This window comes from Tiliqua scincoides, chromosome 3, assembly GCF_035046505.1.
Source record: "Tiliqua scincoides isolate rTilSci1 chromosome 3, rTilSci1.hap2, whole genome shotgun sequence".
Lineage (NCBI taxonomy): Eukaryota > Metazoa > Chordata > Lepidosauria > Squamata > Scincidae > Tiliqua > Tiliqua scincoides.
Window position 1 is genome coordinate 77,916,191 of NC_089823.1, and position 144,179 is coordinate 78,060,369.

Sequence of the window (144,179 nt, forward strand, 5' to 3'; positions counted from 1 at the left end):
TTAGCTTGGGCCAGATTTATCAAGTTCTGGCTCAATGTTTGCTTCAATGTGGGACAAGCCCCTCTTTTTTGAGCCTTTCTGATTCCTGGCAATCTACGGGTTTTTGTCGTTGCATTCTTAAAATCAGCTCTGTTGGCCTCTTGCTGGATATTTTGGGCAATTATACTTTGAATAGGAACAAAACGAGCATCTTGTGCAGATTTTGGGACAATGAAAGCCAAGAAATTAATGCAGCTGCTAATACGACCTGTTCCCCCCTTCAGTTGCAGTTACCTTTGGTCCTTGGTGGTTGTCCCAGATATCTTTATGTACTAAATGATCCACAGATCCTTCAAGCTTTTACACTTGTTCGATGTAATGTATTTCCATTTCGTGAGCTAGATTTTGCCAGCACTCTCAAATTTCAACCATATGTGCACGTAATCAGGCTTATTGAATCCTTAGCTCACATAGTACTGCATTGCCCTTAATATATGGATATCAGAAACAAGTTTCTAAATCTACTTTCAGATGGCCCTTTATAAGCATGGGATGATGAAACGCTACACCTGCTTCTAGCCTCCACTGACACGCTGGTCATAAATCAACTGGCTAAGTTTTTGCATGACATTCTAACTAAATGCAGAACCATATTCCCCATACACCCTAACAACTCTACTTCTTAGGCAGAGAGTCTGTGTATATTTTGCTTTGGTTGTATGTCTGTTTTTTTGTCTGACTACAATGCCTGATAAAGGTTTTTGAATATTGAAACCACCTCAAACCCTTCAGAGGTTTGTTCAAGATTCTATAAAAACTTCATCAAATCCATCTTTGATTTACAAACTACTACTGGTGGAGAACCTGCATGTTCCCATTATCCTCCCCCTTCTTTTTCCTTCTTTTGCATACCATAGCCCGATGGACGAATCCTATGGGCATGAAAGTGTACCATCTGTACATCCTTACATTTCGGTTGGTCCTAATAAAGGCATCATTACCTTCCTTTAGATTGGGGATTTTTCCTTCTAATGGACAAGTATGGACACCTACAGTTTTGGATAAATAAGGTTCACCAGTGTGCTGGTGTCTCAAGTGAAATTCACTGACATTTTTTCTTCAGGGCTTTTTCCCCCCATTAGTATTTACACTGCTATCTATGTAACCAAAAGCCCAACCCTATGCAGGTCTAATCAGAAGTAAGCCCTGTTACAGTGTATAGGGTTTACTCTTGGGTAAATGTGGATAGGATTGCAGCCCTAGGAGCCTTGCCTGATCGATGCCTGTGGCAACAATCCTATGCACACTTTCCTGGGAGTAGATCCACTGGATGCAGTGGGACTTACTTCTGAGTAGACCTGCCTAGGATGGGGCTCTCAATACAAAACACACAGAGGCAGTTGACAGCCAGGTCCTGACAGCCACATAAAGAAACCCCGTTGCAAAATGCACAGGAGAGCATGCACTGTTGACTGCAGACTACAGCACCAGCCATGCAGTCATTCCCTCTCCTCCTCCCCCCATCTTACTAGGGAACGTCAGCACTGCGCGACTTCAGCCTGCCCTTCCGCTATCCTTAGAAGACCTGCTGCCTCCCATCGGCCCCGTAAGCAACCTAATCAAGAGGAAGCAGCATTGCTCGGGTCCCAACGGCGCGTGCCTGGCTGCAACCTCACCTCGGAAGCTTTCCGCTGCAACAGTAGCCGCAGCCCCAGGACTGGAGAGTCCCTGCTGCGTTCCCCTGCAGAGAACCCAGGACTTTCTCCCGGGCCAGGCGCTGCGCAGGCAGAAAGGCTTCATCCTGGTTAATGGGACCTGAGTAAGGGTCTTGACAGGTAAGGGGATGCGATCGCCTCTGCTGCAGCCTCCACTTCCATTAGCGGGGTTGCTGGGGGGAGTGCAGTGGTGGCTCTTGCTTTGGAAGTGAAACGGGGCAGGGCTGGATGACCTTGTGGTTCCTCCGCAGCCCGCTGGTTATGTAAGATGCTTAACACTCCGAAAGTGGGTCTTTGGTCTGTGTTGCGTCGGCGGGGTTGGGGAGCAAGGATGTTGACTGTGCTCTGAAGAAGGGAGTGCGAAAGGCATCGCCCCCCTTTTGAAGAAGCAGCTCCAGATGTATACAAAGAGGGCGCCTGTTTCCAAAAAAAAAAAAAAAGAGAGAGAGAGACAATGAGACAAGCAGGATCAGGCAACAAATACTGCAGGCATCCAGCCAGGCGGTGTTGGTGCAAGGTTTCCTAGCTTCCCTCTAAGGTTGGGCGGATCCTGAAGTCTTATCAGACCATTTGGGGGGTGACAGAGCCCTGTGGTTCCCTTGGGGGACCTGGTAACTTAGAACAGCAATCTTCAACCTTTTTCATCTCAGGGCACACTGACAAGGCCCTAAAACTGTCAAGGCGCACAATCGGTTTTTGGACAATTGACAAGGCACCCCACACTGACAGCAGGGGCTCACATCCCCCAGTGGCTCTGCTAACAAATGATCCTCCCCCAAACTCCGTTGGCACACCTGCAGACCATCCGCGGCACAACAGTGTGCCACAGCACAGTGGTTGAAAATGGCTGACTGAGAAAGAGCTTTGTAGCATTTCTGCAGATTTCCTTCCACTATCACCCCTGATTTGGTAGGTATTTGTCCCCTCTGTTTGAGTATCCCAGAAGGCCTCCCCCCAAGATAGTTCCTACCCAGGCTCAACTGTCCCTGGTGTTATAATTATATACACAGACAAGAGGAGTCCAAAATGGAAATGTGAAACTATTAATGGTTCTTGGCAAGAAAACAGTATTTGAATGAGATTCCCATTATGGAGCACACAAGCATTTTAAGAGTGCAATTCAACCACTTGTACTTTTGCCATTGATTTAAAATGAAGCATTTGCTATTAATTTAAATAGAATACACACTGGACCCTACAGTGCAGTCCTGTTCTATGTCAGAATTGAAATCATGGTTCTTACAAATGCCAGAGAAATAGCTATATAAGTCTATGGCAACAAAGAATCCTGATAGGATGTATCTGATGTATTCTTGTCCACAGTTTAGATTTGTTAAACCTTTTAAGTAACACACACTCGCACCCCTTCCAGCCATGAAGTTCATAAGGTGATCTTGGGGTCAACCACAATGTCTCTTGCTGGTCTACCTCACAACATTATTGTGAGGATGACATGGGAAAAGCCCGTGTAGATTGTCTTGAATTTCATAGAGCATGGATGAGATGAGATGACAAATGAGATGGAGAGACACAACAAAATTATTCCTGTTGGGAATTATTTGTTGTGTATTTGAAGGCATGCCTGATGTAGTTTTGGGACATGCAAAGATTATGGTAAATACCAGTTATGATGTTTCTCTGTATAGGTAGGATATAGAACAATGTGTGAAATTGTGCCCATAAGTTTCATTTACAGTCTGCTACTATGTATGCTTATTAGGGAGTCTCACTGAGCTTAATCTGGCGTACTCCTGTGTAAATGTTGTTGAATGGTTGTAGGATGATATGTAGGCCAAAGGGGAAATTCTTCCGGTAACATCTGTTTTGTTGACAGCTACTCTGTTTATTTTGGAACCTAGGCACTCCTTGCAAGCAAGAGTCACAGCCCAGCCTGCTGATGGATGTATGAGCTGCACATGCTAAGAGACAAAAGTGCCTCCAACCAGTCACACTTTTCTCCTGAAGGACTGTGAGAACGCTAAAGATGAGGAGCAGGAGCAACTCTGGAGTCCGTTTAGACGGCTATGCTCGGCTTGTTCAGCAGACCATTTTGAGTCAGCAGGTCAGTGTGGCTCTTATATGAGAATAGGCCCTACCTATTCTTAATTGTTCTCTCACTTTTTATTTTTATTAGTAATTCCTGCTTGGTTATATATTGATCACTTTTCTCTTCTCTTCAAGATCCTGACAGGTTGCATCAAACAGATGCTAGTTGCATACCTACCATAGACTTCCCTGGGGCAGATGCCCCAGGCACTGGCTGCTAGGACCCCGCAGAAGCCTCTCTGAGGCTCCTGACAGGGGTGGCAACTGTGCTTCCAGTTTGCCTGAAGCACAGTTAATAGTGTCAGGGAACATGACAGGGGTTTCCCCGACGTGGGAGAAGGTCCTGCGAGGCTCTGTGATGAGTAGAGGAGGGTGGATTTCCGCATGGGAGGGCAGCGATAGCCCATGGGGGTGCCATCACGGAGCTTTGCCCCAGGCGCAGGGCTGCGGAGGTCCGCGGCTGACAGATGCATACAGTATTTTGGATGGGAGAATCATTTAACTGAAGGCTGAACCTTTAATTTCCATTATGAAGTGTTTATGGGTAGATGCCAGCATATTGTAAAGGATGTGCTTACTGAGCGAGTTTGCAGCATTCGCTTCTATGTGGAGTGTATGGATGTTCCCCAAGTACCAGGCAAAGGTGGTGTCGGGCAGTAATTCCTCCATTCCCTTTTAAAGTTCTTTGAGGGGCTTCAAACAATATAAAGTCTCAGGCAGATTCCAGTGATCAGCAAAACATGTTGTCGAGATACCAGTAGAATATTTTGTTCTTTCATTAAGGTAGAGTTGAGGGCTCCATCCTCTTCAGGCCTCTGTCATCTTTACTTCTTCCATCTACTGCTTCTGCTTACTGTTTGAGCTTGTTTTTTCCTTGTTTCATCTTGTTGATGAGCTGAACAGCTAATGAAATGTGTTAAGCACCTCTGTCTCCAACAATTGCCTTGCAGGATTTCCCCTTCCCACCCTGGCTTGCCTCAGATTTTTGGGGGAGTCGCATTACTCATTTCCAGCAGATAAGTGATTGTCTACCTGTTAGAACTCCTCTCTGTTGAAGCCTTCAGCTTTAATGCAGGCCTTCTTTTAATACTTTAACCAAGCCTCTATGTCTCAGCCAGTTCTTGCATACTGTACCCACACAAGTACAAGCATTTTTGGCAAGCATTTTTTTTGTTCATAATGTCTACAATATACTGTCTTGCTGGAGCTACTTCTGCATAATAATAATAATAATAATAATAATAATAATAATAAACTTTATTTATACCCCGCCCTTCTCCCCAAAGGGACCCAGGGCGGCTTACAACAGGTTAAAAAAGATTAAAACATAATATTAAAAAACAGATAAAAACATTAACATATTAACAAATATCATAAAAACAGTAATCAGATAAAAAATCAGGTAAAAGGAGCATAGAACAGCAGATCATAGGAATCAGGCCTGTAAAAAATACTAAGAGATGTAGAAAAGATGTTTAAAAAGATGCTAAAAAGGCCATGAACTCAAAAGGCTTGTTTAAACAGAAGGGTCTTCAGGCCCCGCCGAAAAGTCTCAAGAGAGGGAGCCATTCTTAAGTCAAGGGAAAGGGAGTTCCATAGCGTTGGTGCCACTACTGAGAAGGCCCTATTTCTTGCAGCCGCCCCACGTACCTCCCTAGGCGGCGGCACTTGTAAAAAGGCCTTCTCTGATGACCTAAGAGGACGAGCCGGATTGTACGGAAGTAGGCGGTCCCTAAGATATCCTGGCCCAGAGCAGTAAAGGGCTTTAAAGGTCAAAACCAGCACCTTGAATTGGGCCCGGAAACGAATGGGCAGCCAATGTAGCCCCTGGAGAAGCGGGCTGACAGAGTCAAACCGCCTACCTCCAGTAACCACATGGGCCGCCGCATTCTGCCCTAATTGCAGTTTCCGAACCGTCTTTAGGGGCAGCCCCACATAAAGCGCGTTACAATAATCTAACCTCGATGTCACCGTGGCATGGATCACTGTGGCCAGGTCTGCACGATCCAAGTACGGCCGTAGCTGGCGCACCAGTCGAGGCTGAGCGAAGGCCCTCCTAGCCACAGCCGCCACCTAGGAATCCAGGAGCAGCTGCGAGTCCAGGCGGAGCCCCAAGCTGCGGACCTGCTCCTTCAGGGAGAGTGCAACCCCATTCAGGGCAAGCCGATAGTCCAGCACCTGCATCAAGGATTTCTGAACCAGGAGAGCCTCTGTCTTATCCGGATTTAATTTCAGCTTGTTAGCCCCCATCCAGATCCTCACTGCTTCCAGACAGTGCTCCAGGCCCTCAACCGCCACCCTGGAGTCTGGAGGAAAGGAGAGATAAAGCTGGGTGTCATCAGCATATTGATAACACCCCACTCCAAACCCCCGGATGACCTCTCCCAGCGGTTTCATGTAGATGTTAAATAGCATGGGGGACAGAATTGAGCCCTGCGGCACCCGCACCTCAAAGGCCAGAGTGTCGAGCAGGCATCCCCCAGCACCACCATCTGGGACCGACCCTCCAAGTAGGAGCGGAACCACCACAAAACCGTGCCTCCAACTCCCAAATCGGCCCAGAAGGATACCATGGTCGATGGTATCGAAAGCTGCTGAGAGGTCCAGCAGGACCAACAGTGACGCACTCCCCCTGTCCAGTCCCCGGTGTAGGTCATCCACCAAGGCGACCAAGGCAGTTTCCGTCCCAAAGCCCGGCCTGAAACCAGATTGAAAAGGATCCAGATAATCGGCTTCATCCAAGACCCTCTGGAGTTGGGACGCCACCACCTGCTCAATTACCTTGCCCAGAAACGGGATGTTAGAGACTGGCCGGTAGTTGTTCAACACAGTGGAATCCAGGGAGGGTTTCTTCAGGAGGGGGCAAACCACTGCCCGTTTCAAAGCGAGTGGCAACGTCCCCTCCATCAAGGAAGAGTTGACCACCCTCCCCATCCACTCAGCCAGTCCACCCCGGGCAGCTCTTATCAACCAAGCCAGGCAAGGGTCAAACAGGCAGGCAGATGGCCTCACACTCCAAAGGAGTCTGTCCACATCCTCAGGCTGTACAAGCTGAAAAGAATCCCACAACACTGGACAAGCAGTTGCCAAGGGGACATCGTCAGATATTGTCAATGTGGCATCCAAGTTGTGACAAATTCGATCGATTTTATCTGCAAAATGTTGCGCAAACACGTCACAGTGGCTGACCGTGTATTCCTCCTGGTCTACTGGAGGGGCCTGATGAAGGAGCCCCCATACAACATGGAACAGCTCTGCCGGACAGAGAGACGTCAGCAGAGACGCAATGGTAGCAGAGAAGAACAATCTCTTTGCTGCTACCACCGCCACGGAGTAGGCTCTATAATGAGCTCTACTCCGTGTCCGATCGGATTCATCACGAGTTTTCTGCCACCATTGTTCTAGACGCCTGCCCTGTTGCTTCATCATTCATGATGATGATATTATCGATGACAATAATAATTGTCGTGCATCAGTTTATCAAAGATACAGTATCAGGTGACCAGAACACTTGTGTGTTTCAGATGTGTATAGTGAACAGACATGTTTGCATTCATCATAAGTGATGATCCACACTTGGGTGCTTTTTTCTACATAAGTGATGAATATTTCAGAAAATAATCCTGACTGAAGTGATCCTTGCAATAAAACTAGTATGAACATGGAGGTACTCTATTTGTTTTAACCACACCTGGTCTAAAAGAGAAGTCAGTCCTGACAACATGAAAGCTGGTAGATAAAAATAACAACATAGGTCCATCAGATATATTTTTGCTCTTTGATATGCATAAACACAGTGTTCTAATTCTAGCTATTTTTTGAGCCATGTATTTGTGGTAAATAACCTGAAAATGTCTTACTGTAGAAAGATGTCTGTTGAGAAGTCTGTAGAAATGAGAACCAGGGATTTTTCCAAAACTATTTCTTGCTAAGCAGTGTAAGCTGGAGTAGACAGAACATTGTGGATTCAGGTTGAAGACCCTTAGGGTTAATAACAACTTTACCACAAACTGTACCAGGAGCAGACTCTACATAGGACAGCAACAGTTAGTAATCCTTGTAAAAATTGCCTGCCAGACTGTGACATTTTGAATATAATTCATGGAAAACAGAGTAACATGCCACAACAAAAGAAATAAGCTTTGTTAGCTGTTGTTTTAACTCCCAAAATGACTTTTCTGAATTTGGAGGAAAACCCTGACATTAGCATTAGCAAAGCAGGACTAGACTCCACAAATACATATATCCAACATAAAGTACAGGCATTTCTGAAATCCTTTTGAAGTCAGTGAGATTCAGTGAAGATGAGCCATGGGATGTGCAAATCTGTGGTTAAGAGCAATATATTTCTTTTGTCTCTTGCTAATTTCCACTATTATTAAAATTCCTTTCAAGGTAAGCCCTAGGTATACAAGCAGGCAGTTGATAGGCTATTAGGGGAGTGAACGGACTATACATTCTTTTCATGTGGCCCACTATTCCTGTGCCTTGCAAATTGCTTGTGTTCAAAATATGTGTGAGTCCAAAATGGGATATGGTCCATTAAGTCGAGAGTGACCTGTTGGCATTATACTTTGCCCTCTGGATACTGAGAAGGCACAGAAAGAGAAATTTGCTGTGGCTGTACCTAATTCTCAAACTAGAGCCTGCTTGCTTTGGAAGTCTGCCAGAGCCCAGGCTGGGCATTTCCTGAAGCGGCTCAAATACTTAGAAAGCAGACTTCCAGTAGTTGGGGAGGGGTATTAGGCTGTTCTATGTTCTTGCTAAGTTGAGTAGCTGCTGTGCTAGGAATACTTGTGATCCTGTGTTTGGCTAGCTTGAAAGTCAAAATCTCAATGGTAGTTGTAGCCAGTGCTTTTTTTGTAAAAAAAAAAAAGTTGCAGGAACTCACAACTTGTTAATCATTTATTTATTTATTTTTAAACTGAAATTTGAGGAGTTTTGCAGCCTCAACTGGCCCCCCTTTTGGCAACTGGCAACCAACCTTTATATTTTGGAGCCATGGAGCACCTCCCCTCCTAAAAAAAAAATAAAAAATTCTTCCTTAAAGGGATTTGAACCCCTAGCCTCTGGCTCCACAGACCAGCACTTTAACAATTGAGCTATAGGAACTCTTAGACTCAGAGTGTTTGGAACTAGTACTTGAGGTGCTGATGGCCACCAGCTGGGCTCAAGACCTTATATATTAGTTCTGAGCACTTTGACTACAGGCTTTCCTATAGCCTAATGGAGAGAGTGCTGGGCTGTGGAGCACGAGGTCAGAGGTTCGAATCCCTCCCTCAGTGAAAGGGAAAAAAAGTGCCAGAACGCCGTTCCGGTGCGTTCTATTACAAAAAAAAGCCCTGGTTGTAGCTATACATGTAGTCCCACAGCATCTCTAGCAACTGCCACAACTCACCTATCATGCACCAGTGATGTTCCTATGTTGGGAATGCATGGAAGGCAATAATCAGGGCTTTGACAGCCCAGGAACCTAGTACATGTACAGTTTTCATACACATAGCCAGCCAGCCAGCCACAAGTAGGCCACTGTGCTTTCCTCAGTGCAGACCACTTTGTGCAGCAGCAGGAAGGCAGCAACTGGCACCTCTAACCACAAACTGCAGGCTCCCCAGATGCAGAAGTTTGACTACGCTGTTAATACAAACACAGGCAGTCTGGAAACAGCCACCCTTTTGATAGGCAAATAGCCAAGGAAAGAAGGAGTGCTATTTTGATCACTCTGATTGCTGCTTGTGTGTGTGTTTGTCTTATATTTTATGCACCTTTAAGCGTGCGTGAGGCAATCCTATGCATATCTCCTCAGAAGTGTCCTGAACTCAGTGGGATTTATTTCAGGTAAGTGTGTATAGGATTGAAGCCTTACGTGAGTACTTGTCTTGTAAAAATGAAGACAACCCATTAGCTCAATAAATAAAAATAAGCCAAGTGTGATTTTTAGCAAGCAAAGACTTCTTGTAGGTTAACATTTATTTAATTTAAGAAATGTATAAGTTATCGATCAGCAGAATGCTCCAGGGTCATACAGTGACATTCAATTTAAAAAAAGAATTTGGAGCAGCAGTTGCACAGTTAAATCAAATGAAAAAGTAAAATAATAAAAGCAGCCCATGGGGGCAATTTTTAAAAAAAAAATTTTTCTCCTGATGCTGGGAAAACACCACAGTATTTTCTAGTCAGCTTATCTGGAGAGGGCTATACCAAATATCAAGTGTAACAAACATTTCAAAATATTATGGTTTGTTCCCAAGAAGCAGCTCACCCCCCCTTTTATTTCACAAAGAATTTGTCTCCACAAAGGTTTAATAATTAATAGATTTGGGGTTGGAGATCAAAATAATCCATAGTAACCTTGTATGTTCTTGAAGCACAGGAGGAGGTGGTAATGCTGTCACATTTCACAACATGCTGTCCTTTAAAACCTAAAGATCATTCTGTGTTCCTTACACAAGCAGTCACTCATTTATTTCCCTCCTAAAATGTTCCACTGTTCCTCTGGCACCAAGCTTAGAATGAAGTTGCTATAAAAAGCCCCTTTCCTCCCACCACTGAGAAGTGTATTTATTTTATTTTGAAACATTTTTAACCTGCCTTACCCTTTTACAAAAAAGGCCTGGGTTGACTAACAAGTATGAAATATACTATATAACAAAAGATAAAATAGACAAAAACATTAAACAATAGATAAATCAGGGACCAATCCTATCCAGCTTTTGAGCACTGATGCTGCCATGCCAGTGGAGTGTGGTGGTGGGGGTAGTCACAGAGGCCTCCTCAAGGTAAGGGAACATTTGTTCTCTTACCTGAGGGCTTCAGTCTGGCTGCATTGGCACTGGGAAGTTGGATGCGATCCATTTTGGAACCCCCTGCAGAATGGATACCAGGGACCATGTTAAAAATACTGTCAAAACGAAAAAGACGTGAATGTTGCATTGCAAAATTGTGCCATTTCCAAACCTCCAGTATTAGTTTTAAGGCTGAAAGACGCACTTCTAGGTCATGTATAAGTTTCTTGCTCTTCCCAGCTTCACCCCAGAATGCATTTGTTTCCCTGTGTGTTTACTTCTTTGCAATGAACCACAGCTTCTCAAGGTTTCCCAGTCATCTTTTTCACTACAGTGGCTTAAGCTAGTTACTAAGCTGGACCGTCTCACCTCTTCCATGCTGAATTAATATCTGGTGTGCTCCCTGGGGCATTTGGTGGGCTGCTGTGAGATACAGGAAGCTGGACTAGATGGGCCTATGGCCTGATCCAGTGGGGTTGTTCTTATGTTCAATGATGCCTTGTTCGCATGCATTTTATGTATAGGAATACTTTCCCACTTTTTCACACACGGATGTTGAGGAATTTAGTCTCTGCACATTTCAGATTTCTCCTACGTTTGCTTTCTAAAAAGGAAGTAGCCTATTGCTCTTAATTGGATACTGGTGATCTTTGAAGGTTCCACTCTTGTAAGGTGATACGAGCAAACACGTCCCTGTGTACTTTCTTTGATCCTGCTGCTTCCTCACGGAACTTGTTTCTCTGTAAGAAGTGTAGAAGTCAACATTATGACACATCCAGTTTGTGTCAGACTTGCCACAGTGGCAATACCTCCTGCATAATTATTGAGATTCATGAATCTTTTTGCCCTCTTGTATTTGGCCGCCTTATCTCATAGCAGTGACTGTTTGAACAGAAATTTCAGAGCAATTGTAGTTTGTTGAACTGAAACAAATGGCTATTTTTCTTTCTGAATCCTAACCAGTCATCATGTGGACTAATGAATACTGTATAACCTCTATAGTGTACAATTGGTTTTCTGCTCTTAAGTATTTTAAATGTCGTTTTGTCATTGTGGTATACTGCTTGAGTATTTTGAGTCCAGATTCGTCACCCTCAGAACAACTTTTAAGCTTTAACATATAATTCTGTTAACACTTACGATTGAGGTTAGGGCTGTCCTGATTTCACTAGTTGCCCCTGACCTGCCCTGCTCTTTTTTTGTAGTCCTTGGGTGTCCAACAGACAGTGAAACAACTTGTGAGTCTTTTGTGTACCTTCCTTTCTACTTTCTGGTGGTTTTTCAACCTGTTCTTCTCTGTATTCAATCAAACATAAAATTTGTCAGGCATTTAGGCAAGACTTTTTGGTGGTTGTGAAATCTTGGGCCAAAGATTGTTATGAAAAGAAAAATTTACCGAGGAAAGGTAATATAATTTAAGATTCATAGAAGGAAACACGAAATAGAATTCTTCCTACAATCCTAAGTGGTTAATTGCTATATGTTAGATAGAGAGCTTAATAATAATAATAATGGATTTCTATACTGCCTTTCTCACTGACACTCTCACTGAGTGAGAGTCTTACAGACCTAAGGCAGTTCACATAGGCAGGCTATCACCATTTTTTTTACAAATAGAGTTTTTACAATTAATGTTCTATGAGAGATTCATGGAATTCTTCATTTCCAGATGTCTTCCCTCACGGTATGGTTATCATTCTTTTTACTGACATATACTGTCTGAGTTTCTAGCAGGAGCTGCCACAAATCAGCTAAAATGTCTCTAGTTTCCTTGTGAATCTAAGAAATAAAAAAAAATGCTGTGCCCATTTTGGCAACATTTCTAATTGTCTGTGAACATGAAATGGGCAGTGGGTGCCCCATATCTGCTTTCTCTAAGGGTTGAATTTTTTCCTAGAGTAGCATAGTGGCACATTCTCTTGTTTGGGTAGGGGAGTCAGCTCTCTGTTGAAGATCCTTCTAATGAGAGATTTGCATACCCAAAACTGAAACACTGGTTATATCCTACTTGTTGCTTTTAACTGTAATGTTTCTCCATAAATGTTATAGTGCATAAAATTATGTTCTGTGTCAAGAAGAAGGCAAAGGTTGCCTCAGTGTCCAAGTTGTTGCTTAATATTGTTTTGGGCATTAATAAGAATAACAGTGCAATCTCATGCATATTTACTCAGAAGTGTCCAACTATTTTCAGTGGGACTTCTTTTTAGGGAAGTAAGGGAATTTACGCTTCCAGGGAAGTGTATATAGGATGGCAGCTTTAGACTTATACAGAGTTTAAGAATGTTCATAATACCTCATACAAGTGGAAACCTGATATCCACTGATTTGATTCACCACTGATACCAAGTCCACCTTTTAATGCCTTGTAACAAGGTAAAAAAGCACCAAAAATCCAATGTCCTACCTTCGCACAGTTAAATAATTATAATTTTATTCCATTAGATTCCATTTTTAAGCCCATCTAGTGGCTGAATGTGGTATTAGTGTATTTTCAAATGCATTCTGAGGCGACAGTAGAGGAGCAAGAAACCAGGATGTGGATCTTTACAGTTATTTTTCCACTTTTTTTTTTAATTCACTGGGGGTTCCAGAATGTTAAGAGATAATAGCTTGTCTAAGACTTAACCTGTGAGTTCTTGGTGTAGTAGAGATTAAACTACGGCTTCATGGTTCACAACTCTTAGCTGCCACAGAACAGGATACTATTTAGTAATATTTCGCATTTTTATTCTTCTGTTTCATTTTTAAGAACCCAGTTACAGGACTGCTGTCAGCCAGCACAGAACAAAAGGATGCTTGGGTCCGGGACAACATATATAGCATCTTGGCTGTGTGGGGCCTGGGGATGGCGTACAGAAAAAATGCAGATCGGGATGAGGATAAAGCCAAAGCATATGAGTTAGAGCAGGTATGTTTTCTACTCACTATGTACTATCTTATATGGCTTTTTATTATATTTTTGTTTCATACTGATTCTGCAGCAGCTTTTAAAGGAAATGCAGCGCAGTGGAAGAGCATCTTCATTGGATGTGGAAGGTCCAAGATTCAAACTCCAGATAGGGGAGAGTAGAATTTATGTCTGAAACTTTGGAGGGCCCCTGCCAGTCAGTGGTGACAGTTCTAAGCTAGATGGCAAGGGTCTGACTCTGTTGAAGGCAGCTTTTATGTTCTTAAATATCTACTAAGAATCTAAAATATTTGTTCTATAGGGTTTCTTACTTTTTAAGGACATGAAGTATCCCTTTAAATTATGTAGATTATATTAGATCTGTACCATTGAAAGGCAGTAATTTCAAAGGTGTGACACATGTGGAAAAGCTCCTTTGGAGGTGTATGTTGGTCTGTTCTATTGGTCACTTGACTATTGACCAGGGGTGTCCAAAGTTTTTGCCAGGAGGGCCACATTGTCTTTCTGACACTGTGTCAGGGGCCGGGGGGAAAAAAGAATCAATTTACATTTAAAATTCGAATAAATTTACATAAGCTTACATAAATGAATATATTAAAGATGAACTTATATGAATGAATGAAGGTTTTGCAATAGCCCAAGGCCTATAAAAGATCTTGCACAAAGCAAGGCTGGCCTTTCCTTTCTTGCCGCTACTGCATCACAGACATGAAACAACAAGCACTGGAGGGAGCCCTTATCCCACAGCTCATGCAAGAGGTCAAACAGTCACTCTCATGCTGAGAGCAGTTGCGTCGGGCCAGTGTGGGCTCCAACAAATCTCCAGAGGGCCAGAGGCTCATTGGAGACTGGGGGCTCCCTGAGCGCCACATTGAGAGGCCTCGAGGGCTGAAAGTGGCCCCAGGGCCGGGGTTTGGGCACCCCTGGTCTATTCTATAGGTCATATTTTATTGGTCAATTGACTGATTAAAGTGTTTTTAGCCCAGCTTTTGCAAAATGATCCCAATATACAATTAGAAGCACCATACAAAAAGGAAACCTGCAAAATAAAAAAGTAGACATTAAATAAAAAGTTAGAAACCTATAAAGCCAGCAATAATGCAGCAGATAACTGATAATTTAAGTCTGTATTTATTAAAGACATATGAGAAGAGAAAGATGAATTTGCTAGCACAACAAGATAACAGAGACAGCCCAGGTGAATGTACCTACTACTGTTTGGGTGCTATCAGTTAAAAGAACCTCTCTCCTATAGCTACCCAACCAATGGGAGTATTAGGAGAAGGGCCTCTGAAGGAGTTAATGTGAACCTTTGATTTAATGAACTAATGGGGGGAAGGGGTGTCCATTAGTGCTAAAGGTCCATTAATTCGAAATGCATTCAATGAAAATGCACAGATGCAAAACATATATGATTAGTTTTTAATGAAGAAGAAAATGTCTATTTTCTCTGATGTCTGTTTAAATTGAGGGTTTGCTGTATTAAGAAGATATTCTGGAAATTTGGTGATGATTAAAAACTAATCATATATGTTCATTAGGTGTTTCACTTGAAAAATAAATCACTTTCCTAGTTATTTATTGTATTTATTTTCAGAATTTCTATCCTGCCTTTCTCTCACACTGAAGGGAATTCAAGGCAAATATATACATAATTCTTATGTATATAGCAAAGAATTAAGGATTTTTCTACCATAATTGATGTACAGACTTTCTAGGTTTCATTTTTGGAGTGGGTTCAGGTAACATGAGTGCATTTGACCTTAACTCAGAATGGGTTATATTGGATAAGTTTTGAGCTGGACTCTTTCTGAGCTCCAGGTCTCAGTGTGTTACCTGTAATGTGAATGGGAACTTTGCAAAAACTAGAGGCTTCCTCATCTCTCTCATACGTCCCTGTATTGCCCTCTTCCCTTCGGGCAGCCCAATCCTGAAGGTGGCAGTTCCTCAGGTGCAGCAATGCCAAAATGACTACCAGTGCATCAGCGGCACTGCTGAGACTGCCAGAGGTCTCCTTAGGGAAAGCCCCAAGCCCTGCAACTGGGCTTCTCAAGTTTGCACTGGCTAATTTGCTGGCACAGACTTTAGAGATTCTGTGTTGGGCCTTCCAGCTGTACTGGTCCCACCCCCTCCTGCCTTGGTTCCTCCCTACCCCACCCTGTTCCGCCCACTCCCTTCCTTCATCCCTGCTGAAAAACTGTTTACTACTGACTGGCACTGCTGAGCATCAGTCAGACCACCACATGGCGCTGAGGCTCAATGTGAACTGGCGCTGACCCAGCACTGATATCCCCTCCTCATCGGGTGCCATGGATGTACCTTACAGCACATTTGTGACGCTCAACACTGGTGCTGAGGAAGTTCAGGATTGGCCCCTAAAGCAGTGACAATAGTAAGAATGGTTCCTACTGAAGCCTTAAATCAGCCTTGGAATGCTTCAGACTGTTATCTAGGTGGCAGGATTGCTGGAAATTGTTGTTTTTCAGGACATCTGGGTTCTTTATAAGGGCACTAGATTTCTCAGAGGACCTTGGCACCCTCAGTGTTGCTACAGGATCTAAAGAAGGTCTCAGTGGCAACCATTCTCATTGGTGTTTCTGCTGCTGGGTAGGTTTCAGCAGGAAAGGAAAAGGAATGGCTGCAGAATTAGGGAGGCTAATACAAAGGCCAGGACCAAGTGAATTGCAAGGTAAGCCCAACTCTGGAGTATTTGGGCTTGTCTCATAAGTAGCTTGAAAATTCTGAAGTTTATACATATACCCTATTTTTAAAAAATACATACACTATATGTACACTGTTATTCCTGTGAAACAGAAATGCTGTGTGATTGCTCAAAGTGTGACGGGGGAGGGTATAGCTTCATTCTACAAGGTGGGAATGGCTCCGTTCAAACATTTAATAGTTTTAGTTTTATATCAGTCCATTCGCTTAAGCAGTTGCACAAAGTGGTAAGGTTGTTCTAGTTAGTATGTGTATTTCTGTGTCGTAACAAATTGGTTTTCATAAATTACATAGAGCAATAGTTCTGTAAATGAATGCCTTCATATGAACATTGATCTGATTTTAGACCTAAATCAAGTTTATCGTTAGATACTGATTCAGGATGTTACCATGGCCAACACAAGCATTTCAGATGTATGATTATAATCATTTTTCCTCCCCTCTACTTCATTCCTACAGAATGTTGTGAAACTGATGCGGGGACTTCTGCAATGTATGATGAGACAGGTAATCTAATAAACTGGGCTACTTTACTACTATCATTTTCAGTGGCAAGTGCAAATCTAATAATGCAACTGCGATCCAAGTAAAATTATATAACTGATATTTGAATTGTGAAGAATGAGAGGACATTAAGAAAGGCAGTATGAATTAAGTAGCTGTCAACTTGTAGCTGTCAGATGCTGCTCTCCACAGTTCCTAAGGAATTGTTTGTTAGAAAGATGTTACAGGGCCCTGACTCTTTAAATTAGGAATCACAATGAGTCCCATTAAAATGAATTTAAAAGCCTCTATCCATTAAGATGTATGGCTAGAGGTGTTTGTTTCTGGTGAGTAAGATAGAGTCTATGTCAAACAAAATGGGTTTACTTTGAGTAAAATAAACAACATAGACCCAAATCCTAACCAACATTCCAGCACTGGCATAGCTGTGCCAGTGGGATGTGTGCTGCATCCTGTAGTTGGGTAGCACTCACAGAGGCCTCCTCAAAGTAAGGGAATGTTTGTTCCCTTACCTTGGAGCTGCATTGCCCTTATGTCAGTGCTGGAAAGTGGGTTAGGATTGCGCCCATATTCTTCAAACACCTCTACATCTTATATATCAAACTATTGTCAGTGCTTCTTCTGTTTACAGTGCATGTTTCTCTGGGGTTAAGATTTGTGTGGCATCGTGCTGAGCATATGTACATGCCAGGGGCCTGGGAAGGAGAATTAGCTGTTGAATGTCTGAACATGAGGCATAGGAGGATCTTGGCTTGACGTGAATACTCTAACCACGATGCATGGGCAAGAGCAACATCAAGACTCTTGACTCGTGAGGCAGTATGCCAAATGCTGCCCACCTATCTCCTTACCTGGTGATATGCCTGCCTCCGTTCCTCTCGCTTCCTTGATTAGAAAAGGGAGAGGGAGACAAAGTGGATGTGTGAACTTTCTAGCCCGCCACTCTTCTTTCCTTCATGCTTCCACTTTCTTCCCTTCTTCCTTTTCCAAACCAGGGTTTGGGAGAAGAACAGTTGAGGTGAATTGGATAGTCAGAGCAGGGCACTCTGCTCTGCTGCCTGAGATGACAGTCTCATAGATGGGCCACATCTGGGTAGGGCATGCAAAACTGTGTTGCCAAGGCAGCAGGTTGGGGGAGGATGGGATACAGCATTTGTTTCCAACACCTTCTCACTCGCAGAACAAAGGGAATTGTAGCCTTTTGTTTTATATTGAAATTGGCTAACCGAATCTGAGTACACCAATGCGAGAAAGTACTGTTAGAGTAGCTAAATTTACCCAACTCTAGCCAAGATACTTTGCTAAATTAAAACAGGTGTATCTAATAAAAATGTGTGTTGCTGTACTGGGGCCCATAAAATTAAATTGTAACAAGACCCGGATACTGAGATTTGTCTTAGAAGTTGTGATTTGGAAAATGTTTGTATCTATGTTCTTAGGTAGATAAAGTTGAGAAGTTCAAGCATACACAGAGTACCCAGGACAGCCTGCATGCCAAGTACAACACAGCCACTTGTGGTACCATAGTTGGAGATGATGAATGGGGCCATCTACAAGTAGATGCAACATCCCTTTTCCTTCTCTTCTTGGCTCAGATGACAGCATCTGGTAAGAAAAAGGGGAGCATTTTGGAATGGGAAGTAGTTCTTTTCAAAAGACGTTCAATGTTGTTGTTATGAGCATTAATGAATATTTTAAAAATATTGAAATACTGAATATTTTAAAAATATTCATTATTTCAAGCCTAATATCAAACTTGGCTTGAATTCCAAGGAGCCTTATCTAAATGAAAAGAGCCCCTAAGAATGGTGTAGTTAGATGAAATTATCTTTTTTTATCATATTCTAGATGCTTCGCTTTCAGTTACAAACTGGAATGGACAAGTGACTTTTCAGGTTCCCATTTTCTTTTTTAAGTGCTTGACCTTCTCTGGAACGGATATGACTGTACAGGTCGTCCCTCATCCACTGGGGTTTCATTCTGGAACCCCTAGTAGATAAAAAAAAATCCATGGATAAAAAAATCAGTGGAAAAATAGATTTAAAGACCCACTTCTAGGTTTCTTGCCCCTCCATTGCTCCTAATGAAAAATAAGGTTGTGTCTCAGCATCCCCATGGGTTTGATTCTGGGAGTCCCTGCTGATACCATAAAATGTGTTAAATAAAAGCAGTTTAAAAAAAAATAAAAAGTACATCCCTTTTCAATTGTGGTTTAAAAGCAGCTTTTCTTACTGTGGTAGAGAGGCAGTCAGCAATTAGAAATGCAACAGACCCCCTGCCTTTGCCTGGCTCAGCCGAGGAATGGAATGATAGTTTGCATGACTGACTCTCTACCACAGTAAGAAAAGCGGTTTTTTTTTTAAACTGTGATTTTAAAGGGATGCATTTTTCCCCTTCTCCAGGGATCAGCACATTGCTTCTCATTTGCAGTGGCCATTCGTGTTGAGTCAAATCCATGTATACAAAATCCGTGTATAACAAGGTTGGACCTGTATATTGTGCTTCTGACTTACTGCATGATGCTATGCATGTCTACACAGAAGTAAATTCCATTGTGTTTAATGGGATTTACATCCAGGAAAGTGGGTATAGATATGGTTCTCAAACTGGTGGGTCACGACCCAGCAACCAGAGAACAAATGCTGTTGCCCTTTTAAGGGGTGGGGGAAGGATTGCACTGCTGCGGGAGACCTAGGGGATTTTAAAAACATATCTGAGTATCTGCCAGAGTCTGGAGAAGTGCTGGGAGCCTCATGGAGCCCTCTGCAAGGCTCCCTGCTCCTCTAAACACTGGCAAAGTGCAATTGCAACCAGGAAGTAGGTTGCAATTGCATTTTGTCAGTGTTTAGAGGTGCGGGGAAGCCTTGCAGGCTCTGAGCACCCCCATCCCAGACACCAGCAGGCACTCTGGTATGTTTTGTTTTTTTTAAAATCCCTGGGTCTCCTGCAGTGGTGTGAACCTGGTGATTGCATCACTGCTCTCACTGCTTTGCAGGATATAGGTGATACCTATATCGTGCAAAGACTTACCCTGGTCATCAAATTATGTGAGAGTTTGAGAACCAGAGGTGTACAAGATTGAAGCCCAAAATATTCTAATTAGCTTTGAATTTTAGCTGTATAAATGACTTTGGATAGTTTTTTTGTTTTTTTGTTCAGAGTTTTACAAGGGGTTCTTAAAAGACAGCACCTACTTGCACATGAATCCTTCTCATTTCTGTGCATGAGCACGTCAATGCATATTTTCAACTTGTTGCCAAGGACATTCATCCTACAGATGACTGACTGACTACCCACGAAGCAGATGGTTGTCTCAACACTTATTGCTCAGTCCTTTAAAAACCACTGATGCTTAAGTGTTATACATTTGTTAAATGCTAATCTGGCCTGTGACCAAGCACAGGAAAAAAGATTACAGCTATGGCGTATATCAGTAGCTTTTTAGAGCCTGATATTAAAGAATAGTATTATAGCCTGGAACATCCATCCCCATCAAAGAAATGAATATACATTTTGCTATGAGGCTGGCTGGATCAGACCAGGGCCAATATAGTTCAGCTTCCTGTATCTCACAGTGGTCCACCAGGAGCCACTGTGTCTCTGGGAGCACCCAAGACAGCATGATACCTATATCCTGTTGCCACTTCCTTACATCTGGCTTTCAGAGAAAGACTATCGCTAAAACCCAGATGTTGCATCAAATCATCAAAACTTGTAACCTATACATAATGTTTTCTACAAAGGAAGACCTGTCTTAATGCTGTCCTCTTCTTTTTGTTTTTTATTACCGAGATCTTGTTGAAAAACATGGTGAAAAATCATGTTTACTTTTGTATTATATCACATGGGACTAAGGAGAAACTTTTTCAGGTGCAATTTATATCTGATATTTAAAGTCTGTCTGTGGTGTGGCAAAGTAAGACATAAAGCTTTCCCGAGGAAATATCCTACTACAGTGCTGAACCAGGAACATAGGATGCCACTGTTCAAGTGACTCATAAAATGAAACAGCATGCATTCTTTATTTTCTTGTATCACTGAGGTGGTTGTCTTTTCTTAATTAGGATTGCGTATTGTGTTCACCCTTGATGAAGTTGCCTTTATACAGAATCTTGTGTTTTACATAGAGGCTGCATACAAAGTTGCTGTAAGTGTGCTCAAATGCATTTTATTTATTTCAGATTAATTTTTATATACATGTTTTTAATGTTCAGCCAATTCTAATAGGCATTATCTAGCATTCACCTTCTCTTGAGAAAACCTTTCATCATATAAACTGAAGCAGGTTGAAGAAATAAGCTTTGGTAGTAACTTGTATTGTAATTCATACAATATTGAAAAAGTTCTGAAATTACTAGCTATTTATCTTCATGGTTGTCAAGGAAAGAAATTAAACTGAAGATATAACTCCTATGGAGCACTAGTTAAAAGATATATAATCAACTTTCTCTTATTACTGAATCAGGCAGGTATAACACTTCAAACATGTTCAGGAAAGCTTGTTTATAAATAAAAATACTTGTTACAAAAAAATGGTCACTGAAAGTGAGAAGTTGTCTTAGTTGGTGGTCTTCTCATTAAAGCAAGAATGTGCAAATGCACAGAAAACTGTTCATGAACTTTTTGGGTAATGTTAGCACAGTCTCCCCTCCTCTCATTTGCAATGGCACACAGGTCATGCATCAATGCTCAAACATATCCCTTGATCTGTTTTTTAAAGGTTTGTCTGCTTTCCTTTTTGTTTTGTTTCAGGATTATGGCATGTGGGAACGTGGTGATAAGACCAATCAAGGCATCCCTGAACTGAATGCAAGCTCTGTAGGAATGGCCAAAGTAAGAATGTTTCTAGTTATCCATTGTAAAATAGAGCACTGCTTAATACAGTGGTTCCCAAACTGTGAGCTGGTGGCTTCCTGAGCAGCCACGGAAACCAGCCAGGGCAGCCACAGAATCCTTGTGAAATAACCACTGCACTATACAATGTACAGGATTGTTGTCCTAATGGGGAACTGTGGCCAATGGCCCTGTAAGTCAAGAGAGTCACCAGTTGAAAAATTTTGGGAACCACTGGTCTAATATAATGATTGCATTCCTACCTAGGTACAGTTCTTGCAATGGAACAGCAGTTGCATAGCAAGCAAGCATGCAAATAAACAGAAACTTCCTACTTCAATGACTCCCTACCTTTCATCTTTGATATTATTTGGGTGGATTCCCATCCCTGAATGATTAACTGGGTCCCAGTTGTACATTGGTCACTCAATCAGAGTTGGGATCAGGAGCCAAGACCATCCTTTGGCTTCATCTTAGATGCCCTTTGTATGATGATGTCACAGTTCCTCCTCATTAGTTAAGTAAAGTCATTTGGGCATCTTTGCCTGTCTTTAGACCCTGACCAAACAGGCAGGTATGCTTAATCTGGATTCATACCGTACCTGTTCTAGTAGGAAGGACATGCTAAAATGATGTCTGGGATGAAGGAGCTTAATTTCTAAACAGTGAGTACTTGGCAATTCCTAAGCATTCACTAGCTCATATTGGGACAGAGAATAAAATCAGATTTTCACCACATTTGGCTAATTCTTAGGTGGAAATTATGCACACACATAACCTAACTTTGTTATGTGTATGCATAATTCCCATCCAATTGTTGGACATCTTAACGACTTCTGCTACTGGAATGTATTATCGTAGACATTCTGTTCCAATAAGACAGGTACATTAGTTGGAAATTGGCACCATAGATGTGCTTTCTCTTACTGTTTGCAAACATTATTTTTGCAATGGGATACAATATGCAAAGTGAAGCGGAAATTCATATTTCAAGAGAGGAAACCAATGCTACAAAGATATTAAAGCATGGATTCCATTTTTGATAATAGCCACTCTGAGGTGACTAGAAAGAGAACAGCTACATGTTTAAGTAAATAACCTCAGAGCAAAGAGACTGAGTGAAAATGAAAAACAGCTTTGTTAAATGGACAAAAGTGAAAATTCTGGATATCTGTCACCACCAAAAATGTTACCGTTAAAAATATCCACAGTGCCAAGAGCTCAGAGCACTGAGATGGTGGAAAAGCATAAATTGTTAGACAATAATGTAGTGAGTATGTTTTAAAAAGCTACAGCCTTCAGAATAAGAACTGACCCTTAATTTATATAGTTACAGCTCATATAGATACATTGTAAAATACTTTGTATGCTTTTGTGATATGTAACATTAGTGTTCTGATACTTAATCAGTGAAAGTCTTATCAATTAGCAGTGATTATTCATAATCACTGAACATACCTGTATGTTTCTAAAGGCTGCACTGGAAGCAATTGATGAATTGGACCTTTTTGGAGCTGGAGGAGGAAATAAATCAGTTATTCATGTCCTTCCAGATGAAGTTGAACATTGTCAGGTAAATATGAATTTCCTTTCAATAGACAGCTCAAAGAAAATGTAACAAATCCACAAACCTTGGTTAAGCTTCAACTAAACAGGTGTGACATACAGTCAGTTCTCATTATCTGCTAGGGTTAGGTTCCTAGAAAACCAAGTGGATACTGAATTAGCAGATACTGAGTCATTGAGCCTATGGGGAAAATGGGATTAGGTTCCAGGGGACCCTCTTCACCATATACTCTACAAATTTTATGAACCTGAATCTTAACTTGAAGTATGTAGAGCTGGGTGATTGTGCAGGCGCATCAACATCTCCAACATCTGATGTTTCCTCCTCCATGCTGGATTTCTGTCGATGTGATGAAGGTTTCAGCAGTGGTGATTCTCCATGCTGGCTATCCGTCAATTCATTGAAGGTTACTGGCCCAACAGCAAGAGCTTAGAGTTCAGCAATGGGGAGGAGGTAGCTTCACCCATTCTCCTCCTCCACCTGTCTCTTGGCTCCTTCCCTGGGCTTGTCCCAGCCTCTCAGGTAGTGTTCCAGAGACCTCTCATCATCAGCCTCTCATCATCACTAGGGTCATGAAGGTTCAACTGGAGTCCCCATGATGATGCCCAAGATGGTGGGGCAAGTCTGGAAACAGACACAAATGTGTCTGACTGTTCTCCATGGGCCAATAATGTGGATGTCCATTTGATGTGGATAATTGACCCAATCCATACAACTTTCAGCATGCATTGACACAGTATTCGCAAGATAATGAGAACAGAGTAGCAGATACCAGAAATGGGTGACAATTCTGCTATTTGCAGATAAGCAAATTCGCACATAGCGATTTACATATAAAGAGAACTGACTGTATGTATCATAATGTGGCTACAGTCATCTGTGCCTTGCAACCTGATATTATTTTCAACTTTTGAAAACTAACACACTGTATGTGGATACAAGCATTCTGTAGTTGACAATAGGAAATCCTTGGCAGTGGTCACCGTGTTGGATTGGCCTAATTCTGTGGCTGTTTTTTAATATCTTCAAAATATAGGGTGCCCTCGGTATCCGTGAGGGATCTGTTCCTGGACACACACCCCCCCCCCCCGATATTAAAATCTGCGGATGTTCAAATCTGCAGGTCAGGCACACTGTTTCCCTCTGAACTGGAGCTGTGCATAACTCTGATCATGTTCAACGGGCAACAGGTGGCCCACCCCGCAGGTTAGGACACCGTGGATATTCAAATCTGCAGGTACCAAACCCGCGGATACTGAGGGCCACCTGTATATAGTTATTGATATATTTCCCCAAAGCTAATTTGCATTGGAGAGAGTGCTGCATTTTTTAAAATTAGTTTGTATCTTTTATTTTAAATACTTGTAAGATACTCTTTGTAAATCTGATGAAGTACGTAAATCGGGATAAAACTAATTTTTAAAAATTATATTTTTGTTTTGTCTTGTTTTTCACTGGTGGTTTGTGTGTATGTGTGTGTGTGTGTGTGTCCTGCTCAGTCTATTCTGTACTCGATGTTGCCGAGAGCATCCACGTCCAAAGAGATTGATGCTGGACTGTTGTCCATTATTTCCTATCCAGCCTTTGCCATAGAGGACATGAACATTGTCAATGCAACTAAAAATGAAATTATCACCAAATTGCAAGTAAGAGTTTAATTTTGGTTTTAAAAGTGGAATTAATACCTGTATGGGGAAATTTGCATGCTATTACTGAAATAGCTAAAAAAATTACTAAAAAAATGAAAGGGATATGAGAACAAAACATTGTATAAAATGAAGAAAAATGTTTGTTTAATAAGCATTTTTGTTGTCTTTACAGGGGCGATATGGCTGCTGTCGTTTCCTTCGAGATGGTTATAAAACACCAAAAGAGGTCCTGCTCCTCAAGTTGTCAAAATGTTGTCATTTACTAAATAATGTCATTACCTGTCTTGACAGTGAAATCAGCAAAATTGCAGTGTTTCAGGAGTTGAAATTCTCTTACCACTGACCCATACTCAAAAACATATATACTTTTACTGAAAATACTTTTTTATGGATTTGTGGCTTTCCCCAGGTAACAACTTTGGGCACCATACAACCAAAGTTGTGCACATTGATTCTAACAGGAGAGAAGCACCTACTTAACTCTCTCCCATTCAGATGAATGGGTCATAAACATATTTATATTTGACTGGCTTCTGCCTTCTGATTTGCTCAGTGTTCTTCAACCTGAGGGTCATGACCTCAATGGGGTCGCGAAGCCTCGTTTGGGGGGTCATGGCAACCTTTCAAAGCCTGTACAAGAGAGGACTTGGATCCAATCCAATAATGGAACTACCTTTTCAAAACTGAATTATTGATATAATCCTGCACAGCCTCTTCTTGCCCTGCAGCTAATAAGGCTGGCCCTGCTCAGGCTCCTACCTTACAGGGTTGTTGTGAAGATACAAGAGGTAGGGGTAGGGGTGAGCAAATCAGGTCCTGGCAGAGGAGTGGGATCAGCAGTGGGTTCTCAGTCTCATAGTTTGTTTATTGGAGTTGTGGCACAAAAAAGCTTGAAGACCATTGGATTAGCTGAAATGCAAACTAGAAGTTTTCCTAAGCCCTTTAATAAATCAGTCATCAATCCACAATCAAAGATCCACTCATGCATCTGATTCAGCCTGTATATCTGTCAGCGCCTTTGAGTTGGGCATTCTGATGTACGTCCATGCAGGGCCTCTGAGAGGAATTTTATCAGGGGGTACAACATTTATTTTGGATCCCTTTCCAAAGGGGGAGGGGGCAATGGCGGCAGGCAGAATGGGGGGGGCAAAATAGGTCAGGGGGAGGATGTTGACAGCCAGGATAGTCTACTTGGTCTACTAGCCTAGGTCTACTAGGCTTCTTGATGCAGAGTCCAGATCTACCCGACCATGCGCCATTGGCAGCTAGATAAAGTAATATGGAAAACCAAACACACTCCTGAGTCTCTCTAAAATCATATAGAAAATCCATTGCAGAAAATTAGCATCTTCATATTTAACAGTAGAATGGACAGTGTGCTGTGTGCATCAGAATGAACTTCTGCAGCAGCTATAGCCCCGCAGTTGGGTCCCTGAGCAAGTATACACTTCTTCGTGGTTATCGGGTCCACAAGCCAAAGAGCTACTGTAGCAGGCCAGTTTTCTTCCAGATTTGACACTGTGTTAAGGAGGTCATGGGTGCATTCCTGGGCCCGGTGTGTATGGCTTGCATCGATAATTGCCACTGCATACCTGTGGTTGTGCCCCTCACGCAGGCTGCAAGTTCAGGTGAGATAGGAAAATGTAAAATCCCAGGAACGTTTTGGGCCCCGTTCTGTGACTCCTGGGCCCCCTTTCTGACCCTTGGCCTGGGTACAAATTACCCCCTTTACCCCCCTCTCCTAGGACCTGTATCCATGTGCTCCTTTCCTAGCAGTTGGTAATTCTTGTACACTGGGATGAGTGGTTGCAGCTTGGAAAGCTGAATTTAATTTGAGAGTGATGGGGAGCAGCCAGACTATGTCCAGCATTACACTTCACATTCCTATTGGTAATAATGGCATTTCATAAAAAAGTAATGAAAAGCAATTGTTGAAACTATGGTATTGGGACTTCTTAATCTTCTAGGAGAGCTCATGAAATCTATCATTCCATTTGAAAAGGGAAAGTTATTTCTGCACCAGCACAAAAGAGCATGTTTTGTTTTGTTTTTGCAATTGTTATCTTCGGTTCACATTGCACAACAGTTGCGTTGGTTCTGTTTCCTGCTGTGTGATAGTGCAACTGAATATTTGCAGAAAAATGTCATTTTCTGCATATAATAGAGTATGATCGTTTTTGCTAATGAGCCAGTTACTATAAAGTGAATTTGACTTGATGAAAGTAGGTGGAACATAAATATTGAACACTATATTGAGCCACTTCTCTTAAATTTTGACTGAGATTAGAGTGACCAATCTTTATCCAGTGGTTTGAATATTCAATATACGTGTACTCAATATACACGCATTCAGTTTGCACTTCTAGACTGAATCTATGTTTATGTCACTTGTGTTACCCTTATATAAAGCTACAGTTGCTACTATACGCATATAAATAGGAAAACTATATGTGAGCTGTGCAGCCTGAGCTTCTTAGAGGAGGGACAGAATGTAAGTCTGATTGATAAATTTTTCTGTGCGGTATTGTGAGACAGTAATGAAAATATTTATAGTATGTTTTTACTATTTCTAGGATCCAAGTAGATTACACTATGATCCTGCTGAGCTCAAGTTATTTGAGAACATAGAATGTGAGTGGCCTGTGTTCTGGACATATTTCCTAATTGATGGAGTGTTTAATGGAGACAGAATTCAGGTAAGGGAAATAAAAAGAAGAATTCTGAAGGTCTTGCCTTCTGCCCCCTTAAGGGGCAGGGGCAGGGAGGAGGCAGCAACGTGATCCCCAGCATTGCATCGCTAACTGGGCTGCAGGGACTGGGATGGACTCACCAGTCCCTGTAGCAGCTGTCCTGGGGTGCAGGGAGCCCTGCACGAGCATCTGCAGGGCTCCCCAGGCTTCTAAAAGTGAAAGTGGAGTGATCGTGCTCTACCTCTGCAAAACAGGAAGTGGAGCACAATCAGTTCACTTTCACTTTTGACGACCTGGGGAGCCCTGCAGACATTTGCGCCTCCTTCCCGCTCCCACCAAGACTTACTGCAGTTCAAACTCTCCCTGAGAGTTTGAAAACCGTTGGATTATGTAATAAGCTTTGTAGCTTTTATGACAGCAGGAGTGTCAACAGACTTGTGAATAGAGGTGATAGAGTTTGCCCTTGGAATTCCAAAAAGTTTTTGACAAAGTCTCTTGCTCTTAAACTTTTAGCAGTAATGGAATAAGAGAACAGGTCCAGTTAAAGAACAGGAAGCCAAATGTAAGAATAAATGAACAATTTTCACAGTGGAGAGAAGTACAAACTGGGGTGCCCCAAGGATCTGCACTGAGATGGGTGTTCTTTAACTTCTTCATAAATGATCTGCAGTTGAGGGTAAACAGTGAGATAGTCAAGTTTGCAGGTGACACCAAGCTATTCAAGGTAGTAAAAACTAAAGTAGATTGTGAAGAGCTCCAAAAGACCTCTCCAAAGTGGATAAATACCTGTATTATTATTATAAATGGGAAACCAAATGCCAAATGTGGTTCTGTGCAAATAAGTATAAAGTACTGTACATTGGGGTTAAATAATCCCAGCTTCATACATACATTGGTAGAGTCTGAGCTATTGGTGATGAATCAAGAACGAGACCTTGGGGTCGTAGTGGATGGCTCAGTGAAAATGAAAGAATAACTCTAGGATTTATGTTTATGTAAGATGCTGGTTTTCTCCCGTCACATGACAGTTTTGGCTCTTGTCTCAGCCTTCTAGGAAAAAGTATTTTAAGTCTGTGTTTTGTACTTTTCAGGTACAAGAGTACAGAGATGCCTTGGAGGGGATAATCATTAGGAAAAAGAATGGGATTCTTTTGATGCCAGAACTGTATGCTGTTCCTCCAGATAAGGTGTTGTGGCAATGTAAAGTGCAGTCTGAATTTTTTGGGATCTCTCTTCTGGCTCTCTCTTTTGCTTTGCTCATAGATATTTATATACCATAACTCTTGGGGCTGCTTGGAGCTTAAGATTTTTTTTAAAAGATACCTTTTTTAAAAGATATCTTTTAAAAGATACCAAAAGTTCATGTTGGGTTCAAGACTGTAATAAATAAAGGGAAAATTGAGAGATTTGCAGGGGGAAGGGAGCAAAAAGTTTTTGTTCTTCACAAAGTGAAAAAAATCGCAAATATAGTGAACTTGACTAGGTCATGCTTCCTAACCTACCCAGGGTTCCTGTTAACTAGTTTTAATGTCTTAGCCAGATCAAAACTGGGCCCAAGCATAGAGAAGAAATGGGCGTGCTTTACCAAGGTCCAAAGAGCCCATCCTGTACTCCAAGTCCATTACCATGAGGAAGAAATTGAGGTTAAATTGTAGATGTTTTTTAAGAGTGTGGGTATATTAAGATTTTGTTTATTGGGCAGTTGCATCTAAAGCAGCAGTCTGTTTTGCAACCACAATCTGATGGCACTCGGGTTACTCTTGGGAGTGGATCACAGATGCACATTTATCCATTGGATGATGGCAATATCAAGTAATGATTTGCATGTGTCAGGGGGCCACCAAAGATCTAACAACACAAACAGGACTTCCCTGTTCCCCCAAAGCACAATGCTTTTCAATGGAGTCGGTTCATATGTTCAGTTCTTTGTCATCATGTAGAAAAATCCAGTGTTGCAGTTGTATTACTCAGTGTTCATAATTTGCTTCGTCTGCCAGGTGAATGAAGAGTATGAGAATCCTCACACAGTGGATCGTGTTCCAGCAGGAAAGTTACCTCATCTCTGGGGCCAGTCATTATATATCCTTGGTGCCCTTTTGGCAGAGGTAATTCTATTTTGATATACAGGTGGAGCCTATTTATCCGCGTTGGTTCCATTCCGTGACTTGGCGTGATTAACAAAAAACGCGTTGTGCTAAATTCCATAGAGTTACGCAAATACTGCAGTCTGACACTTCCGGATGGAAGGAAACTAAGGCAGCTGTTATCAATTCCCTCCCCTCTGCTCCGTACTCAGCCCTCCCATTGCCAGCTGCCCGGCTTCTTTCACAGTTGGAATGCTGATCTTTTAACAGTTCAGCCCTATGCATTTCTACTCAGAAGTAAGCCCCATTGTAGTCACTGGGGCTTACTCCCAGGAAAGTGTGGAGAATATTGTAGGCTAAATCTCATGCTTTGCTTGGTGGGAAGGCTTGCTTGTGTCAGTGATAGCCTGCACTATGGGGAGGGGGGAATTCGGCAAAAACTCCTGTCAGGGGCTCGCTGCCTGGCCAGCCCCTGCCTTACCTGGATGTGCAGGGGGGGTGGAGGACAGGCGGGGGAGAGCTGAGGGCAGATCCCACCAGTCGCCCCTGTGGGCTCCCAGGGCTGGCAGGGAGCTGTGGGTGGGAGGAGGAGCAGCCCCCACAGAGGCACTCCTACCTGAAGTGCAGGGGTGCCGGGGGACGGACGGGGGAGAGCCCCAGGTGGCAGTGGGCACAACCCCCTGCAACCCCCGCAGATGACCAGGCACTGCGGGGAGACAGGGGCAAGGGGAAGAGCAACCCCCTGGGAGGCACCTGGCCCCCTGCCCGCAGTGATGTGGGCGGTGCGGCTCCAGCGATGGCCTTGTCTCACCCGCGGCCAGCCGCCTGGGAGGCAGGGAAGGGAGCCCCATGGCTGGATCCGGTGGGGGAGGATGAGCAGGGAAGCATGCCGGCCCGCAAGCAGCGCCCCCAGGGAGGGCACCTTCCCCCCCTGGACGCTGCCGGGTCTTCTCGCCCCACGGGGGGGCTCAGCCAGGAGACAGGCGGGGAGGAGGAGCAAGAGGCAGGCCAGGGCACAGAGCTGCTCGGCTGGCGAGCAAGCCTCCCGCAGACTCAGACAGCAGGGCAGGGTTGGCTCCAGGACCAGGTGCCCAGGCTGACTGGGTGAGAGGGGTGGAGCCGGGAACTCCATAAAAGCCGAGGAGGTCAATGATGAGGAGGAAGCTAGGCAAGGCTAACAGCCAGGAGGAAGGCTACATGCCCATGAGACCCAGGCTACCTTAGAAGCCAAAGAGGGGGACCTGGGTGGATCTAACCCCCCCCTTTTGGACCTGAGGCCACTCAGCCTCACCCCAGGGACCTGCCACAGGGTGAGCCTGAACCCCTTTTTGGCAAGAGGACCCTCAACCCCCTCCCCAGGATCTGACAACTCCCTGGGTTTTTTAAAGCAATCCCCTGTTGCTACCACACCTGCCCCATGTGTGTGTGTGTGTGTGTGAGTGAGAGTGCGAGAGCAAGCTCCACCTTTCTGCATGTGTTCTGGCTATAGAGGTTTTCCGTCACCCCTTCCCCTCCTCAGCCTCTTTGCAGGCTCAGGAGCTCCAGGAATGTTACTGTTCCTTGCAAGGGGAACCTCTTCCAGGCCTATTTCCCTGCCTGGGCAAGGCAAAGCCTTTTTGCAGTGTTTTGGGCTGCCTGAAAACTGATCAGCACAGGGCAAAGGAGGCAAAGGTGTGCGTGACTTTCAGTACCCCCACCCCATTCGTGTTGAGACAAATCCGCAGACAAAAAATCCGTGGATAAATAGGCTGCACCTGTATGAATTTTGGTTATTCTGTGTTATTGAAGAAGGCTTTTAACTGTTGACGTGATGGCCTGGCATTTTTAATGAATGTAATTTTAATAGCTGTGTAATCCATTAGGGTCTGTTCTCCTGATAATTTTTGTTTTATGTTTTAGTATTGTTTTAATCTTCCATTTTGTATTGTGTTTTTATACTCTTGAGTGCCGTAATGTGCAGGAGAAAGTGGGATATAAATTCTATAATTAAGTAAATGTAACTTGCCAATGCACTGGTGACAGTAGGTGCCTCATCCTGATTCCTGGTTACAATTACTGTCAGGGTTCAGAGAGGGACAGCCAGCGACTACAAGCTGATCCAGGGCAATAGTGCCTAGTATTTAGTGCTAACTTTTCCCTGTTTGGACATGTAACTTACCGGGGAAAAGCCTTAATAGTTTGAATCTGCTGCTGCCAGCTCAAGAGATTTAATAAAAGGAATAAGACATAACAAAATCAAATGAACAAGAATAAAAGTAAGAAACATTATCCTTTGCCAAAAAAAAGTGTTGTGTCAACCTGTAAACCTACAGACCAGTAAAAATAATACAGACAGTTAGTAGATGGCATTAAGGTGCTGTAGAATCTTATACATGCACTTTAACTCAGAGCTGCTGCTCTCAAAGCTTGAATGAGCTTGTGAGTCACACAAATTGAAATCAGCATAAATCTTATTAGCTTCTGGCTAATACTGACTCCTAACATTGTACCTGGATGGTGGAACAATCAGTCTCCCCTGTCATTCTCCAAGAGCGCTGGGACGCTCCTTGCCAGAGCCCAAGATAGCTGGGGAAGATAGAGACACCCATCAGTTTGGGAGTTAACATTCAACCGGAATGATATAATCTGGCTCTCTGATTGGAGGAGCGCCTGCTGGCTGAGTACCCAGTCCAATCCCCTTGAAACATGATCTGTACCTTTCCCCGCTTGGGACGACAGCTAGCAGGGAATAAAGGATATCTGGAGTACCTTTGATAGCAGGATGCAGGGGGCAAATATGCCCACCACTGGGAAACACAGACTCATACGGGGCAACAGGCAAAATTGCCCAGTTAGAGGAATGCAACGTATATGACAAAAGTGATTTAATGACAAGTACTTTGAAGATTAGTGTTGTTTTGAAGAAAGGATTTTATTTGTTTATATCAGGGCACCCTGGCCTTTAGTGAGTTTACAAGTGCCTGAAAGTTCCATTCTTGCTCTTTGCATACCACTCTCAGGAGGCAAGATCGTTGCCATTGAAGCTTGGCCTGATTTCTCTCTATCTTGTTTGTTCTTCATTCAAAGGGTTTTCTGGCTACTGGTGAAATTGATCCCTTAAATAGGAGGTTCTCAACTGCTTTTAAGCCTGATGTTGTTGTCCAAGGTTGGTGACTTTTTTGTGTGCTTTTTTTTTTTTACCCTGTGAATGTTGGAGCAAGTTGGGCAGATGGAAAAATGCAAAAACAAAATAAAAATAATTGTCAGGTGTCTCCATACAGCAGGTCATGCACAAATGGAAATTCTAATACATGTATATAAGAGGATTCTTCCATCCACTGCAATGACAAGGGATTTGTGTGTGCATTTGTTAAATTGTGAGCCCAAGATTGCCCAAGATTGCCCTTCATGTTGAAGTGAATGGAGAAATCTATGCATATAGGAGTGTGTATGAGAATTTCTGTAGATATTTGAATCTGGAAATATGCAAAGGAAAAAGCTGTACTATTACCTTGTGCAGGTGTCATCCATAGTTCTTGATAGCAGCACTGAACTGGAGCATATTATTTTTTAAAAAGTGGAATTAAATTTATACAAATGCAGAAAGATGTTATGAGATGGTTCTGTTCTGGCTTACCCCATCCTCTTCTATATTCATATCATCTCAGTGTAATTAAAAATGCTTTGCACACTGCAGTACTAGTTAACTGCTTACAGCCTGCCTGAATTTCTTATTTCCCAAGTAGGTATGATGCAACTCAGTCAGGCTGTGTTAACACTTCAGCCTTGAACTGAATCAAGCTTTGTATACCACATGCTCTCATGGCAAGACATTATGGAACTGTACTACATATCAGATACATGTTGGAGATGCTTCATCCAAAATGCCTGTGTATCAGAATCTTCCAGCACACACAAAAATAACACGTGAATACAAATTCATTGAGAAAGCTTCTTTGAATATGTGTCTACCTTAGTATTTGAATCGGCTTTGTTTTGGAGTTGCAGAGATAAAATAGAGTTTTGAACCCCAATCCAGCTAATCAGATGTTAGCCACAACAAATTGCTGTTGCACTGGTTTTAATAAAATCCAGTAGCACAATCCTAGACATCAGTGGTTCTCAAACTTTTTAGTGCCACAACCCACCTTGTCCTCCATGGTGGGTTGTGACGCAGTGCTCAATGTTGCGCTGGGAGCTTTCCTGGGAGTCTCTGGAGGCCGCTTCCAGGTTGTGCCAGGCCAGCAACCCATTCCATTGGCCTCCATAGGCCTCAGAATGCTTGCAAAAGCAACCAGAAGTTGCAGGTGCAAACTGAAAGTCACTTCCACTTCTTCAAGGCATTGTGAGGCCAGCAAAGGCCAATGGAGTGGGTTTTGGCATGACCTGGAAGTGGCCTCTGGAGGCTCCCAGGAATGCCTTGTAGTGTGAAATTGAGCATTGCTTTGGGACCTACCGCACTTCAGGATGATCCACAAGCACTGCTGTACATGTTTGCTGTACAAGTAAATCCAGCTGTGTTCAGTGGGTTTCATATCATATAAGTGTGAAAAGGATTGCAGTCATGACTGATCTTAGTTTGATCTGGGTGGTGGTTCTAGGGCAGGGGTGTCCAAAGTTTTTGGCAGGAGGGCCGCATCATCTCTCTGATGCTGTGTAGGGGGCTGGGGGGGGAAAAGAATTTATTTACATTTAAAATTTGAATAAATTTATATAAGTTTACTTAAACGAATATATTAAAGATGAACTTATATGAATGAATGAACGTCTTGCAGTAGCTCAAGGCCTATAAAAGACCTTGCACAAAGCAAGGCTGGCCTTTCCTTTGCTGCTGCTACTGCATCACAGACATGAAACAAGAAGCAGTGGAAGGAGCCCTCATCCCACAGCTCACATGAGAGGTCAAACAGTCTCATGCTGAGAGCAGTTGTGTCTTTACTGTTCCTCTTTTACAGTAACTATCCTAGCAGAGACAAATGCAATTAAGAAACTCTTGAAGCATCATGGAATCCATGTTCAGAGCATTGCTGACATCTATCCAATCAGAGTGCAACCAGCACGAATTCTAAGCAACCTGTATGCAAAGCTGGGTAGGTACAAGTTTTGAGTGTGCCTTTTACGATTTTGGTAGATGTGTTTAATAACGATAATGTTCCATGAGTTACTCAAAGAAATTACTGATTTCATGAATTAATCTATAGATCCGGTGCCTAATGCATGCTATTTCATGCTGTTAACAGCTGAAGCATTATACTTCTTGTTTCACAAATGCAACATTTTTATGTATGTAGCCTGAAATATAAGGTGTCTACAGATTATAGAGTATCCTCTGAGGAAAAAAAAATTAGGATGAGTTAGTTTTATGAGCAGCAATTCATGTTAATAACTCTTTTTATTGTAACAGGTCGCAATAGGAACATGAAATTGAGTGGAAGACCATACCGACACATTGGTGTCCTGGGAACATCCAAGTTATATGTTATAAGAAATCAAATATATACCTTTACCCCCCAGGTGAGCTTGTAGTAGCAGCAGGAAAACTGCCTCCCATTTGCTGGTGAAACACTTTGCATTTCACGTATCATTTCATGTTGTTTTATGTATCCTGAACTAATAAAAATCTGTACAGGTGTGCGCCACTTAATGACGGGGTTACATTCTTCAATCCCTGTTGTTACATGATTAGATCATTAAGTGAACATCTAGTCCAATCAGACGAGATGTGGCGCTTTCAGAGTAGTATGGCCGTAGACAATCTATTGTGTAAACAGACACTCCCTGCCAGACACTAACTGGCTGCAAAGGCTACTAGAGATAGATTACCTCTTCTTTGCATTAAGAGCCTCTCTGTTGTGTAAGTAGACACTTTGCTGCAGGCTATAGGAGACATGACTGCCTCATTAAGAGCATCTTTATTGTACTTTAACCACCCTCATATATTCGGTCTCTTGTTAAGCTGATGGTTGTTAAGCGGCACACACCTGTACTTTGTTTTAACTGCTTACAGAACTGGATGATAAGAGATATAAGCTCCTGTACTTTCTGTTAAGAGAAACCTACTGTTGTTGTTAAAGGCACAGGTCAGAAGTTAGCACGTGTAATTTTGTACTATTGATCCATGGGCTAAGTCCAGCCAAAGTGGGAGTGCCCAATTTTTTTGCCTCCTTTTGCACTTCAGTGTGCACACCACAAACTCTTCCTCCTCCTCTTCCTTGTCTGCTGCTTGTGCCTTGTCCACTCAGCTATTTCTTTAGATCAGGTTAAGCTCTGGGCATGCTCATCCAGCCTCTTTAAAGGGGTGGGTAAACAGGAGAAAGTTGCCTCACAGTGATCGAGAGCACCCCACACACCCCCTTACCATTGTCTTCACACTGCCAATTTGCCTGTCTAGCTGCTGTTTCAAACAAATGGGGTGGCTCCACTCCTCCAGTTTGTTTGCAGGAAGTGATGTTTGATTACCCTTCTGGAAGGAGAGCAATTGGAACAGGCTTATCAGAGGCCCTTGTTGCTTCTTTCTCTAGCACCACCTTACAGCAGTGACACTGGAACAGCGATATTCAACCTTTTTCATCTCATGGCACACTGAGAAGGCACTCAGATTGTCAGGGCACACCGTCAGTTTTTTGACTGACTAGGCACACCACACTGCAGGTAGAGGGCTTGCATCCCCAATGGCCCTACTAATAAATGACCCTGAAGCTTCTGTGGCACGCCTGTGAACCATTTGCAGCACACCAATATGCCATGGCACACTGGTTGAAAATTGTTGCACTGGAGGAAGAGGTAGATTGTTGCTGCCCCGCCCCCCCAACCTTTTGAATAAATATGGGCTTTAGACTTCAGGATTTCAGGTGGTGTTTGAAAACAGTATTGTTTGTTTTATTCAGAAGTGAACCCATTGGGTTCAGTAAGTCTTAGGCTATAATCTTCTCTTCCTCACTGGAAACAAACATCTTTAGTTATAATTCATCTGTGCAATTTCTTTAACTGGTGAGTAACCTTCCTTCATCAGTCTTTATGCTCCAGGCAGATGATACTGATTTTGACCGTAATCTAACACAGAGTCCTGGTACACATGTTCAGTTCAGTCATTGCTGAAATAGCATGGTGCTATACAACCCCTCCCTTCTACCACTCCAGCCACCCATATGAACCATCCCTCCATATAAGTGCCTGATTTGAGGAGGCTGGTTCACCTAACTTCTTCTTCTCCTTTTTTTTATTTTTAAAGTGAAGAAAATCCATAGGAAGCTTCTTTCTACTGATTTTGACCATGAGTCCATCTGGATCAGTAGTGTCTGAGCTGATGGGAAGTAGTTCTTTTGGTTTCAGGCAGGGGGTCTTACCTAGGGATGCCAGGAATTGAACTGGGGACCTATTACATGCAAAGTAAAATGTTCTTCCACTGAGCTATGTGAACTTGGCTTCTGCATGATTGAATGCTTGCAGGGAGCCTAGTTCACACTAGAGATCTGTTTGTAGAGATGTGTTAATTCAATTCTACTGTGCTATTTCAGCACTTGCCTCTGCTGAAGATATGAACTAGGGTAGAGGTTAGCACATTTCAGACCATGAAGATGAATGTACTTGATCATCCTTAACACTTTTTGGGATTGTGGCTTTTATGTTTGGGGTCATAAATTTTCATGGCATACCTATGTCAAACAAGCACTCAGAAATTTTTCTTATATTGTCAAAGGTACATGTGAAGTATGCATAGATGGCTCAGACAATCATAGATGAATGACTGATCCTTCAATTTATTGCACAAATTGCATTGGAACAACCTTACTGACCATTAGGTTATGATGCTTTTGACCAGATCACATATTTAAGGTCATGATGTCCAACTTATTGAGAAAGAAATGCATCAACACTTCATTTCAACTTGCTCTGCCTTTCAGTTTACAGATCAGCATCATTTTTACCTGGCTTTAGACAATCGAATGATTGTGGAGATGATCCGAACAGAGCTGGCTTATCTTACTTCCTGTTGGAGAATGACAGGAAGACCAACCCTCGCTTTCCCAATCACCAATACAATGCTAAGTCAGTAATGTGTTGCCTTAAATAGTAGCTTTTCCTTTTTTATATTTATATTTCTCCCAGTAGATGTAGAAATTACATGGGGGGGGGGGTTAGAAAATCCTAAATAGGCTCAAAATGAGTTTTATTTCCTGTAGAGTTGAATCGTATCATGGCTTTTATGTGTGCAGGTGTCTTGTGGGGCAATGTAGAGCATTATTTAAATATAAATGTTGAATATCACAAAGATTATGTTCTTCATGTTTCACTGTAAAAGCACTTTTGTCTAACTCGGGCCTCTAAATCTAGCAGTGCAATCCTGTGCATTCCTACTCATAAGTAAGTCCCATTGTATTTAATTGAGACTACTCCCAGGAAAATGTGCATAGGAATGCAGCCTATGTGAACTAACAGCAGCAGTTCCCTTAAACTGGGATTTCTGTATCTCATATGCTGCAGATAGCTATTCTGTTTTCTGCAGCTGCTTCTGTGAATATCTTTAGCCTGCATTTTACGGACAGCTGCATAGTTCACCTAATAAGAGTAAAGACAAAAATCCCCACAGAATTCATGTAAAAACCAAAGAATACCTAATGGATTTCGCACCGAAATAAGAATAAAGTAGCCTATTGTCAAGATGTACAGTTATTTTTGTTTCTTTTTTTTTAAGCTGTGGATGGCTCTGACATTGATCCAGCAATTCTTGCCACTGTACGAAAACTTGGAGATGGATACTTTGGAGGGGCTAGGTAAGTTGAAGGCAAAGCATTCCTCTCCTGTTGCCTTGTGTAAAGGCTGCAAGACTTTTTGGTCACATGTACTTTTTGTTGAGTTTGACTGTTAGTCTGTTCTGCAAGATTTCATTATTGTGATTAGAGGCCAGTGCTTCTATACATGCTTGGTTGTATGTATTTTAGAGCACAATCCTAAGATTGTGCTGGGCCAGCACTAATCCCTAGCACCGGCCCAGGAGGGTCGCAAGCATGCCATAAAGCATTTTTGCGCCTCCTCTGAAGTCAGCTGTTCCAGCAGACGGAGGTGCACTTGCACACAGTTGCCTCTGTGGCAATGGAATAGGATAAGTCCACACTGGCTGAACTTGGTCGATGTGGGGGCCTGGGGGGCAAGCCTGTGGGCAAGTAGCAGGAGAGCAGGGGGTAGCGTCAGGATCCGGCACTTATGCTGGAGCATGACCCTGTTCCTGGGCAGCTCAGGGCAGCTCTGGCCTACATCTCTTTAGGTGGTACAGATCTGAGTAGACCCAATAGGGCTGCAGCGACTTTTCCCAGGGTAAAGGGAAGTGATTCCCCTTGCCCTCAGCTGAGCTACTTTCAGCCCCAAACACGTGCTGGATACGGGGCAGGCATGCTGGCCTCCCTGTTCCAGCACCAGTTAGAATTGCACTGTTAGAGTTGTTGCTGAATTATGTTTTAGTTCTGCAATTTTTAAAAAATATCTTTTATTTCATTTGACTACAAGACAAATGGTGTGAATAAATGAAGTTAGTTAAGTAAAAAATCTTGGGAAATAGTTTGGATTAAATTCTTCTAACTATTACAGCTTGGAAACAGTGACCAGTGTCATCAATTTCTTGATAAAGGCTGCTTTCTTTTACTTCATATACATGTGGCCAATTTTGACATTGATACACATGTTGAGCTGCCTTCATACCTTTATGAAACATTTTGGAGCACATGTGCTCATGTTTCATAGGAAAGCAAACATGTAAAGGAGTTGCAAGGAGTTGCAAGTGGAGTTGAAGTTTCCCATTCCTGTTTTGAAATATTATCATAGTCCTAACAAATTAGAACTGCATTTCTGGACTAGGCCAAAGGTTCATCTAGCCCAGCAGTTGGTCTTCAACAGTAGCCTGTCAGTGGACTCTGGCACTTCATAAGCAGCTAATGATGGTGATGGCTTCTTATTTGCCTCCAGCATTTAGTATCATTGTTCCTAATTATAGAGAGCATTTGGTTGTCATAGTTAAACCTTATCTGCCCAATGTTGCATATATGCAACAGGGACCATGGACCAGGCAAAACTAATAGACTTCTCCTTCCCAATTATGTTTAACCTCAGTAGTAGTCAGAAACACAACAGTCTAGTGATTGTGGATCTTGGAGTTTCTTAGAAGTGTTTCCCCATGTTGTACAAGAAAATACATTAAAAAGAATGTGGTAACTCTTCTTCTTCATGCGATGTGTTGTCTCTTAGGGTGAAGCTGGGCAAGCTTTCAGACTTTCTTACCACTTCATTCTATACAAACCTAAGTTTTCTAGACCCAGATTGTGATGGGAAGCTATTTGATGATGAGAATGGAGGCTATTCTAGCCCTGAAAGTGGCTATGAGCTAGAAGATTATACAGATTTCTGTGTCAAAGGTGGTAATGTTTTTCACTTTCATAAATGCACTATTTTCATGTGTGGGTGTGTATATAACTGCCAAAGTACAGTAATGCTAAAGCAAAAGAGCATTTTAAAGCTAAGCACAAGAACATATTTTGAGTTGGATCACTTTAGCAGGTTTGCAACCTGTTTGGTAGAGAAGTAGTTGTATTTGTGCTGTTCAGTTCTGCAACTGATCTTGTGAACTTACTTTATTTAAGAAGGTACTTCATAAGAACAGAGTAAGAAATTAAATCTGTAGAAAAGCATTTGTACAAAACTGCCTTTTATTGAATCAGATTTGGCATATCTAGCCTAGTAGAGTCTGCTCTGACAGTAACTTACTAATGCAGCCATTTTCAACCTTTTTCAGCTCACGACACACTGACAAGGCACTATCGTTGTAAAGGCACACTACTAGTTTTTAATTACATTATTATGTTACAATTAATTTAATTAATATAACTAAGGGCACAAGCCTAACCAGGTCTACTCAGAAGTAAGTCCTATTTTGTTCAATGGGGTTTACTCTCAGGAAAGTGTGCTTGGGATTGCAGCATAATACACTGACAGCACAATTCTAACCAGGTCTATTCAGAAGTAAGTCCTATTTTGTTCAGTGGGGCTTACTCTCAGGAAAGTGTGGTTAGGATGGCAGCCTTAGATCATTACAAGACAATGAAAGAAATTCCCCAGAAGCTTGGAGAGGGAGGTGTATGTGGTTTCTGGAAAGGAAGAACAATGTTTTGAAGCAGGTCTGTTCAAACTGTTATCAACTGATATGCTCTGAGATGCCAGGAGGTGCTGGCAAAGAGAGATGAGACTGAGCATACTGGAGAAACGGGGGGGGGTGAGGGACAGTGAGGACATGTGGCTGAAAGAAGTGCAGGATTCACTGGGGTGGGGAGGGAGAGAGAGAGAGAGAGAGAATGAATGAATGGGAGGCAACTGGTTTTGAACTTTGGAAGGTGGGAAAGAGGGAGGGGTGGGGAGCGGCAGTCAGAGGGGTTAACTGCAGTATGATGGGGAGATGTGTGTGCAGGAGGGGAGGAGGTGGGGTGGGGGAGAAGAGAAAAGCATCACTTGGCTGCTCATGTATTCAAGAAAGAGTGCGACCAAGCCTCTGTACGTCTTCTCAGAAGTAAGCCCCATTATAGTCAATGGCGCTTACTCCTAGGTAAGTGTGGATAGGATTGTGACCCAGTGCACTTCCTGCCAAAGCCTTGCCAGGGGAGGCAACGCAGGCAGGGTCACTTTGGGGTATTGCTGGCAAGGAAAAGGGTTTCTCCAGGATCCTCTTCCAGCCAGCTGCTTCTGGCTCCTACCTGCTTCCACCTTCAGGCTTGCTCTCGCCACTTGCCCTTACTCTCTCCACATTCCCACCTGCTCTTCCAGGCTTCTCTAGCTGCCTAGCTGCCTGCCCAATCAGCTCGCAGGGCAGGCAAGCAGGAGTGTCCAAGCCCCTGCGCGGCTGCTCCTTTTTCTCCTGCTGCTGCACATGGGTCCAAGCAGCCACTTATCCTGCGCGAGCAGCTGCTGCCTGACTCCTTGGCCCCTTGGCACACCTGAGGCAGCCTCATGGCACACCAGTGTGCCGCGTCACAGCGGTTGAAAACCACTGGTCTAATGCAATATTTCTCAGCCTTTTTGCCTTGATATCTTTTAAATTGATATTCTAGGGATTAAAACTGGGAATTCCTGCATGCAAAACCTGCGGATGCCACTGAGATATGGCCCTTTCCCGAATACATTCTGACAGATTCTTACTTAGGACAAAAAGTTATCTGAGAATTTCTGGTGACGTTCTTGGATGATGCACAGTATCTTTCAATGTGGTAAAAAGGGAAGGATGAAAGAAGAACCAAGCAATCCTAATTAAATGAAAATGTTATATTTTTTAAGCATTTCCTTGCTGTGTACTGTATTCATGCATTTATTTGCAGTACCATTAACGAACACCAAATAGTAAAATGTCAGGTCCCTGCAGTGAGAAACTTGCTATCTAAATTTTGGCAATGGGGGTGGCAGCAACAAAGGGAAGGAAGCAAGAGATGAATTTAAGTAAATTAAGTAACATGTACTAGGCAGCAGTTGTATAAGATAGCAAGAGCCGTAGGGCAACTGCCAGCAGAGCTGGAGGAACAAAGGTCATGACTGTAAGTAGATGCAATAGCTGTGCTCTTTGGCAAGCCGCATCTCACACAGATTTTGAGCGAATCTTCAGTGCATCTTTGTTTCTAATTTCCTACCATGGTCTGACTAAGCCCATCTGTTTACCCATTCTATTTAATAGAATATTTTTTTGGCTATTTCTATAACTTAAATTGTGCTTTTTTCAAATATCAAAAAGATAATGAGGAGCAGCAGGAAGCATATTTGCATTTTCTCTTTCAAAGAGCGTTCTTTCTCTTGACAGAAAGCCAGGATGAACTGGACCAGTATATAAACAGTATGTTGCAGAGCACTGCTCTGAAATGCTTCTTGCCTCCAATTTCCAAAAGTGCCAGTTCACCCCATGTGTTTAGTGCTGCTCATTCCACCAAAGAGATACTGTCAATCATGGCCAAGACGAAGGGATTGGACGTTCCAAGTGAGTTTACACATTTTAAATGTTTCCTACCCTTTCACAGATGGAATGCCTGAAAGGCCAGATGCTGTTATTGTAAAGAAAAGTTTGAGTTATTGTGGCACTAATTATGGTTACTCTGAAATATTCCAGTGCTGTTATGACATTAATCCCACAAAGTAATGTGTCATTTTTTGGTAGATTGTTGCCACTAATACTTAAGTTCTGTAATTGAAATGAACAGTCTGACAGCATGTGCAAATTGGCCAATAGCTACCTTTTATTTTTATTTTTTGGAGTCAGTTATTGATACTAAGCTTTACCTTATGACTGCATGTAAAAAGTCAGGGAAGAGAATGCAGTCATGTAGAGATCTTCCTTTCCTCATCAATTCAGGGAGAAATGTGCACAGTTGGCTTGTAAAAGATTAAAACAAAAACAAAAACCAATCAGTGGAAAGTGAAGAAAGTGGGACAAGTTGGAATGAAGTGCGTTGTACAATGTTTGTTCCAATGGTCATTACTTGAACTGAGGGGTACTGTGGAAGGCTGGTACTTCATTTGTGAAATCCAGAATGGAGGTTGGAAGAGAACTTGATATTAAGTGCAATGCACTAGGATATACTAAGAAAAAAATCTGAATGTAGGAGTAATGTGGACGCACTTGATTTCTAGCAATGTGGCCTGTGGTAAACCAAAGCATGCTATAGATTTCTTTCTTTCTTCTTTTTTTTTTTTACTAAACTTCAGTGCAAACTGGTCTGTGTTCAAAGGACTCAGCTACACATTTCATACAAATGTGTGTCATCAGATCCCTTTTATCCCAGGAAAACCCACTTTGGAAGAAGTAGAAGAGAGTACTTCCACCTCCCTCTGCAATGTTAAGAGCAGCTCTCTTTCAAAGTAGTTTTCTTGTGTGTGTGGGGGGAGGGGGAATGACCACTGATGTTTGGTCATGTGCCTTTAATATAAACCACTTGATCCAAAGCTGCTCTTTTGCATTCCAGAATGCTGTAGTGCAGCAGTTCCCAAACTGTGCGTCCTCACCCAATTTTTGTTGAGTTGCAAAACTGACAGGGCGGGTTAGGCTATGTGCATTAAAGATTAATCAAGCTGCTACTGGGGGGGGGAGCATTGCTGCCCAAACACCATTACAGGCACAGCCCTTGGCATGTGTAAATCAGGAAGCAGCCTCTAGAAGGTTTGGGAACCACTACTCTAGTGTTTTCAGAGGGTGCCAGTGCAAGAAGTTTGTGTGAATGACAGGACAAAAATACAGATCCAAAGTTTGAGCAAGAAATAATTTGCAATAATTTTAAATATTTTAATTAAAAAATAAATAAAAAGCAGGCAGCAGCAACTTGAGCAGCACCTAAAACACTGAGAAGTGTCCTTGTAGCTTTTTTCTTTTCTCTCCATAATGTGCCAGGAAATGATCCTACTTCATACATTCTGGAGGGAAAGATGGCAACTGGCAGGAACCATCTGTTCGGGGGGGGAGGGGAACAGTCAGTGCTTCAGTGGTACTGGCAGCAAAGTAGCAGCAAAACCCCAAACTTTAAAAGAGGGAGCTGCTTGCCTTAATAAACTCTGCTCATAGAACTCTCACTGCTAGGGGCAATATTGAATACAACACTGTGTGTAGCTAGGTCCGTAATATCATTTATGCTTTAATTTGTAGAGGACTTTGAATTCTTACAACAGCTTTTCTGTGTGTTTAGAATGGCCTGATTTTTGTTTGCTTTCCAGATGTTTCAATGTCTTTACCTACAAAGGTTTTAAACACCCACCGGAAATCTCTGAACCTTGTTGACTCCCCACATCCCCTGGAAAATAAAGTAAGCTGCTTTCATGTTTAAATGCTTGTTCCCCCCCCCGCCCCAAATTACTATGCTGTCCTTCCTCCAAGGAGCTCAGGGTGGTGTACATAGTTCCTTCCTTCCCTTTGTCCTCACAACAACCCTGTGTAGTAGGTTAGGTTGGGAGAGAGTGACTGGTCCAAGGTCACATGGTTACATTTGGGAAATGCAGTTATTTATCTTTGACACAGACTTTTAAGCAGTGGAAGAAATGAACTTTATCAGTGTTGGCTATATTAGACAAATTTGTGCTCCATTTTAATTGTGCAAAATTAGAACAGTTATTGATCTAGACTTGCTCCTGCAATAATTTACTGTTCTGTATGGTCTTGAGCACAAAGAGAAGACAGAATCACATCTAAGGTGATGTGAACCCAAAATGCAGGAAAACAACAAAGGGGCATCTTGTAGAATTCTGTTCCATTTGCTGGGAAGGACATCAACTGATCAGTTCATGCAAAGTGCTTCTCTCCTGAGGCAGAAGAGTGTTAATAGATTTGCAAGCTATTAATTGCAATTGTAATTAATTTTATCCCTGGGGGCTGGGGATAAGAATAGGCCCTCAGTTTGGCTGTACTTGTCGTAAGAGGCGACTAAACAGCCACCGGGTAGATGGGACTCGTCAGCCTGGGAAGACAGCTCATCTGAGAGAAGGAAAACTCTGATCTCAAACCTCCACTGCCTTGTGGCTAGATCCAGTTATGGAAAAGGCTTCAGGAGTCAACCTTGAGGCAAAATCCGGAGCCGGAGTCCCTGAGGCAGTTCATGGCTGAACACAGTCACATTCTGGCAACTCCTGCGACGCCGCTGGAACCAACCGTATTGGCCTCTGCCTTTCCATTGGACCATTTCAGCGACGTGGAGAGGGGGGATTTGCTGCATGGGTAACAGCCTATCCTCCATACCTACTTTACCCAGGCTTCATGCACTGGAGAGGACACTATATTCCAGAACCACCATTCAGAGCGTGACACCATAGTCTTCCGAGACTGAAGGATGCCAACAATAATTGCTCTCAGACAAGTCACAGTACTAAGGATAGATACTGCAATGCTAATAGCTGTGTAGCAGATACATAATGATTCCCTAAGGCCGGGGGATTTGCATTATAGCTGCTGCTGAAGAACTGCTCAGCACATAGCTCATATATTTAGTGTGTGGAAATTAAAACAGCAGTATCCTAATTGGAGAAGTAAGACTTGAGTTTATGTTGTGACATTTCCTTGCTTTTTAGAATAAAACATTATTGTCTTTCTCACCCCTTTTTATCTAAACCCTGACCTGTTTAAAAATTCATCGAGGTGCCCCAGAGGGCCACTGCCTGTGTGGAGTGGCAAAGCATCAAGCAGGTGGTAACCACTTATGGTGTTTCATGGAGCCCCTGGAGGGGTCTCAGGAAACCCTGGGCTCCTAGGAGCACACCTTCAGAAATGATGCTCTAGTTCATCACTTGTCATTGCTAATTATTTACCTAGAATTTTCATTATGCAACAATATACACAGACCATAATTATTCTCAATTTCGTAGACCAATATAAACACAAGTACCTTTGATCCTACTAATTGGATGTGTGTTGTTGGCATCCTTCAGTCTCGGAAGACTATGGTATCGCACTCTGAATAGTGGTTCTGGAACAGAGTGTCCTTTCCAGTGTGCGAAGCCTGGGTAAAGTAGATATGGAGGATAGACTGTTACCCATGCAGCAAATCCCGCCTCTCCAGGGAGCTGAAATGGTCCAATGGAAAGGCAGAAGCCAATACATACACATCCAATGTGTATGTATATGTATGTGTGTATACATCCGCCCCCACTAATTGTCATGACTGTCCTCCAAACAACTCTGGCATGAAGATCCCCCCCCCTTATTTGGGTGGATGAGATCATAAACTGCCATGAAGATTCCCCCCCCCCTTATTAGGGTGGATGGGATCATAAACTGGCATGAAGATTCCCCCCCCCCTTTATTAGGGTGAATGGGATCATAAACTGGCATGAAGATTCCCCCTCTCTTATTAGGGTGAATGGGATCATAAACTGGATTGAATTCATTCATTCATTTTTGGTCTCTAATATACTCATTTATGTAAATTTATTCAAATTTGAAATGTAAATTAATTCTTTTTTTTCCGGCCCCCGACACAGTGTCAGAGAGATGTTGTGGCCCTCCTGCCAAAAACTTTGAGCACCTCTGGTCTATGATGATAGGGAGGAATATGGATAAGTGTGTGGGCAAAGTAGAGTGCAACAACCAGTTTTGAAATTCCTAGCCTTACTCCCTTATACAGGACATGCCTCCCTATCTGTGTATTAGGGACCTGTGATTTTATCTAACTGTGGGTTCCAGACTCTGCAGCTTCGGCTATACATGCACCCTCTGAACGCAACTAAAGCTATGCTCCGGTCGCATCTGGAGGGCCTTCTGAGGGCCAAAAACCGTCACTCTCTAACAAAAACAAAATCTCTAACAAAAACCCTTGACTTCCGACGGGCAGACTTCCCCCAAATGAGGAGGCTGGTTAGAAGGAGGTTGAAAGGGAGGGTAAAAAGAGTCCAATCTCTCCAGAGTGCATGGAGGCTGCTTAAAACAACAGTAATAGAGGCCCAGCAGAGGTGTATACCACAAAGAAAGAAGGGTTCCACTAAATCCAGGAGGGTGCCCGCATGGCTAACCAGCCAAGTTAGAGAGGCTGTGAAGGGCAAGGAAGCTTCCTTCCGTAAATGGAAGTCTTGCCCTAATGAGGAGAATAAAAAGGAACATAAACTGTGGCAAAAGAAATGTAAGAAGGTGATACTGGAGGCCAAGCGAGACTATGAGGAACACATGGCCGGCAACATTAAGGGGAATAATAAAAGCTTCTTCAAATATGTTAGAAGCAGGAAACCCGCCAGAGAAGCGGTTGGCCTGCTGGATGGTGAGGGAGGGAAAGGGGAGATAAAAGGAGACTTAGAGATGTGGCAGAGAAATTGAATGAGTTCTTTGCATCTGTCTTCACGGCAGAAGACCTCGGGCAGATACCGCTGCCCGAACGGCCCCTCCTGACTGAGGAGTTAAGTCAGATAGAGGTTAAAAGAGAAGATGTTTCAGACCTGATTGATAAATTAAAGATCAATAAGTCACTGGGCCCTGATGGCATCCACCCAAGAGTTATTAAGGAATTGAAGAATGAAGTTGCAGATCTCTTGACTAAGGTATGCAACTTGTCCCTCAAAACGGCCATGGTGCCAGAAGATTGGAGGATAGCAAATGTCACGCCTATTTTTAAAAAGGGAAAGAGGGTGGACCCGGGAAACTATAGGCCGGTCAGCCTAACATCCATACCGGGTAAGATGGTGGAATGCCTCATCAAAGATAGGATCTCAAAACACATAGATGAACAGGCCTTGCTGAGGGAGAGTCAGCATGGCTTCTGTAAGGGTAAGTCTTGCCTCACGAACCTTATAGAATTCTTTGAAAAGGTCAACAGGCATGTGGATTTGGGAGAACCCGTGGACATTATATATCTGGACTTTCAGAAGGCGTTTGACACGGTCCCTCACCAAAGGCTATTGAAAAAACTCCACAGTCAGGGAATTAGAGGACAGGTCCTCTCATGGATTGAGAACTGGTTGGAGGCCAGGAAGCAGAGAGTGGGTGTCAATGGGCAATTTTCACAATGGAGAGAGGTGAAAAGCGGTGTGCCAAGGATCTGTCCTGGGACTGGTGCTTTTCAACCTCTTCATAAATGACCTGGAGACAGGGTTGAGCAGTGAAGTGGCTAAGTTTGCAGACGACACCAAACATTTCCGAGTGGTGAAGACCAGAAGTGATTGTGAGGAGCTCCAGAAGGATCTCTCCAGACTGGCAGAATGGGCAGCAAAATGGCAGATGCGCTTCAATGTCAGTAAGTGTAAAGTCATGCACATTGGGGCAAAAAATCAAAACTTTAGATATAGGCTGACGGGTTCTGAGCTGTCTGTGACAGATCAGGAGAGAGATCTTGGAGTGGTGGTGGACAGGTCGATGAAAGTGTCGACCCAATGTGCGGCGGCAGTGAAGAAGGCCAAATCTATGCTTGGAATCATTAGGAAGGGTATTGAGAACAAAACGGCTAGTATTATAATGCCGTTGTACAAATCTATGGTAAGCCACACCTGGAGTATTATGTCCAGTTCTGGTCGCCGCATCTCAAAAAAGACATAGTGGAAATGGAAAAGGTGCAAAAGAGAGCGACTAAGATGATTATGGGGCTGGGGCACCTTCCTTATGAGGAAAGGCTACGGCGTTTGGGCCTCTTCAGCCTAGAAAAGAGACGCCTGAGGGGGGACATGATTATGCAGGGGATAGACAGAGTGGATAGGGAGATGCTCTTTACACTCTCACATAATACCAGAACCAGGGGACATCCACTAAAATTGAGTGTTGGGCGGGTTAGGACAGACAAAAGAAAATATTTCTTTACTCAGCGTGTGGTTGGTCTGTGGAACTCCTTGCCACAGGATGTGGTGATGGCATCTAGCCTAGACGCCTTTAAAAGGGGATTGGACAAGTTTCTGGAGGAAAAATCCATTACGGGGTACAAGCCATGATGTGTATGCGCAACCTCCTGATTTTAGAAATGGGTTATGTCAGAATGCCAGATGCAAGGGAGGGCACCAGGATGAGGTCTCTTGTTATCTGTTGTGCTCCCTGGGGCATTTGGTGGGCCGCTGTGAGATACAGGAAGCTGGACTAGATGGGACTATGGCCTGATCCAGTGGGGCTGTTCTTACGTTCTTATGTTCACTTCCGGTTTATAGCCGAAAATCAGAAGTGAGTATTTTTGGTTCTCTAAAAGCATTCTGAGGGCCAAGGAAGCTGCTTGTGACCTCCCTGGCCCTCAGAAGGCCTTCTAAGGGTCAAAAATCTTAGACAGTCTTGTGAGGTCTGAAAATTGTCACTTCATTTTCAGCTGAAAAATGGAAGAGATGAAGGCTTTCTGAGAACCATGGAGGTGACACATGGCCTCCCTGGCCCTCAGAAGGCCTTCCAGATGCAACTGGAGCACAATTCTGGTCACATTCAGAGGGCAACAGGATGCCTAACCTGCAGATTTGATTATCCGTGGGTTTGAGAATTTGTGGGGGTCCCCGCGGATGCTGAAACATGACTGTGTTGCATCTATGCTATCTGTTGAATAAAGTTTGCTTGAACAAAACATGAAAACTACAGAGACGCTACACTTCAAATCTTTCATTGCATTACTATTCCCCTCACATTCGCTAAATAGTAACCATTAGTTCTGCAGCAGCCTTTCATGTTCAGACCCTTTTGAGTTTTGGTCATTTGATGTTTGCCTTTGATTAACAGGACCCAGAGGCTGTTCTTCAGTTGCCCACAGACGCGCATGGTGGTTTGGATTGTGAGAAATTAGTTGGGCAGCTAAAGGAATGTCCTACTTTACATGACCAGGCAGACATATTGTACATCTTGTATCTAATAAAGTAAGTGTCTTGGTATTTTATATATTCTGGTTTTATTTTATTTTTTTTAATAAGCCCTACTATTCTAATCTTGCACCAGATTGCTGCAAGGGCACTGGTTGCAGTTTGCTTGCTTTTGGGTAGGAGTAGGGTCACAAATGCACAGGATGAGTTCATATCTTTCCATAGGCAAGTGGAAAACCTTTGCACTGTTGGACCTTGAGATTATACATTCTGACAGTAGCTGAATGGTTACATATTCACTACGTTGTATAAAAAATGTATGTTGTATAACATTATGTTATGTGTTTCCCTTTCTGTTGTTTTTTTAACACCTCCACTAAATTGTTAGAAGTGCCTGTTGCGATTTCTAGCCAAATGTTCCATATTTAATTTTGCAGAGTTGGAGCACTCTACCTGTGATAGCAGAGGACACAGTTAAAGTGGCATAGTCACTTTCTGTTTCCATCTTAGCACTAGATGCTACATTCACGCATAGTTTAGTATGAATGGAAGAAACGCGCAATTGCCTGCTTAACATTGAAGCAATTAATCATGCTCTTGACTTCATTGAATTGCTCATAATGCCTAAATCGAGAACTGCCTTGCTATGATTTTTTTCAGAGTGACTGGGGGAAGTTAAAGGTCAAAAGCCTATCAATGCAGATTCAGGTTCTCAAATGATTTTAAACATTACAGTTTTTAGTGACTTCAGTTATTTCCCCTGCCTCTCTAAGAAAAATATCCAGATATATCTTCATACTGATCATGAGTGTTTTCTTTTAAGGGGCCTTGAATGGGAAACGCAACTCTATGGGCAATGTGGAGTCACAGTACATTGTCTTCTCAATGAGCTCTACAGTAAAGCAGGCCTGCACCAAGAGTGGGGCTTGATCCGCTACATCTCTGGCATACTCAAAAAAAGAGTGGAAGTCCTTGCTGAGGTACCAAGCTAGCAGATATCTTAGCCTGTTCCATTTCCTCTCTTCAATGAAGGGGAAAAAATGCTTTAGGCTGCAATCCTATACTTACTTACTGCGGTAGGCTGCAGTCCTACTGAATTCAGTGGGACTAACTTCTGAGTAGACAGACATAATATTCTGCTGTTAGTTACTAAAGAGCATGCATATGTGTAAAGAGTGTTATGTTGCCACTCATTGCAGTTTTTAAATACACTGGGCACATGTTACCCGCAGATTCAAGATCCCCTGTCCTGAACTCACAGGGTTGGCCCCAAATGGACACTCCATCTGTCACCTCTAAAGAATGTTCTGAGCAAGGCCTTTAGGAGACCTTAGAAGGTCACTTCTTCCAGTTTTTTTTTTGGGGGGGGGGGGAACCAGAAGTGATGTTTAAAGGCCTTCCGTTTTCCCCTAGACCCAGAAGTGACATTATAAGTCTTGCTGAAGACCATGGAAGGTGCTCTGATGGCTGAGGAGGCTGCATGCGGCCTCCCTGGCCTCAAAACATCTTCTAGAGCTGTGCTCCCATTGCCTCTGGAGGATTAGAGGGCCCCTAAGACTCATGAGTTTCAGTATCTGCAGCAGGTCCTGGAACAGAACCTCCCCCCCCCCCTTGCAGATAATGTGGGATGCCCTGTATTTATATATTTATACAGCACTTTATAGAAAAGCAATGAATACTGCATGCTATAAAAATAGACTCATTTTGGAAATAAATATATGGGCCCTGATTGAGGCAGTGTGGTGTCATCCCCCCCCCCCCAAAGGCGGCTTCATTACAAGAGGGCAACATGGCATCTAAAGGATTGTAACATTTCTGTTGGGTTAATGAGTATTCCTTTAAAGCAAAAGCAGTAGTTCTTACACATTTAGCACTGGGACCCACTTTTTAGAATAATAATCTGTCAGAACCCACCAAAAGTGATGTCATGACTGGAAGTAACATCAAGTAGGAAAATTTTTTAACTATCCTAGGCTGCAATCCTACCTACACTTACCCAGGAGTAAGTCCCATTTACTATCATTGTTAAAAGAATATACAAGTAGTATAGTAGCTTGTTAAAAGTACAGATCTGTAATATTTCGCTAAATGCAGTTCCTAAAACCAGGGTAGTACCAAGTCTAAAATATTAAAAATAAAATATTGAAATGAATGGGGACCCACCTGAAATTGGCTTGCAACCCACCTAGTGAATCCCAACCTACAGTTTGAGAAACACTGCTTTAAAAAACCAGATGGAAAACTTTTCAACTGATTCCTGCAGTGAGGTTTTATTCCTCAGTAAGGTCACAGTCCAATAGCGAGTCCATTGGCTTATTTAATCAGAGCATATATCTAGCTCATATTCTGCTCTAGGGGTCTGCCTCAGTTTACCTCCACCACTTCTGGTCCCTTATGGTTTCCCTCTACCTGTGGGTATCCACTTTGGGAATCTGGAGATCCCTTGTTGGGGTGTGCCTCTGCTACTGGCTCCTAAGGCTTTCTTCGGGGTGGGTCTCCTACCTCTGGGCCCCTTTCAGGCATGGGAGTCTCAATTTGTTGCCATTGAGCCCATCCCTTTTCCTATTCTTCTTGATCCCCCCTACTGTGCCCCTGCTTAATGTGCTTTTCCCTTCCTTCCTTGGTTGTTCTGCCCTGCTTTTCTCAGTCTTCTTCTCTCTCCATCCACTCTTTTCCTCTTTTGCTCCCACCTTGCCTTTCCTTTTTATCCCTCCCCACCTTCCTCCTGCTGCTGCTTCCTGGTGGCTACCATCTTTGGCCTCTCAGGTTCATTAGTCAGTGGAACTCCTTGCCCCAGGATGTGGTGATGGCATCCAGTCTAGATGCCCTTTAAAACTGGATTGGACAGATTTCTGGAGGAAAACTCCATCACAGGTTACAAGCCATGATGGGTATGTACAGTCTGACATTAGCTGGTCGCTCATTATGAGGGCTGGGTAGGAATTTTTTTTTTCTGTCATCTGAATTGGTCATGGATGGCAGTTTTCACCTACCCCTGACTTGCAAGGGAGGGAAGGTATAGTCAGTACGTTTCATACATTAAAAATTGATCACTGTGTTTAATAAAATAGCACAAGTTCAACTCAATTGCAATTTGGTGTATTTGCTGGGGGCTGTGAGTGTAAATAGAATGCTAGATGCAGGGAGGTGGCAGCAAGATGCAAGTATCTTGTGATACTGTGTGTGCTCCCTGAGGCATCTGGAGGGCTGCTTTCAGATACAGGAAGCTCAGCTAGATGGGCCCTGGACCTGATCCAGCAGGGTAAGAAGAATGTTCAACATCTTGCATGATCCTGGAATGCAAAGTGCATCAAGACCTCAGAATAGCATTTGAGATCTCCACTCTCTAGTCATAAGTTCTTCAGTAACAGACATTGTTGTGTACAGTGAAACTCAAGCAGCCCAAGGTAGTGGTTTCCCATTCTGCAAGGAAATCTGACTATAGAAGCTGCTTTTGCAAGGGAATGCTTAATTCCCTTGCTGGACTTGAGCACACATTTATAGCCCATTCCAAAATTGTGTTGAAAAGCCTGTCTTGCCAGAGCTCCTCCTCACTAGGCCTCGTGCTTAAGGCTAATTAGTTTCCCTTGTTAAACTCACAAGTGCAGCAAGCAAAAGTCAGAGCCAAGTCACAGTTTCCAGGTAAGTCAGTTCAATCAGTCAGAGTATCCAGGCCAATGAGCCGAGTCACAGTCTGAGGTCAGATTCCAGGTAAATCGGTCAAGTCAGTCAGACTTGCCAAACCAAAGTCAGTCAGGGTTGCCAAGCCAGAGTCAGCCGGTCTCCAACCTACACTCCTTCTACAACCCACACCCCCTAGTTCCTCCAGGTGCTGTTTATATACTTCTAGGTTCCCTTTAGCCTCTAGTGCAGCATGTGCAGCATGCTTACAGCTACCACCTGGGCTTTAACCCTGCATTTTCTTAGACCAAGGGGCACTGTGGACACCACACCCTATCTCCTCCATATCTTGATATCTTCCATGATTTTGCTACATAGCCAAAACAATATTTTTGAATTTAAAAGAAAAGCAGTTCTTGGTTACTGCAGAATTAATTCACTTGGTTCTTTCTTTGTGCAACATTAGGCATGCACAGACCTTCTATCACACCAGAAGCAACTTACAGTGGGTCTGCCTCCAGAGCCTCGTGAAAAAACAATTACAGCGTAAGTGTTCATATTGGTCTCAGCCTTATTGCAGTTTGGGGGGCTTCCTTGAATGATTTGTGACTACTTGGTATCTATGCTGAAATGTTATGTTCAGAATAAATAATGTGGCTTTTTGCTGCTGTGTACTTTGATTTGGTGTATGTTGAAGTTGAAAACTGTACCGAATTTTGCAGAACTATAGAGCTGTAATTCAGGTAATGGTAAGGGAGTCATGGGTCATCTTTGCAAGATGTCTGGGCCCAGGGAAGTAGGTAGGTAAGACCTTAGTAAGATCTAAGAATAAGCAGAGTACAGGACAAAACCAAGAGGAAAGGTAACTTGAGGAGACTGATTAGTAACAGCAAGGTTGAGGTCTGATGCTGTAGGTATAACCTGAATAAATAAGACTCTGTTCTTCACCAGGTAAGTATAATAGGGTACAAAACAAGTTTTAAACAAGTCAGGACTTTATTATGGACTGTTGGATAGCTTTTCCAGGAGAAGGACAAAAATAACTGGTGAATTGTTGGTACAACTTTGAAAAAAATAATGTTCTCTCAGTCTGTAATTGACCAGTTAATTTTCTTTAGCCCTCTACCACCTGAGGAGCTGACCAAACTTATCTATGAAGCCAGTGGCCACGACATCAGCATTGCAGTTCTTACACAGGTAATATAGAAAGAGGCTTTCCTGTATCCTGAAGAAACTGATTTTTTTTCTCTCATTGACCTCATTGAGATATATTGATAATATAATTACAAGAAGGAGCTTCTGCAAGTCTCTTTCTTTCTCACTTACAAAAGGAAGAGATTTCAAAATCTCTTTATAAAATTAAAAAAAAATTTAAAAAAACATTCATATTCCTTTTAGGACAAACCAGATTGCATAAGAACCTGGGGAACCGTGATTTGTTTCACCTATAGTAAATTGAAGCAAACCAGGATCAAACTATTATTTTGATATCCTGGTTTGTTAACAGGTATAGATAGAAGAAGTCAATTTTGTGAACTTGTACGTAACCTGAAACTGAAGGTTGTTCTAAAGTGGAAGTTTAAATCTTCTTGCACACAAATGAATAGTGGAGTACAAGCTCATGACTTTAAGAGTCTTGTTCTCTTGGCACTAAAAGTTATATCTGAAGCAGGCCACTGTGTTACAAGTCTCGTAATCATGATATAGGCCTGTATAATCTATTCCTTTTCTTCCCCATAGGAAATTATGGTTTACTTGGCTATGTATGTCCGGTCGCAGCCTAATCTCTTTGCAGAGATGCTCAGACTCCGTATTGGACTCATCATTCAAGTGATGGCCACAGAATTGGCTCGCAGCTTGAATTGTTCAGGTGAGACCAGTTTTTGCTGCAACCCTGTAATGAAACACATACAGCCCACAATCTAAATCCCTACTTGTGGGGTGCCTCAAACTCAGTAAGTCCAAAACTGAACTTCTCATCTTTCCTGCCAAACCCTCCTCAACTTATACATTCTTGTTATCCAAGGACAATGGTACTCTCTACCCTGCTGAATGGGCTTGGCTTTATTTCCTTGGTCCCTTTCATTCTGCATATCTAGTCTGTTGCCAAATGTTGTTTCTTCTCCCTTTACATCTACTGAAAGAATATAGTTCTTCCTCTATATCAACTCAGCAAAAACTCTAGTTCAGGCACTGATAATCTCTTGCCTTGATTTCTATAACCTATAACCCCTATACCTCCTGCTCTCTGCTTGCATCAGTGTAGCCCATTGGAAATTTCAGTTTGACTCTGTTTTTCCTTTTGTCTTCTCTGTTCCTTCTCATTTTTGTTATCCCTTTTTAGAGCCCAAACTTTTGGAAATCATCTTTTATTTAAAAAATTCCATGTACTTTTGATGGCGTTTCCCAAACATTTAGCTATAACTGATAGCTTTTTATTACCTAACAGGTCATGCAAGAATATAAAATTATAGATATAATATTAAACTCTCTGTTTATCTGTTATACTTTTATCCTCCTGAATGTAATACCTTGAAATATATTCTGTTTAAGGGGTGACACGTGGCCTAGAATTCAGAGCATAAATGCAAGATCTCAGAGTTCTACAAACGGGTTATTATATTCATTTTGGTTTTCATTTTTAATTGCATAACAAAAACAGATCAGTGTTTGATATAAAGCTGCCACCTATCTTTAAGATCTTGCATCAGCAAAATATCTGTGGTCTTTTGTAACATAAATCATGTATATTTGTGAGAGAATTTCATAGGGTTTGAGTTCTTTCAGCTGGGAGCTTTGCTTATATATTCTTTTTGTGGAGCAGGTACACTTGTTCACTCCTGCTTTCCCTCCCATGTGCCTTCAGCAGATTTCACAAGTTTATTTTCTTAAGAATAAAATGCACAGCAAAGCAATGCAGTGAAATGGTTTGCCTTCCCAATGTGCTACTTGTCTTCTGGAAAGTGGGAAGTTGTTCCACTTTTAGGTGCATAGCAAGAAGGCCTTTAAGATATACAATGGTATTTATAGAATTCTTTATATGAACCTGAGATCTGTGACTCAGCAGTGAAAATGCTACTGTGATGTACAAAGAGGGAAAAGGGTGGTATTTGTACCCTTTGATGTAAAATAAAACCCTTTTGTACTGATAGCACACATGTGGGTTTGTCTGAGGAGAAAGCTAGAAGAAATATCCTCCTGAAAAAAAGATTGTACGTACTTTAATTAAATTGATGAGACTGAAAGCAATGCTAGTCATTAATTTGGTAAGTCAAGAAACAGTGAGGAAGCCATTCATTCAGTCTGAATGATCTGTGTTGTTGAAAACACATTCTTTTATTACTGGTAGTTTCACCTACAACTTATGTTTTTGCTGCTTTCTTTTATCTAGGTGAAGAAGCCTCAGAAAGCTTAATGAACCTAAGCCCCTTTGATATGAAAAATCTTCTTCACCATATTCTCAGTGGGAAAGAATTTGGAGTTGAAAAAAGCAGTAATAAACCTTTCTTTCATTGTTACTTGAAAGTGGCTCTTGCTTGTGTTTAATTTTTATAACAAGCTGGTTTCTTTATTTCTTTTTTCCCCCGAAGTGCGTCCTCTTGATTCTTGTACATCAAGCCCGGCTATATCTATTCATGAAGTGGATCATACAGGCGCAACTAAAACTGAAAGAAGTGGCATCACCAGGCTGAAGAGTGAGATGAAGCAGGTGAAAACATGTCTCTGTGTTTATCTTCGGGCAACTAAGGACAGGTTCATGGAGCTCATTATTCACTGGCCATTACAACTCATCCGTAACATTTGTCTAGCTTTTAGTTCATTTTAGGGTGCACTACAAATATTCTGTTGGACTCCAAAGAGCTGTACATAAGCTTATGTGTACACTGAGGGATTTTTAGTCCCGCTTCCTACCACAGCCCTTGTGCCTCCCAAAAAACTGCTCCTGGATGCTGAGAGACTTTCCAGAGCAGCTTCTGATGCAGCAGGAGGGGCTATATCCATAAGGGAAGATCAACAGTGTGTTTCTTGGGTGTTTATAAAAACTCTTTAGGTGCATGCAAGTGACTTTTATCTGAACTTCTGTTTTTTAAGTGTCCAGAACACCTACCCCATCTCATACCCCTAACAAATAATGTGCAAAAGTAGGGTACTGGTAATATTTGTCTGTGTTGGAAGCAGTAACTCACATGCCTTGCCTATATGAGACCTTTATTGCTTGAGTTGCTGGTATGCAGAGGAGAAAATAATAATCCAAGATAACCTAGCATTTGATTCTGTTGTTATTTTCAGCATCCGTAATACAAAATTGTTGAACATGCTTATGTAATTTTTTTTTTATTCTAGAGACATGGGAGACTAAGTAGTAGTGAGCAGGTGACATGAAAATTGCTCCTGTCCATATGTAGTTGTCTGCATGTTTTTAATTAGATAATGCATAAATGCCAGTCCATGCATGCACACCCACATACACAATTTGAATTTTTAAAGTCTTCAAGTAGAGAATTACTAATATGATAAATGTGTGAGGTTTTCTTTGGTGTGCTTTCTCTCACTAGCATGGGTTCCAGGGTTGTTTCCAAGGTTACTAATACAAGTCGGTTCTCCTGAATCAATAATCTCACATTGTGGATTAAAAAAAAAAAAAATTAGCAGTTTAGCATCACAGTTTTAGTGTGAGAGAACATCTTACTCATTCTAGTAGCCCATTCCCAGGACTATATCACACACAATGTGTTATAAATATATACATTAAAAATGAAACATGTGAATGTCAGAAACAGATGACATTTGTCAGGGGGCTGTGATTAGTCACAGTTCCCTACTGAGTGTTCATTCAGTGTCAAAGCTGGATTTCCCTCTGCATAATATATGAAATGGCCCTTAAGCAGTAAATGCTTGCTGTAAAGTTTAACCCTGTTGTAGCTAATGTTTGCATGGTCAGGTGAGAAGGAGAAGTAAGAAACACTCTGCTGATTGGCTAAAGCAATTTCACTTTGGCGTGGTTACAAATTGAGTTTATTACAATAGAGTGAAGTTAAGCAGTTATACAGAAATTATAAGTGATCCTGTTGATAAACCCTATATAAATGTATTTTTCTTATAATACTGAATGGTTGATACCTTTTTGTTTATATGTGATCACATCTTCTACAAATGTGATACATTTTAAACATACCAAAAATACCTTAAGTGTTTTGCTCAAAATGAAAAAGGTGCACTGCATTATTATACACCATTATAATACTATAATCCCTCTGCAACTATCTGTCTTCGGTTCCTTTAATGGAAAATCCACTTTCACTGCATTCCCTGGAACCTATAACTTGCCCACTAGAGGTCACCATTAACATGGCTGCCATAATAGCTGCATTAATACTATAAAATTCTGTAGAGGGAGTGATCATAAACCTAAGTACATCAGTAATTCCCATTTAAATTCAGCAGGATTGATGCATTTTGTATGTTTAAATCTGGAATAGTCAAGAGAATAAGATTGTGTTTATCTTCTTGTCCTCCCTCCTTTTATAAAGACTGACGTAATCAGGGGTAATGTAGAGTTTTGAGTGGATTCATTTCATGTCTTAAATTCTTATATTACATTAATATAGAAACCAATGATAATATTTAGTATAAATACTATATATAGCACGCCCAATTCTGTCCACCCTCCTATGGCCCTTCTTCTTGGTACTTCTCTTTAACCCATTTGTGCCCAGCCCACCGGTGTGTACACATTTATTTCCTGTTGCATATCTGCAACATTGGGCAGAAATGGTTTGAAGTCAAACTACCCCCTCATTGAACATTGTTGAGGACACAAGCAATGTTAGCCTAACAACAACCCCTTTAATAGTTGCACCACAGACCCGAGAAAATAGTTGACTAGCCTTGGATGAAACTGTGGCTATTCTGTATTCTATATGAATTATGCTCTTCCTCCAGGGAACACAGAACTGCATTTTGGATTCACAATAACTCTGTCAAAGACTATGTCCCCATGTGACCCTGTGATTTTCATAGCTTTCTGAGACTTTAACCAGGGATTTCCCACATCCAAGCGTGCCCATTTGTCCAGCCACTATGTTGTCCAGTGGCATTCTGCAGCTGGCTACTCGGTGGGATAGCACCCTAGACAAATATCACAATGATAGAATGGACAGCTTTGCTCTAAATAAAACGTTAATCTGAAACTGCAAGAAGGAAGTGTTCTGTGTGTATGGCTGATAGAGATGCATGTGGAAGAACCCACTCTTTTAAGATTCTGAGGAAGTGAAAGGGGACAAAGAAGCATCTTGGGAAGGACTTCTAATCTTGTAACCCAACATTGAGTCACATCCTGTCAACATTGAGTCACATCCTGTCAACATTGAGTCACATCCTGTCTTATGTTTCCACCATCAGAAGTTCCCACCATGAACAGAAGCTTTCTCCCTGAACAGAAGACATGTTTCACTCGTGCAAGGACTGTTTGCCTTGTGAATGGTTCGTGAAGGGGACTTTTGACATCAGAAACAGTAGTTGGGATCCTACCCATTGTTACCATAATGGTGACTCTAGCATTTTTTAAAAATATCCTTTAATCTCTTTAATCTCTCTAGTACACCATTTTTTAATGGTGTACAAATCTCTTTGTACACCATTCACCATAATATCGGAGTTCTGCCTGATATAACATCCAGAAACTGGAGTATATGCATCTGTGCTTTTAGTACGTTGCATTTGAAAACTCGTCCCAAATATCACGGTTAAAGCTAAGCATAGAAGAATTCATAAATTGTTTAGGAATGTTGACTTGGAATGTTCTGAAGGGAACATTGTAACTGTTTGGCATCTTGCTTGCATGCAACTTCATGGCACACAAGTGATTATGGTGCATGCTGTGTAGAAAATATCATACATTCACCCTAATGTGCTCTGTGTATCAAAAGCTATTCTTGTATGTCCCTCATTTGACTTTCATAATTGTCTCCTGCTATTTGAAGGCCAACACTCATCTTCTAGCTGTAGTGTCAACATGGATGCCAATCTGGGAATTTCTTGAAATTTTCATAAAAGACTGGGAATGTCTTACCCCATGTCAGCAAAATGGCAGCAAGGAGACATGATTCCTAGCAGGTTACAACAAATGAGGGCTTACGTGAATTTATGTTTTTGGGTTCGTTTTTCATGCTTGTCATTTTATTTCATTTCCATTTGGTTTTGATTTTACTGATTTTCATTGTCTTGTATTTCTGTTTTGTAGTTCTTCTATGGGGGCCATTCCACATCCAGCAGCATGCACTCTTCCAGGTCAATGGTAATCCCTGATTCAGAAACCTTAAAATCTCTTTCTCTTCCTTGTGGTAGGGACAGGCATATGCTTAGAACTTGTGTATTAAAGACTTTGTATTTTTGGGTTGCGTCTAACAATATAAGGCTGCAACCCAACCACACTTTCCTGAGAGTAAGCTCCACTGAACAAAATAGGACTTACTTCTGAGTAGACCTGGTTAGCGTTATGCCCTAAGTTGTACAAAAACACGACAGCTGTCTATTTAAAAGATAAAAAAAAATATTCCACATTGTACGTGCTAGTATGTAGACCAGCCATTTTCAACCACTGTGCTGTGGCACACTAGTGTGCCGTGAGTGGTCCACAGGTATGCCACAGGAATTTGGGGGAAGATCATTTATTAGTAGGGCCAATGGGAGTGTGAGCAGCTGGCAGCATGGTGTGCCTTGTCAATTGTCAAAAACCTGATGGCTTCATTTTATTGAAATAAGTATGTGCAAGTTTTAAGTGAGCCCACTTGAAGCAAAACTGGAGAATTCCAAAATGCAATGGAATGGAAAGTGAATAAGTGAGAAAATGTGAAGTGTTCCTTTTGTGTGATGGGCACTTGGTTTGATACAGTACAGCTCTTACATTGTCATCAGAGCCAGCTGTGATCATGACTCAAGTGAAGTGTTTCAGTAGATCAGGACGGACAAAAGAAGGCGCTTTCTCACACAATGACTTGATTACATTTGAATGGTGACAGACACAGGCTTTAAAATGGGATTAGAGAAATGTATGGAGGGCAGAACTATCAATGGGTATTAGCCCTGGTGGATGGACCAGGTTTAGAGTGCAATTGTTAAATTTCAGAGGCTGGGAGGCAAACAATGAGGGAAGACTGTTGTTATTATGCTCTTCTTGTGGATTACCCAGAGGGATCTGGCTAGCCACTGCTGCAAACAAGATACCAGACTAGATGAGCACTTGGTCTGACCCGGAATGGGTCTTAAATTGTCATCAGAACCAGCCAAGATCTTAAATGAAATGCTTCATTTCTATCACCATTCAAATGATGATAGAATTTCAGTTATGTATTGTGTGCCTTCTTTTGTCAGTCCTGGATCTACTGGCAGTCAGTTTCATTGCATAAACCAGATGAGAACAGGAGGAAAATGTCTCTCGATTGGCTTGCTCCACACCAGGAAAAGACTTGATGGGGAGACTCTCTGGGCAGAATCCAAAGATAATAAAAGCATGAGGGATATTGGAATGGATTAAGCCACACACCTAGCCCTGAAGGCCACAGGCGCAGCTAGTGAGAAGAAACTAGAAACGGCAGTATCTTAGGACAATCCAGCTAAGAACAGCTGAATGAAGATGTGGGAACTTTAAGGTCTATCAGTTCTAACAAGGGAGCAACATAACTTTCTGTGTCAGCTGGCTGTTGGAACCCATTTGTACTATTAAACTATCTGATACTTTCCCCATCAACTCACTTTTCAGTTCCTAAGCCTTGAGGGGAAACTGATAACATGTTGTTAGAATGTTCTCTGCCAATCTTGTAGGTTAGAGAATTGGTCTTTTAATAAGGATGTTGGCATTCTGCACACTGTGCTGAGTTTGGCATGAAATCTCACAAATATGCCATGTTCCATTTATTTTGACGGGGACTCGCCTGCTAAATGGCTGTGTGAAGGCTCTGCGGCTTTACACACGTTTCACACTCATTATCCAGGCCCATAATTCACTGGCAATGATTTATTAATGGAAAGCGAATCTGGTTAAGCAGAGCTTATCACTGTAGGCACAGAAGAGAGAACAGCACAGCAGAGGTACATTAATAGCTTCAGCATTGGCACTTCCACTGAATTGTAGTGTGACTAAATGTCAGCCTTGCTGAATGGAATACAGCCTGAGTCACTGAACAACCAGGTCCTCTGCAATGCAAATAGACATTTTGTAGGCTGTTTTAATCTTACAAGAGGAAAGCTCTTTTCCCCCCTCTCATTTTGCCTTAACTTAAAAATTAATATAGACCAGTAATTGGATTTTTTTAAGCATTCTGCAGTGCATGTAAAAAAAGAGGTTCTCACTTGCTCTGCTTTATAGGTCTTTCATAAGATGTTGTACATTTCAGATCCACTGGCTTTGGAATTGGATCTACAGCAATCCAAATTCCACTTAATATTCTGGGTGATACTAGAAATGTAGAGTACAGTTCACAAATCTATCTTATTTGGCATCCATAGATTCTAGCGCAGTGGTTCTCAAACTTTTAGGAAAACTTACTCCCTAAGTAAATCTTTGCAGGGGAGTGGCGAGGGCAGCAATGTGGTCTCCAGGATTGTGTCGCTAAGGGGGGTGAGGGGGGGTGATTTCACTTACTGTCACTTAGGGCTGCTGGAGGCTCCAGGAGGTGGAGGAACTTTACATAACCCTCAGCAGGGCTCTCCAAGGCTTTTAGAATTTTCAGAAAAGCAAGTGCAAAGCACTTCCTGTTTGTGTTCACATTTCTGTTGCATTTGTGTTGGTTGCATGCTTTATGCCCGCTTTTCTGAAGATTCTAAAAGCCTCAGGGCTCCCCACAGCTCTTGGAGCCTCCAGCAGCCCTAACTTAGTGACAGTAAGTGAAATAACCCCCCTTAGCAATGTGATCCTGGGGATTGTTGGAGGAAATTAAAAATAGTTTCCTCTTTGGGGAGGAAGCAGAGTAGCTTAAGCAGCGGACCTCCCTTTTGGGTATCACCCCAGGGAACCTCCCTCACCCGGCTGACTGCTAAAGAGGCAATGGCTTGTTAAAGTTGCAAAAAATAAGTTATTTACTTACAGTTCCATTGAGTGTATATTTACAGCATCTGAATAGGATCAGAGGTTCAGCTATTACTTAGAGATAGCAAGGCCCTGGAGCTGCCTCGCCCTGCATGCCTTGTGCTCAAGATGGCCTGGGCATCAGAGCCCTGGTGTTCACATCTTAACAGGCTTGTGGTTAGAGGACAAGAGGAAGTGCTCAGAGGAGAAGGGAAGGATAAAGGGTTAGGGCCACACACTACACGGATCACAGAGAGAACAGGTAGAAAGGTCAGATTCACTGGGTCATAACTTGACTCCTTCTGGACAGCATCCTGCCCCCTCTGGACAGCAGACAGAGTCACTGCCCTTGCCCCTTCCCCACCCCTTTACACAAACTGGTGGGTCACGACCCTCCAGTTTGAGAACCATTGTTCTAGTGCATATTTTTACCTCCGTTTTCACCTGACATGTGGCAGATTCTTTGACAACATGACACTGATAACCAAGCGCCAAGGGTAAACGGACTAACCCAGAGCAGTTTGGTCATGGTTTTATATGGTGCAGATTTGAACCTGAGCTTGTGTTTAAAAAAGTGTGTGACTCTAGAACTAGTGCTGAATTAATGCTCTTTGTCTTTCCAATAATTGCTGTACAGGAAGGCAAACTACACTGGTAGTGAGTTTCAACAGCTGCCAAAAGCTTTCAAAGCAACCATTCTGCCTTCACTCTACAGGGCATTGCAGAGCTGTTATGTTCAGACCATAATTCTCATTTTCATCTAAGATGCAGAAGGGACAGGCCTTCTTCTGTAATAATTGTGTAGAAAAAAGACCATTTTATTGCATGTAGCATAGGTACTGGGGGGCTCACGTATCCACAGATTCAGTTATCTGTGGATTGGGTCCAGGGCTCCTGCAAGTGGCCCCTCCAAAGTGCCCCTCAATACTGGAGGGTCTGCAGTGCTCAGCAAAGGCCGAAGCCCTCAGTCCCCAGCCTCTGCCAGGCTCAGATTGATCTCAGATTGAAAACACATGATTTCTGGTTTCACAGAGAACCCGGAAGTCGCACATTTGAGTATGAGCCCAGCAGAGGCTGGGGACTGCTTCCTTGACCTCTGCTGAGCTCAGAAGCCCCTCCGGACCGTGGGGGACAAGTGTTCACCCATATCCACGGTCTCAGCTATCAGTGGGGTGTTCCAGAACGAAACCCTCGTGGATAAGGGGGTGCGCCTGTACAACTGTTAGAGCACAGGAGCTATGTTTCCTTTGCATCTGGTTGCTTTGTTTGCTGCAGTGCCTGCCGCACAGTCTTGCTGCCTTAACATGTAAAAAGCCCAACATTTCTTTGACCATTTCTACTCTGCTACTGTGCTGTGCCAGACATTTTAATGAATTGCACTTTTGATGTATTTTGATGTATTACAGTTGTTCGGAATTGAAAATATGCTTATTTGTGCAGTGGAGTTTTTCTTATAAGGGGCTTTAATATTGGATAAATGGGAGAAGAGTATTTCATTCAAAAGGAAGGCTTTGTGAAGTTAGTGGGTGGGGCTTAGAATTGATATGCAAAAATCAACAGGTGAAGCTTGTCAGAGTATAGAGATTAAGTAATTAACTGCTGAGCTGGTCAAATGCATGTTAAAGGTACAACTACATGAAGTAATTCAGCAGTTGGCACTGCTTGTATTTATATAAGAGATACTTGAATCATTAAGTGTTATTTTGTTATGTTCTGGAAAGCCTGCTTGGTTTTTTAAAATTGAACTGATAATACTCCTATAAATACTGTGTTTGTTTGTTTTGTGTATGTATATGTGTATATATGGGTCAAAGTTGTCCAAAGGATGCTTTAGTTAACTTGGATCGTACTCTTAACAATATAATTAGTGGCTAAATTTCACATTAGTATCTACCCAAGCTGCTTTCTTTGCTTGCTTGTTTTCATTGGTAATGTCTGGAAACCCTAGGTAGAAACCTATTATGGAAGGCACTACATTTCTGGAATTTAGTAAGCAAAGAAAAGGTTCTTTATTATTGATTTCATTTGATATCCTGTATCCCTGTAGGGGTCAGAGCCATTTATAAATTTGTCTGTTTTACAGTAAACCATTAAAGAAAGAAATTGCAGCAAATAATTGATTCATTAACCTTCCTCACCACCTACTTTAATCTTGGCATCATATTACAGTCCAAAAAAAATATTCTTATATATACCCACCTTCCAGAAGATGCTCAAGTTTTGGCTTAACTCCTGAAGAAGACAATTTCAAAACTATGGAGCAGCCATGAAGAATGCCCTTCTTGTATGAACATGGTACATTGGTGGTATTGTTAAGAAGATATGTGCATTGTGATGAGGAACCCTATCAAAAGTGCCTTTTGTGATGCCCTTCAGCAGAGGCCTGAGGAAAGACTGTCAATGAAAAATTGTTTTCTGTCTGTCCTCTTTGTGGTTCTGGTGTTGTCATTTCTTTGTCTGACAATATCAACAAATAGCGATTCAATGATATTCAGCAGGAATTTCTAAACCAAGTTAAGCAGTGGCAAACTGATAATGAAATTGTAGCAGACCACTTTAAGAATTTTTTCCTTGTCACTGTGGTTTGATGTACAGTAAATTACATACTGAGTTCTGTGTTGAATTGTCTGGGGAAAGTGAATTTAATGTGCATCCATATTGAAAGAATGGTAGTTGGTATACTTGATATAAGTAATTGAATATATTATAGACTTCACAAATAATTGTCATAGATTGTTAATGTGTGCTAATTGGTACAATTAGGCAAGGAACTGTATTGGTAGATATTGAGAGGAGATTTATGGTGAAGATACTTTAACTGAATAAATTTATTGGCTTTGATAGTTTTACTTTTTGTTTTGATGGAATTACTGCATTTGGAATATGTAAGATGTCATTTGGATGTAAATTAGTTCAAGATTGATTAGCTAAAACTGATAGAATAATTTTCTAAAAGGCTCAAATAGTGTAGTAGTACATAGAAAATTAATTGAATTGTGGGTAATAATGTTGAATTCAGTTAATAAAAGGAGTTACTTCAATTAATTCCTGTTGGAAATTCATTAGCACACTTATTGTAGGAGATGTCTGTTTTACGTTAAACAAGATTTCTATATATGAGCAGTAAAATGCTAGAAGTTTAGTTAGAAGGAAGAGGGAAAAGAATATTGACGAAAGTAATGTTCCAATTGGTTATGAGAAAGCAAAAGTGTTTGTACAGACAGCTTTTTCCTTTAGTGAGCAGCATCCAAATTTTGGCCCCTGTTCTGTTTCCAGGGTCTTTCAGTCAGCATCATTAGTACAGCAGTCCCTTGCCTGTGAGGCTGTTTGTTACCTACCAATTAGCAGCTGGAAAGTGTAATAATAAAAAAGAACCATTTTTATCTTTCATTGACTCTCAAGGTTTGTGCCTGGTCACATGTATATTGCCTTACATGCCACTGAATTCTGTGGTACTTCACCAGCGTAACTATGAGCTATATTAAAGCCAGTAGTGGATCCATGTAGAAAATCTGCATCATTAAGTAGGAACAGGTAGGCATTCAAACACACCTGAATGTCAAGTTCAAATGGTTTCCATAGTGAAAATGGATTGTGAGTCTCTGGCACATGAAGTGACATTTTCATGCTGATCAAAAAAATTAATTGGATAACATTTATGTAAGATTTTTAAGTGAAAACATCCTTTATTGAAAAGTAACTTGTGATTTATGTATATGTTGCCTCCCCAAGTTGCTATTTTCCATCAGGTTGTATGCTTTGAATCATTCCAAGGAGAACTTGATTCTGTTTTCATTATAATTGAATGGTATTTTTGCCAATGTTATTTTCAGACTGACACATTAAGAAAATGTGAACATAACTGTGGGGAAAGGAAGCAGCCCTGTATCACAGGTGTTTTGTAACCAGTGACCATCATAGTCAGTAACCAAATCCTACCATTTTAGTGAAACTTAGTTTTGGATGGAGTATTTTCCAGGCAAATACACACAAGAAATTCCTGAAGCTTTTTTTTTTTGTGCCCCCCTCCCCAGCAAAGCAACTTTAGGAAGGGAATTGAAGAAGTAGTAAAAGGAATGTAATGCTTTCATTGCTTCTTTGCACTTGAGTAGTTGTCCCAAGTGACTTTCCCCTGTGGGGCTTAAAATATGTGTTCCTGGGGGTTGGCATCTGAATTTTTGTTACGACATTTGTGTGTGTGTCTTTTATTTGCAGAGATGCAGTAGTCCATCTTCTCCTACTAGTACATCATCTCCCACAGGGTCTGGTGGACATTATATCAGCTGGGGTGATCGACAAGGGCAGTGGCTCCGCAGGAGGCGGCTTGATGGTGCCATTAACAGAGTCCCTGTTGGGTTCTACCCAAAAGTGTGGAAGATCCTTCAGAAGGTAACTTAGAAGCAATAGAAGTGAGAGAATGCTGCGTGTTTTCTGATAAATTTGACTTTTAAGGTGAATTGTGATATTTCAGATTATACCTGACCTGATTAGAATGTAGACAGGTTTGACTTTGACAGCATTGTGGAAAGTGTCCCACATTACTTCTGTAAGTGTGTTAATTCCTATGCATTGGAACCCTGTCTTCATTCCTGGCTGAGTGTTATATCTTTGGCATGCTAATTCTTTTCCCAAAAGTATGCTCCCATGGAAGAGGATTCTTTTTTAAATAATTTGTTTCCTTGTAAACATAGTTAAGGACAAATCAGACTATACAAATTTTATTCTTTCACATATTCACAATATGTTGGGCTATGCAGGGTTCATGCTGGTCCTACAGTTCTCCCTCTCTGGACCTTAGACAGGGTGTCTTTCCCACCTGCTCAGCAATTTCCCTCCTGACAGAGTGCCATGGGAACATCAGTGTGACTGGCTATGTTCCCTGTAAGGGAACCATGCACTCAGCATGGTCTCCTTCTATAGCTACGTGGCATCACAATGCTATCTCCAGATGCTCTGCAATGATGGCATATGCCTTCCCTGAACTTCTGGGTTACCTAGCTCAAAACTGTACAGAGCTTAGCTTTGAGCTGCATTGCTATGTAGCTTAATGATAAGCCTGGGAACTAGTCCTGTAATATCACTGTTCACACAAATATCACAGTTGTGTGGGACAACCCTATGGGGGCACAATCCAACAAATAAGTTAAATAATTAAGGGCACAAGCTTAACCCCTTATGTCAGTGCTTTCCAGCACTGACAAGGGCAATTCAACTGCAAGGTAAGAGAACAAATATTCCCTTATTTTGAGGAGGCCTCCATGAGTGACATCCATCTGCAGGATGCAGTGCATGTCCCACTGACACCGCTATGCCAGTGCTGGAAAGCACTGACATAAGGGGTTAGGATTGCACCCTAGGTTAATAATTGACTTCCAAAGGGCGAACTTTGGGATCATTAGAAAAAGTATTGAGAACAAAACGGCTAATATTATAATGCTGTCGTACAGATCGATGGTAAGGCCACATCTGAAGTACACACCTGGATCCAGTTCTGGTCGCCGCACCTCAAAAAAGACATAGTGGAAATGGAAAAGGTGCAAAAGAGAGCGACTAAGATGATTACTGGGCTGGGGAGCCTTCCTTATGAGGAAAGGCTGCGGCGTTTGGGCCTCTTCAGCCTAGAAAAGAGACGCCTGAGGGGGGACATGATTGAGACATACAAAATTATGCATGAGAAAGATAAAGTGGATAGAGAGATGCTCTTTACACTCTCACATAACACCCGAACCAAGGGACATCCACTAAAATTGAGTGTTGGGAGAGTTAGGACAGACAAAAGAAAATATTTCTTTACTCAGTGTGTGATTGGTCTTTGGAACTCCTTGCCACAGGATGTGGTGATGGCATCTGGCCTGGATGCCTTTAAAAGGAGATTGGACAAGTTTCTGGAGGAAAAATCCATTACGGGTTACAAGCCATGATGCGTATGTGCAACCTTCTGATTTTAGAAATGGGCTATGTCAGAATGCCAGATGCAAGGGAGGGCACCAGGATGCAGGTCTCTTGTTATCTGGTGTGCTCCCTGGGGCATTTGGTGGGCCGCTGTGAGATACAGGAAGCTGGACTAGATGGGCCTATGGCCTTATCCATTGGGGCTGTTTTTATGTTCTATTGCATCCCCATTACTGCAGTCACCTGCTTTCCTTTCCACTTCTCTGGAAACAGGGAGACCTTCAGTCTTATGCAAGGAGACCTGGGAAATGTAATTTCCAAGCACCTATCAATGCTAAATACTCAGGCAACCTGAAGAACTATATTATTTCATGGTCCGAGCTCCCAGTTGAGCATTTGGGGTACCAGGGATTAAATTGAAGCCTTGCAGGGAAGTATCTCACAAGGCATAATTATCGCTGTTGCCTTGGTCATCAATTAAGTTTTGTGAGAAGGGAAGGAGGCAGCAGGAAAAGACTTGGGGGTTAACATGGACAGAGTCTAGTGGGACATGCCTAATAATGATACTGGAACCTTAATGGGGTCTGAATTTCACAGTAGGTTTGCTATAAAATAGGTTGTCTATAATTTTTTTGAAAATTCCAGCTAGTGTACTCCATTCCAAATCAAGCCTAGGAAGTTCAGCTGTTGTTACTTTATACCCTTTATTGGTAACATTTTTAAAAAACTTGAAAAGCAAATCATTTTTGTACATTTTTATATACAAAGATTGAACAACATTAGCAAAGTTGGAAAGATACAAAATCAATATAATAGGATCTCATTTGAAACCCATTCATATACTATTAATGGAATTATAATTGTGTAGTACTGTACTAACAACAGCATTTCTTTTTAAGGGGAAATCAGATAGCATCTTGCCAATTAGTGCCAATTAAAAGCAAAATACAGAAGAGTTGTTTTAGGTAATTCTGCTAAGTATAACAACAAGCCAATTTTATACTGAACTGAGCTTGAGCACTTAACTTCTAGATACAAGATGACTAATGTCATTTCATTTGACTCTTCATGTTGCCCTGCCTGAAAAAATTTGTCTATTTTAAAGGAATGCTGTTGTCAGTCTAATTCCTGTGTATTTAATTGACTGCTTATTCTTATAATAAGAATATCTGCCTGCTTTTTACCACCCTTTGATTAAAATCTTGGAGGCCCTGTAAGAAGCAGATACATTCATGTTGTGGACAGTTGGATCTGACTAGTAAGCTGGCATTTGGTTGCCCTTGTCATAGAGAATGCATGGAAAAGGCCTTTCCCACATGTATTCCACTTGTGTATCTGAGTCACTGCACCAGTGCGACTGCCTCTTTCCCACAGCCAAACAAATACTTTTGAATTGGTGGTCCTCCCTTTATGTTCTTCAGTACAGCATTGCATACAGGTCCAGCCTATTTATACACGGATTTTTTATACACGGATTTGACTCAACACGAATGGCCCCTGCAAATGAGAAGGAATGTGCTGATCCCTAGAGAAGGGGAAAAATGCATCCCTTTTAAAATCAGTTTAAAAAACTGAACAGTCCTTTAACAATAGCCTCCTTAATGAGAGAGAGAGAGAGAGAGAGAGAGGGCAGTTGGCTGACAATCCATCAATTCTTCTCTCTCCAGGCGACCCCTCCCTTCCCCCTGAGCATGTGAAAGAAAGGTGATCATTTTGCATTGGTGAAGGGAGGGGCTGAGTGAAGCACCTTTGTAAGCGCTTGGAGGAGGACTGATTGATGGATTGTCTTCTTAATGACTCTTATCTTACATCACAAAGGTCAGCAAGGCTGTTTTTAAATCACCAGAGCAAAGAAAATTTTTAAAAATGGATTTGCTATAGTGCGTTTTTTGCCATCCACGTGAGTGCTTGGAACGGAACCCACGCAAATAATGAGGCTCAAGCTGTTTTCATAATGAATTTGCTATTTACTTTGAGGTCTCCTGCCAAGTTCCTATAGTAAATTCATTTAAAATTTTGATGCATTTTAATCACATTTAGTACATTTTAAACTTTATGTTGTATTTGTTTCAGTGCCATGGTCTCTCTATTGATGGTTACGTCCTTCCTTCTTCAACAACAAGGGAGGTAGGTTGAATAAATGATTTGGTTTGAAGCAGGGTTAAATTTGTCTGATCAATCTCAGAACTCTCATTTGTTACTAGAACTCTGATTGGAAAACATAGCAAAGAAGACAGTATCTTTGCATTTGCATCATTGCCAGGTAACCAAAAGCTCACCATCTTTTATATTTTTTAATTAGGGGTGCAGAACTGTAACTTCCAGGTATGCTTAAGCTTCAGTAGTAATTTTTTTAGGTGCCTATGATAGGAATTGCTATTATCTAGGTGGCAGAAAATGAGATGCACTGGAAGGACTGGAGGCGACTTTTCAAACCTCTTGAAATCAATGTGTATTCTGTCACTGGATTTAGTGATGGGTGGACTGAATGCAAAATGAATAAAATTATACCTTTTGGGATTAATTTTTGCAGGTGCAGTAAAATGCAAGCTTTATTTTTAGAAATTCTTTGACTAAAGCAACTGCAGAAATAATGTGGTGCTATGAATAAAAAATGATTTAACATATATAAATCCAACCCTACCTGTTTACTCAGGAATAGTTACTCCCACTTAAGTATGCATAGCATGGCCCTTTTGTATACATGTAATGACCAGGCATATTTCTGCTGTTAATGAGTGTGTTAGGTTTTGCATTTCAGATCTGAGCCATTTTGCCCTGTAGCTCCTTCCGCCTTTTCTTTTGTCTTGTAAAGTGAAAAAAAGTATTGTATTTGATCAACAAATGCTGTTGTTTGTAAGGCCTTGCATTTCCTCCTTGGGGTCTTTACATTGACAATTTGACTTCAGAACACAATGTGTAGAAAACACTACTGCTGCAAATGTTTATGTTTTAAATCCTGCATCCCTGTGTCATGTGCTGAGGATAGTGCTTCCTGAATTTTAGTTACTGTTCTGATAAGATTTCTTAAACGAAGATCTTTAGACTTATTTCCCCCCCCCCCAAACCTGGGTCCTTGTTGCATGCAAATCATGATCCACTTTTTGTACATTTTGTCAGCTAGCCCTTTGGCATTAGTTTCATTTGTGCACTGTTTCCCAGGTACAATGAAAAGAGGGGGAAAGCTATTATTAGCATTAGGCACTGAGTATGTTAACAGCTCTGGTCTTGCCAAGTGTTCATAATTACAGCTTAATGGGGCTTTCTAATTTTAGAGGCATGATTTATTTTCCTATTTTTGTCATGTGGAAAATGGAAAAGGCAATTGTTGCCTTACTCACAGAGCTTTAGAACTATGTGGCTGCCACATTCTGTGGCAGCCATTGTTTCTGGGATTGGTGCTGCCTTTGGTCACAAGCAGAGTCAGCTTGCAAATTACTACATCTTCCGAGGGGCTCCTCCAGGCCACTAGAGCCAGCCCTGCCTGCTTTGCAGTGATCAGGATTCTTTTTTTCACCTTTATTGGCAAATAAGATATACAAACAAAAGTAATAAATAATACAAAAAGGTTACATAAGCATTATGCCCATTTGATTGGAGAAGGTCAAAATGATAGATTTTTTTTTTTACTTGACAGAGGCATCATCATGGATTAGTATTATCTATGTTAATAAATCTTACAACACTGGATTTGCATTAGTTTATACCAACTGATTAAATGGCGGAAGAGCTCTGCTCTCTGCACTGTATTACCAGTTTTATAAAAATTGCTAATTGGGTAATATGCGATTCATCAACTCCATTCAGCAAATTTTGTAGAATGAATTTATCAGGATGTCCTGGAAATTTAGAGAGAATTGGGTCTAGGTGGAGTAAGCAAATATATAAATTGCAATACAACAGTATATGGGTCAGGCACTCTACTGTCTTGCTGTTACAAAGCCGTGCTTCATACGGGCAAAGCCGTGCTTCATACGGGACTGCACTGAATCTTCCAATTAATATGTTAGAGGATCAGGATTCTAGATCAGTCCAAATCTGCTAGCTTGCTTGGCAGCACTTTTTCTCCATCTGTCTCCCTGTCCCCAGTTGCGTACCTGCCATAGACCGGGATGGGGCAAAAACTCCAGGCTCCAGCCGCTAGGACTCTGTGGAAGCCTCTCTGAGGCTCCCAATGGGGGCGGAAACTGTGCTTCTAGAAAACTGGAAGCACAGTTTATGGTGTCAGGGAAGCTCCCAGAGCCTTCCCCGATGTGGGCAGAGGACACGTGAGGCTCCGTGAGCCTCTGGTGAATAGAGGGGGCAGATTTCTGTGGGGGGGGTGGCGCTAGCCCACGGGGACGCCATTGCAGAGCCTTGCCCTGGGCGCGGGGCTGCGGAGGTCCGTGGCTGCCTGCCCCATCTGAGCAAGGGTCTGGGTCTTGCCATTCTCAGTAGGCGAGGTTAGATCTCCATCACCACTTCTGAGTATTTTTTAGTTTCAGCAACTTTGTTGTGCATCACTGCATCCCTCTTTACTTTCCCATGGCTGAAATGGATCTAAGCAGCTATGCCAGAGCTCCATGGCAATTGATGTTCTTCCATGCCTCTTCTCTTTCCAGTCCAGGAATGAAAGTCATAAACATCTGACATGATTTCTCCCTACATCCTTAGGTTTCTCAGATAAGAGGTACCAAAGGAGATGGTTCTGACAAAAATAAATTCTAAGCCTCAATATCTGTCAGATTATGATTTTCAGATGTGTTTGATAAAGCGGACAAAGCTAAATGGATGAATCCTTGGGGAACAGGGCCATGACCTGCCAGGCTACTAAATTTTATACCTTACTTCAGGAGTTGGAAGCAATGTAAATCTTCTTTTATTGATGTTTCAGAGGCATCTCTGTTTTGATAATTTCAGGCAATGGCGGCTTTCCAAAACAGCCTTGTGATAAGTGGGTTGAGGCAACTCTAAAAATGAATGAGGCGTCCTCAGCATCTGTGGTTGGACAGATTTTAACTGTGGACATGGACTTCCCTAAAGAGATGAAGAAGTCTTTCAGAAGACTTCATTACAGGCAGTGATTTTGGCAGGTTCATTTTTGGCTATGTCACAGTTCTCTGCCTGAGCCATAACCACTAACATGGTGGCTCACAGGAATACTTTACTGTGTAGCTAGGAGACAGTCAGAAGAGACTGTGACCCAGAAACTATTTCTTTTGCAGGTGACGAGTTTGTTGATGCTATTTTAGTGAAAATTGTCAAGTAAAACATAAGCTCCCTATACTCTTAATATGGAAGAGAAACTGGCTTAACAAGCCCCTTGCTTTTGCTCCTTCCTCTCAAGTCCTCTACTTACTCCAATTCTTGTTGGAAATGTTCAAAGACTACAGGAAGAATACCTTGTTCAACCATCATCCCTCTTCCAACTCAAATGTTTAGAGAGGGGAAAGAGTCATGTGCCTGATGCCATGAGAAGTTCACCATCCCATGATGGCAGAAGCATTGTCTTTAGATCAAAGACAAGTGTCTTTAGATCAAAGAGACAAGATGTCTCTAAAGTGATCAAAGATTACTTTAGAGACATCTGGCAAGCGTCAACCACAGACTCTTGAGTGCTGGACTGAATGTGACCTCTTCTATGGAAATATTACCTTAAGCATATTCTGAAGTGGTAGAGTCCTTAGTACTATAAATAATTATAAATATCTGAATGATTCACTACGTTTCTGAGAACTATATGAAGGACTAAAACAGTACAATCCTATTTATGTGTAATCAGAAGTAAGGTGCACTTTCTTTGGTGGAGCTTACTCCCTCATAAGTGTGCCTAAGGTTGCAGCCTATGCGTGGTCATATGTTCACGGTCCAAGAAGGCGCTGTGCTTCCACAGCTCTCATGCCATGAGAATGTGAGAAGAGGGCCTAATTGAGTTTCACCTTCAGTGAGGAGCGACTACAGTTATCTGTGGCTATGAAGATATAGAGAGAACCAGGTTTTGGATTAATTTAATGGAAAGAGTGTGACTTTTGTCAATTCCTTTTTGAGCCAACAAGAAATAGAAGCAGTGTTCAGTGCAGACCTTTTCACTGCAAAAAATGAAAATCACTTTTCTTCTTGACACAAAGTGATAAAATGTCCTCTGGCATCTTTTCTGTCTTTTATAATGTGATTTGTGTGGAGATGATAAATTGTTTTCACTATCAGGAGAGGCTTAGAAAAACTTAAATCCTTTTAACAGGCCTGTCAGAACTTGGCAATATCCCATTTTGTTGCTTAATATGAATCAAACTTAATAAGCACAAGATCTCTTGAGGCCAAATGATTCCGGGTGACATCTGAACATTTTTGCCAGTGCAAATTAGGCTGCCTCTGCCTTGCTTGCAATGCTGAGATAGCTCTTTGGAGGAACACATCTCCTGGCAGCCAGAGGTTATGCTCTGTCAAAAAAGAACTCTCTGTAGTATTTTGTTTTGGGGTTTTATTTTGCTCTTTGTAAACAGAAATCCCACAAGTCAATTAAAGTCCTCTCCCTGCGCATTGCTTGCTGCCCTTTTCTACACTTCTTTGTACGAACATTTGTCCCCCCTTCTTAATGCTTTGGCATTGTGGGGGCATCACAGCTCCTTCCCATGTTCCAAGGTAGCGTGGAAAACCTTGGCCTACAAGGAAGGAGCTCATACTGAAGGCTGAACCACTTTCTGCAGAGCTTCAGTTTCTGAAGAGAAAAAAGTGTGGTTTAAAGCTGCTGCAAGATTTCTTGTGCTACTGAAGCAACACAGGTAGGATCTTCAGTGACGTCTACATTATGAGTGAACACGGAGTGACCTAAAACCCACCCAAACCCTATCATAGCAGTGAGGGCAATAACATTTTCTCCTTGTGAAAACTGTTGGATTTGAACCCTGAATTGTGTCTGAGTCTGTGGTGTAAGAATTGCCAACCTCTTGGGACCACCTTTGCAAAGAGGGGTTCCCATTTCCAAGGGGAAGGATTCACTTTTCCCTGAGAAATAACCATCTGCTGGGCAATACACACAACACAAAGCTCTGAAGGCATCCTTTGATTGATGCCTGCTTTTGGAATGGGATAGGGTGCCATGGGGGTGTAATCCGGTGCCCACTGTCTGGATTTCTAGGACATGTCATCAAGATGCACACCTCTGGGGGTTCATTGTGATGCTTAATGGGCCAACTTTGCACATATTTGAACTTTGTTATAAGTCTCCTACGTGCCAACCATTGATTTGTATGAGGTGATGCAGCATTTAATGTTTATACAGTAATAGCTTTCATTGCGATCACCAAGTGTTATGTTTTCTCCATCCATGTATTGGCATGAAAATCGGACTCTTGTCTGTTTTGTTTTTCCCTTTGGGTACCAACCTCACCATTGCAGATGACAGCTTGTGAAATCAAGTTTGCTGTTCACGTGGAGTCTGTGCTGAACCATGTACCCCAGCCTGAATACAGGCAACTGCTGGTGGAGGCCATCCTAGTACTCACACTGTTATCGGATATAGAGGTGAACAGCATTGGGGGTATAATTCACGTTGATCGGATAGTGCACATAGCAAACGATCTCTTTCTTCAGGAGCAGGTACGTGTGGTGAATTTTCTTCTGTTGTCTAAGGAGGCAGCAGTTATCTGTGTTGTTGTGTGACTGGTATCACGTTGGTGTTACATTGTGGGTATGAGCATAGAAATAAACAAGTGTGCAGTCATCACAAGTGGCAGAATACACGTGAACTGGAAGCATACAGTGATGTTACCTCTGGCCTTATTGCATCACTAACTATCTTACACTCACAAGGCAGTTTCAGGGTCAGGCCAGTAAGTCACTGGTTGAGGGCACACACCCAGCAGAGTTTCCACCAGGCTGGATCAACCCATGAGTCCCCAGTACGGGTGGCAAGGGTAGTAATTATTGCATTTTTGGGAGGCACCATGGGGGGGGGCAATAGAAGGCTCTTCAACCCAAGGCTGCAGCAACTCAGCATCAACACTGCCCATACTGTGTCAGGTCATTAATAGATCTCAGTATTGCCTACCCCAGCTGGCAGTGGTGTTAGGGCTTGTACCCAGCCCTACCTGGAGATGGCAGGAATTGTACCTGGCGGCCTTCTATAAGTAAAGCATATGTTCTACTTGCGAACTACCTTCAAGTAGGAAGAGATTTGCCTTCAAGTAGGAAGAGATTTCCCTCCAGTTGCCATGCAGCAACTGCCAGTAGTTCCACCCAGAAACCTGCCTCAGGCTGCAATCCTGTCCACACTTACCGGGGAGTAAGCCCCATTGACTATAATGGTACTTACTTCTGAGTAAACATGCATAGGATTGGGCTGTCAGTGATTGGCACCAATCTTGTCTAACAATTGGAAATGGCATCAGTGTGATGCCAAGTAGAAAGGGAGGGATTATGCATTTTCTAATAGGCTTAATGAGATCTAGGAAGGAACTCCACATCCAGCACCTGTTCGTTGGATGAGGGCGCTTATGCTGGATCCTATGAAGGCAGTGCTTTAGCATACCTGACTTTCTGAGGGTGTGTTTGCATGGAACAATTTTTACGCTTCTATATCTCTTCTTTCTTCCAGAAATCTCTTGGAGCAACTGATGGCTTCTTTGAACGAGACCTAGCCACAGGGATCTGCTTCTTTTTCTATGACTGCGCCCCAAGCGGTGCTTACGGAACAATGACTTACCTCACAAAAGCAGTGGCAGGTTACCTTCAGGAATTTCTTCCAAGTACAGGTTGCCTAATGCAATAAACTCTCTAAAACACAAAAACCATTCTGAAAATGGGAGAACTCCTTGCCTCACACCACCTTCTTCGGAACCTTCATTTAATCTGCGTCTCCCCTCACTCTACCTCAGCATTGTGCACCAGTCAACCATGTAGAGAGGATGTTGGCCCGCAGGTGATATTCCAGGCATTACAATGCTCTTGACTAGTAAATGCAAAACTCTGGATCTGTGCACTTGGGTATGTGTAATGAAGCCTTGTGTATGGGCAAAAAATAAAATTAGACTATTTTGGGGCATTCTTCAGTTTAAAAGAGGAAACTGCCTCTTTCGTTAAAAACTTCATGTATCTACTGAGGTTTTACACTTTTGTTGTAATATAAACTTGATATTATTAGTTTCCATATGACTTACACCATTTTACGCTATTATTTTAATATAAGCTTCGCATCATTTGTTTTCAAGGTCAAAGCACGATGCTTTGTAATAAACAAATGAAATAGAATTGATTTCTCACACCAGGGTAGAGGAGAAACATCGTTCACACCAAGTGGGATATCTGAACTACATAGTTTTAATTGGAAATCGTTCTTTGACCTTTGAAAGAAGTTGGGGAGGGAACAAACATATTAACATTAAGGGGCCATACATTGCAACTCCCTACATCTAGACAGGGATTACCAAAAATGTAATGTAATGTGCACATCAGCTGCTTTGAGAGCTGTGGTTGAAAAGTTGAATACTGTACTGTATAACCTTTTACATAAATAATGTTTGGTAATTGGGGGTTGTAATGTTTAGTTAATCAATTAAAAATGATTTGAATCAGCTAAAAAGATACCCTCCATCAATCAGTAGATGTGTTAAAATATATATATTTTTAATACAAATATTGTGAAAAGGGCAGCTGGCAAAAGCCCGGTCTTAAGAGTCATTATCTCCCTGGGGCAGGGAACTGGGAACATTGCAAAAGGGAATGCATGTTCTTCAATGATACCTATATAATGTACATTTTTATTGTTATATAATTCAAAAATGTGCTTTATTTTTTTTAGAATGATTTGTTTTTCTTCACATATGCAAATATATGCAGATGTCATTGACCAATTAATCAGCTAAATGTGGGGCCAGCCTGCTAATGATGTATGATGAACTGGCTGTTTCAGGTGGGGCGTTGGTGAAGTGGTGGGGAATGCATGGCACCAATCCATGTGCCCACCTTCTCTGCTAGCCTCCACGCTGCCTGTTCAACCCCCTTACCCCACATAGTACTGGCCACCACTGCTTCTCTTCTTCCCACTTCTGGGATTTTAAAAAGGCAGATGGGAGTGGAAGAGTCAGTATGTGGAGGAGAGTGTCCTAGAGAAACGGTCTCCAAACTGCAGACTGCTGCGCTTCTAAAAACCCTTCCCTGGCGGTAACAGAGCTAACTATTATGCCAGCCAGCCTCTTACCTGTGCTCATCGTAAAATCATGCGATTGATGGGCTAAGATTTGAGGGATAGTGCTGCTGGTGCTACTTCACATTAGTTTTTTAGACTGTGCATATACTTTACATACTCTTGGAAGCCAGTCACATTTCAAATGGTGAAAACCTGCTGATACTGGATCCACAGATACAAAGGCCTACCTATACTATCATGAACATGTTAAAATAATGGCTCTGTTATGGTTTTTTCTTTTCCCCCCAGTAGCACCTCTCTGAATAATAGTTATTGCTGGAACATTGAGTCATAACTTGGAGCATTCCAGTGGAAACAACATTAAAGGGGCATTGTGAGCAATTCTGGGATTTAGAGTAACTCTTCCTGCACAAATTTAAGCTACAGCTCTAGACAACTTGGACCAGAGAATTAGAAACAGTATTCTTCATCTGATGGGCATCCAACACCATATATAAGAAGGAAAAATGGGGGAAACATAATGAATTGGGTGGAGAGTGGAGGATATTATGATATCTCAGATTTTCACAGAATAGGTTTCATATGCAGGTCTAGTAGCTGCAGGTTACAATCCAGCACAGACACTTGTACTCACTTAAGCGTATTTGTTTCAGTGCTCTTGTTAGATTGTGGCCATTATGTACAGTATATTTCAAATTAAGACACTGATATTTATAGACCTACATCTGAAACAAAGTACTGGATTAGTTGGACATAGCTTTAAGCACTTGAAAGAAAATCTGTTGATTTTCTGTTGAAAATCATTGACAGGACTAACAACTACTTCAGGACTAACAACTCTGTTCCTCTATTTTGCAGAGATAATAGAAAGTACAAATTCCACTTCTAACACAGACACAACTTTTGTTAGCTGATCAGAAAAAAGTGTTGATGGGAGCAGACTGGTTCATTTCTAGGCATATGTACTTAAATCTGGTCTTGACAGATGACTGTTCCTCAACGGAATAGAGCGTACTGGGCGAGCTGAACCATTGACGTGACTTGGTATAGGTCATCAATACTGGTACCATCATACAATGCATGTACTATCTTCATGTGTCGTATCATGATCATAACTTACAAATATTCCAAGTATTTGGTTGGGAAGGCATTATAATATAGCATGCTGTAGATGGAAGGATTCTGCTTTGCAGCTTGGTGGTTAATGAACTGTAGTGATAGAAGCATTTTATGGTCTTTCAGAGAATGCATCATAGGGAGGCATATGTGTTTTTTTTTCTGGTGGATATGAGCATATCTTTTTAAGGTATGTGGTATATTATTCAGCCAACCAGTTCTTTAATAGGATGAGTGGTGTGTCAGGCAGAGAGAACAATACACAAGTCTTTTCAATCAGAACTACAGTCCAGAAATAAAGTTTGATACGCTTCTGAAATCAATAGACGTAACCTTGGATAGTCTTTTGGGGGGAGGGGATGGATGGATAGTATTTTGCCTACTTGCATAATTTTTCTGCTCAAATCCTTGTTTGATTTCATGTTTGTACATATGGTGAAAGCCCTGTGTAGCACTATCTTCCTGTGTCTCAGAAAATGAAAATAAGGGTTTACTTCAACTGAGATAGAGGCAGAATTTCTGTCAATCTTTATGCCAAGGGTTGGTGATGCACTGCTGTAATTCTGCTCAGGCCAAAGCCAGGCTTATTCTGGGAGTTTACAATACAGAGTTCATGTTTGAAGTACAGTCTGGGGTGAGAGCGTTGATGGAGTAAGGCAATTTTTTTTTTCAGAATGAAGGATAAGTATTCTGAAGGCTACAGATTTAAATCTCTTCTTGTTACATATATTGAATGTCTTGCCTCCCTTCTAACTAGTGATGCCAAAGCATTTTGTTAACCCAAGAAAATATTTAACAAATTTCCTGATTTCACCAAGAAATGAGTGGGAGGTCCCCCAGGGCCAAGTGCTATATTTATTTTGCCATTTCTACAGTATCATGTGGTGCTCCTCTTCAATTTCTGAAATGTGTGCTGGACTTTGGTTTCAGGCCTCTCTTGTCAGGCTTTAGCAATTGCTTATCTCTTGTCTGATATAATAGCCTATAAATTGCCTATTTAAGGGCATAATGCCAGCCACCCTACCCCTGGTCATTCTCATGATTCAATCTAACAGACTGATCCAATTAGGAGCTCTTTCCCTTCTCTTTGCAATGATTTACTTTGCCACCACACTGAAGCAGAATTTGTCCATAGGCTAAACTGGATGCAGGTTTACTCATGATACTTTTTATCTTAGGCAATGACAGCTGTTACTATTGCAGTCTGGAGCAGACGTCTGATGTAGGCAGAAAAGGTTTCATAAATGTCTCCCCTTCAGCATGTTTTCTGCTTAAAATCATTCCTATCATTTGCTTTTTTCCACCAAGGGAATAGTTATGTGTACTTATACTAGTTCATTTAAGACTGCAGCTTCTTTGGTTGCATTTGGTGGGGAAAAAACTGTTGGAGAAGAACTACATGATATTTAGCCCTGCCAAACTATGCATCACACCAGTGTTACAAAATATTATTCCAGTACTGCAAGAAGATTTGCTAGCACAAGCGGTAAGGAAAGGGGTGGACTACATGTCAGTAGTACTACTTCTCTTGAGTTGAAACCTGGACTGTAAAAAGTGGTATTTTTAGTGGAGGGGAGTTTTGATGCTTCTTGAGGTTTTCATCTATTCTAGAAGAACTAAGTTGGGGTGATAGACAGGAGGCAGCTACCTTTTCTGGGGATCATTTAGGGAGGGATTCTTAATCAAATTATGCAAGAATTTGGAACATTCCCCCCCCCCCCCACATTGTTCTGAGCCTTGATTTGCAGAGTGCAAATTATTCTCAGGGAACAAAATGGCTGGTTCACCTTTGTAACAGCAACTTCAAAGGAGTTATAAAACAAAAACGAAATGTTGCCATTTCAGCTACCAGTGTATTTTCAGTCTGTTTGGAGGAACTGGCTTCTCAGGTTGTCAGTCTCCTGTGTGGATTTAAAAAGAAGTGAAGCATCCAACAGTGAATGACTGACTGGAGAACCATTTAAAGAACGGAACCAAAACCAGGATGCAGGATGCAACATTAAGAGCCTTGGAACTTGAGAAGCTATTAGAATGGAAATAGAAGCAACCAAGATTTGCTGGTTCAGTTTGTCAGGCAAAGCTGCTGTCGTTGCCAGGAAGGAACCACCTACGCAATTTATTTGACAAGCCAGACATGTCTGGAAAAGGGAATTTGGTTGTTTCTAGTCTAGGCCAGGGTAATAAAATCTTACTTGCAGATGCTGTGCACAGACACTGTGTGCAGTCCTTTAACTCAGCCCAGCTTCTCCACAATAGAGGTAGAATATTATACCCCAGATGTTTGTACAGTATGTTACAGGGAGCATTGGTACACATGTACACAATTACTTTAGGTTTTAGATTAGAATAAATGTTTAAGTTTTAAAATGCTGAATTCAATTTCACCAAAATGACTGGGATCCGAAGAGGCAGGTCTTCCAAAGCTGTTTGGACATGTACAGTGGCATGACTAGCCTATCCGTAAAAGTGAACAATGTGGCTCATGTCAGGGTGGGTGGTGGGGGGAGTAGTGGATTCACCCCAAGTCTGCCACCACTTCCCTCCTCTGTGCTTCATTGATTCTTCTGCTTACTCCACTCCTTCCATCACATGGGGCTTTTAAGAGTAAAGAGTTTAAGATGAGTCTGTAGGGAAGTGGATCACCATTGCCCACACAAAAAATACTATACAGGCAGCAGTGAGCTGTTTTTTTTTGCTCACCTTGCATATCACTTTAAAGGGACCATGCAGGGAACCAGAGAGTGGAAGGGATGGGGAAACAGTCAGTTGGCTCTTTCTTTGTTAGCTCTTTAAATAAAACAGTTTAGACTCTGGGAGTTCCTAGCATGAGCCACACTTGCTGTTTTGTCTGAAAGGATCACACAGAAAGGAGCTGCACTAACTACCTTCTTGTTCGTTTTTGTTGCTGTTTGGCTTCAGTCACCAGTCTAGTCAAACAGGAGATACTGGGGTGCCCTATTCCCCCACCCCCACCCCATGGTTCTCTCTTTAGAAAGAGACTAACTTAGTATGCTGAATGGATGGAATATGCAGCAAATAATTTCCTCACTTTTTCCTTCAACCCCATAGAGGAGGAGAAGAATGCAATGAGGGTGTGTGTGTGGCATTCTGGAAAAATGTGCTTGGCTGCCTCCTCTCTCCCTTGTTTTTGTCTATTTCCCCTTCTCTCCAAAATCTTTTTCTTTCTCCTATCCTCCCTTTCTTCCTCTCTCTCCCATTTTACAAGATCTCTTTTTGGCCTATCATACTGCCTGTCCATTCTTTTTCTCATCCTCCATCATATGTTGCAAACCCTCTCTAGCTCCCTAAAATCTGTCTCTCCACTTTGCTTCTCTTCTCTGAACTTTACTTGCTCCATATTTTGCAGCTCATAGTCCTAGCACACTCATTTTCCTTGTTTTTCCATTATAATCCTACGTCTCCTTAATATGGCTACCTCTTTATTATCTATCCTGTCCATTAATCTGTCTTATTGCTATATTTTCCCCTCTTTTTCCCTATCCTATTTTTCCACTTCCTATAGATTTCCCTTCCTCATCTTAAACAATCACTCTTTTAAAAACAGTGTATGCATCCATTGCAATTTTTATATCTGGTCTTTAGGATTATAAACATTGCCAGATCAACACACAGCACAGGTCATCTAGTCTAGCACTGGCCAGTTACAGGTCTCTGGGAAGTCCACAGATAGGGTAAGAATCTTGACAGCCGTCTTTTGTTTTCTGTGTCCAGGACTTGGTATTTGGGATATAGTGCCTCTGTTCATGAAGGTTCTTCTTACACTGTTTATGGCCATTGATAGATGTATCCTTTTCTATTCATTTGTCAACTCTTCTTTAAAGCAGTCTTAAGTAGTGGTCAGCATTGCATCTTGGGGCAGCAAATTCTATACTGTATGTTATGAGGTAGATCTAAGTTTTTTGTGATGTTATATATCACAAACAAGGCAGGCTGGCAGTTGTTTGCTTTTATTCTTTAAAACACAAATTTAGTTATCCAGAAAGCATCTGGCAGTTTCATATAATTTTTGTCTTGTATCCTCCAGAGTTCCATAAGATTAGAAATTGGTGCTTCCATCTAGCCTCTTTCTGTATTTAATTATGTCTGTTTTGTGAGTTGGAACATACACATGTGGTATAATGTAGGGCAACTGCAGTATATGTTTAGAGAGAGGTAAGGTGGAGGAGAGACCCACTGAGACTGAATGAGTTCTCATTCAGATCCTTGAAAAGTTGCAAGAGTTATTTCTCCTACATAGATGGAAAATCTGTATTTTTTTTCTCCTGGTATATATGTCTGGAAAGATCTTTTCTTTGGGTGACCCAGTTTAACATGCAACCCTGAGATAGGGACAGTGATTCCCTAGGGATAGGGACCAGAAAATAGCATAAGCCATTGTTCCTGTGTTGTCCCTATTTTTACCTTTTGGGGATGCCTTGTTCAAGTTTTGTTTGTGTAAATGCCTATAATTCAGGTTTAGTTCCCTCCTCATAAGCTGCATGCATTGTACTATTATACTGTATTATATTATGTATCATATGCAGTAAGATGTGTTGGAATATGTTTTACATTTTATTTTAAAGTTGGACAATACAGCCAGAAATTTGAAAATGCTAGTCATGTAGTTTTCACCCATAAAAATAACTGGGGCAATACAGTATTGCAACAAGGAAGATGGCCAGATATTTAACTGTGATTAGTTGCTTTGGTTATATATTCTTCTGTATAATGATAATAAAAATGCTACTAACAGTAGCATCCTTCAACAACTTTGTTGCATATATATATAATCAATGTTTCAGAAACATTAGGTTTAGGGGAGAGAATATGAATCTTTGGCCTGATTCAGCACGCGCCCCTTGGAAATCCACAATATAGCATGTACAATATGCTTCATGCGTAATGAGATACATGGTTTGTTTTTTTCCCCCTACACCAATGTATGCTTATATAGGGGAAACATTAAGTTTGAAGAAGCTTTCTGAAGAATTGAGTGACTGGAATAAACTCTGGGACTCTCAGTATGGCACTGCTGAAATCACAGTTGAGCATATAGTGGATGTACTTTAAAACAAAAAACCTCTTTCAACCTGTCTTCATATCTCCATCTCTCATCTAAAAGCATTCTGTCCTATAACTGCTGTTCACATGTAATGCTTTCTCCAGCCATGCTCTTCTCCAGCCACACTGTTCATTCCACCTTCTCCATATTAAGGGGTGTATGTGATCATTTAGTTAGGCAGTTTCTTAGCAAAATGTGACACCAGACAAGATCCTTGTTGGGAATCCAGAGTGCATTCTTCCGTACTGGCTTTACCTTTTCTCAAATTTATGAACGACATGAAAAGCTTCTAGGAATTCATTGAAGTCAATGCTGCCATCTTGGTTGATGTCAATGCTACGAGCTAAGTTGTCAATGGCTTTATCATCTATGTTGTTTTTCAGGTGCAGGTTAAAAAGCTTCCATGTTTGGCGGAATTCATCAATAGAGATAAGACCTAAATGAGGAAGAAAATGATATCACAAGAGGGAGTATACATGGAATTCTGGAAATGTTAATGCTAGGGCCCAGCCAGGAAAAAAAGAAACAAATTTGTGGACTGGAATTTGGGCTGACATAGCATCTTGCAGCAAGCCCTGGGCAGCAGGTTTCAACAGAAAAAAAAACAACCTGTCACTCCCTGAGGCCACGGTGTACAGGGTCAAAAAATCAACAGGCATGGAGATGTTTCTCCATGCCTGTGTGGACATACCTAGATGCAAAAATCAGTCAGTGATGTCATTGGTCCACACAGGTGCACAGGTTTGGCATGGCTGTGATCTGCAATGTGAGCAATCTGCAACCTACCTGCTCTCTAGCATTGTTCACTTATGTGATCTATTAAGATTTAAATTGAGAAGAATCCATGCAGGGAAAGCCATAGCTATGCTGCATCTATAACAACTCCTCTTGGTGCTGACGCAAGCTGCTGACACTGACAACCCATTTCAGTGTCTATGAGCCTCTGTGTGGGCACAGAGTGTTGCAATGTACAAATTCTACCCACGCATCCTTTAGCTGTCATTAAGCAATGTTGCCCAGACATCTTTCAACACATTACGCTGTTTGCTATTAAATCAGACCATTGAGGTCAGTATTATCTATGCTACCAGTATCTCTTCAGGAAGGAATCGGTACAGTAGGAAGGACATCCAGTCTGCAGCTTTCAGTAGTTTTCTTACCACTTGTCTCACTCAAATCAACCAAGCCAGCTTGCTGGTACTGGATGAAAACTAAACAGCTGCTACAGTTCTACCTAGAATCTTCACCCTTCACAGATACTTTCTGATTAACATTTCCACTTTCCCTCTTCCCCAGACCCAAATTAGGCCTTCACGTACCTGAATGATCTTTATCAATCATATTAAAGATTATCTCCAGATCAGCTTTGTATCTGCACAAGGTTTCCACCAAAGACGGCTGAACCTGAAGAAGGTGTCATTAAAAAATGAGAGCATGTTGAATTTGAGTATGAAACTCTTGGACAGCAAGCAATTTCATTGGCTACTAGCTCATTATCAACAAAACACCCTGTTTGTAGAGCAAATAGCTGATGGGGGAGGATCCAATACCTATATTCCAAGTTCTGAGCAGGAATTGTGTTCCTTTGCTCTTACAAAGTGATTTACAATCTAGCTCTCGAGTTCACCCTCACAGCAATCCAATCCACTAGCAGCACCATTTTACAAACTGACCCTGAGAAGCAGTGTCTTGTCTAACCCCATTCAATGCTGTGAACAATGCTATGTCCAGGCATGAACAAAGATTCAAACCAGGTTCTCATTCATTCATTCATTCATTCATTCATTCATTCATTCATTCCACCTTTATTAGCATAAACAATCCATCAAGAAAACAAAATTAAAACATACAAGGTATCCACCAGTCATTGATCAGGCATAGAGATACAGAGGAATGTATGCCTTGACAGTACCTTAAATAAATATTTTGCAACATTTGATGAGCGGCACTCATTTCTCCCGTCCAACAAGTACCGGACCAAGTCTGTATCTGAGGTTCATATTCAATATCCGAGAACAAAAAAAAAATGATCTCATTCTTTACTATTGACCTGCAGTACTAGCATCTGGTGGCAGTGTGAATATGGGGGGGAGGAGGGTATGTGAATGAGGAGCCAAGCAGACCTTTATCTAAAGGCGCATCCTTACAAAATTAGTAAACCTTCATTAGATACCAATTATGCCTTCCTGAAAGCTGTAATTACCATCATTAACTTACTATTTATGTGCTAAAAATGACGTTTTAAAAAAACTTGCAGTTTGTCTAATTGACAAGAAAATGGTCAAACCTGAGTAACTGTGGCCTTTCCTGAAAGCTTAGTGTTTGGTGGCTCTCATTTCGCTACCAAAAAAAAAAAAATGTATCCCATCTTGAAATATACTCATCACTAATTTTTTTTAGCTCAACATGCATTGCAAACTTCACAATAATAGGTAACAGCATGAAAAAGCAAGTAAGACTCAGATCTGCTTTGTGAGAATTCATACTTCTTTCGTTCTACTGATTGGTTTAAATCCAAAAGATGTAATCAGGTGCATTTCAAATCATTGGGATTCTTGTCACTGAATCCCAAAGAACCAGTATCATGGTGGCCACAATTCAGGAGATTACAACAGCATGGGGTTCATTGCTGGCTACAGAATGCCAAATGCTCAGGAGCACATGAAATGTTCCTTCCACAATGGGAAGAGTAATAATTTACTGTGAGTACTTTGTGTGCATATATAAAATAAGTTTTTTAAAAATTCAAAGTAGTTTTCAGTAGTACTATAAAAATGACACAATTGTACCTCTTTGATAGGTAATTTGATTTCTAACTCCTCAAAAGATGAACGATATAGAATGCTTCCATCCTGGGCTTGATGAACGAGCCGAGAACGTAGAGTTCTCCAAGGGAGGCCAAGATGCAGAACAGATTCTACTGCTGAAGCCCACTCGCTGGGAGAAATCCTTCCTGTCAAAGAATGAAGAGCATTTCACTTGATAGTTAATAGTTCTTTGCATTGCAAAAGGATTACTTTACAGGTAATTCAGTGGATTTTTACTGAGCCACAAAGTTCAGACTAAAAAGATCATTGCAGGAAAAGCCCTGGCATTATAAACATCCATTACAGAGTCTTCACCTACCAAATGTTTATACCTAATAAAGGTTGACTTGACTTGATAAACATCCACTGCAATTGTATTCACAGCAATATCCAAAGCACTATCAACAGCTGTGCCTTATCCATCTGAAATGCTAGCACAAGAAGTGCAATCAAAGCAATTATAGGTTTTAACCATTTGATGGGAGACTGCAAAGAAGATCCTTCCACTCTCCACAGCAGCCATTTTCAATCACTGTGTACACCATGCCACACTGGTGTGCCATGGGAATTTGGGGGAGGGTCATTTATTAGTAGGGTCATTGGAGGATGTGAGCCCTCCCCCCCCCCAAACAGCATGTGTGCTTTGTCAATTGTCAAAAAATGACAGTGTGCCTTGACAATTTTAGTACCTTGTCAGTGTGCTATGCAATGAAAAAGGTTGACAGTCACTGCTCAACAGATTTTACACTGGAGATGCTAACTGGAAGTTTTACACACATGACGCTAACTGGAAGTTTGCTCATTGTAAAAGACCCAGAATTGAAAATATATACTGAAAAATAAATGCATTTCTATATCCCCTTCATTGGTGCCTATTGACCTGATTATTGTTCTCTGCCCTGCCTGCAATGATTGCCATCCCACTCTTAATAAGTCATGCCAGTAGTTGGCAGAGAAACTCTGCAGCCAAATTACATAGGCCAACACACATTTTGCTTCCTTAAACTTTACACCAATTCCTGGGTATATTTGGGGTGCTGATTCCAAAAATGGCATCCGTTTTGCCCTATCACGTCTAGTTTTGGAGACACGACATAGACTCTTTAGTGAATGGTTCAGGCAGCTTCCTCATGAGGAAGCCTACACCATGGCTTCCTCATGAGGAAGCTGGTTGAACTGTTCACTAATGAGGCTATACTCTATCTCCAAAATTAGATGTGATAGGGCAAAACGGATGCCCTTTTTGGAATCAGCACCCCAAAATCTTTTCAAACAACCATAAAGGTCTGCTTGCATTTCACCATCCTGATTATCATCTGCAGACTTGATGAACTCCCTGCTCTTTCAGACTGCAGAAGTCCATGAATAAGTTAATATCGACTGTCCAATATAGATCCTTTGCTTACATCCCTCTCTTGTGAGAACCAGAGCAGGCCCATCCATAGGGCCATTTGAAGCAGTTGCCTCAAGCAGCAGTTTGGCAGGGGGTGTTCACTTCTGTTCACTTGTTTGTCTCCACTGAGCCATCTCCCCCCTGGATTGGAAAAGGAAGGAGGAAGTATGGAAGAGAGGTATGGAGGAGAGAAGAGCAGTGGATAAAGTACTGGAGGAACAGAAGCTGGCACATCACCAGGTAAGGGAGACAGCATTTGGCATGGCTCCTCAGGTTGACTGACAAGAACTGGCCAGCCCACTGCTTCCTGTTCCCAGGCTCTTGCTGATTCCCAATTCTGCCAAAAAAAAAAAAAAAGATGTCCACATTTGTGGAGGAAGAAGGGCATATGGGGGAAGAGTAGTTGGAGGGCCTAACAGGTGGAATGCCTGCAGGTTTGCAACATCAGTTTTACCTCTTCTGAGGGTATTTGGGGAGTTGGTTGGTCTCAGCTGCCATCATGAAGATGGGAAAGGCCAGTCAGAGAGAGGCCACCTTTACACCATGATTTGTAAAGGGGTTCCCCAAATCCAGAGGATTTCCACTTATGGAGAGGCTAGAACAAGCAGTAGTGAGAACCAGATGGTCTAGCAGTGGTTCTCAAACTTTTTAGCACCAGGACCCACTTTTTAGAATGGCAATCTTTCAGGACACACCAGAAGTGATGTCATGGCCAGAAGTAACATCATCAAGCAGGAAAATTTTTAACACACCCCATATGTCATAAGTCAAATCAATTAATTAAGAATAAGTTAAAAAAATTATTTAAAATAAAGAACAGCCCTCCTAACCCTCCCAAGTAGTTGCTGATCTGTTTAATAAAAATTCCCCAAACATTCCAAAGGCTACAGTCCTATCCACACTTACCCAGGAGTAAGCCCCATTGACTATCAGTGTTAAAAGCATATACGTAGTAGCTTGTTAAAAGTAAAGAGCTGTAACATTTCTCCGGATGCAGTCACATACCATAGTAGCATCAAGTCTAATATATTAAAAATAAAATACACATTGAAATTAATGGGGACCCACCTGAAATTGGCTCATGACCCACCTAGTGGGTCCTGACCCACAGTTTGAGAAACACTGGTCTAGGAAAATAGCTAACTTGCTCTCCCCTTAATAAACTGAGGCCAGGCAGGTAATCAGTGAAAATAATAAGTGTATTAAAGACACTAACGAAACAAGGCAACTAAAAGAAAAGGGACAGGATGCAGAGAATAAAAAAACTCAAGACACAGTTCAAAGTGAAAGCAGAGCTGTCCCAAAACAGTCTGGCAAAGAGCTGGCCTAGAACTTAAAAAAGACAAGCAGAAAATAAAATAGAATCCCTGAGTGCAAGTGGCCAGGCATGTTTCTGTCGTTAGCCAGTTAACCTATCCAAGAGAAGAGGAAGGGGGTCTTGTTCCTGTATCCCTGAGATGGGTGGTTGAGCACACTATAATGCACAGCAGCAATGAACAAGACATGGCACAGCAGCAGTGAATAAGAGATAGTAACCTAAGGTATTTGTGGGCTTGCTCTAAAAAAAACCTTGGTTTACTGATGTCCAGTTGCAGGAGTGAGGACCAGCTGTGCATTCTGTCCCACTCCATTACCTAACCAGGGGAGCTCGGCTGCTCATCTCAGCAGAAGGGTTAACCAGCAGCCTTTGTCTCTGGGCGCCTCAGCCATGAAGACAGGGAATCCACATAAGGCTTGTCTGGAAAGCTTATTGCCTTTCTGCAATGGTGCTGCATTCAGATTTTTTAAAAAGGTTATTGCTGAAAGATGACCCAGCTGCTTTTAGAAGAACACTGAGACATTACAGAAAGATTGGTGGGGGAGACTAAAAACGACTGAAAGGAATGAAGGAAAAATTTTTTAAAAAAACTAGAGGTATCCAAGGATTTTTGCCACAGCACTACAATGACATGCAGTAACCTCAGAGAAATTTCTAGCTTGTCATTTTTATTACCTGTACAATTTCGATCGTATTGTCGGAAAGCTGCAATGAGTTCTGATTTGCGAGTGTAGAGTTTCTCTCGCAAACACTTTAAAGCAGACAGCTCCATTGTAGTCACCCTACAAAGAAAGAATTAGAATGGCAGTAACAGATCAAAAACTCTCTTGCATTTAATTTCAGCATACAACCAAAACTCCTTCTAAATTAATACGCTTAAGAAGCACTGAAATTCTTATTTTTTAATGCATACAAAAAGCCTGCACTTTATTGGATGGATAAAACAGATCAGTGGTATACAATCAAACTAGTCTGGAAAACATAAAGCTACATTGGAAAAACTGAGAATTACAGGAGTTAAATAACCTGATGAGAATCACTCAGTGTTTATGTCACTTTTAGAGTTGTTTCACACATTGCCTTCCTAGTCTGTATTCAAGGTATATGAATTCACTGTGTATATTCTTAAAAAGTGGTGCAAGGAAAGCCAACTAGTCTTTTTCACTTCACAGCAGGGTGGTCTTACTGGATGTAGTAATCTGCCACATGTTCACACACTGTTAAAAAAAGACAGCTCTCTTTCTTATATTAATGTATGAAATGAGAATCAGAGATGAATAAAATTTTATTCTGTAAATTCTGTATGGCATAATTCAGTAATTGTGCCATAATACCAGTTTCATATTCTGCATTCCTATCCATGCATTTTGTTTTTTACTAACATGCAGGCCTTCCTTATTCTACCTCTGATGGAGAGTCTGCTTGCGCGTGGATTTGCTCACTTGATACTGAACAAAACGGGGAGTCAGATCTGGATTTAGTTTGATGTAAGCCCCACGGTTACTTCCCTCTTCATAGTAGTTAGAGGCAGAAAAAATAGTGATAACCTGATTTTAAAAGGAAATCAAGAAAATCAATTAAAGTAATGAAAATATCAAACTGGATCTGGCATCAGCAGAGACAAGTTGCAAAATTAACCAAGTCAAGTGCAAAGACCTAGCAGAGACTGAAGTCCAGAAGACCATGAGTGCAGGGTTTATGTTACATAAAGGTCCATAAATGGCACTTTCCATGGCCGGCATTGGGAAGCCTCCGCGTTCAATATATTCCAAGTTATGTGCCTCTTTGGGTAACAGACTATGAGAAAGAAGTGTAGAGTCAAGCCCTGAGCACAACTTCTTTGAAAGCACAGGGAAGAAGATAGCTTATGTGTTCTGATGCACACATGAAGATTTACATGGTAAACGAGGGGAGCTTCCCAATTCAGTTCAAGGAAGGTTTAAGATGTATGCATGCACCACATTCTTTGTGTATTATGGAGTTTTATGTGTATTTGTGTATTGGAGTTTTTGTGTATTATGGAGTTTTTGTGGGGACAAAGAAAGGCAAATGTTAACTAAAGGTGAGTGTTCACTAAAATTGGTGGCTGTCTACTGGAAGGGGGGGGGGGTTGGAAATGACACAATAACAAAGTGAACTGGTTCCCTAAACAGGGCCCATAAAGAAACCTGAAATGATTGCATGGAGTGGCAATATTGAAGGGGCAACAAACTGACAAGTCCCCAGCCCATGAGTCTGCTGCCCTTTCCATCCTGCCATTGTGGTGGGCATTCTGATCTTCTTCTGGCTTGCTGAGAGTGAGCCAGAGGAGGGTCATGGGAGTGGCATTCCCCTTCAGTGCTGGAGGGAGAAGGGAAAAGATGCTGTGATTCCAGATCACTTCTCCCCATTCACCTGGTGCTTACAAAGTGGGCAGACTGAGACAATCCAGAGCCCGCCCACTTCCCTTCCCTTACCAGGAGTGCAGTGCACAGCCTCCCTTCTCCACACCACTCCTGTGCCAAACAAAGAAGAGTGGTGCATGCAGCATGCACTGGTCCTCTTCATTCACACTGCACCATGCCCCTGCTAAGTTGGCAGTGATTCCCAAAATGTGAGCCATGGCTCACCAGGGAGCCACAGAATCCTTGGAAAAAATCTGCCACCCTATACAGTGTATAGGATCGTAGCCCTAATAGGAAGCTGCAGCCAATGGTCCACTAGGTGAAGGCAGCACCAGCCAAAAAGGTTTGGGAATCACTGAGTTAAGGAAAGGGGTTCTCTCCACTCCCCAAGCACAGGGTGGCATACTCACTCTCTCACCCATATAAAATGGGCTGGGTAGTGGGACCCACCTCACCCACTCACTTGTGTGCCTGCTCTCCCTCCCCCTAGTCCCTTGTTCGCCCACCCTCCCTCTCACCCACAAGGGCACACATGCATGTATGGGTGGCAAAACAGTGGAGAGATCAAGCAGTGGGGAGACATGGGCTGATTCTTGCATCCCCCTACCAGCTCACCCCAACACACACCTAAAGCTGCATGCTCCCTTCGCTCCCTATCTATTTTTTCACTGAGCAAGAGAGAACCAATGACAAAGAAGCGATAAAACACTGTGCTGTTCCCAAGTATCTTGCCAATTGATAGAACCTACCATTTCAGTCCCACCTGCAATGCCCCTCCTTTTCCAGAATGGGAAAATCATAGTGAAATTCACATTATGAACTCGTGCTTACCTTTCCATTGTGGCTGATCTCATAGCCATCCTGTTTGCATTCATGGGACCTGATGAGCATTTTCAAATTGTATCGCTTTAGCACCTTGGCGGTAACATCAGGTCCAAAGCAGCAACCTCCTCCTCGATACTTGTTTGGTACACAGCCAAGTTTGTGTGAGGGATCGCTCCAGAGGATGTCCACCACCTTTCAGTAACAAAGGAATGCTAGTAACTATTCGCTGTTAGCATAACATAAACCGTACAATTAGAATTTAAAAGAAATACTGGTCCTCATTTTAAAAAGCCACCTTTACTGGGTTGTGTTCAAAAACATCTATACTAGACTACACTTGTGAAATAAAAACTCTCTCTGATATCAATTTGCTGGGCTGTTGGGAATGATTGATCAGTGAAAAAAGCTATCAGGATATTTGAAGTCCAGTTTGTTTAAGAAATGGAAAGTTGCCCGTTTGGTTAGAATTACAATGTCATGAAACTTAGGGCGGCATCAGCTCAGGAATGTTGCAAAAGTGTCAAAGAGCACATTCATGTCTACTCTAGAGCCAGCTGGGCCAGTGCAGAGGCTCATGCTGGTTCCCAGATGCTGGATCCACACCCTGACGGGGTAAGTTTGTGCTTCCCTGGGTATGCTGGTGCAGGGGGTGGGAGGCTGGTGGGAGGGCATTTTGGAGGTGGGGAGGGGGCATTTAGGGGCGGGGAGTGCAGTCTGGGAGGTGAATCAGGCCTGGGAGAGGGGGGGACCACTCTTGGCAGTGCATGCCAGATCCTAACCCCCACTCCTAAACTCTGCAGCCTTACATGAGCTGTTCATGTAAATTCATGAGCGCCAGCAAATTTGTGCAGATCTGAATAGCCCCATGGGGTGACTGGGGCATTACTAGGGGTAATGGTAAAAATATTCCCTTACCCCAAGTTGCCCTCTAGCCAACCTCCTAACCTGCACTGGATACAGTAAATGCTTTTTGGTGAGCGGCAAAGGCTGTTTGATAAACCCTTATTCAGCCTCTCCTCTCTGCTGGTATGTTGATCTCCAACCCTTAAAATGCAGATCTGCCACCTGGAAAGGGGCAGGGGGGAGCACAGGTAGCTAAGGGAGGTTCGAGAGAAAGGACCGAAGAGATACAACACTAAAGAAATTTCACTTGACTTGAACTAAGCAGCCAACTGTTTAGCTGTGGGTCTAGTCAAAATGTACTGATACACTTGTAATTAGTATCTCAATTACTCTCCTTTAAAATGTGACTTTTATTCAATTTAAAAAAATACATTTCTCAGATATTCACATATTAATATCCCATATTTTGAAAGAATCTTATATATGGCTTCAGCATACTTGCTTCCACTCCTTTGTTGTTAATTCTGGAGATGCACATGGTGTGGTAACAGTGGACTTAAGATACTGCACCTCCAGAAGTGAACTAGAGCTAGTTCTGGTAGGAAGGAGATCGTGGTGTTCTTTGGCATCAGCCATGTCCCTACTGCATTGTCTTCTCTCATTGGATGCTGGTGAAGACCTTGGAACTTCTTTGCCAGCAATATGCTGCCCTGAAAAGCCCTTCTTGACCTCATTTAGGTGGGAGCAGTCTTCCACACAGCTAGTGCTCTGCTGTGGCGCACAGGTTGTCTCTGTATTTGCTCTCGGTGGTTTCAGCACAGACTTTAGCTATGAAGACAAAATTCAGGATCACAGTCATTACAGCAATTCACTAGTGTACATTGACACATGCAAAGGTGACAAACAGTTAGGATATGTCCTACATCCTGCACCTTCCTGCCACCTCGTTCAGCCCACCACCTCCAGAGTCGCTGCCCCAGAGTGAGTGAGTGGAGAGTGAGTGAGTGAATGGAGAGTGAGTGAGAAGAGGATGAGGGAGCAGCTCCCTTCTTTCTTCTTCATAGCTGCTGCTGAAGATGGTGATGAAGCTGGAGAAGGAGGTAGCCATTCCTGCTACCTCAGGCCCAATCCTATCCAACTTTCCAGCAAGGATGCTGCAGTGCCATCTGGGCTTGTGCTGCATCATGTGCTGGGGGTGGCAGCAGCGACATGGAAGCCTCCTCGAGGTAAAAGACTGTTTGCTCCCTTACCTTGAGGCAGCAGGATGCTGGAAAATTGGGCCCTTCCTCTCCTCTCCTATTGCTTCTTGTCAACTGGCTGGGTGGGAAAGATTGTGAGTTCAGGGTTCCACTCCCAGAATCCTCTCTACCCAGCCACCTTATGGGAAGGAGCGGCAGTGAAGGAGGTGACAACGCAGTAGCACTAGCAACAGGGATGCATAAGCAATGGAATTTGGCACCACTTTGGGCACTGAATGAATCTGGGTCTGGCCTAGACACACACATAAAACAGAACTCTGATGCATAGAATTTCCTGCAGTTCTTTCTGAATGTGGAACTACAGAAACAGTTGATAAGTAGGTGTCGTTCATAATAAAGGTGTTTATACACACCAATAAGTGGTCTCTGTGGCATTTCTAGAGGGGAGGCAAAACAGTAAGTTTCATCAGCACCTCAAAGTGCCATGTAAGCTGTCCTTCCCCCTCACCTTCAGAGCCATTCTGGGCAGTAGGAGCAATGCAGAGGGGTGTCTAGCCCCTAAATGGCCTTAAACTTCAACGCTTAAGGTACAATCTGGAGATAATCACGTGTGCTTCGGTCCCACAAAATATGGTTACATGGAAATAAAGTTTTAATCTGTTGCCCTTTGTAGTTTCAATTGCCCCTTTAAATCTATATAATGCTATAAAAATTGAATTTTTATTTCAAATAGAAAGGTAGCCTGAGAGCAGTGTGCACAAGCTTTCATTTATTTCAATAGGACATAACTGTGAGCTAGATTGGAACTAAAATCAGTAAGAATTGAGTAAAAAGAATGCCTTGAGAGCATGGCACCTTACCTTGTTCCTCTGCAATAAATTCAGGAAATTCAAATCAGTGGTATCTGATATCCCACCATGTAGGATAAGAACCTTACTGTCAATTATAGTTGCAAGAGGAAGCCAGCTGTAGACTTCTTGTAGAAGCAGTAAAATTTGTTTGCCATATGACTATTAAATGAAAAGTTTGATTAGAATCCAGCCTTGAAAGTACCTGATCACTTTGCTAAGGCAGGTTAAACAGTTTGATTTTGAGTTCACAATTTTACTCCTTTGAGAAGCAACCATAAAGACAGTGGAAAAGAATTATTCTTGCAGCACAGAGGATGTTTACAACATCTCCGAACACAACAAACCACCTTCTTCTCTGTCTGACTACAAACACACACCCCCCACATACACCCCTTAGTACATTTGAATTACAAACTACACAATTTGCGTAGTCACATGATTAATAGCGCAATCCTAAAATTGTGCTGGGCTGGTGTAAGTCTCTTATGACGGCCTGGGAGTGTTGCAAATGTGCCGTAAGGCATGTTTGCACCTCCTTCAAAGTCAGCTGGGCCGGTGCACAGATGGAAAGTTTGCCCGCTGCCACGTTACTTCCCTTTTCCCAGAGCTGTGCCACAGCCAGGCCCAACCCTGCTCTAGATGCTCCAGGGCAGGGCAGGTTAAGACTGGGCTGTAAAGCAAATATTGTAAACTGATAACAGTTTTTACCCAATTATATATACAAGTGTCAAATACACCAGATCCACACTATGAAAATTGTGAAGGCACATGTCGATAAATCTGACCGTTCACATCTTGCACACTTATGCATCAGTGAGCATATTTACTTTCAGTAGACATTTGACCTGCCATTTGTGGAATTTTTATTTGAAATTGTTTTGTAGTCTAAGTAATTTTACTGCTATTTTTCAGATGTTTTTATTTTTAAATGTCAATGGTTATTGTTTTACTTTCAGTTTACTATATTGTTCACCTCAAGTACTTCACAGTGAAATGGAAAGGTGAGATATAAATCCTTAATACTGTACATACATACATTCTGGGCAAGGAGGGAAACACACGGTGAGGAACAGCCCTAACCGTATCCTATGCATGCCTACTCAGAAATAAATCCCACTGAGTTCAATGGAGTTTACTCCCAGGTAAATGTGTATAGGATTGCAGCCTTCGTAGCCAATGTGCCATGACTTCAATTTAAATAACAAGAATAACTAATTCACGCAGTCATTGGCAAAAAGAGAAACAAATTGCTTACCTGGTACTTTTTCATAACTTCCTTTGTAAAACCATATCTGAAAGGAGTAAAGATATTATAAACCAGGTTTTGCAGCAATTCTTGATTAGAAACACTAAACATACATGGTTGTAGCACACTGTTCAGCATCATGACTGCTTCTACCTAAGTGATGGATTCCAAATTCCAACTAAGATGGTTCCCCCAATAATATGACTCTCAGTTTCCGTTCATGGAAGCCCCACTCACTTCCACAGAGCAAGGTCAGATTCCTACCAATCAAATGTCAAAGCAAAAGCTCCAGTTGCATCTTCTGAATTTCTGCCCTGTAGTTCCCAATACATTGTATCAGGATTTTGATAACTGAACATATATCCAAAGAACAGACCTGAAGTGGACAAAATACTTTCTTTTCCAAGTTGGGAAAACGCCACAGTCTCTAGTCCCTGGGATTTTACATGCTTATTTGCAAAAGATCAGCGCAATATTGGGAGTCAGATTGCTCATTTCAGTTCAGACAAGGCATCTAGTGAGTCAAACTAGTGGGGGGGACGGGACGACACACATATATAAGCAAGAGGTTACCTAAGATTCATAATGTGGTCCTCATGGTTTCCTCTGTTCAAGTGTAAATGGTTAGGGTAAACAAGAAGAAATGCAAACAGGATTATAAGTATTTCTACAGAATTTTTCCCTCTGTCCACAAAATCACCGTTAAAAACATAGGGATTTTCTTCAGAAGGAAGGCCATTCTGTAAGAGAAAAGAGAAGTGACTTTGGAAGTGCAATTCACTCTCTGCTGTCTCAAGCTGCCCTGCTTCTCAAAATGTTTCCATCTTTTCTCCCTACTTTCTCTTATGCTGAAAACAATCTCCCATGATACCCCCATAATACCAATTCCCCTGGACAGCAACTGGCAGTGGATTTATTTCCCTCTACCTCAAAGTTGGCTATTTGCACCATGAACGTGCATCGCCTTCCACCTCCTGTGCCCCAGCATCCCTTCCTGCATCAGCCAGCCAGCTAGTGTTGCTGTTTTCCTCCTCCACCACCTCCTCTGCCATCCCTGGGAAAGTGTCAGGCTGGGAGGTTCCTGTTTCTCCCCATATGATTACTCTACAAGAATCCGTGGGGGGAGGGGGGAGAGGCAGTGGCCTTTTCCTGAGTGCTCAGAAGAGCACTCAGAAAAATGATTGCTGTGACAGCAGTTGTAGAGCTGGGAGAAGTCAGCACACACTCTCTGAGTGTGTGAAAGAGGGTGAAGCAGCTGATTGGCACAGCCAGCAGTTCAAGGCAGGGGGGAGGCGGGTGCAGGTTGCAGGGTACTTTCCTGCCAGTTTGCCACTTCTTCCAACCCACCCCATAAGGCAAGGGGTTAAACTGGCCTCATGGATTCAGCTGGTCTGCCTTATTCCCTTTAATTCTCTCTTCAAAACTTTCTGTGAATCCTTTGGCCCAGTCCTTTAATCCCCAAACAACAATATCACTAAACCCAACTAAATGTACACAGTATACAACCACATATTCTTCCCCCATCTCTCTCTCTCTCTCTCTCTCTCTCTCTCTCTCTCTCATGTCTCTTTTGGACTGTGAGTACATCTGGAGAAAGATCCACCTTTTAACTTTATGTAAAGTGCCACATAAGTGGACGGCACTAAATCAATAACATACCTCTTATGTTTTTAAAATTCATTATGGTATAAAAATTCATTATGGTATTTCTGTCTCACTTTGTTTTCCTTGAGCATTTCTCTGGTTTCAAACCAATGCTTCAGAGGGGGTGGTGCAATGGAATTAAAATCTATGGGGCGAGCAGGAAACAAGAGGAAAAAGAGAGCTCAGTGGTGTGCTGGCTCATCCAAGTGCCTTCTGGGTTTGAGCTTAATTAGCTTCCCTTTGTCAAGCTGCCTTTTAATTCCACTCCAGGATGTCTATATGCATAGCATCAATTTAACACAGACTCATTTAGCAACTAGAAATTTAAAATATTACTGAGGGTTTTGGGGGGAGAAACAATGATGGGAAATGGTCTCATTTAACAATGATTAGTGCAATGAATGGAAGTACCCACAAACTGTCTAATTAAACAAAGGTGCTATGCTTAAGAGGAGTTACTTAAATTACTGGAGGCCAGTTAACTGGACAACATTGGAGTCATTGCTGAATGACAATTCACCACTCTCCTCCCCCCTCCTCCCCATTCCAAAGGCAATGCGGGCTTGTAAGCAGAGCCGTGCACTGCAGCTATCAAAGAAATATAAAGCCACATTACAATCTGAATCTGAGATTGTGAGCTATAAAGCAATTAGCAGCCAGAACAAATCCACCCATCTACCACATGGCTTATCCGCCAGGCTCACAGTGCATTAACAATATTAGAGACTGTAAAAAGGATCTAATGTGCTCTGCCCTGAAGGTTCCCAGCGTACATTAGGAGGATAAATAAGGCTGAGAAAGGGAAAAGCTACAGTTGTAACAATGGCCCCCATTGCTTCTCAATGTTTTGGAGGCCGCAGAAGCAGACGTGCTGCAGCCTGATAAGTGTCAGGCCTCTCATTCTGAGGGCTCTGCAATCTGAATACAATGGTCCTGCAGCTGTGGCAGAGAACTGCTGCAAAAATAGGGCATGATTTCTAGTTGCAGCTGGCCATTGTCAAGAGCTACTCAGCTCCCTGTTGTGAACCTACAGCCAGGTCCGGATTAAGCTAGTGTGGGGTCTGTTGCACATGCTAGAAAGGGCCACCCTCCCCCACCCTGTCCTGCCCTCCCCTGCCCCTTAGTCAGCCCACACAGAGCTTACCTGCTGCTACGCACGTTAATCTTCCATGGGTGCTGGAAGGCGTCTCAAACTCTTCCACTGTCACAACATACTTTCGGGTATGATTGTGACAGCCAGCGCCAGCAGAGTGCGTGCTTTGCTGGTGCTGAGGCACAATAGGATTGTGTCCAGAGTGAAATCAAATTTGAACAAAATTATGTATTCATATCATGTTATTAAGGATATCCATAATGATTTTGTACCATGGAGAACGTAATTCCCCCGATATGTAAACGACTGGGGACCCAATCGAATCCAACTTTTCAGCACCGGTGCAGCTGCAATGCAGCCCCAGAGTAAGGGAACAAATGTTCCCATACCTTGAGGAGGCCTTTGTGACTGCCTCCCCACCACAGGATGCAGTGCACGCCCCACTGGTACGGCTGCACCGGCACCGGAAAATTGGATAGGATTGGGCTGTGGGTTGCCAGATTCTAAAATGCCGATTTTGCCAGACAGCTTGCAACATTTAGTGTGGGGCCCTCAAAAATGTGGGGGCCTTAGCATATTGCTACTATGTTAATCTGGCCCTGCCTACAGGACAATGCACTTTGTGCCCCGGTGGTGTTTTTCAAAGTAGCATAACCAGAGGGAGAGGAGGTGCAAAACAGAGCAAAACTGCCATGAGGATAGGGCGTCTTTAGAACTTTGCCTCTGTTGTGTTTCCAGCCCAAACTGACCCTTTTGCACAATTCTAATTAGAAAAAAGCTTCCATTCACTTTCAATGGTAGTTTCCCCAATTATTATTATTATTTAAAACGTTGAACCAATGGACAACTTTTGAACAGATGATACATCAAAGGTGCTCCAAATGATACATCATTTGGCCACCATTTGCCTCATTTACTTACTTTGTAGAATATCAGCAAAAGATCATCCAGCTTTCCATGCAAATCACCTAGAAAGAGATAAGACAGCATTTGTAATCATATAAGATTCAGGCGAGGGCACCAAGTAAGTAGATTGAGAGCCCAATCTTATTCTCCCCACCACCACCATCACAGCCATGCCAAACAGGTGAATGCTGCATTCTGGGAGCGGGACGGGGGGTGGGGTGTCGCTGGATAATTCAGCAGGGAAAGGGCATTTTAAATTCCTTACCGTCTCCTTGGACCTGCACTAGCAAGTTTGCCAGTTTGCCAGAGAAAGGAGGTGGGGAGGTTTCTGCTGGAGGGGAGAAGATCTGGCACAGGCCATCTGTGATGGATCCTTTCCCTCCTGCAGCCTTCCCACCTTGCTATGCTTCCTCCCCACCTGGTTTCACCCACTCCCTGCCTCTGTTCCGCCCTCCTACATTGCTGGTGCAGATCCAAGATACCCAAACATAAGGCAGGTTGGGGCTTTAACCAGCATAAGGGAACAAATGTCCCTTCACCCTGAGTAGACTTCCATCCTCCTCCTAACCTGTGCTGGATACAGTGCAGGCCATGAGGCATGGCTGCACCAGCATAGGTTAGGATTGGCCTGTCTGAGGAAAGATCTGAGGAGAAGGAAAACTCAGCATGAGCACATGCATTTTTTCCCCCTACTGAACCATTTTTGAAATTCATAATGGAGAGGAGAAACAACATTAACCTCTTAATGTAGAGTATGTTAAACTGTGAAATGCCAAATCCAAAAAGCATTAAATGAAATGAAATAATTTGACTGAATTCAGTGAGGCTTTGAATTAGGCCCCTTTGAGGAATTAAAAGACACATTTCAAATTAATATTTAAATGCTTGTTTCAGTGTGGAGTTAAAAGGGGTTTGTATGAAGCGAAGCAATCAACGTTTTGGCTTCAACATCAGTAAAAATTACACACTTTCATCTGTCATTCATCATGTTTTTGGCTATGGACTATTATTAGCTTGAAGGACAGGTCAAAAAATCTCTCAGATGCTCTTTTCAATTGTGCAAATAAGGATACCAACTGGAGGATTTATGTACATTGATTAGCTAGGAGGACATGCTAGCCTGTGGAGCAACTATAGTCCCATCCATCTTCAGGAAGTGTAATGGTATTTTGTATGTACAACAATAACTTGCTCACTAGAGCTCATTACATTCTATAAAAATGTAAATGAAAAATCCCATATTCACTTCTGCACTGAATGTTTAAGCAGTTTTCTGCACCTGCAGCAGCACAATTCATTCCAGTTTTTATGTGTTCCCTTGATTGCTGATAAAGTGTTAATAATTATTCTGGTTTTTTCAGAATACAGAAAACCCAGGAAGTACCATCCTCTCATCCATTGTTTAAGATAGTGTAATGGAGGAGAACAGATGATTGCGATGCACCTGCCACATTTCTATCTCAGTAATGGCAAAACGGATATTTTTATATGACTATCTTCAGCTGCCTACCCACAAAAGCTTCAGTCAGGCGACTGAAGTGAGCAGTGAGGTGGCTAAGTTTGCAGACGACACCAAACTTTTCCGAGTGGTGAAGACCAGACGTGATTGTGAGGAGCTACAGAAGGACCTCTCCAAACTGGCAGAATGGGTAGCAAAATGGCAGATGCGTTTCAATGTAAGTAAGTGTAAAGTCATGCACATTGGGACAAAAAATCAAAACTTCACATATAGGCTAATGGGTTCTGAGCTGTCTGTGACAGAGAGATCTTGGGGTGGTGGTGGACAGGTCGATGAAAGTGTCGACCCAATGTGTGGCGGCAGTAAAGAAGCCCAATTCTATGCTTGGGATAATAAGAAAAGGTATTGAGAACAAAACGGCTAATATTATAATGCCATTGTACAAATCGATAGTAAGGCCACACCTGGAGTATTGTGTCCAGTTCTGGTCGCCACATCTCAAAAAGGACATAGTGGAAATGGAAAAGGTGCAAAAGAGAGCGACTAAGATGATTACTGGGCTGGGGCACCTTCCTTATGAGGAAAGGCTACGGCGTTTGGGCCTCTTCAGCCTAGAAAAGAGACGCCTGAGGGGGGATATGATTGAGGCATACAAAATTATGCATGGGAAGGATAAAGTGGATAGAGAGATGCTCTTTACCCTCTCACATAACACCAGAACCAGGGGACATCCACTAAAATTGAGTGTTGGGAGGGTTAGGACAAACAAAAGAAAATATTTCTTTACTCAGTGTGTGGTCAGTCTGTGGAACTCCTTGCCTCAGGATGTGGTGACGGCATCTGGCCTGGATGCCTCTAAAAGGGGACTGGAGAAGTTTCTGGAGGAAAAATCCATTATGGGTTACAAGCCATGATGTGTATGTACAACCTCCTGATTTTAGAAATGGGCTATGTCAGAATGCCAATGCAAGGGAGGGCACCAAGATGCAGGTCTCGTGTTATCTGGTGTGCTCCCTGGGGCATTTGGTGGGCCGCTGTGAGATACAGGAAGCTGGACTAGATGGGCCTATGGCCTGATCCAGTGGGGCTGTTCTTATGTTCTTATGTCAGCAGTGGCAAAGGGCCTGCCCATGGGCCAGTTCCAGGCACAAGGAAATTTTATTTTGTTTCTTCAGCTGTAGAATCCCCTCTATGGAATCCCCTCCTCACAAACTCTCACCTGATATAAAATATGCTTTGTTAGCTACCTGGCAAAGATGCTAGGAGTGTCCCAGCACTCCAGATCACCCCCCCCCCCATGCCATGCTACATGCTACAGCATGGGGGGGGGATAGGATTGGGCTCTTAAACTAGTCATCGCTGATTCATCTCATTGATTTCCATGGTGCTAAATCATGACTAATTTTCTTTGGATACAACCCATTGTTATTTATCCAGGCCTATTAACTCTAATATTGTCATTCTGTTTTCTTTAGCTGCTGATGTTATCCTTTTAGGTGTTCTGCTCCTTTAGTGTTTTTATACTGTTATATTTTATGTATCAATTTAATTTCTTCTCACAAACCCTGTAAGCTGCCTTGGAAATTGTTTTTTAACTGAAAGTCAAAATGAATGGACTTATAAATACATACTTACAAGGAAGGAGGCAAACATTTTGCACTCAGTTTCTCTAAGGAAAGGGGGGAAATGTATTTGAAAATTGTGAGCACAAGAGCAAAATTGTGCACCTTGATGTTCTACTTCTTGGTCAAAAACACACACGCACACACCAAAAAACACACACACCCCAAAAAACACACACACATCTAGGCAAAGATATCATAACACTTCCACATTAAGCTGTATTTCATAGATTGGGTGGAGAGGCACAAACCACCCATAGACTTGCCAATTCTCATAATGGGTCTTATATTTTTAAAACAGCCCCAGAACAAGTACCAAATAAAGAGGCATTTCTTCTGTCATTTTCATTTTCAGAAACTACACTTCTGAAACGCAGAAGGCTAGAGGTGAGAGAAATTATTTATGACACAAAGTAGCATTGTACAGATGGAAAAGCAGCTCTTTTCTTAAAAATTTGCCTGGCTAGTCACTGACTCACCCAGCAACATCTGACATTAAAAAAGTGGGAGTAAGTGTTTGGCTTACTTAAAATATATGCCAGAGGCTGAGTCACCAGTGTTATTTTCCATAATAAAGGGAAGACAGGAAGGATTTGTACTTTGGAAGGAGGGGAGCATAATTTTCCAATAGCAGCTATAGCTGGAAATGCTATGTAACCCCTACAAGGGCAGGATGCGCTGGAGACATGTCACCCTTGTTTTGTGCTCCATTGAAAGGCATCTGTAACTTACCGCAGATCGTTATTTCCTTGGCATAGGAGGTTGACAGGTGAATGATGTTTGGCATCTGCTGAAGGACTTTTTTGGTCTCATGCAGCAGCTGAAGCACATATCGAGCATGAAGTTGCTGTGCAGGGTCATGCAAGAAAACAAAAGACAGACATAGGAGCAGTGATTTTCAACCAGTGTGCCACAAATGGTCCACAGGTGTTCTGCAGGAGTTTGGAGGAAGGTCATTTACTAGTAGGGCCATTGGGGGGATGCAAGCCCCCCACAAGTAGTGTGGTGTGCCTTATCAATTATCAAAAACTGATGGTGTGCCCTGACAAATCTAGTGCCTTGTCAGTGTGCCATGAGATGAAAAAGATTGAAAATCACTGCATTAGAGGCAAACACCGGCAGAAAATCATCACTGAAACTAAGGGACCTTTGCACAGAGAGGACTGTTCCCTGATAGACTCTGCAACTGGGAAGTGTTTACTGTGCAGGCAAGCAACCTGTCTGGCATGGAGAGATCAGAGGTATTGTTAGGGTAGGTCAGATTAGACACAGGCCAAGTGCCCATCTCAGAGGGCCCACCCAGTCAGAGCAAACCCTGAACTCTTACTGCCAATGGTAGCAGCAGTACCCAAACGTGCCACCAGGGAACATACTGAAGTGCCAGTACATGGGGGTCCCCAGTGGTATGTATCAGCCTTGGCCTCAAGGCCCCCAACAAAGGGTGGCATCACTAATGCTGTTCCAGTTTTGGTGTCCACAGTGTATTAGGAGAGGCAACCAAGCTGGATTGTGAGTGAATGGTGTGTGATATCTTTCCTATTTAAAATGAATACAATTTTTGCAGGACAATTCATTCACAGACTGTACCAACACAGCTGCCTGTGTTGCTCTAGCTTAGATTACAGATGATCAACAGAAGAAGAGATACCACAGGATGCAATGTCCACTGTGGTACACTATGCGGCACATCCAGGCACAACAATAGTTAAAGCAACGGCTAGGACAGAACAGTGCCATAGTTCAATCCTATCCAGCACTGGCACAGTGGAGCTGCATGGCCCACTCTGTATCCACCACCGAGTTTCAGTTATCTGGAGGTCTCCTCGGAGTAAGAAAACATTTGTTCCCTTACCCTATGTCAAGCCCCAGTCTGCCCAATGGGGCTACTCGGACCTGTGTGAGCAAAATCACTGGTGCAAGTCTGAGAAGTCCCATATCGAGCTTCCAGGCCTGGAAAGGGGCATCGGATTTGGTGTAGGCCTCCTCTGTTGACCTTGCTCACTCATGGGCCTGAACCACTCCTCCATGCCCTCCCCACCCTGAAACATCCCTTCCCTGCCTCTGCTGTACCCTCCCCCGCCCCTGAAACCACTAGGCACTATACTCACCAGTGCCGGCAACCACGGCTTGAGATCCAGTGCTAGCACCAGCGGGACAACACAGGCCTTCCTACCAGTGCTGCCTACTTGCAGGGTGCCGCAAACATGCTTTACAACATATTTGCTGCATACAACATATTTGCTGCATACATATTTGCTGTATAACATACAGTGCTGGCACAGTAGCTGCTGTGCTGGCATGAGATTAAGATGAGGCCATGTCACAAAAATGCCAGTATTAGTATGTTTCAACTGGGGAAGGGGAAATAGGAACAGAATGTTCAAGCAAGGATTTCTTTTACAGTAAGCAATTACATTTTCTTCTCTAATGGACATTTTAGGATGAATAAGCATTGTCTTCAACACACCACCATTCCTCTCTTCAAACATGTGTCTCGACAATTGCTTCAGAAATTACTTAACTACTGTGACCGCTTTCATTTTACGCTCCTTATTGGGTTAATGGCATCTAAGATGTGATTATCAACTGAAACTTTTACAGAGGACTGTAAAAACGAACTATGGCGCAACTATAATGCCATTTCAGTTCTGAACTTGCCTGTCGACGCTTAAAAGCTTGAAGAAGTGCATCAGTGTCGGCAACAGTGAGGGGAAAACATAGCCGAGGCCCATAGTAGGAGGCTGGTACTTGGATTGTCCTCTCATAATCTCCCATTTTCATATCCAAACCTGGTGCATTGTGATCACTGGCACTGGAGAAAAAGTGAGAGTTCATATCTACAGAAGGAAGCAAAAGCAAGCAATGTAGATGATATAAAAACATATCTATTAATAATGGCTTCATGAATATTTTAAGATTTAAGTTGCTAAAATAAAAAAGGAATTTAATATGGAAGACAAATACAGTAGGTGCTAGAACCTGTACACATGTGTGCATTTTGTATGCATTATGGCACACTATGGATAAGCTTTTAAGCTGCTCCCAAAGTTGTCCAAGGTTTTGAAAAAATATGTGGGGGGGGGGCCATTAGAAGGAAGACCCAATGCTCTCTTACTGTTCGCACCTCTAAATTTCAGTCAAAAGACTGTAAAGTAATATGCGCATTAAGCATAATTTTTAATCATCTATAGCTAGAACAACACTTGCACCCGGTGTGGAAGGGATTGTCACTCCCGAATTGGCCTTTTCAGCCACACTAGACACTGTTCCAGAACCACCTTTCAGAGCGCGATACCATAGTCTTTCGAGACTGAAGGTTGCCAACAATACAGAACAACAGAAGGCTACTTCCTACTCTGGGGGCCTGCAGAGGCCAATAGAATAACTTGCCAGCCTGGAGCGACCTGGCAGAGGTCTCTGGAGATGCCCAGTGAATCATTCTAACCAGCAGCATTGTGACCCACTGCAGAAGATGAAGTGGGTCACAGTGTTCAAATGATTGGGAACTGCTGCTCTAACAGATGCCAGACACATCTCAGACTGGGAGTCAATTCTGGAATATTCTGAAAGAGAAGGAAAGTTAGTAATGCCTAGGGGGTAACACCACTGATGCCTTGTTCCCCTTAGAGTTAAAAGACATGGCATCTTATTGGGGCAAGCTCTCCCCCAACTTCTACCATTCCCTTTCAATCATCTCGAAGGTCCTCATTTTGGGGGGTCTTAAACTGTCTCCTAAATTTAAGTCAAAAGTCCTCTAATGAGAACAAAGGTTGCAATCCAGTGCAATTTCACACAAACCTAGAAGTCCCACTGAACACAATGAGAACTACTCCCAAGTAAAAAGGCAAAGGGTTCTTCTGTAATTTTAAGAATGGACTCACAGTAACGTGCATTTAAAACCACAAAGATCATAGCCTTTGCCAGGAGCATCTTCCTTCCACAGGATCATATTCTAATGAAGGAGTATCTGCCCTCAAAACGCATTATGTGAGACATAATTTGGAGTGAAGATAAAACAAATGGATTTGTTTCCTGGCATCTTCTGAAGTTTATCTCATTCTTCATTAGTTCTCAGCCTGACAAACCCCACCAAGGGGCTAGAGCTGTATGATGTCAGCATTGATCTTCTGTTCAGGTGGGGTGAGTGGAGGGTTGGATTCAGTGCCCACTAAATTTTGCTTCCCCTGAACAAGGGATTATCACCACTTGACGGGCGAACTGCACCGCTGTCTGCACAGTTCCCGCTTTGGCTGTTCAGCCTGGGAAAACATGTCTGCATCCACTTGCACGTGCAGTTTCTCATGTGGCTGTGCAAACATATATGAAAACCATTTCTGCACTCATTGCACTCATTGCACAGATTTACAGTACTCATTGCACCACAGCATATACACGTGAGAGGATACAGACATGCAAATACTGGGGAAAATGTAATAGAAAGTGATATAACTAATGCCAACTTTCAACTGAACATTCTCTTACGTTTGCATTTAATCTCACCTTGGCCAGTCTCGCTGGGCTGAGTAAAATGATCCAGCATGAATGTGAAAAAGTCGGAAAGCTGAATAAGAAAATATGTGTTAGTTTACAGTGAAAACACTCACATGCTCCCTCTTCGCTCTACTTCCTCATTTGCAAAGTACCTTGAACCCATCTACTATGATGCTAGCTGGTAAAATCCCAAGCCCCGTGCATATGAAAATTCTCCATTTATTTCTTTAATAGGAAGCAGAATATTCAACATAATATTGAAATTTTCAATTATGTTGAAAATGATTATTGTCCACACACTTCCACGTGCCAGTTTATCTTCTTCCTGCACTCACACAGGCAGCCAGGAAGAGGCAGCTTTTAATTATATTTATTACAGCTCCAAGTCTCTTGTAAAATATAGGACATAGTCATTGTGCTTCTTATGTTTTGTTTTGTTTTTTTAAACCTAACAGCCCAATCCTATCCTTCACCACCCAGTGGCAATGCAGCCACACCAAAAAGATGCACACTGCATCCTATGGTGGTGGTGGGGCAATCAGTCAGCCTGCAGGACATGAGTGAAAACATTTTGCACTGATCTCCTGGTGGGTTGCCCAATCAGCATTGGGTCTGTTCAGACATATGGCACCTATTTTGGTGGCATATGTCCAAGGAGAGGAAGGGAGAGAGGACGTTTTAAAAGGAGAGAATAAGATCCAGTATGTGCCATAGCTGCTGGATCCCTCCTTCCCACATCCACCCTGGCCAAATTTCTCCCCCCTACCCCTCCCAGAAATGTCCCATTCTCCCTACTTCCTCCTCCTCCTCCCTGCCCTTAGCCCACTCCCGCTGCAGCTTTATTGGCACCAGGGAGGGGCTCCAAGGAGGCTACTGAACACCACCATTCAATGTTTGTGGTGGTGATTATCAGGTTATGCTCTATGATGCACTGTGCTCTGCAGCAGCCTTAAAGAGTACTGCACTTTACAGGCCCATAGGATCGGGCTGTAAGGATGTAAACCGATACACATTTTTCTGGTAATAAATTCCAGTGAAATCAATGGGACACTTCTGAGTAGATTGTGCTGAGTAGATTACAGCATACAATTGTGCTATAAGAACATCACTAGCTTTCGTCTGTCATATGACAGCTGTCATATTTGTGTAATGGATAATTACAACTACAATGGAAGAGCCCAGTACAGGGGATGGGATGCCACAGAGAGGTACTTTCTGATTAATTACATTATAACAGAAGTATAATTGTTTAGGGAGGTCCAACGTCTAAGGTGTACATGCCATAAAGGTTATTTCAGTTTCAATTAGCACAATTACAAGTAACAGTAGTAAACATTGTAATTCTATGTCCGCATATGTGCATGTTTTAAAATCTCAAAACTTTCACGGCAGCCTATTTCACATCCACCTGTTAAAGCATGTTAAATATTTCTAAGAATTAAAAAGTTACTTTTTGTAAATACGCATCAACAGGCCTGATATAAATTGAAAAAATAGTTTCACCTTTGAGGATTCATTTGATACTAACCAGCTTCAAAAAATAAATTCATTGGCAGCTATTATATTGTCATGTTTAAATTTGAAAGCATTGACAATGTGTATGAATGTAAATATAGCAAGCACACTGTCTACGAAGAACATACTTGTGAGAAAACACCAGATTCCACCTTGCTAGTTGTTTACATTAAAGAAATTTCAGAGTACACACCTGTAGCTGGGCTTGCTCCTCTGCATATTCAATTGACTGAAAAATACTCAATGCATATCGCCGCCTCATCTCCAGCCGGACCATATAAGACCGGAACCACCTCTGAATGAGGATAGCTGCTTTAATGGCTGCCAAAACACAAGGAAGCCAAAAAGAGAGGAATCTTTGGGCACAACTAGAAGCACAGTTTGTGGAGCCCTAGTCTAGGGTTCATTTGAATCTAATTCTGGATGATGGGCATCAACACACCTGTCTCATTTTACAGACATGGATTTTACTCAGGACACTGTGCTCCTTTGTCAGCATTACAGGAACAGGACAAAGAATGGCTTAGGAAAGGTAAAGTGGTAGGATATTCTTAGGGTGCAATCACTTCACAATCCAAATACATATCACCTGAAGACTGGACACTTTCCTCCCAAAGTTTCTAAAGCCAACATTCCTGTGAAACACATGGGTCAATGGCCTTAACATGTCCTTGTTAACAATCTCACACAGACAAACTGGTCCTGCAATTAGTATAAATGAGTAAAGATTAAGGTTTTTGGTTCAACTGATTCATAACTCCTCAACATCAATGTTCATCTGGATGCTTATTCTGAGCTATGGAAGTTGCTACATCCCAGATATTTGGAGCATAGCAACTTGCTCCAAAAGTTAGGAAATTCTGAGTCCTGACCACAAATGGCACTTAAAGTTACAGTGTACTTAAGATGATGAAAAATACAATGAAAGTATTCATTTACATATGGATGGAAAACACTGTTATACAAATCTTCAGAGCATGATTTTGTCACAACAAAGATTTTATTTTCAAAAATATTTGTAGTTTGCAGTAGATCATAACATCTGGTTACCTATAAAATATGCACCCATGGGAATAAAAGCAAAGCATATTCAAACAAACACCTCCTGCTAACTGTGGAAAAAGGTACCTTTTAACCCATTTTTGCCCAGCTCACAGGTATACACATTTGGTCCCTGTTACGTATATGCAACATTGGGCAGAAATGGCTTAAGTGGTGGTTCTCTTATAGTTAACAGAGGAAGGGCAATTGTCCATATTAATCCTAAAATTTTGAGATGTTTACTAGTGCCATTCATGCCTTTCTTCTTAATATTGTGAGCCTCTTGGAGACAGAGAAAATTCCTTTTTTTTCATTTATTTTGCTATGTAAACTGCATTGTAAATTTTTTGGTTGAAAAGAAGCATAAATATATTCTAAACATTTGAACTATCAGACAGAGCTCTCAACAAACTGGAGCAGTGATTGTCCTATAAACCACAATAAGGCACTAAGCAATACAAAGAGTGTGTTATTAATAAACAAGTAATAACCTGCCTTGAAGACAGCAGGCCTAGCAGAGGGTGTGATCCCCCTGGAATATCACTCTGCCATCACTTCCAATTTCATTATTCCAATTTGCATTCAAGTTGACTGGAAGTATTTCTTTGTTATGAAGACAATTAATTGAAACTCAAGAGACCTGGGTCAATGATGTCAACCAACCATCTTCCCAAGAGGAGAAGTCAGTAATTCCAGAACCCATTTGCTATGCCACAAGGAGCAAATCCATGTTTCAGAAGAGAAACAGGGGGAAAAATGTATTGTTGTGGCACTGTTGTTGAACTGAAGCAGGATGAACGTATATTAGAGGTACCCAACCTTTCTCTGTTCACAGTACCCCTAGGTCAACTGCAATTTTTTTCACAGTGCCCCTCACAGTGTTTACATAGAAAATTTAAAATACCCTGCAGCACCTTTAAAATATCCTATAGTGCCCTTGTGAGTTTGCTGTTGCAACCCAGGGTGCCATGGTACACAGCTTGGGAACCATGGATGTAGATACTTCCTGTTGAAGTGACATATTCTGTGCAAGATTATGGACATGGCCCCAGGCACTTCGGTCAGGGAGGAGTGGAATCTAACCTCTTGGACACCTGCTGCTCTGATCCATTCATCACTCCCCAGACCCCAGTGGCAGTATCTCTGGTCCTTTCCAACCTCTGCTCACCTCAAGCCTACCTACACACATACAAAGAACATGACTTCAGGTCCAATGCTATCCAACTTTCCAACGCTGATGCAGCCACAATGTAAGGGAATACATGTTCCCTTACCCTGAAGAGGCCACCGCGACTGCTCCTCCACCATAGGATGCAGCGCCCGCCTTGTTGGCACAGCTGCATCAACGCTGGAAAGCAGGATAGGATTGGACCCTTCCTGATTTAAACCTTCCAAAACTGGTGATTGCTCTTTCTCTTTCTGAACATACCTGCTTCTGTTTTCTCCACAAAGTAAAATACATCAGTCTTGATGAATTTACACACATTTCTATGCCAAACATGGCACTCCAAGGAGGGGGGAATGAAAACAAAGTATGCCGGTAGTCCAGAATGAGGGCTGTGTGTAGCTGGAGTGACCAGGGAGACTGCACCCAAAGCTTCTACTACAGGATGATTCTACTTTGAGATAACTTTTTTTTAAACTTCTAATTCCTGTATACACAGTCCGATCCAGGTTTTATCATAGCAAAATGAAGCATGAAAGGAGACAACCTCCCCACCCCATTGTGGGTGATAGAATTAAAGTGACAAAGCACAACTGTGTGATCAGAGAAAACAGTGCCAGTCGACTCAGGAGGTGTCGAAAAGCACAGTCCCGATAACGTCTTTCAGGTATTAATGCATTTAGGGTATCCAGCTAACTCCAAGCAGTGAGAATGCAGGAGTTGTACTGGTGGATTATGCCTGTGAAATGCCTTCCGCTGGCATGGTGAAGGGTGTCTTTATCATATTTTATAAAAAAGCACTCTGAAGAATAAGGCACTGTAGAATATAAAGCATAGAAATTGATCATAGTAACAACCACAGAGCACTGCTTGTAGGTTTACCATTTAAATAGACAGATATAAAATGAAAAGGGAAAGGAAGAAGCAAGGGAAGACACAGAGCATCAAGGTACTTAAGCATGAAAGTGGTGCAAGCTGAATAAGTGGGAATGAAGCATGTGCACACATTATATGCATAGATCTGTGCCTTTAGATATTACTTCTGCTTACATGGGCAGACACATGAACAACTTGGGGGAACTGGTAGCTTATGTGACAAATGCATTCCTAGATCCTAACCAATAATCCAGAATGCCCTGAATTAATTGCATGCCAGGATTGGAATGATGGTACAGAAGAGGCCCTGGGAAGATGACCAGGGGATACAGGTGTGCATGACAACTGGAAACATTAACTACTATGGCTTTTTGGATGTGTGAAATGTCAAGTCTTCTCTCTAACTTTCCCTATTCAGTATCACATCAAAACCCTATAAATTTTTGCAGGAACTATAAAGATAGCTCAGGGATTTTCAGGCCTTTCTTGTCTTTCTTGACTTGCACAGAATGAACAAGAAATCATTGGAAGCATTGTGCCTTATCATATCTGTAGCTGCTTGAAAATTTTGCCTATCACAGAAATGTCAATAGCTTGGGAATAAATACAACACAACACAAAACATGAGAGCAGCCATACAGTGGCACATAGAAAAGACAAAGCAAGTACAGTAATCACCTAAAATATTTGGAAGCAGTACTAAAGAGAAATTCATATAGACTGTGCCTTTGAGAATAGAGTCTCTGAGAACATAATAGAAAGCAAATAATGTATGATTCTTCTGGGATCCAGGGAAGCAGCAGAGAAATATTTAAAGTCAAGAATGACTTTATTGAGAACAGTTGGGTAGCAGCAGGAATTTAGAGTGAAGTCCTCTAGGATCTTTCATAGCTGTCAGAACAGGTCTAGTTTACGTAGAAATAATTTGAAATCTGAATAAAACGTGAATTTGATCTAGTCCACATTCTGGCATTTTTTAGGAACTGGGAAAACATGGAATGGACATCAATCTAAACATTACCAGATAGTTTCAATTGTCTCCAGAGCCACATACAGCTACAGCTATAGTACTGCAGCTATAGTACTCCCTGCTTCTTCCTAATTTACTAATCCAGTAGGGATACTATTCCGGTTATGACTGACTTGCCTGCAATCACCATCTTCTGGAATCCCAGGTAGGACCCAGGAATACTACAGCAATATAGTTGTTTAATTATCATACCACGGAATGAGGACAGCACAGACAGCCTTTACCTCTCTCCGATTTGTTCACTGGACTTGTCGTTGTAGAAGTGCCACATCCCATGACTTCAGCAAAGACTGGATATCTTCAGCAAAGACTTTATAAAATTTCCTCATAGATGATGGTTTTTGTTCAGTCAGTAGTTTTGCAAATATTCCCTCTTAATATCTCAATATACTCCAATACACCAATCCCAGGGAGACCCATTTCCTCCATTAGCTCTAACAATGAGAGAACAGACAGTCACAAAGATAGTGCCGAACCATATGGTACCTAAGGTGCTCTTCAGCAAAAATCAGTAAATGGGTTTAATGCACTGGTTTAATGGGTTTAATGGACTCCATTAATCAGCAAAGACGGTAGGGAAAACACATCCCTCGTTGTTGGTATCCACTATTGCTACTGTTGGCCAAAAAAACATGACTCTGTTTTTTCTTTCAGGATCTGAACAAGAGAAAGGAGTAGGCCATGGGCAGCCCAATCCTACCTAAATCCCTGTGCAGTGATGCAGCAACACCAACCCAGCTTCTGCTACATCCCATGGGAGATTTTTAGCTGGAGTAAGAAGACATTTGTTCCCTTAATTCAGAGTAAGTCCAAACAACCGCTATGGGGCACCAACCAGCTTGATTGGTGGCACAAGTCTGCATTACTCTGTGCAGGCGGGTCAGGCCCAGGAAGGATTTGGAATTTGGCATGTGCTGCTGCTGATCCTACCCCCCTCCCAAGCCTAATTCACCCTCCTCCTTGCCCCATCTCAATCTTGTTATGCCTAAAAAATGGTTGGCAACCTTCATTCTCGAAAGACTATGGTATAAGCCTACAGCACCCGGTATTCCCAGGCGGTCTCCCATCCAAGTACTAACCAGGCCTGACCCTGCTTAGCTTCTGAGATCAGACAAAATTGAGCATGTCCCCATTCTGCCTACCACCCACCCTGTTGACCAGATAGTACTAAAGCATCTAACTAAAGGGATAACAAGAATGTCCACAGAAGCCTCACAATACATAACACATAAATGGAGTTAATCCATCAAAACCTAGAGTTCAGAGTTCTTATTGGTGGTTCTAAATGGCCTGGGACCAGGATATCTTAAGGACTGCCTTCTTTCATACAAAAATATCTGTGAACACTGAGAAGAAAAGCCCTGCTGGATGAGGCCAAAGGCCCATCTAGTGCAGCATGTTGTTTCCTACAGTGGCCCAGGAATGAATAGCATGCTTCTTTCCCATCATTACTGCACTTGGAAGTAGCACATGGCTATTATGACTAATAGCCCTTGATAGATCTGTCCTCCACGAACTTGTCCAAACCCCTCTTAAAATGATCCAAACTAGTGGCCATCAAGCACATCTTGTGGCAATGAATTTCATTGAGGCCTTGCTCTGGGTACCCCCACATTTGGAAATGAAGGCGGTACGCAGTCACTTTTTTTGTTATATTGCCCCAGTTGAGGCCTGCCCTCCCCAATTACTTTCACAGGGGTCTACGTTATAATCTTATCAGTACTAGGTGAGGTGGCTGAATACTGTACTGGGTGAATGGGACAGGGGGTAGCAGGGAATTGGCTATGCTGTTTAGAACTGCCAACACAAACTGAAGTTATTCTTGGAGATTCCTGTCCCATCCTGCCCCCCCCCCCCATGATATAATATTGGAAATTCCAGGATGCTCTGTTGAGCCTGGGTTATCCTGGGTTGCATATCCTGGGTAGCTTTCTGGATTCACATGGAGATTGAAGCCTAATTCTTGAAGACTGGCTATTAGAAAATAGGTACACCACAGTCTACCGGACACTTCAGGATAGTATATTGTCCAGGAGGCAGATGACTCAGAGGTTGCCTATTTCATACTTTATTCTTGTCCTCTGTGACCTATGGAGGTGTGTCCCTACCTTGCTGTCCTGGCCACCCAGGATGCAGGAGCCCTGCCATGAGCTTGGCCAGTCTCATGAATGCCCACTAATATGCCCACTAATGCCACTATGAGGTGTGACACACACATGCAAAGGAAATCTAAGATTCCCTGTTCCAAAGTCCAAATACCTGTACTACCAACAGAGGTGCACATGTTCGTAAACTTTAAGTGGTTTTGCTTTGAAATAATTTCGTTGCCTCTGCTCCTAGTAGAGATTGATGGGGTAGTATTGTGAGGGTTTTTCATGGCACCTCACCACAGTGTGTAAGCGGCCCCTCCCCTTCAGAGCCATTTCATGCCACTAGAGCAAAACAGAAGCATCTCCTCTGTTTTGCTGTAGCAGCCTAGAATGGCTCTGATGGTGGATAGGGTGCTTGCACACCATGGTGAGGCACCATGCAAAACTTAGTGGTTTGCACTCCCCTCTAGCTATGCTACTGTGATGGAAAGCAATCAGAAAAAGGATCTTCTGTCATATGACTCAGTTTAATGTATATCCGTAGCTCTTTTTCAAACATTGGCAACCCTATTGCTGTTGAGTTGGCCCCAAGGGTCTATTAAGAGATCTCACAATGCACCCCAGTTCTGACTGCTCTTGTGGTTATGCAATGAAGATGTTGCACTCTGGAGATGCAGACTCTAGTTCTACTTAAGAGACCATTTATTTATGAAGAAGGCAGCTATGAAAGCCTTAGGCCTTGGAAATGATTAACAGTGCAATCCTACGCACATACTTAATAGGAAGTAGGAACACATACTTAGGAGCACTTACATTCATTGACATCAAGGGGCTTAAGCACGTCTGACACATTGTTGGGTTGTAGCCTTCGAACTTAAGAACGTCATCAAATCCATAAGAGCGTTTAATATGTGTTATTGTAGACCTCATTGCTACAACCCTGAATTTTACCTACTTTCAAAAGCTGTTAAGAGTACTTAGGACCAAATCCTATCCAATTTTCCAATGCCAGTGCAGCAGTGTCAATAGGGTGTGCACTGCATCCTGTAGTGGGGGAGGCAGTCACAAAGGCCTCCTCAAGGTATGGGAATGTTTGCTCCCTTATCTAGGGGTTGCATTGTGGCTGCACTGGTGCTGGAAAATTGGATAGGATAGGGCCTTTAGTCACCAAGGTTTTGAAAGTAATGAACTCTTGGCTTGGTTTAATGAAGTTTTAAAAAATGCAGCTTAAAAATTTTCTCTTCCCCCCTCCTTAAGTTAGTTTTCATTTTTGTGGCTGCGGTTTTTTTCCATTATCTTAACTTTGCTCTTGCTACTGTTTTTGTTTTTTATTGTAGTAATTGTTTTTATGATTGTTTTAATAAGTTCATTTATTGTTAGCCACCCTGAGGGCAAGAATGGCAGGGTAGCCTCTAAATTTCTTTATTGATTTAATAAGAAAACAGAAAGAAGATTAAGGATACAATCCTGTGCACACTTACCTGGAAGTCAGCCCAACTGAAAACAGTGGGACTTACTTCTGAGTAAATAGGCTCAGAATTGCACAGCAAGAATGCTGAATAAAATAGAGATCTTTCTTGCTTTATGGAAGGCGAAATTGTAGAGGCTCTGGAAAGATCATAAGTGTTTGGGAAGATGAATTTGGGAATAAAATGAACCTGTAAAGTGAGACAATATTTTCAACACTTGTGGGGCACCGGAGTAGTAACTTCATTTTGTTGTTGCCCAGGGTGCCCAAACCCTGGCCCTGGAGCCACATGCGGCCCTCGAGGCCTCTCAATGCGGCCCTCAGGGAGCCCCCAGTCTCCAACGAATCTCTGAGATTTGTTGGAGCCCGCACTGGCCTGACACAGCTGCTCTCAGCATGAGGGCGACTGTTTGACCTCTCGCGTGAGCTACGGGATGAGGGCTTCCTCCACTACTTGCTGTTTCATGTCTGTGATGCGGTAGCGGCAGCAAAGGAAAGGCCAGCCTTGCTTTGTGCAAGGCCTTTTATATGCCTTGCGCTATTGCAAGACCTTCATTCATTCATAGAAGTTCCACCTCTAGCATATTAATATATGTAAACTTATGTAAATTTATTCAAATTTTAAATGTAAATTAATTCTTTTTTTTTTCCCCAGCCCCTGACACAGTGTCAGATGCGGCCCTCCTGCCAAAAACTTTGGACACCCCTGTTGTTGCCTAACAAAGCAATGATTGTTTTGCTGGATCAGGCTACTTTCTGTTGAGTCCAGTATTCTGTTTCCAACATCAGAGAGCCAGATGCTTCTGAGCACTCACTATGGCCAGCCCATCTAAGAGGCCAACTGACAACAGATTGGTTGGGGGCACCCATCTCTGTCCATTTACTTGCCTTCACTGCTCCGCCTTCTCATTCCACCCTCTGAATTGGAAAATGAAGACAGGGACAGAGGAAGAAGAAATGTGAAGGGAAGGGGTGAGCTAGAACGCTGGAGAGGGGGAAGAGCAGTGAATGGCTCTGTGTTAGATAAGGTGTGCTGCATTTGGCATGTCACCTTGGGTGCCAGGAAGCCTTTGGACCGCTCTGGCTCTCACTACCAGACGTCAAATCAATTGCTTTCCCCTGTGGTTTCTCCCAGCATTAGAGAACACAGATGTTCCAGTTAGCAACCCTGGGTAATATGATAAATCTATATGAATTAGTTCAGACCTGTTTTAAAGCCATCACTGCTTACTTACAGCAGTAATTTCAGAAGTTAATTTTTTGCCGGAGTTTGTTTTTTTCCCTTTTGTATCTATGAAGATGCAAATGGCAGTGCGGGGAAGAGAAGAGAGCCAATTCAGAGCATGGCATCCCACAGCATTGTAGAAATGTAGGGGTGAGCAAGTGCTCTGGTGTTTGGGACCAGACCCCACGTCTGCTTCGTATGAAATTTGTGGCCTTGGGCGAGTCTTGGGTAAGGCAGCATTAGTGAAAATGGTGGCACTCTCCATTTTGAAGGTACCAGCTTCCCTGTCTAACCTGTTTTGAATACTGTATTCTTTGGAGGAGTATTCCTTGAGTACTCTTGATATGAGTATTTTGATGAGCATCCTGAGAGCCAGGATGGTGTAGTACAGTGACCTACTGGGCCACTGGCTGCAGTCCCCTATTTGGGCTACAATCTTATACATTGTATATGGCAACAGATTTTTTGTGAGGATTCTGTTGGTCCCCTGGCTGGTTTCTGCAGTTCCCTGGGGAGCCGCAGCTCACAGCTTGGGAACCACTGGTATAGTGGTTTGAGAGTCTGGAAGATCCAAGTTCAAATCCCTGCTTAGCCATAAAGCTTCTTGGGTGATAGTGGACCATTCACCATCTCTCAGCCTTACCTACCTAACAAAATTGTTGTGAGTACAAAAGGAGGGGAGGAACTATCCCTGAGCTCCTTGGAAGACTAATGGTATAAAAATGTGAAAAATAAATAAAATATTCAAGAAAAGAGTTGTTGAGCACATGCACAGTGTCACTCCCTCACTAGTATTCAGTAGTAGTGAATACTAGTGAATACTGAATACTCTGTATCAGACCCAACACATCTGTGGTCAGGAGACTCCTTTCTGGCAAAGGGAATATAAGTTGGTTTGAATGCCAATGTTCTTGTTTCATTAATGGAAAACTATGCTAAGATGTGGTGGAAGGATGTGAAGAGAGAGGTACAAAACTGGGAATACCAAATGGTTCAAGTCCAAACCTTCCTTTTAATGCTAGAAATTGAGTTGCCTAAGCTATTCTGGAAGATCACTCTTAAGCTAGTCATTTGCTCAGTGGCCACGAGGTTTTTCCCCTCCAGAAAGCCCAGAAAGAAGAATTTCAGTTTGTTGTTGTTGTTTAAGAAAGCTGATGTAAATGCAGAAACAGATTCATATGTGCAACATGCAAGGCTAACATCGAGGGTCTTTTAGGAAATATGTGACTGTATCCTATACTACCTTTAATAAAAGTGCGAAAATGCTGAGATTGGACACATAAATCAGAGGTGTTGAGATTTCCAGGGAAATCATAGTAATTTTATATTGAAACCATGGGTGAGGGAATGAATAGATGCAACAGAGGACAGTGGTCCTGTAACAGTTGTGTAGAAGAGAGAATTTTGCCAGGTGCCGCTTCTCTCTATTCTAGTACTATTCCCTGACAAGTTACACCTGCCAAAATTCCTTCTTCTATCCATCTATGAAATATGCAGGAATTCTGTCCTCCCATATCACCCTCTCTCTGGGCCTCAGAAGCTTGGAATAATGTGTGAGCAACTGAATATGTAGTCTAGTCTTGAAAAACGTAACAAACCAGGAAGGATTAAACATGTGACACTGTCAAAACTATATGATCCTATGACAGACAGAAAGATAAATACAAGATTTTTCGCCGTCTCACATTACATATCATGCATATATTTACTTGGAAAATACATCCCATTGATCTAAATGGAATTTAATTCCAAAAAAGCATGCTTGAGACTACAGTGAGTAAGAAACAGTGAGTGTTTATTCATGCACTCTCTTTCTCGCAACTGACACTGAATAATTTTTTTTATAAATGACTAAAATTTATATACAAGAAATGCACACAAAGAAATTACCTGCTTTCTTCCATTGTATCAGCAAGGAGATTTACTGTAAGTGTTGTAAACAAGCCTTCTTCCTGGGCAGAGTGTACAGAACACACGGCATGAAATCAATAGATACTCCAGCAGGTCTCCACAGCAGGTCACATCTTGTGCCCTCCTTACATTTATGTAGATAGAAGATTTCCCAGACACCTTGCTTTGGAAGTAAACAGATTAAACAAACAGCTCCTTTCCCCCTGGCAGGCTGAAACAAGAGATCTGCACTACAGAGACAGAAGAAGAAGTGCAAGCAGAGTGAGGTAGTGGACTTCTGTTGTCGCCACACTCCCTGAATCTCAGGCAGGGAAATGGAACACTGAACTTATCTGTTTCATATCAGGAGCCGCACGGTCTCTCTTCCTGAACAACAGCCATTATATCGATGCTGATGAGACATGGATTAGCATTTTTACAACCAAGGCTTGAACTAAAATGTGAGGCTTGGACATGCACTGAAATCAGAAAAAGAGAAAAACAGAGAAAGAGAAAGTGCAGTAAATATTGCATTAAACTACTAAATACTGGGTCCTTGGAACAGCAATAGAGGATAGCCTCACAATCTCTATTCTGTCCAGCTCAACAACTTCCAGGGCTTGCTCGAGCCAGTGGTCTGATACAAGCTGACTGTATTCTTTTTTTTTAAAAAAATACCACAATACTACAAACAATTAAGTTTTTAAAAGCACCAACATTTTGGGCACCAGCACAGTACACTTCCCTATAAATAAAATACAGTAGAAATTGTAGTTATATTTTCATCAGCCCATCCCCATTCCACCCCCACCCTCAGTTATAACATAGCAAGTTTCCCTGGATCAAGTATCTGTTTGACTGTCTGTACTAATCTATACTCATACCCTACCTTTGTGGAGGATTATCTACAATAACGAGAACAAGAAAAAGGTGAAGACTTCAGCATCATCTCAAGTTGCCTACAAAGAGGAACGTGATAACATGCAACCTGAGGAAACAGAAGTGAATTTAGTTTCCAAGTTACCTTTTCCTTTGTTGATTTCCAACAAGGTAAACATACCGTCTTCCTCACAGAGTATATGCCCCACATTAGAGTACTCCAGAAGTTACACAGATTACTTAACCTTGACCACACAGAAGTAACATATGCCTTTTGAGAGAAACACGTAATATACAAGGTAATAATGGCTTAAACCGCTATTGACAATAAAAGGTGCATTAAAACAGATGCTGTTGCTTTTTTCTAATTTTAACAAATGAAGTCGCTTAAAGGTTTGGCTGGCTTCCGTCATTACATTTGTTTCTGTTGTCCAAATGAATGCACATGATAGATTCTCAATAGTTGTAAACTTCTGGTTTATAAAACGTAAAATTACAAATAAAAAGTTGACCATAACTAAATTGTTAAGCCATATACAACATTGGCCATATACAACATAATGAATCAGACTTGTGGTCCTTCTGATGAAAATGTAACCTGATGTAACCTGTTCTGATGTAACCCTCTGGCTTAAGGTTGTCACTTGTTTTTTGTTTTTTTTTTAAATAATTTAGTAGATGGTGTCTTGCGACCTCTATTGTTTGTGGTGTTTGTGTTTGTAGTGTATGTTTGTGTGTATTAATAAAAAATTATTTTTTAAAAAAGCTTGTCACTTGTTTATTGAGCAGAGATTGTGTGCTTTTAACATCTACATAATTAGCAGAAATCAACAAGTGAATTTTTTTTTTGCCAGCTTAAACACGGAGCATTGGTTGAGCTCTTTCTGAGTCTGCAAAGTGCTTCACAAGTATTACCTTGAGGTTCACCTTGCAATAACCCTGTAAAGTAAGTAAGTACTGTATTGTTATCTCCATATTGCAACCTAGGCAGAGACAGAGTAGTTTGATTAAGGCTACCTAATGAGTTCATAGCAGGGGCAAGTTTTAAACTCAGGGAGTCCCGCATGGCAGTTCAGTCTCTGAAGGTCAAATTAGACTAGACCCCAAGTCAGTGTTTCTCAAACTGTGGGTCAAGACTCACTTGGTGGGTCGTGAGCCAATTTCAGGCAGATCCCTTCATTTCATATTTTATTTTTAAAAAATTAGACTTGATGCTACAAAGGTATGTGTCTGCATTTGGGTAAATGTTACAGACCTGTACTTTTTACAGGTTAGTATGCATATGCTTTTAACAATGGTAGTCAATCATTGACTTACTCCTGGGTAAGTTGCAGCCTAAGATTGTTAAAATTCTTCCTGCTTGATGATCTCACATCCAGTCATGACATAAATTCTGGTGGGTCCCGACAGATTCTCAGTCTAAAAAGTGGGTCCCGGTGGTAAAGGTTTGAGAACCACTGTCCAAAGGGCCTAAAAGCAACTCTGTCTCTGTGTGTGTTGTTTGTTTTTAAGAAAAAGCATGCCAAGGGGCTAAAAACAGACTAGACTTGTGGTGGGAAGGGTTTTAGTTCTTTGCCCTGCCACAGTTCCAGTCTTAATAGCACCTCTCCCATGTACTGTTTGTAATGGGAAAAGCTTCCAGTGATTGTCTTTTTAAGTGCAATTTTACATATTAAAAGCCACAACAATGAAAGTTCTAAGAATCTAGACTGTGCTTTCAGTTGGACATCTCAAACAAATGCAAGGACAAGAGATGGTTGAACCTGTATAAATGACTTCACTTCATCTGTTTTTAACCATACTTTTTTATCAATTCAGTAGAACCTCCAAAGTTGACCACCTCTCTATAATGACCACCTCCTTAAGTTGACCTAATTTTCACAGTATGGACAGACACTGCATATACACTATGGGAGACCAACCTCTCTATATTGACCATCTCTGTGAGTTGTATCTTGACCCTTGCACAGAATGTTATAAGTTGTCCACTGAATGCTAACAAGGAAGCAAGATCACAGTTAGCAACATCAAAAAACGTAAAGATGAGTACTTTGAAAGATACAGTAAGGAAAACAGAGGCCTACATCGGAAAAGAAAGAAAACTTCACTTGATGAAGTAAATGAAGCTACTTTACGCTGGTTCAAACAAATGAGGGCAGTGAATGACAGAATCTCAGGGCCAATGATCCAAGAAATTGCTAAGAAGTTTGCGCAGGAATTCGGGGTAGAAGATTTCCAAGCATCAAGTGGTTGGCTTGAAAAATTTAACCTGCGACACGAGATCTCCCAGAAAGTCTTGTGTGGTGAGTCAAATGAAGTTCCGGCAGAAGTTGTTGAAGAATTCATTACTAAGTTCCTGGACTTTGCAAGAAGCTTCAAAGATGATGACATTTTTAATGCTGATGAGTGCAGACTCTTTCAAAGTACGTAATGCCTGATAGAAGCCTCGTCACCAAAGGTGACAAATGTAAGAGCGGAATCTGCAATGAACCTGATCTGGAAACAATATTCCAAGCAATATTGTCCAAAGTACAGCCCAGCAGAGAAGTGAAGGATGCACCCAGGGGAGAAGAAAGTGAGGACGACATGGACACAGAGCTTCCAAAGGAAGGGGATGTTGGGCATCTGATAAAACAGTTGAATTCATATGCCGTGAATAAATGTCCAGGCATGTCGAATGGGATAGCCAGCATTGATAGTAAATTCTCTTCTTATCTTTACACAAAAAAGAAGAAGCAAACCAGGATTGACTTTTAAAAAATAATAATAATAATTCACATACAGTATATGTACTGTATGTATGTAATTCTGAAAGCATTTTTTCTATATCTTCACTGTATATATTTAGGTATGATATCTGTAATAAAGACTTGAAAAATATTATAAATACAGTATTACATATTTTTCTGTATGTTGACCACCTCCCTATGTTGACCAATTCCTCCAGTCCCTTGGGTGGTCAACTTAAAGAGGTTCTACTGTACCTGTTTCAGGTACCAATCCTATCCAACTTTCCAGCGCTGGTGCAGCTGCAATGCAGCCCCTAGGCAAGGGAACAAATATTCCCTTACCTTGTGGAGGCCTTACCTTGTAGAGGTACCTTGCACACCCCACTGGCTACACCAGGGCTAGAAAGTTGGATAGGATTTGGCCCTCAGCCATTATCATACTGGATGTTTTGCACTCCTCTCAAAAACCTTATGTTACTTCCATGTGGTCAGCGTTAAATAATCTGTGTAATACCTTGCAAACTCTGATGTTGGGCAGATGCCATGAGGCCAACTGAAGTGGTTGTCTCAGGGAGCAGATTGGTAGAGGGCACACCCATCTCTGCCCACCTGCTTGCCTCCACTTCTGCTCCTCTTTCTTCCACTCCCTGGATTGGGAAAGGAAGACAGGGGAGGGGGAGTGCTGAGCTAGAACATTAAACAATGGAAGGGGCAGAGGCTGGCACATCATTGGATAAGGGGACGCTGCATTTGGCATGCTGCCTCAGGTGTAAAGGAGTCTTGGGCAGGTCCTGACATATGCCCTGCGAGGAAGAAGGTATGTTTACCATGTTGGAAATCAACAAAGGAAAAAGTAACTTGGAAACTAAATTCACTTCTGTTTCCTCAGGTTGCATGTTATCATGTTCCTCTTTGTAGGCAACTTGAGATGATGCTCAAGTCTTTGCATTTTTCTTGTTATTGTAGATAAAACCTCCAAAAGGTAGAGTATAAGAATAGAACTTATTAAAACTATGGTCTCCATTCCCTTGCACTATTCTCTTGAGAAAACCAATCATGGAAGTGAAACATCATCATGTAAGGTCATGTCTAGTCTGACCTTTTGACACTATGTGACACCAGCTCTGCGCATCTAGATATAGCATGGAGATATAGTGGTGGGAAAAGCTGTACTACTGACTTTGATTCAACATGCAGAGGCGGCAAGGCACAGATTCTCTGTTTCTTAAAAGGCAGAAACCCTTTTATGGATATGGAATACTGCTGCAGGTCATAGCTATGGTGCGCCTTGAGTACTCTGAAATGAGTCCCCCACCCCACCATTATTATGCCAGAACCTATTGCAAGTTATTGACTCATGGCCCGATCCTATTCTTACCTTGTGCCAGAGGAATGCACACTCTGCAAGCTCTGCTGTCACAAAAGCACCATGCAGAGGTGTAGGGTATGGTAGGTGGACACCTGCCCTGGGCACCACTTAAAGGGAAGCACTGTGCCACTGAGCAGAAGGAATCATGAAGGGGGTGCAGCCGGATCATGAAGTCACCACCTCATGTTTCTGCAACTTCACAATCTGGCTGTCCCCGTACCTTCTGCTCAGTGGTGCCCCTTTCAAGTGGTGCCCCTTGAAGGGGCACTCCCTTGAAGACTGAGCCTCTACAGAAGAAGCAACAGGGGTGGCAGCCAGCCACCAGCTCCTCCTCTTCCGGGAGAACACAGAGAAGTGACATTGTGGAGGCAGTGGCCCTGCAGTCTGGCTGCCACTCCCATTCCATCTCCTATAGAGACTCACACTTGAAGGGGCACCCTCCTTCAAGTGGTGGAATGGGCGTGGCAGCCAGACTGTGAGGCCACAGTTGCTAGTATCTCCTCCTTCGGGAGAACCTGAAAGTGATGTCATGACATCACATGACGCCACAACATCACTGCCCCAGGCACTAGGATCTCTAGGTACATCACTGGTGCTGTAAAGCACTTTGTGACAGTGTGCATTCAAGCAGAGTTGGTGGCAAGACCAGAGCCTTCCTGCTGGGTGCTGGTGCGTGGATGAACACCTGCCAGAGCAAATAAGTCCAGCATGGGATCGGGGAGGGCAGAAATCAGGGACAGGGACAGGGTGGCAATGTGGGCGGATGGATTAGACCCATGAGGGAGGCAGTATTAGTGGCACTGGCACATGCTGTATTATATCCCCTTTCCGGGTCTGATCCACTGACGGATCAACTTGGACTTGTGCCAGTGATATTGCTGGTGCAGATCCAAGTTGACCCATTGTGGCTGATGATAATTACCCTGGGGCAAAGTCCCTTGACCCTGAGGAGACCTCCAGCAGCCGAAATTCCCCCACAGGATGCAATGGAGCCCGTGCCTGCGTCTCTGCATTGGTGCAGGGGAATTTAATTAGGATTGGGTTGTCCATCTCCCAAAGTTCACGGTCTCCATTATGGCAAAATGTGGAGAAGTCTTGACTCTTGTACTCTCCTCAGGATCATTTTATCTAAATACAGAAGGAAGAAGTGATGACAGGGAAGAGGACAGATAAACTAAAAGTAGTGATGGTATGTTCATAAGCTGCTTTTTCCCCCCAAATAAACCTGTAGAATGTCGTGATTTCAGCAGATATGTATTAGTTGAAGAATGAATTCACTCCCTCTGGGCTGGGCAGGAGCAGTCAGGTTTTGAAGCTTTAAAAGACAAAAATGTAGCAATTTTGACAGGTAGTGATTTGAAAGTTTCTTGATGTCAAGACAACATGAAAAATGGATCAAACTTGGGGACTGGCAGTGGGCCCTATAGGAAAAAGACTTCGAATTAAGCAAGTGTAGACAGCTGCCTATGGTGATATGTAGACAGCTTATGGTAAGGCATGTTTGCAGCCCTCAGCTCCAGTGGAGAACTGGGGCAAGCTTATTGCCAGCCAGTGCTTGGCTAGTGCCAGTGAAGCACTGGTTCTCTGCTGCTTGGCAGTTGTGTGGACCGCTGGGCAGTGGAGAGGTAGGTGGGGGAGGCAGGGAGGCGGCGTTAAGAACATAAGAACATAAGAAGAGCCCCACTGGATCAGGCCAAGGGCCCATCTAGTCCAACTTCCTGTATCTCATAGTGGCCCACCAAATGTCCGAGGGAGCACACAAGACAACAGACACAACCTGCATCCTGGTGCCCTCTCCTGCATCTGGCAATCAGAGGCAGTTTGCCTCTAAAACCCAGAGCTTGCACATACCTACTATGATGTGTAACCCATAATGAACTTTTCCTCCAGAGATTTGTCCAATCCCCTCTTAAAGGCATCCAGGCAAGATGCCATCACTACATCCTGTGGCAAGGAGTTCCACAAACTAATTACACGCTGGGTAAAGAAATATTTTCTTCTGTCTGTCCTAACTCTCCCAGCACTCAACTTTCATGGATGTTCCCTGGTTCTGGTGTTATGTGAGAGGGAAAAGAGCGTCTCTCTATCCACTCTGTCCATCCCCTGCATGATTTTGTATGTCTCAATCATGCCTCCCCTCAGGCGTGTCTTTTCTAGACTGAAGAGGCCCAAACGTTGTAGCCTTTCCTCATAGGGAAGGTGCCCCAGCCCAGTAATCATATTGGTTGCTTTCTTTTGCACCGTTTCCATCTCCACTATATCCTTTTTGAGATGCGGTGACCAGAACTGCACACAGTACTCCAGGTGTGGCCTTACCATTGATTTGTACAACAGCATTACAATATTAGCTGTCTTATTCTCAATGCCTTTCCTAATGATCCCAAGCATGGAATTAGCCCTCTTCACAGCTGCCGCACATTGGGTTGACACTTTCATCGAGCTGTCCACTAGCACCCCAAGATGTCTCTCCTGATCTGTCTCAGAACCCATTAGCCTATATGTAAAGTTTTGATTCTTTGCCCCAATGTGCATGACTTTACACTTACTTACATTGAAACGCATCTGTCATTTTGCTGCCAGTCTTCCAGTTTGGAGAGATCCTGCTGCAGCTCTTCACAATCTCTTCTGGTCTTCACCACTAGGAAAAGTTTGGTGTCATCTGCAAACTTTGCCACCTCGCTGCTCAACCCCGTCCCCAGGTCATTTATGAACAGGTTGAAAAGTACAGGTCCCAGGACAGATCCTTGGGACACTCCACTTTCCACCTCTCTCCATTGTGAAAATTGCCCATTGACACCCACTCTCTGCTTCTTGGACCTCAACCAGTTCCTAATCCAGGAGAGGACCTGCTGTCTAATTCCCTGACTGTGGAGTTTTCTCAGCAACTTTTGCTGAGGGACTGTGTCAAACTTTGCTCCACTGGATCCTGAGCCTCCATGTTGGGTTGCTGGCCCAACACAGAGGCTTTTAATTCTACGCTGACCCAACCACTGGTGAGATACTGCGAAGTGGGGCACGGGCAATGAGAGAACTTTACGGTACTGTATCTCCTTTCTGAAAAGCTATCAGCAACTACAGAACCTGGCTTATCCATGAGGGCCAACTGAAGCAACCTCAGTCAGCAGATTGGTGGTGGGGAGGGGCATCTCTGTCCACCTATTTGTCTCCACTGCTGCTCCTTCTTCCAGTCCCTGGTTTAGGAAAGGAAGAGGGGGACAGATAGGAAGAGGAAATGTGGAAGAGAGGAAAGTGTTGACATAGAACAGTGGTCCTCACTCCTTTAGCACCGGGATCCACTTTTTAGAATGAGAATCTGTCAGTACCCACCAGAAGTGATGTCATGGCCAGAAGTGACATCATCAAGCAGGAAAATTTTTAACAATCCTAGGCTGCAATCCTACCCACACTTACCCAGGAGTAAGTCCCATTACTATCATTGTTTAAAGCATTTTCATAGTAGTCTGTTAAATGTACAGATCTGTGACATTTCCCCAAACGCAGTCACTAACCAGGGTAGCATCAAGTCTAATATATTGAAAATAAAATATTGAAATGAATGGGGACCCAGCTGAAATTGGCTTGTGATCCACCTAGTGGGTCCCGATCCGCAGTTTGAGAAACAATGACAGAGAACATTGGAGAGTCGGAGGAGCAGAGGCTGGCATTGGGTAAGAGGGCAGCATTTGTTGTCACCTCAGGCCTCAGGAGGTCTTGGGCTGGCTCTGGCACACTTCCTTATTAGAATTTTGACAATTGCAGTTTTGTTTTAAGGCAAAAAGTGAGTGTGTGGCCCTCATTCTTTAATATGTATGCCTGAAAACCAGTCAGCAAAAATGTCAGCTGTGGACCTCATGAGGTGCCAAACAAGTGTTTGATTCCTGCATGTTAGAACTTGCTTATGGGATCTCTTAGCAGCTTTTTACCTCAAACCTGGACATACGCATGATTCAAGCCCTGTCTTCCCTTCCTTAGGACGTCTTTGCCAGCTAACCAGAGAAAAAACCAGCCAAGCTGCTCCTGTGCCTTGAACTGCTTGATCTGTAGAAATCCCCAAATGCTTTTCATGGTGAGGAGATAAGCAGGTCAAGCAGGTCTGTAGGTCAAGCTGCTGTTAAAGGTGCAGGGGCTAGTTTTAAATCTTCTCTTCCTTCCTCTTTTGGCTAATAGTTTACGTCGGGTTGGCCATTTCTTCCCAGCCAGAGGAGCCTCGGATTAAATTTGAGTTGTAAATTCAGGTGAAATTCAACAGGTGCTGTCTCCAGAGAGTTGGAAAGGTCTTGCATTTCTTCCCCGGGCACACTTCCCTAAGGCACTTTTGTCAGTGGCATAGCTAAGGCATCCGCTACTCGGGGTCAAAGAAGATTTTTGTAGCGCCCCCCTCCCCCAAAACAAAATCAAACTTAATTTATTAAGTCAGTGTTTCTCAAACTGTGGGTCGGGACCCACTAGGTGGGTCGTGAGACCATTTCAGGTGGGTCCCCATTCATTTCAATATTTTATTTTTAATATATTACTTGATGCTACCATGATATGTGACTGCATTTGGGAAAATGTTATAGACCTGTACTTTTAACAAAATACAGTAGAACCTCCAAAGTTGACCACCTCTCTATAATGACCACCTCCTTAAGTTGACCTAACCTTCACAGTATGGACAGACACTGCATATACACTATGGGAGACCAACCTCTCTACATTGACCACCTCTGTAAGTTGTATCTTAACCGACCGTTGCATAGAGTATTAATTTACCCTCCGTAAGTTGCCCACTGAATGCAATACTGTGGGTCTGTTTGTCTGGTTTGTCCCATCTTGGAAAAGCAAGAAGCCATGCAACAATCCCTCCCCTACACCTGCTAGCGGTGTGTGAAAGGGTTTTTGTAGGTGGGCACACTGCACATAGCCAGCAGACCTGCACCAGCTGTCAATTTTACCTGGACATGTACCAAGTTGTAAGGGACATGAAGTTGCTTGTGCATAGTGAAGCCACTGTCGTTTCACTTTGGTTCCCATCACCAGTGCATTACTTTACACTTATATTGAAACACAACTGCTATTTTGCTGCCTATTATTATTATTATTATTATTATTATTATTATTAACAGTATTTATATATCGCTTTTCAACTAAAAGTTCACAAAGCGGTTTACAGAGAAAAATCAAATAACTAATGGCTCCCTGTCCCAAAAGGGCTCACAATCTAAAAAGATGCAAATGAATACCAGCAGACAACCACTAGAACAGACAGTGCTGGGGTGAGGTGGGCCAGTTACTCTCCCCCTGCTAAAAAAAGGAGCATCCACTTGAAAAAGTGCCTCTTCTCCCGGTTTGGAGAGATCCTTCTGGAGGATCTTCACAATCCCTTCTGGTCTTCATCACTCAGAAAAGTTTAGTGTCATCCACAGACTTGTTCACCTGCCTGCTTATCCCTGTTTCCAGGTCATTTATGAAGATGTTGAAAAGCACCAGTCCCAGGACAGATCCTTGAGGCACTCCACTTTCCACCTCTCTCCACTTTTTTTCTCAATTGCCCATTGACACCCACTCTCTGTTTCCTGGTCTGTAGCAGCGCTACGCTGCTTTGGGAAGCACCCAAGGCTTAGGGCCTTGTTGCTTGAGGTGGTGCAGAGAGCACTGAAGGGTTGAAAGTTAGCACTGGAGCAGCAGGAAGTCAGAGCAATGAATGAGACGCAGACAGGGATTCAAATGGTAGATGCAGGGGGATAGCTGGAACTGAAGAAGAAGCTCCCGCTTAGCCGCCAACAAGCCCTTTTTACTGAATCTCAAACACATGAGGCAATACTGATAAAACATCTAGTTACAACTAGCTGGGACTGACTGACTCTAGCTAACCACAATACACATTCCTAGATATGATAACTTCGTCATAACATCTTCAAGGCTAGCTCATCTTGTTTACTTGCACTGGGCTCCAGCCTTCGTAACTGGCCCACTCCGGTTTGCCTGAGTGGGGGGGGGCAGCAGATTTGCCTGCCTGCTGGTTGCCATGTTACTAAAGCCAAGGCGTGCTTCTGCACTAATTACTACACTGGTCCTCAACCAGTTCCCAATCCATGATAGGACCTGTCCTCTTATTCCCTGACTGTGGAGTTTTCTCAACAGCTTTTAGTGAGCTTTTATCAAACACCTTCTGGCATTTAGTGAATCTGAGGAGACTCAGTGGAGGCCAGGCAGCCTAAGTAAAAAAGTGTTGTTGTTGTTTTAGCTGTTGGGGCTATGTAACATGCAATGGGCTGGCAAGGGATAGCATTGGTCTGCCTGTCTGCTATGAAACCAAGTATTTTTTTTTTACTTACAATTTTTTTTTAAACTTATGAATTTTCAGGGTTTTTTTTAAACACTGATTGTGGGCTGTTTGTCTCTTGATATAGATATAGATCAGGGGTGCCCAAACCCCGGCCCGGGGGCCACTTGCGGCCCTCGGGGACTCCCAATGTGGCCCGCGGGGAGCCTCCAGTCTCCAATGAGACTCTGGCACTCCAGAGACTTGCTGGAGCCCATGCTTGCCCAACGCAAGTGCTTACAGCATGAGGGTGACTGTTCAACCTCTCACATGAGCTGTGGGATGAGGGCTCCCTCCACTACCTGCTGTTTCACATTTGTGATGCAGCAGTGGAAGCGAAGGAAAGCCCAGCCTTGCTTTGTGCAAGGCCTTTTATAGACCTTGAGCTATTGCAAGGCCTTCATTCATTCATAGAAGTTCCATCTCTAATATATTAATTTATGTAAATTTATTCAAATTTAAAATGTAAATTAATTCATTTTTCCCCGGCCCCCAACACAGTGTCAGAGACATGATGTGGCCCTCCTGCCAAAAAGTTTGGACACCCCTGATATAGATGATATAAATAGTAAGCATCACAAGAGGTTGAATTCTCATTGATATTTGCAATAAATCTTTTTAAAAATCCAATCTAAATAATAACTTGGACTTGCATTTGTTGTCCTGGGAGCTAAACATGATAATATTTAAATGCCCTTTTCCCCCCATATGTTGACCACCTCCCTATGTTGACCAATTTCCTCCAGTCCCTTGGGTAGTCAACTTAAAGAGATTCTACTGTACTATGCATATTTTTTTTAACAATGATAGCAAAGGAAACTTACTCCTCAGTAAGTGTGGGTAGGATTGCAGCCTAGGATAGTTAAAAATTTTCCTCCTTGATGATGTCCCTTCCAGTCATGACATCACTTCCAGTGGGTCCCGAAAGATTCTCATTCTGTCCCAGTGGGTCCCGGTGCTAAATGTGTGAGATATGTATTAAGTAAATAAATAAATGAAAAATTTTCTGGTTAATTGGCCATACCTTTGATAGAACACAGATATTTCAATATGGTTTGTTTCACTGCATTCAGTATTAAATTATCTTTCCAATGATATATAACATGATGGTATTATTTATGCCAGTGGTTCTCACTCCTTTAGCACGGGATCCACTTTTCAGAATGAGAATCTGTCAGGACCCACCAGAAGTGATGTGGTTTCCCCAGATGCAATCACTTACCAGAGTAGCACCAAGTCTAATATATTAAAAATAAAATATTGAAATGAATGGGGACCCACCTGAAATTGGCTCGTGACCCACCTAGTGGGTCCAAACCCACAGTTGGAGAAACACTTGATTTATACATACCAGCATTTTCACAATTTTGGCCACTAGTGTCAAGCTCAGCTTTTGCCCCACTAAAGCTTGTTGCCCGGTGCAACTGCTACCCTCTGCATCCCCTTAGTTACACTACTGATCTTGGTACTCTTTGCCCTGGGACTTTCATTTTCTACTTGGAAAAATATGAGGGGCTGATATCCTCAACAATGCAAGATATGAGGGGCCTGAAATGTCAAATTTCCTCCTAGAAAGGCAGGCAGATTATCTTGTGCATGGTGAGGGTTGCTCTGCAGCTACTCACTATGTGCGGCTGGATGTCTGCAAAACACCCCACGCACTCAGGGTGCCGTCCTAGCCACACTTTCCTGGGAGTAAGCTCCATTGATTATAATAGGACTTACTTCTAAGTAGACAGGCATGGGATTGGGCACTCGTGTGTGTGTGTGTGTGTGTGTGTGTGTGTGTGTGTGTCTTTTGCACTAGTGTGAACAAAAAGCAAACAAGCAATGCACATAGCTGAGAAGCTGTTTTATGTAACCAGCCTTAGAAAAGCAAGGAGGTGCAAACTAGATGAACTACAGTGGAGGTGCATATCTCTGTTGATCTTTCCAGGCTCACTCAGTTTTGTTTTCCCCTTGCACCGAAAGTCTCATAAGACACCCTAGAAAAGATAAGCAAAAAAAATTCAACCAGGAAGGGGAGGGCCTCTGCTGAGGCAAGACTATCGGTAGAAACCCAGAATGCCGTGCTGGTTCCATAGTGTAGTGGTTATCACGTCTGCTTTACACGCAGAAGGTCCTGGGTTCGAGCCCCAGTGGAACCACCTCTGTTCCTTTTCTGTCCTCCTAGCTATAGGGACTGCCAAGGAGCTGAAGTAATTCAATCTCATTCTCCCCCCACCCCTTCTTAGTCAATTCAGGCCGAAAGATCTGGGTTAAGAATGCCATCAGTGCAGTCAGAGCATTATGCAGCAGAATGAATGTCGAATAGGAAGAGCTACGCAAGTGAACCAGTTGGATGCTCTTCCCCTCCCAACAAAACGCTACTTTTGCATCAAAGCAATTATTTGCAATCAAAGCAGCGGGTGATTGTTCTGCTAAGTACGGGTCCAAGGAAGCCACCCTTTCTGGCCAGAGAGCCATGCCCAGTGGCCCCAGATATATGCAAGATAGCTGTGTTTCTTGTAAGCTGTGCACGCTCTGCACACTCTCAGAGGCACTCTTGCGCCTCGTCCAGGGACAACCCTGGACATGAAAATCAGAATCCCCCAAGGAAGATCACTTTACACCCTGCGTAACAAATGTCCCTCTTTTTGGAGACCGCTTGTAAGACGTCCTTTTCCTTTGCTTTTCCCATCTCCGTCTCGCCCCAACCTGGAGGATTTCAGATGCTGTTGAAAAGGTGGGGGGGGGGGGAAGAGAATCTAATGCTCTTGGAGGCGGGTTCAATTAATACAAGCATTAAGATGGCTAAGCAGCAGCACACTTCCTGGGGAAGCAAGCCCATTCAATTCTATGGGACTCTCCATTCTGTTCAGACGCGCGTGGGAGCGCGCTGCGAAGCCATCGAAGAACTTCTGTATTGCATGCCGCGCCCCTCCCGACGAGCTCTAGCTCCCAGCTGTGGGTCCCCAGGGACGAGCCGCAGCAGTGGCGTAGCCAGAGGGGGAGTGCAAGGCACTAAGTGTGGCAGGGAGTGCAAGGGACCCCTCCCCTTCTGCTCCCCCCGCCTGGAATGGCTCTGAAGGGGAGGGGCCGATTGAACGCTGCGGTGTGGCTCCCTGCAAGACTTAGTGCTTTGCATCCCCTCTAGCTACGCCACTGAGCCTCAGGCATCGCGTGCAAAACAATAGCAGCCGCCTTCACATTGCTCCTGCTTTTGATGTGCTCCGAGCAGCTCCACACTGGCTGCGCGTGTGTGTTGAAATGGTCGTGCGGCAGGACCGCCTGGAAGGTGACTGCCTACGGAGGCTGATGCGCAAGGAGAGTCCTGATCCTCGAGGCACGTGCTGCTGCTGCTCTCGGGTTGCCAAGGCAATGCTGCCTCCAAAAGCCACGCTGCGAGCAGGGAGGGAACGGGAGGGGGGAGGGTCTCTCGCAGCCAACTTGCCGGAGCTCCTGCCGCCCACGCGTAGCCTCTGTGCGGCAGCCGAATGAAGAACGGCCCCCGCCAGGGCAGGCAGGGCAGGGCGGAAGCTCACCGCGAAGCAAAGGAGGCCGACCCACGCATCTGCTGCAAGGTGGGGCTTCTGGGGGCTTCCCTGTTTCATAAGCTTGCGCAGAAAAAGGACCCAGAACCCAGTCCTGGGCATGTCTACTCGGAAGTAAGTCCCATGCTAGTCAATGGGGCTTACTCCCAGGAAAGTGTGGATAGGACTGCAGCCTCAGAGGACTGCAGGAAGGAGGAGGAAGGCGGCACACCTGCTCATTGCGGAAGAAGCGCTGCATTCTTGGAAATTGGGTGTTCTGCTTCTGGAGCCCCCCTTCCATTGGGGCTTCGGGCAGGGTGACCAGATCCAAAGGAGGACACAGTGCCTAGACCAGTGATTCTCAGCCTTTTTCATCTCAAGGCACACTGACAAGTCACAAAAATGGTCAAGGCACACCACCAGTTTTTTGACAACTGACAAGGCACACTGTGCTATCAGTGGGGGGCTCACATCCCCCTATGACCCTAGTAATAAATGATCCTCTCCCAAATTCCTGCAGCACACCAGTGTGCCAGAGCACAGTGGCTGAAAATGGCTGGCCTATATCTTTAACCACTGCATAGAAGAGGACATTTGGGCAGGTGCAGCTCAACATGGAAGGCTCTAAAAAGCTGCACCTACCCAAATGTCCTCTTCTATGCAATGGTTAAAGGTACAGGCAGTCTGTCCTCCATTGGAACTGGTCACCCTGGCTTTAGGGAGTGTCTGCATCACACATAAAATCACCATCTCAGTTGGCTCTGCATCCTCCTAAAGTGGCTGTCATGAAATTCTTTGTGAATGGGTGCTGAAGAAGTGCTTAAAGAAAAATCCCCCCACATCAGATTAGCTGTTAGTGATGACCAGAGAAGCCTGTTACACAAGGTGGTGAATTCCCCTGGTAATTATACAGTTACAGAAAGATGCAAAAAGTGAGAGCAGGGAAAGAGAGAAAAGTGTATCCTCTTCCCCCTCCCCACTAATGGATGTTATAAACAAGTATCAGGCTAAAGGAAGGGTCACTTTTCAGCTGTGACTTTGGATGACAAAATGGCATGCTGTGGTCATATCTGCAAATACAGCCTGTATAACATCCTTTAAAAATGGAAATGGAAAATGGAAATGAAAATGGAAAAGAAAACCCAGTCACATTGAATTGGGACCCATTTTGCCAGGACTGTTTTGTACCTTGAGAATAAAGAACCATTACGCAAGGTTTAAAAGCAGTGTGCATAAAAACAGTTAAAAACATTTTTTGTAATGGTGGGCTTATCTGTGGAACTTACACATTTGTCAAATTTATATCTTATCCCTTTTCTAAAAGATTCAGGGCAGTGTATCCAGTGCCTCCCCTGTATTATAACAACAACCCTGTGAGGTAGGGTAGGCTATGACACAAGGCAGCATCCAAAGCAGTAATCCTTTCTTCCGTAGCAAACTCTGAATACTTTTGAACAAGGCATCATGTGTTATTTCATGGTTTCAAACAGGGTTGGCTTTAAGCCAGGGGTGCTCACGCTTTTTTGGCTCGAGAGCTACTTTGAAACCCAGCAAGGCCCGGAGATCTACCAGAGTTTTTTTTACAATGTTCGTGTCATCATAACATATAACATTTATGTGTACAATGTATGTTGGTGTACCTTGAGCCCCACTGAGTATAACAGGACTTACTCCTGAGTAGACATGCCTAGGATTAGGCTGTGAGGCTGCAATCCTAGCCACACTTACCTGGGAGTAAGCCCCGTTGAGTACAATGGGCCTTACTCCCGGCGTTTCCTCCCAGAGGCACCTGAAGGGGGGGTCGGCACTCTGCAATCTACTCATTTTAGATCGCGATCCACCTATTGAGCACCCCTGCTTTAAGCCAATTGGACCAATTGCTTCCAATTGGGCCCTGTACTTAAGGAGCCCTATGCTAGTGTAGTCTACTCCAGTCTTGTCAAATACACACAGCAATGCATTGCTACAGACACCTAACACTGCAGTGTTATATTAAAATGTGCTTAGAGCCATTTGGTCCATTAACTCACATGCACTTTTTGAGCACCCATTTTGATTGCATTCCATTCTACCATAGAACTATAAGGTCTATAATACATTTTATTTACATCTCTAAGATTCTACAGATCTTGGCTGGGATCCCAGGAGCAAAAATGTTTCCAATTGAACCCCACAGCTTCTAAGACCAACCCTAGTTTCTGAAGTGGGAACATTGTTTTTAAGTAAGGGTCTCTCCAGATGGTTAACAACTCTGCACTATCTACTTTGTGACTGTCCTTTAAAACATCTTCTGTGGTTGTGTGCTTCTCTAGTGTGCATTTCCAATGCTGGACCATTAATGAAGAAGCAATATTTTTAAGGCAGCATATCACAGTACAATTTCCCTGTACTCCCTTTTCCTTTCATTTTGTGATCCTTTTAAGGCTATCTTTTTTCTTTTCTTTTTTTTTAATTCCATTATGATTTCTCCTTTATGCAGAAGCACACATCTGTAGGTGTATTTAGCCTGGCCAAGCAGCAGCAAGACTCCCCTTCTCCTCTGCCCTCTGGTAATCACTACACAGCTATTACAAGAACGCACAAACATTGTTGAGCTATTAGTGTGGGTTGGGGGAGTGTCAGCGGATAAAATATGGTTGTAATGCTTTCTTGTAATATGGGAAGTCCATAGTATACTTAACAGGAGTGTATATCAGAACGAAAAAAATACAGTATTCTACTGTATTTTCTAAGTTGTGAATAACATTCTAATGCTTGACCATCTGATTACTGTTCAGAGTACTGTGTGTCCATTAGATTCATCAGACTTGGTGAAAATTAAATTATTATATAAAAAATTGTGGGCTTTGGGGGAGGGGACAATATATACAACATATATAAGTTCCTTTATGCTTAGAAAATATTAAAAGACCATTACCCTTGGCATTTCCACAACTGAGCTGTCTATAGGACATTAGTGGCTGTCTTGGGTACACTCCCTAAGAGCTAAGGAGAGTAAGGTGCTTATTGAGAGTCTGCTTAAGTTAATCTCAGTTCTATTCAGAAAGCTGTGCCACACACTTAAGAATCTACTTGCTGGAAGGCAAAGGAAAAGGAAGATGCATTTCAAGATAGGATGTGTGGTTCTGTGTCTTCTCTTTTGGTATAAAGGTAAGCTTCCTTCAGGCTTGGTAGCATTGACCTTAGCATGAATCTTTCATTTCCTTTTTTAGTTAGACACAGACATTCACACTATGTGTTGCTGGGCTAGGGGCAAAAGGGTTCATAATTTTAGGGATGCTAGTTACAAGTGTATGGCACAAACAGTTGCCTTCAGGGGAAAAATAACAATTTGAGTTTTCAACAAAGGAAATGTCAGGAAAAGACCACAGTGTTGCTGGTAAGGGCTGAGATCCAAAGAAATATTCAGGCTCACACTAGGGGCTTTCCATATCACCAAGTAGGATTTTTGACACATTCTTCTGTGAACCACTGGTTTCTATTCCATTTCACAAAGCGCTTCTGGAAAGGCTTTCAGTTTCAAAGGCTGCAGTCCTAGGCACACTTATGTGTGAGGAAGCCCACACTGAATGCAGCGAGACAGAAGTCTGAATAGACGTGCATGTGAAGTGTGTGCTGAAAAGTAGGTTACCTTGTGGCATGGGGTCTGCTGTGAAGAAAAACAAGCCTCCAGGTCTTGAGGCATGGGCTCCCAGACCTGGTTTCACAGTTCTTTGGATTGCAGCCCAGACTGAAATAAATAATAATGACTGTTAAGGTCAACTGCAGTACCATATGAATGGTTCCAGCCTATAATTAGCCAAAGGCTGGTTGTGACTCTTGACCACAAGTGCACTGTGTGTCTTGTTTCTTTCTAAAAGATTTTTCAGTCTTGTCCAGCATCTGTTGGAAATCATAAGTGGAAAGAGTTCAAATCCCATCACATGTATTGTACAGGGTGAGGTGAGCAATTAAAGGACATATTCAGTAAGGACTAACTTTAAGAGCTGTAACAGTTGAAAGAAATGGGGTCTTTCCTGATCAAAATTCACCCCTTTGTGCTGGGATAACAGCAACATTGCCTCTCAGCACAGCATGTTTCAGATCTTGGCTCCTGTCCTAGGCAGATATAAGTTGGCATTAGACTATTGACCACCTGGACTTGCCAGCACATATGCTCTAGAGATTTGTTGGATCATCAGGCTTTTCTCGTCTTGAAATATTTAAGCCATAAATGGCACTATTATGTGACTCGTATCCAGTCTTTATCTTTGATTATGCTGGACTTGCTTTATGTTCCCTAATAAAGCATCATTATTATAAATGATCAGCATCATAAAATTTTCTGCTTTGTTCCCTTCCTTTATGACAAATGCCATTGTCTTCCAGAGTTTAGATATGGTGTTTCCTTTTACAGATGCTGTCTCTAAATGACTGTGACTCCAGCATTATTGCTTTTGATTACCTATCTGTTTTTGGCTGTTTGGAGAGATGCATGAAAGACTACTTTATCTTCATATTCCCAGTCACATCTCCAGTTACCCACTCCATATTTTTTATTCCATCATTCGTGGCCGGAGTATGCTATACATACAGTACATTTTCCCCTAGAAGACTTGTCCTTTATTATAGCGATTCAACATTCTTTCGAATTCTCATCCTTTCCTTTATGTAGAGATAATCACTTTAACTTAGCATCCCAAGAGGTACAATCAGGTCATTCACATAAGCTGGAAGCAATTATCTTGTTCTTTGTAGTAACATACTTAGAAGTTTTTTTCTCCTTCAATTTGGCACGCGGCTCAGAGAGGATCCCATCTCCTGCAATCCTACTCTGCATGATCTTTTGTTTAGTTACCATATTGTACCATAGTTACCTGCATTGTACCATAACATGCAATAACAGTTTATATTACATAAATAAATGTTTGTCACCAGTAGTACCTGAATACATTTTTGTCTCAATGGCAATAGGCTGCAGGGTCCAGTTGATTTGTAAGTTTAGAATACTGTAGAGCAGTGTCTAAGGAAGGCAATGTATGCACTGCCTAATCAAATCATCCATGGCCGGTATGACAGTAAGGGCCCAATCCTATCCTTAACCCAATCTGTTCTCAGCTGATGCTTCCCACGGGATGCCTGGGGTTCAGGCCAGTGAGAAGAGGTAAGTAAATCCCCTGCCACTCCCTAGTCCCCAATACATGGTCATATCTATGCCAGCTATTTTACTGGTGTGCATCTCTTAGGCCAAGGGGTGTGTGTCAGGCCTGGAATGGTTGCTCCGGATCTCACAGACATTGTTGCGACCAAGATCCGCCCCTGCCCCACCCTGCCCAATCCCCACTCTAACCCATCCCACCGCTTATCTACCTTTGCCACTGCAGCATGCAGCTGCCATGCTGTTAGCAGTGCTCCACGGACTGTTGGAGCAGCTCACAGGTTGCAAGATGCATCAGTGTATCACAAGATATGATTAGGCCATGTTATACTTCAGAGTGCTGCCAGAACACTCGTTCCAGTGGCGTAATGACAGAATGGGACTGAGCCAAAAATGTTGGTACCTGGCCGTGACTTAGTGAGTCAGGGTCTGCAGTTGGTAGAGCCTGACAAATTGAGAGGCACAGCCTGGGAATAAAGCTGCAGAGATTGCAGAAAACATGCTGTTCATTGTAAGATACACAGCTATAGCATGGATTTTTAAGTCTCCTTGTAACAAAACAACATTATCCACAAATGATAGAAATCCACCATAGATCAACTAATGCAGTCAGGGCACACCTGGACATTTTCTAACTTTGCATGAACATTAGCTTAGATCTGAAATTACTTGCAGTTGACTATCTGATGAAGATGTTTGTACCACAGAGTGATCCCTTTTGTAGTAACAGGAAAAAAAATCAGACAACAGTCTTGAATAAAGAATCTGTTAACTGCATCAGTGATTCCTTGCTATAACATCCCACCATGTATGGGTTGGTAGCCTTGCAGCTCCACAACTTTCTGGATTATACTGATTATCCAGAACCTTTTCAGTCTGGCTTCAGTCCTGGCTTGGTAACAGAAACAGTCTTGGAGCGCAATCCAAACTGCACCCTAAGCTGGCGCAAGTCCCTTGCACTGGCCTCTGGGTGTCACAAAAGCGTCATAAGACACTTCTGCGACGACTTGGGGGAAGGATGTGCGCTGGCCTTCTGCCGGATCCAACCCTGGACCGGGTAAGTGAGCACTGGCCTTAGATGGCTGGCTTGGAGAGGACAGAGGGAGGGCGTTCTGCGGGCATTCCAGGGTGGGGGAGGGCAGGCAGCAAGTGGACTGGTGGGAGAACCGGGCCTGAGAGGGGGGTGGTGCCAGGATTCAGCACTTAGGCCGGATCCTAACCCCCCTCTCAAGCAGCCCAGCCTTACACTAGGCTGCTCAGATCTGCGCCACCTCTTTAAGTGGTGCAGATCTGTGTAGCCTCATAGGTGCAGCTGGTCCCGTGACACGGAGTAAAGGGGAATGCATTCCCCTTACTCCAAGTTGCGCTGCAGCCCAGCCCTGCTCTGGATGCAGCGAAGGCCAGCCCACCTGCCTGCTCCAGGGCATGTTAGGATAGGAATGTAAGTCGCCCTGTTGGATGATTTATGCTAGGCACTAGGCAGGGGAAGAGCAGTATTTAACACCATCAATTATGGTTTATTGGGTTGTGTGGATTGGGGCCTGGAGGCAGGTTTTTTGTTTTTTTTTAATGATTATTTCTGTCCTTCCTGACTGACAGATTCCAGAAGTGGTGTTGGGGCACCCTAGTCTGACACCAAGGCTCTTTGTTGCATAGGCTGCCACAGGGCTCTAGTTCTCTGTGCTATTTAACATCTATGGGAAACTGCTGGGGGAGATCATCTGCAGCTTTGGAGTTGGGTGTTATCAGTATGCTGATGACACCCGGATCTATCTGTCTATGTCATCCAATCCCAGGGAGACTGTTGACATCCCAGAGTGCTTCCTGGAGGCAGCTGGGGACTGGATGAGGGTTAACAAACTGAAATAAAATCTGGGCAAGCAAGAAGCCTTGGTCCAGAGAATTCCGATGCAGGTATTGGACTATTGTAAACATTATGTATATAGGAAACATTGTTTGACAGGAACCTTTCCTGTTCTTGTGTATACAGATATTGCGTTGAGAGATGGAGTGTTAGGATTACACCTGTTGACCTACATGTGTTCAACAGAGTTTGTGAATAGATCTTATGCATGTAAAAGCAGTATGCACATTGGTTTGTTTGGACAATGGAGGACACTGCTTTATTTTATTTATTTATTTGATTTGTAATCTGCCTTTCTCCCTGGAGGGCACCCAAGGTGGCTAACAACATTTAAAAATAATAAATACCTTTAGCAAGGTTCCAGATCATCCAAACAGGACTTACATGTGTACAATTTTTATATACATCAGATCTGTTCACAGG

At 42.6% G+C, this 144,179-nt stretch overlaps 2 protein-coding genes and 1 non-coding gene across 5 annotated transcripts; 2 read left to right on the forward strand and 1 right to left on the reverse strand.

The window, feature by feature from the left end:
- Positions 1-1,606: 1,606 nt before the first annotated feature.
- On the forward strand, positions 1,607-85,288 carry PHKA2 (phosphorylase kinase regulatory subunit alpha 2). 3 transcript variants are annotated; one of them, XM_066622135.1, is made up of 34 exons: positions 1,607-1,814; positions 3,554-3,756; positions 13,275-13,433; positions 16,614-16,661; positions 18,098-18,266; positions 20,723-20,805; positions 21,411-21,491; positions 22,966-23,064; positions 24,558-24,704; positions 24,880-24,933; positions 27,281-27,403; positions 28,489-28,584; positions 29,395-29,502; positions 32,548-32,626; positions 34,416-34,550; positions 34,865-34,974; positions 37,365-37,509; positions 38,156-38,234; positions 39,700-39,866; positions 42,287-42,460; positions 44,185-44,273; positions 49,622-49,755; positions 50,522-50,678; positions 53,786-53,865; positions 54,438-54,516; positions 55,060-55,189; positions 56,711-56,812; positions 56,910-57,028; positions 57,664-57,693; positions 60,563-60,616; positions 67,601-67,774; positions 71,351-71,404; positions 76,655-76,855; positions 77,853-85,288. In XM_066622135.1, the coding sequence occupies exons 2-34, from the start codon at positions 3,679-3,681 to the stop codon at positions 78,024-78,026; spliced, it is 3,711 nt and encodes a 1,236-aa protein (XP_066478232.1). In that variant the 5' UTR covers positions 1,607-1,814; positions 3,554-3,678; the 3' UTR covers positions 78,027-85,288. The 3 variants fall into 3 exon arrangements, 2 of the variants coding, with proteins under 2 accessions (XP_066478232.1, XP_066478233.1); XM_066622136.1 differs by lacking the exon at positions 57,664-57,693; XR_010794155.1 differs by lacking the exons at positions 71,351-71,404; positions 76,655-76,855; positions 77,853-85,288 and having other exon boundaries at positions 57,666-57,693; positions 67,601-67,633.
- A 514-nt stretch (positions 85,289-85,802) lies between these two features.
- PPEF1 (protein phosphatase with EF-hand domain 1) lies at positions 85,803-115,565 on the reverse strand. Its single transcript, XM_066622137.1, has 16 exons — positions 115,514-115,565; positions 111,371-111,498; positions 109,672-109,732; positions 107,830-108,008; positions 105,904-106,018; positions 102,106-102,152; positions 99,021-99,187; positions 98,457-98,493; positions 97,211-97,360; positions 95,650-95,979; positions 94,315-94,500; positions 92,504-92,646; positions 91,775-91,881; positions 88,371-88,534; positions 86,901-86,985; positions 85,803-86,017 (listed from the first exon to the last, which is right to left on the reverse strand). Exons 1-16 carry the CDS (start codon positions 115,563-115,565, stop codon positions 85,833-85,835), a joined length of 2,136 nt encoding a protein of 711 aa, XP_066478234.1. The 3' UTR covers positions 85,803-85,832.
- A 19,752-nt stretch (positions 115,566-135,317) lies between these two features.
- Positions 135,318-135,390, forward strand: TRNAV-UAC (transfer RNA valine (anticodon UAC)). The gene has a single exon. It is a non-coding gene; the product is annotated as a tRNA-Val (tRNA).
- Positions 135,391-144,179: the final 8,789 nt, after the last annotated feature.

What these genes read in the sequence shown, in the direction of transcription:
- PHKA2 (XM_066622135.1), top strand. Translation starts at nt 3,679, where the DNA reads ATGAGGAGCAGGAGCAACTCTGGAGTCCGTTTAGACGGCTATGCTCGG. An exon ending in GAAGGGATTGGACGTTCCAA is followed by an intron (nt 42,461 to 44,184) that starts GTGAGTTTACAC and finishes TTTGCTTTCCAG; the next exon opens with ATGTTTCAATGTCTTTACCT. An exon ending in GCATTGCAGTTCTTACACAG is followed by an intron (nt 54,517 to 55,059) that starts GTAATATAGAAA and finishes TCTTCCCCATAG; the next exon opens with GAAATTATGGTTTACTTGGC.
- PPEF1 (XM_066622137.1), bottom strand. Translation starts at nt 115,565, where the DNA reads ATGGGATGTGGCACTTCTACAACGACAAGTCCAGTGAACAAATCGGAG. An exon ending in AGTGAACAAATCGGAGAGAG is followed by an intron (nt 111,499 to 115,513) that starts GTAAAGGCTGTC and finishes GTGTTTTGGCAG; the next exon opens with CCATTAAAGCAGCTATCCTC. An exon ending in AGGAGCAAGCCCAGCTACAG is followed by an intron (nt 109,733 to 111,370) that starts GTGTGTACTCTG and finishes TTTCTTATTCAG; the next exon opens with CTTTCCGACTTTTTCACATT.